Here is a 144,179-nt window from a genome sequence, read left to right as displayed (position 1 = left end):
GTATGCTAGGAAAAAATCATTCCATACACAAAATTCCTGGGAAAAGTTGAAAAATAAGTCCTCACTTGAGAATGAACGACAAAATCCACTAACAAATATTTGATATATTACGGGAGGGGGCACCTTTATTTGTCTCCCCTTTCCTTATTCCTCATCCATTCCATAGGCAGATCCAGGTGCCGGACCCAATTATGGGCGGCGGCAACCCCTCCTACTGGCGGTGCGATTTTTTTTTTTTTTTTTACGGCGCAGATCGGGGAGAAAAATTGTAGTCCCCCCCCCCCATTAGCAAAATTTTGATCTACACCGGGTATTTGTCTGTCGTACCTTCCAGTAAATGAAACAACAAAATAAAACAAGTGGAATGCCTCTGGCCGTCTCACCTGCATCACGCGATTCAATATAGCACGCGATTCAATATAGCAGCAGTGCTGATTTTGAAAACTACTATAACTCGCACAAGATGTTCAGTGATACTTGGTTACTCGTATTTCCACGTTTTATGAACTAGACCAATACACTTATAGAGATATGATGGCAATTCAACAAATACCCCCAACGTGGCCAAAGTTCTTTGACCTTACATGACCTTTGACCTTGATCATGTGACCTGAAACTCGCACAGGATGTTCAGTGATACTTGATTACTCTTATGTCCAAGTTTTATGAACTAGACCAACACACTTTCAAATTTATGGCTGTAATTCAACAAATACCCCAATTTGGCCAAAGTTCATTGACCCTAAATGACCTTTGACCTTGATCATGTGACCTGAAACTTGAACAGGATGTTCAGTAATACTTGATTACTATTATGTCCAAGTTTCATGAATCAGATCCATAAACTTTCAAAGTTATGATGGTAATTCAACAGATACCCCCAATTCGGCCAAAGTTCATTGACCCTAAATGACCTTTGACCTTGGTCATGTGACGTGAAACTCATGCAGGATGTTCAGTGATACTTGATTAACCTTATGTATAAGTTTCATGAACTAGGTCCATATATTTTCTAAGTTATGATGACATTTCAAAAACTTAACCTTAGGTTAAGATTTTGATGTTGATTCCCCCAACATGGTCTAAGTTCATTGACCCTAAATGACCTTTGACCTTGGTCATGTGACATGAAACTCAGGCAGGATGTTCAGTAATACTTGATTAACCTTATGGCCAAGTTTCATGAACTAGGTCCATATACTTTCTAAGTTATGCTGTCATTTCAAAAACTTAACCTCAGGTTAAGATTTGGTGTTGACGCCGCCGCCGCCGCCGCCGTCGGAAAAGCGGCGCCTATAGTCTCACTCTGCTATGCAGGTGAGACAAAAAATCACCGTTGCACTAGTATTAAAATTTTTGCGAGTCTTTATTTTTCAAATATTTTTGTTTATAATGGTATTCATTAATTATAATTATAGTGGAGGTTCGCATCCCGAGAATGTGAAATGAAAAAAAGAAAACAAAAATTGCACTGAACAGGAAACACTAAACGTCCTTTTCAATTCCAATTTACTTAAAGTCATTCAAATAAAAAAAAATAAGCATAATTTTTTGATACCTTAACTTGTTCATCACGAATACAATGAAGCCGACAATTATTTAGGTTTGTTTTGGATTAATCTTTATAATAATTCACTTCAAATAAAATTCATACATTAACAGGAAAATATCACAGAAAATAATTTAAAAAAAATAATTGCAGTTGTATAAAACATCATAGAAAATAACATGACAGATAAATTTTATCTCGACAGGCACACTGTTCATTCGATCATAAAACAATCGCGCTGTTTCACTCCTTGTACACGCACAACTCTATCAGTGTTGTTTCATCTTCATCTGTCCTCAATGGCAAGGACACCAGCATGATTCATTCACTTCAAATAAAATTCATACATACATATACAGGAAATATCAAAGAAAAAATTATATAACAAATCAATTGCAGTTGCATAAAACACGATAGAAAATAACATGACAGATGAATTTTATCTCGACAGGCACACTGTTTCATTCGATCATGAAACGATCGCGCTGTTTCACTCATTGTACACGCGCAACTCTATCTGAATTGTTTCATCTGTCCTCAATGCGGCAAACACCAGCAGTGCAGTGACGATAATAAGTTGCAGTTGCACGTGCGCGGAGAATGAATTAAATTTGGCGGCTGAGTAAATTCTAGCGAGAAAGGTACGTCACCAGCGAACTTCACGATAGACCACGCCTACTTGCCGAGGTAACCAACGTTGATTGACGGCCCATTTAGTTTTTTGAGTAGTATGAAAAAGTACAGGCATGTATAAACTTCATTTTAGTTTGAATTCATTAAAAAAAAACATTTTTCTTCTAATATAGATGTTTCAAACATATTCCATGTGGAAAACATAATTTTTTAAACATTTATTGCTATATTTTTATCATGAAAAAAGGATTTCTTACGCAACAACAAGTATGATATGTGTGGGCAAGAGAACTACCGTTTTAGCCATAAAGCATTTTTTTTATTTTTTTATTGTGAGCCTACTCAAGGATTTTTGTTTATTTTTATGAATTTCCAGACCAAGTTCAACAGCGCCGTCTCGAGCTTGCAATAACGCATGCGATCGCACGCATTTTTCTCCATAGCGAATACACGCGACGAAACTCTGTGGATTTCTCGTGGATTTAACCTCCAAACGTCACTTTCGATACCACATGAAGGTAAGACACTTCATCCCACATAAGTCAATTTACATAAAGAAAACACAGGGCCTAATTTTTTTCACTAAGATGAACTAATTTGCTGAGGAAAAGCATTTCAATGCTCATTTTTGCCGTCGAGAACAGACGATGGTGGCAATGCACACTGTTTACGCACTTGCAATTGGCTTTTCATTTGCCCATAGCAATTTTGCTCAGTGGATCGGCCGACCTTTTGGTAACACTACTCTGTCATGTACTCACATGACTCATGGCTGTATTGCCTATTGGAAACCGACAGTGTAAAAAATCAAGCATTAGAAAAAGAGAAAATAAGCCAAAATTGCCACCCTTATTTTGCCACACATGGAGATGTAACTGAGAGCAAGGTTATTCATAACCTTGTTCATTGAATGAGTGGGTATAAATGGCGGGGTCGGGTCAACTCGGACCACGGGACATCTCGGACCGCGGGCCGAGTTGTCCCACCCATTACGAGATTTTTTTTTCACAAATCTGCGTCTATTTTTCCGTCATTTCGTAATTTCTTGTAAAGATTTTCTAGAGATATGGTCTGATGGTAATGTTCTTCACTTTCTATTACTTTTTTTTCGCTGAAATAAAAAAAAGGTGTAATTTTAGGCGTTTTTCGACAGCTCGCGATTCCCATAGGCGCGCGTGTATTAACTGTGTCGGTGCTCGGCTCGGCCCCGCTCAACAACTGACTTGATTTTGTGATCATTTATCCTCAAGTTACCACTTTTATCGCAGAAGATGGACATTCTTGTATTCCATTAACTCCATTTTCTCATCACAAGAATAAAATTTGGTGCATTTGCACGATTTTGTTAAAGTTTTTCACCTTTTCTCTCTGGTCGCAAGAAGCGAACAACCGATGAACGGTCCGCTGCTCTTCATCGCAATTCTACGTAGCTCGGCCGCCTAAACTGGCGGGGTGGGATTCAGCCCGAATCCCCAATGGAAGTGGGCGTGCACAGTCAAAGAGCTGAGCTTGACTGAGTGAGAGAGTGAACTAGAGCTTGAAGCTTGGCAGTGTCGTATAGGCTCTGCCTTTTTTTTGTATATATTTATAAGCCTATATATTTTTTTTATTTTTTTTATTTTTATTTTCCCTGGTGTAGAGCTTTAAGATAATAATTTAATATACTTCAATTTCTTTGACTGAGTGTGACTGTGGTGTGGATGTTTGAGTCGCACAAAAAATACTTTTACGATCAGTGTGGGGGCTCGGGGCGATTTCACTCCTGCCCCCGAAATGTGAAAAAATATTCGCAGTGTAGATGTGTGGGTATGCCGGGCTGAGGGTAGCCATCAATAATAAATGTTTATTTGGGGGCTTAATTTTTAACTTCAAATTGATTATTTTTAGGCCTATTTTTTTTTTCATTTTATTTTATTTTTTTATATTGAGTGTCCCTGGTGTAGAGAGCTGAGTTTTAAGTTGTAATAATCAATATGCTTCAATTTCTTTGACTTTGAGTGTGACTGTGGTGTGGATGTTTGAGTCGCACAAAAAATACTTTTACGTGGATGGGGGCTCGGAGCCTCTTCACTCCTGCCCCCGAAATGTGAAAATGTTCTAGGTGTATCTGTGTGGGCATGCCAATTTCATTTTTATTTTTTATATTGAGTTTCCCTGGTGTAGAGAGCCGAGTTTTGGAGATGGTGAGAGGGGCGAGGATGTGAGGGATGGCGATGATGAGGGGTGGGCCTTGATGATGAGAGGGACGAGGAGGTGAGAGATGGTGATGATGAGAGGGATGATAATTTTTGATGACTCTTAATGAGAAGGGGGGGGTGATGAGAGGGATGAAGGTAATGAAAGAGATGGAGATGAGGATGATGAAACGGACGAGGATGTGAGGGATGGCGATGATGAGGGATGGGCCTCGATGATGAGAGGGACGAGGAGGTGAGGGATGGCAATGATAAGAGGGATGGGGATGATGACTCTTGATGAGAGGGGTGCATGGAGATGGTGAGAGGGACAAGGGTGTGAGGGATGGGGATGATTATGGGAGGAAATCCCAGGGGGGGACGTGTCCCCCTACCAAAAATAGTAAAGGGACACAATATCAAATGTCCACCCTACTATTTTTCTTCTTGTATGATGGAGAACAAAATAATACATCATTCACAATTGAAATAATACATGTATTTAGGACTAAATTAATGACCTTATATTTGTGAAAACCCCCTTTTTTTTTCTTGTCAATTATTTTTGGGTTATAAAATGACCCTACATTTTGGGCGATAACCTTTTTTTTTAATGCTTGACAAATTTTCCAGCCCCAGGTCCCCCCTGGGGACAGATTTCCGCCCATGGGGATGATGATAGGGACGAGGATGATGATAGGGATGAGGATGATGGAGAGGGAAGGTGAAAAGCCGGCAGAGATGGATTTAAGAGGAAAATTCCGTCCGACGAATGCAGTCATGAAGATTCCGTCCCACATGATAACCCAAAATTATGGCTTGATTTTTGTTCTAAATCATGTTATGTGATGAAAATCACACTAGGCCCTACACGTATTTTGGTTATATTGAAAGAAAATAGGGGTAATATTTTTTCCAATTATCAATAAATTAAATTCTTCATTCAATAAAAATGACGAATTTATGATTTTGAATTTCATTTCTTTTATATAGCATGTGGTTTTTCTTTTTTATTAAATTTATTTTACTTTATTTTTCATCACTGTATCATGATTTTTGTCTCACCTGGATAGCAGAGTGAGACTATAGGCGCCGCTTTTCCGACGGCAGCGTCAACATCAAATCTTAACCGAATAAGTTTCTGAAATGACAGCATAACTTAGAAAGTATTTGGACATAGTTCATGAAACTTGGACATAAGATTAATCAAGTATCACTGAACATCCTGCAGCGAGTTTCAGGTCACATGACCAAGGTCAAAGGTCATTCAATGTCAATGAACTTTGGCCATGTGGGGGTATTTGTTGAATAACTAATTTTGAATAACTATTTTATTGTAGTTTTCAAAGTCAGCACTGCTCCCGGGCACTGCTGCTATATTAAATCGTGTAATGCAGGTGTCAGGTAAGACTGCCAGTGACGTTCCACTTGTTGTATCATTACAGGGCTCTCTACTTAACTCAGTTTTTTTTATTAAAGAGACCACTCTTTCTTGAGAAAACAGAAATAATAAATAAATCATTTAAAGGGATGCTCCGGGATGAAAATATTTAATGAAAATATTTAATGAAATAAGCACTTTGATATAGTAACATTCACATATCAAAGTGCTTATTTCATTAAAATCTGACATCAAATAGCGGGGTTATTGAATTTAACGTTTAAAAATTAATCAATCTAATTTCATATAATAAAAGTGAGGATGTGACATCATAAGCTTGCTTATTGAATATCCATGTAGACACGCCAGACCTGTTTCACCAGAATAATGCAAATCATTCTTTAAAATGCAGCGATAATTTTGTTATTCCTTATCCGATTTTGATCAAATTTTTAATGTTTTCTTTGTTCAAATCATATCATTTTCAGCCAGGAGTACCCCATTATCACTGATATATAACTTATTAAATAATATTGCCACAATTTGTTCAAGTTGTTCAAATTATCTAGTAAATACAATAATTTTATTGTTACAGAAGCTTGTCTTAAGAGTCATTGAGAAGGTGATCATAGAGCTAATGCTTGTGTCAACAATTTATCAACCACGTGACCTGCAACTTGCATAATTTATGTAAATATATACAAAAAGTCAAAAATTTTCTAACTGGTACACCTTAAATGATTACATCCATAATCATGATACCATGCAGGAACTAGAAAATGTAGATTGGAAAACAACACTAGGGCAACTAAGTGTTAGATACAAAGTTCAGTTTTCTAGAATGGGTGATATTCTATTAAAGAAAAACAAAAACAACATCACTCCAAAGGAACTGCAAATATTATTTGATAAAAACAAAACCCACTTCATAGTTTCTATTTGCAATATTGTATTGACCACCCTTCTCCTGTTTTTAATACCCAGACAAGCATGATTTGTCGTTACCCCCGGCCTGGGCCCTCCATGTACCTGTCATTTCTTTGTATTTTCCCTCTTTTTCTTTGTTTTTTCTATTGATCGATGTATCAGTGTTTAGTATTGTTGGCTTTTTTTATACCAGTAATAGAATATAAATTTAATTGAAGAGTGATGAACATAATGAGAAAGGGAGACAATGATTAGATAAGAATGGAGATAAAATATGACTTGAAAATATTACAATTTAAAGAATATGACATATACATGTATATTTCTATTTATTCAAAGTTCACAATTCATTATTATTCAGGCTTACATTTTAAATTTAAACAAGTTAATTAAGATTAGTGATGCATTTTGGAACAATACTAACTTAAATACGTTTTACTTTGAATAAACAATAATTGGTAAAAATACAAAACACAAAACTTCTTACTCCATTCTTTCCTCCTGTAAAAAATTACAAACTCAATGAAATGGACATTAGTTCCAGTGGCGAATCAGGGGGGGGGTTGCACATTCGGCCTCTCCCCCTTGAGAGGTACTCAAAAGGCAACTGAAAACCTTTTTTTTTCTTTGCTTGTCAAATTTTTCCTTGGGGAAACAAATTACTATGATTTGGCAGTGAAGACCTTTTGTCAAAAAATTCCTATACAAAATGCCCCCTGGCCCTGTAGGGAAATGTTGGATCCGCCCCTGATTATATTTCAAATGGGAATAACACTGAGTGGCCCTAAAACTTGATTGAAAAAAATGTTCACAACTGTATAGGGCAAGGCTTCAGTCTCCAAGCTCACGACTGTGCAGGTACGTCCACTTCCATTGGCAATTCCGGCTGAATTCCACCCCGGCAGCCTGACATCCACCCTTAAGACCAAGAAATGAAATTAAAGAAAGTAAATCAGGGAAAAAACGAGGAATGGAAAGGGGCACGATAAATTACATCATTTTGTTTTAAATCCTGTAAAAAATAAAAAATAATAATTAATTTAATTTCAAATTAAGCCCCCAAATAAAACATTTTTTATTGATGGCTACCCTCATCCCGGCATGCCCACATGCACAGCTACACCCCGAATATTTATTTTTTCACATTTCGGGGGCAGGAGTGAAATCGCCCCGAGCCCCATGCACCCACGTAAAAGTATTTTTTTTGCGACTCAAACATCCACACCACAGTCACACTCAAAGTCAAAGATATTGAAGCATATTGATTATTACAACTTAAAACTCGGCTCTCTACACCAGGGAAACTCAATATTAAAAAAAAAAAAAAAAAAAAATAGGCCTAAAAATAATCAATTTGAAGTTAAAAATTAAGCCCCCAAATAAACATTTATTACCCTCAGCCCGGCATGCCAACACATCTACACTGCGAATATTTTTTCACATTTCGGGGGCAGGAGTGAAATCGCCCCGAGCCCCCACCAACGTAAAAGTATTTTTTGTGCGACTCAAACATCCACACCACAGTCACACTCAAAGTCAAAGATATTGAAGCATATTGATTATTACAACTTAAAACTCAGCTCTCTACACCAGGGACACTCAATATAAAAAAATAAAATAAAATGAAAAAAAAAATAGGCCTAAAAATAATCAATTTGAAGTTAAAAATTAAGCCCCCAAATAAACATTTATTATTGATGGCTACCCTCAGCCCGGCATGCCCACACATCTACACTGCGAATATTTTTTCACATTTCGGGGGCAGGAGTGAATCGCCCCGAGCCCCCACCCACGTAAAAGTATTTTTTTGTGCGACTCAAACATCCACACCACAGTCACACTCAGTCAAAGAAATTGAAGTATATTAAATTATTATCTTAAAGCTCTACACCAGGGAAAATAAAAATAGAAAAAATAAAAAAATATATAGGCTTATAAATATTTACAAAAAAAAGGCAGAGCCTATACAACACTGCCAAGCTTCAAGCTCTAGTTCACTCTCTCACTCAGTCAAGCTCAGCTCTTTGACTGTGCACGCCCACTTCCATTGGGGATTCGGGCTGAATCCCACCCCGCCAGTTTAGGCGGCCGAGCTACGTAGAATTGCGATGAAGAGCAGCGGACCGTTCATCGGTTGTTCGCTTCTTGCGACCAGAGAGAAAAGGTGAAAAACTTTAACAAAATCGTGCAAATGCACCAAATTTTATTCTTGTGATGAGAAAATGGAGTTAATGGAATACAAGAATGTCCATCTTCTGCGATAAAAGTGGTAACTTGAGGATAAATGATCACAAAATCAAGTCAGTTGTTGAGCGGGGCCGAGCCGAGCACCGACACAGTTAATACACGCGCGCCTATGGGAATCGCGAGCTGTCAAAAAACGCCTAAAATTACACTTTTTTTTATTTCAGCGAAAAAAAAGTAATGGAAAGTGAAGAACATTACCATCAGACCATATCTCTAGAAAATCTTTACAAGAAATTACGAAATGACGGAAAAATAGACGCAAATTTGTGAGAAAAAAAATCTCGTAATGGGTGGGACAACTCGGCCCGCGGTCCGAGTTGTCCCGTGGTCCGAGTTGTCCCTGATTCTAAATGGCGACCAGTTAACATTACACAAATTGCAACATGTGGGACTACGTTAAATCTTTGATTTTGAAGTTGTGCAGCGCCAGTGCAGTAGGCCTAGATCAAGATAGAACTTAACTTAGTCTTAAGAACCTATAACACAGTTAGCTCACCGTATTTATTGAACTCGCTTTCCGAACCAAGGCCGCATTCCAGCGATGAAATCTTAAGGCCATGCTTGGCAAGCGCGGTAAAGAATTTACAGAATTCATCGATGACGATGGGGAGGACCGTACCATACCACACATACACCAAGATCTCGAACGTAGAGGACGCCAAAACTTTGCAAATTATTTAGCAATTTTAGACACCCTTAAAAAATAGATTGCTTCTTTACACTATTAGAGATGAATTTGATTAAATTAATTATTATAATTATTATAATCGGTTAAACAAATTCTCCCAAAATAAGGATGATAGCTAGTCCATTAAAAATGTAAGTTCTTGATCGCTACATATGCATTACCCCAAAATAGGCCAATCATGCAGCGCATAGCATGTAAATAATGGTTATTTTCAAATTGTAATTATTGTCGGGTATACCCAACTGTTAATTACAGTAGTTTTTTTTTCATATTCCAGCCATTTCTGAATAGATTTTCTTCAAACCAAAGGCATATTTCTTCATAGATGATAATTCTGCTTCAATACTCATGGTAGTTTTCATCCTACCTCCCGAAGTAGTTATCAACCTGAAGCACGGCAGTGTTATACTAATTTCAATATCAATTCAGGAATAGAGAGGAATGTATCTATGACGCAATTAAGTCACACAAATTGTCGTGATTGTATGCAGTTGAACTTTATCTCAGTAAGTGACTCGATCCAATCACTCTCAACTCCCTGGTCCATCCAAATAACGTGTACGTAGGTATGGGTACCTATCTACAAAGTGGGTATTGTCTTAAGGTCAGGTCCCCCAAAATCTAAATGCATGATGGTCACCTCTTATGATCTGTATTAAAGTAATATCACATATAAATCTGAGTCATATGATTAATTTTTAAAAGAAAAGAAAAACAAATCTTCAATAAGCCACCCCTTAAGAATCTGCTTAAACCTATGTACTAGCTATTTGATCGCGATAACATGAATGTTTCCTAAAATATCCCAATAGCTATATGGTTTCCCTGATGTTTCATGGGGATTTCTGACGGCAAAAAATGTTAATTGTACTTGCATAATTGTGAGTTGACATTGTATAAAAAAGCAATATGATATCGGCAACAGGTTGCCAGTTTATTATTTTATTCATGTCACCTGACTGATGATTAACAAATGCCATCCCTATACTCTCAGTGGAAGTTTGTTTGAGGGATGGGGTTATTTAAAAAATATTCTAAAATTTATGACACAAATTTATCACAATGTCACAAGATATGTGATGTGTATATATATATAAAGTATAAACATTTCCATAATGATCCGAATATTTTGTAATAGGCAACACTCTCAACCCCTTTCACTCTCCCCCTCCACATTATCATTGATTGGATGTGTTTATGTTTAGCTTTGACAGGTTTATGGGCAGGTGGTCGACCAAGGCCAGCCAGCAGACGGTCACTGGGCAGTGTTCCCATTTGAGTCAGCATAGTTTGTAGTGGAATAGAAGTTTAGTCTCGGTATAAGCTCATGGTCAGAAAGTCAGTGTAGGATAGTGTACATCTGTTCAGACTGAGATATTTTGTTGTGTATAGTTTATTAACTTAGTCTTGTATGGCAGTAGAAGTAGGGGAAACACTAAATGGTCAGTATTTTGTAGTACATAAAGAGAACAGGACTTATGGAGAGCTGCCACATGAATGGAATATTGGAGAGACATTTTTGCATTGAAAAAGATTGGACCCGGGGGGGGGGGCATCAAAAGTGGTAGGGGTGTGCCGCGGGCGAGACAAAAAACGGGGGCCTTGGAGCGGGCTTATTGTAAAAAGGAGGGTCCTCGGAACGGGCTTCGGAACTACAAATGTTTGTGAAAACGGGGGTCCTTGGAACGGGTCGCCTGCGTGTGCATCCCAATGGAACGAGCATACGTGCATGCAGCTAGCACGGAGCACAGGCGCCGGCTGCGCCAGCGCAGAGACGATGGTCGGACAGCGCTCTCCGGCCGCTTTTCACCAAAATTGCGGCTCATCGTAGCAGATCAATGCGACCGGAACGGCGTAGCGGAAAATATGCGAAGCTTTGGAGCGGGTATCTTTCTTCTTTTTTCTCGATAAGAAGAAAATGCTATGCCTTGGAGCGGCTTTCTTTGTTCTTTTTCTCAATAAGACAAAAATGCTATGCCTTGGAACGGAAATTAGAGTGTAAAAATGGGGGTCCCCTCCGCGGCACATACCCACTATGCATTATATACTGAGTGCCCCCCCCCCCCCGGGGATTGGACAGAGTTGGATTGGATGTGAAGAGGAAGAGGACACAGTTTGGCAGTTATGGAATATTTAATTTCGTGACGAACCGTATATCGAGCATTTTGAGCAATTTATTTATTTATTTTGGATTTTATCTTGGAAGAAGAGATAAAGTTATACACAACTTATTTGCCCCTCTGCACCCAAACGTTGGTATTGGAGTCAAAACATCTTGATAAACGCTATCCAGCTTGTGAGTATTTTTAAAGCCAATTATTGGAATCAAAACCATTTGGAAATTGTACGCTATACTGATTTATGTTCTTTGATCGTGAATATTCGGTTTGGTCAACACTTAGACGCTATCCAGAGTATCTTCTTTAATTTTGGATCCCTTGAGATGTTATCCTGATCGATTATTGAGACATTTATTTAGGAGAGATTCCACACTTCCTTATACACTGTAAAAAAAAAATTAGTAGAAATTACTTAATAAAATTGTGGCAAAAAATTGCCTTAATTTTTTCAAGTATTTATGACTTTGGCAGTTTTAAGAAAAATTTACTTATTTTCTTTGCTTCCATTTTACTCAAGAAAATTAAGGTACAATAACTTAATTCAATTAAGTAAAACAATCAACAAAATATTTGAAAATATCAAATGGGGGAGTGGACTTTCGTGATTCGAAAGTCCGCTCCCCCATCGTCCCACTTTTGGTGGCATCATTTTCATTTTAGACATGTTTTATCCAAATATTAGACTTTGTGAATTGTCACTTACCTGTACATGTATAGGTACTGACATTTATATTTATACGCGATCGTTTCATTCTTACAAATAAAACAGTGAGAATAATTTTCTGCTAAATGACTATTTAATATTGCCTTTTCATTGATTCAACAAAAGAATACAATAGTTAGCACACCTTTATCCAAAACAATTTCAAACACAAATAGATATGACAGTTATTTAAAAAAAAAAAACATTTACTTGCTCTAATGAATATTCATGCATTATTTAAATATGGCGTTAATTGAAAAATATAAGTACATTCAACATGATTTTATAAGTAACAATCATCTTTGCCTAATTGAGTTAGATTTACTCAATCAAAGCAAGCTATCAATACGTGAATTTTCTTAAATGTATATTGAACCCAAATAAATCAAGTAAATCAAGTAAATTAAAAGACAAGTTGAAACTACTTAAAAAACAACGATAAATAATTACAAATTGTAAATTCTACTTAAATACGTTAAGTGTTAACTACTGATTCAAAGATTTTTTTTACAGTGTAGCTCCCGTTATCTCCATATCATCAGACATTGAGACACAAACTGCTTCCTTTTATTTTGTTTGGTTCTAGTTCAAGTTCAATTTATTCAAAAAACCAGACATATTATGAGTACAAAACAATTATGATCAGATGGTACAAAAGACAAGTCATGATACAATATGAACGGTTTTCTAGGACCCCGAAGAAGCACAGCTTGTGAGTGGGGCCCTATACCTCTAAATAAGGTGTAGATCTAAATGTATAAAATGACAAAGGAGAATACATAAAAAACAGATATATCGACTACACAATATGTACAAAATGTACATTAAACAAGTCGTCGGCGGTCATCCGAACCGTCGTATCCACATACGACGGTTGAAACCCCATTTCAGAGAAAATCGACTTCAAAGTTACTATAATTTTCACACATAATTCTCCGGCCTTACAACATATTCATTGCTAGAAAAATACATGGTTGGAAAGACCAAGACAATTGCTTGACAATGGTATCCTTATTTTTGCACAAAACCAAGAATTATAAAAAATATCGCAAAAGAGCTCCGTGCTTGTAATTTCGGTTTGAGCGGTTTAGATTTCCCCTGTACAAAAACGCCATAGGGAAAACAACAACCCTGACCGCGATTTGAATGCGCGCGGTCAGTCAAAACGTCGTATCGCTTTTCACGTGCAAAGTCAATGCAGCGCAGGTGGCCGATACGACAGTTTGGTTGACCGCGCGCACTGAAATCGCGGTCAGTCAAAACGTCGTATCGCTCTGTCACAGTACACGTTTCCAATGGGATTTGCGCGTTTTATTAAGAAATTGTATGGCATCGCCATGAAAATTCAATCATATCTCACAAACTAAAATAAATTGCTGCCTAGAAATTAATTTATGAATAGAATAGGACTTGTACATTAATTTTCTGCAAAAATCTCAAAATCGATTTTTTGACCAAAATTGACTGATACGACGGTTCGTATGAACGCCGACGAAGTGTCAGCATAAACACAAACACACTCACACGCAAACACACATGACTATATAGGGTGGCCAACTACGAGATACATGTAAAACATAATAGACTCTATGGAAGAAAAACTTTCTAAATTAACTAAGATAATAGATTGTCAAAGGGGTATTTTTTACATTGCACTTTAAACCGATAAAGAGTTGTACAGTTCCTAATTGGGACCTTTCGCAGTCCTCACGGACGCTAATATTAGGGTCCCCTAACACAAAAGTTAACGCTTAATCATACACTTGATTTTTAAGATTGATTGTGCATTATAGTCAATAGAATCAAACGTAGAAAACTGCTCTACAATCAATGCTAAGCTTTGTGTTACAGGGGGGGGGGGTTACAGGCCCTACAGATCTGCTTTTCGTGTGCAGAATCCTTTTCCGCGACACCCACCATACATGCATGTATATTACGACTGATGGCTGGAGATATTCGAAATGCAGGACCTAAAATAGATTATGACATGGATAAGAAAGTGGTTTTTCAAACAAATTGAGTACATATTGAGTGAGGAAAAACTTACTGAATGAATGCTTAGATATAGATCATTACAGTCCATCGAATCGATATTACATTTAATGTGGATTATTGGTGGATCACTGGCAATTGATTTCATGGGTCAGATCAACCTCTCCAGCCGAAAATTTCGCACGCGTTGATATGTGCACAGCATATGCAATACGTTTGAACTCGTTTCTTTTGTTTCTTTGTTTCTTTTGTTTCATTTGTTTACTCCTTCTACACAAACGATATGCCTCTCGCACACGATGTAATGGGCATTATGTTTTACTTTCCCCAGAAATGGGGGATTAGATTCGAATTCCGGGGGGACCACTTCCATTGATGAGTGGATACCAGGCACGACCATGAGGTTTCGAAAAGTACCCTAAACAAGGGAAGCAATTCTTTTCCAGATTATGAAAATGCATCTCTTAACAAGTATTTGGCTTGTGAAGCCCTACAAGTATTGGATATATATCCCCCTTTTTCAGCATTTTAAACATCGTTTTGACACCCTTACATAGGCCTATAAGTAACGTACCTGCCCACTCTGTCCCCTTTAACGCGTGTTCGCTCCTGGTATCACTAATCAATGGAAGTGGGCCCCCCGGGCGGCTTCTCGAGCTCTAGGAGGAGTCAAATGTGGCTTTGGAAAGTCGTCCTCAATCGGATATATCGCTGTTACCATAGTAGCAACCAGAATTTTGCACACGAAACGCATATTGAATGTTTCCGTCGCAGATGCGAAACGAAAAAAATAATCTCATGTCACACAATTTGCATTGCAGGACAGAGTTTTACGACCATGATGACGGGCCCAAAAAGTCTCTTCCAAAATCAACTACCGTCGTAAATAAGCGTGCGCGTCCTCAAACGAAAGGTCGGGAATATCAGAAGGTAACCTGTTCCACTCCTTGATACAGGTTGTTATGAAAGAATTTAAAGATTAGTTCTTACATAAGGTCGGTGGATAAAGTTATGTTGACGTGTATTGTAATTGTGTATCTGAGAGTTAAGGGGAAATAAGTCTTTTAGTTGGCAAATTTGGGGGCAAAAATGAAGATTAAACATGAAAATCAGACAATTAAATGCAACTAACTCGTCAAAAGGGAGCAATTTTAGCTGAAGGAATAAATGTTTACTAGGGTGTCTGAAAGTCGAATTGGTGATGATCCTTATGATTTTCTTTTGTAAAACTTTTAGTTTGTCAATGTAAATCTTAAAAGTATTACCCCATGCAACATTGCAGTAAGTCAGATAGGGAAGCACAATGCTGGTGTATAAGATTCTTAGAATAGACCCAGGTAAAACACACCTTAACCTACATATAACACCTACACCTCGAGAAACCTTTGTACACACTGATTCTAAATGGGGTTTCCAAGTCAAATGTTCATCAATAATTACTCCTAGAAATTGAATATGCTCACTACGAGCAACATTGTGGCCCCAACATCAAGAATATTGACAACGTCAGTGGAATGATTTTGCCTCGTGATCGAAAAATAATACATTTAGTTTTCTTAACATTTAGCAAAAGTTTATTACAACAGAACCATGCGAGTAACTTTTTAATTTCTACATTTGCAACTGAAATAAGAGTAGCAACGTTTCTATTAGACAATAGTAAACTTGTGTCATCAGCAAACAGAGAATACAAAAACACATTTGATGAGTTAATGATATCATTGACATATATTAAAAATAACTAAGGACCAAGTACCGAACCCTTGGGCACACCATAGTGAATATTACCAGATTGCGATTTAACACCATCAACCATGACATATTGTGTATATATACGATCTTGTAAATAGCTTTGGAACCAAGCCAATGCTACTCCGCGTACTCCATAGTGCTCAAGTTTACTAAGAAGGATGACATGGTCAATCGTGTCAAACGCCTTGGACAAATCAAGGAAAATTCCAAGGCAAAAATTACCATCATCAAATGATTTTATAATAGTACATTTATTTAATAAATTGAAAACACCCATGCTATTAGAGAAGTGTTTTCGGAAACCATGTTGCTGAGGGATCAAAATTTTTCTTTCCAACAAAAACCCGTTCAATCGCTTGTAAACAATCTTCTCCAAGAGCTTATAAAATATTGGCAAAAGAGCTATAGGTCTGTAAAATTTAACAATATTCTTCTTGTCATCTTTTTTTGAAAACAGGAACAACCTTAGCCACCTTTAACTTCGATGGGACTATCCCATGTGACAAAGAATTATTAAAAATAACACACAATGGTTCAACAAAATAATGAATACATTCCTTAACAACCCTAGGGGCAATATCATCAGAACCGCTTGACTTTGATGACTTAAGTGATGAAACAAAATTAATGATTTCAGTGACAGAAGTTGGTTCAAGAAACAGTGAAGTATTATCAATGTATGGCTTTAAATACTCATGAAAAGACTGTGGTACTGACGGAATTTCTCTACTAATTTTCGCAGGCAATCCAATGAAATATTTGTTAAAACATTCAGCCTTATGCTTACTAGACAATAAAGATGAGCCTTCATGGAACATCTCTGATGGGATCAAATGCTTCTTACCCCTGCCCAATAATTCATTGATGTGTGACCAAGTTTTCCTAATATCCCCCTTAACACTTTGAAATAGGTGGTCATAAAATACCTGTTTTGCTAAGCGAAGCGTCCTATCAAGAACATTTTTATATCTAACATATTTTGTTTTATTTGAATAATTTGGCGTTTTGACATATTTGGAATATAGATTATGTTTGCGATTGATTGATTTTAATAAACCACTATTAACCCAAGGTTTCTTGCTTTTCTTCTTACTTATCACTTTGACGAGAGGGAAACATTGATCATACAAATCAGTGAATAGGCCTATACGAATAAAATATTCATAGGACTCATCAGGATTATCTAGCAGGTACAGATCCTGCCAATCAGTTTGCAGTAGATTTTGTTGAAAGGTCAAAATCCTTTGGTCTGTGATTAATCGTTTAAATGAGGCTTGATTGTTTGATATGTCATCAACAAAATCACCCTTATTAACACAAAAAATTGGCAAATGATCTGATATATCTGAGCACAAGATACCAGCATCGAAATCATTATGGATACAGTTGGTGAAAATATTGTCTATCAGAGTTGCTGCATTTTGTGAGATTCGAATGGGCTTTGATATAAGAGAAAATAAACCAAAAGAATTTATCAAGTCAGCAAATTATTTGACTTAAGCATGCAGAATTATAATTTAGCAGATTAAGGTTAAAATCACCAATAATATAGACATCTTTATTTTCTCTGCTAAGAGTCTGAAGCTGCGATTCAATGTTTTCACAAAAGGATGTAGTATCGTTATTTGGTGCTCTGTATACATGGTATACACTGATCAATCACTGACTTTTTATTTCTCATAGACAATTCAACAAAAATAGATTCATAATGTGGATGTGCACCAGATAAATCAGACCGAATTTTACTACCTATTCCTTCCTTAACATACAAGGCCACTCCGCCTCCAGACTTGTCAGATCGACAGACATGAAAAAAGGAGTATCCTGGTAACTGGAACAGATTGGTATCAGAAGTAGATTTTAACCATGTTTCAGAAATTCCAATTACCGAGAAGTTATGCTTGAGGCAGGTCAATAGGTTAAGCAACTCATCATAATTTTCATTCAGGCTTCTGGCATTGAGATGTAATAGATCAAAAATTAATTATTGACTGCACTTCTCCGAAAATCATTACAATCAACATAGGTACAATTGTTTACTAAAATATTTACATCATCTTGCAAAGTATTATCCATTAAAACAACAGAGAGTACTGTAAATATCACAGAGACTTACATTTATAACATCATAGTTGAAAGCAAAGCCTATAGACAAACAAAAACACACACGCAAGCATACCGTAACCATACACACAAATAAACTACACACACTAGCACACAAAAGTAGCAACATGAAAACATGAAATATGCAAACCATAGTAAGACCCCGGGGGGGGGGGCACTCGACCAAAAAAGTAGTGGGTATGTGCCGCGGGCGAGACAAAAAAAAACGGGGAACTTGGAGCGGGCTTATTGTAAAAAGGAGGCTCCTAGGAACGGGCTTCGGAACGACAAATGTTTGTGAAAACGGGGGTCCTTGGAACGGGTCGCCTGCGTGTGATTGCGTATTCATCCTTATGGAACGGGCATACGTGCATGCAGCCGTGAGCCCGGCGGCACGTGCGCCGGGTGCGCTAGCGCAGATGCGATGGTCGGACAGCGCTCTGCGGCCGCTTTTCACCAAAATTGCCGCTCATTGTAGCAGATCAATAAGGCTGGAACGTCGTAACGGAAAATATGCGAAGCTTTGGAGCGGATTTCTTTCTTCTTTTCCTCAATAAGACAAAAACGGGCTTCGGAACGACAAATGTTTGTGAAAACGGGGGTCCTTGGAACGGGTCGCCTGCGTGTGATTCACTGAACTAGAAATACGTATTTCTAGTTCAGTGGTGTGATTGCGTATTCATCCTTATGGAACGGGCATACGTGCATGCAGCCGTGAGCCCGGCGGCACGTGCGCCGGGTGCGCTAGCGCAGATGCGATGGTCGGACAGCGTTCTGCGGCCGCTTTTCACCAAAATTGCGGCTCATTGTAGCAGATCAATAAGGCTGGAACGTCGTAACGGAAAATATGCGAAGCTTTGGAGCGGATTTCTTTCTTCTTTTCCTCAATAAGACAAAAATGCTATGCCTTGGAACGGAAATTTGGGTGTAAAAATGGGGGTCCCCTCCGCGGCACATACCCACTATGCATTATATACTGAGTGCCCCCCCCCCCCGGGTAAAAGACTACCAGAAAAAAGAATAGCAAACATTGCAGAAATATAAATAGCCTACATGAAAACGCTAAATACTTAAGAATAAAGGACATACTAGATAAAATCAAGTGTAAAAGATATTGTAGAGAACAGCAAAAACTACAACAAATAAAACAAAAACTAGTCTATTTTTTTTTTTTTTTTTTTTAACTTTTTATCACTTTTTTTCAGTCTAAGACTGAAAAAAGTGATAAAAAGTTAAAAGTTCACAAGGAAATACTGACCGATCCCCTTTTTTGTATTTAATATGTTACTTGAGTTTGTTTTTCTGATTCTGTCCAAGTCATGATATATTATTACATTTTTGTTGAGAGTGTACCTGTATAGCCTTGAATATATATATCCCCAGTTATTCTACAAAACCTGTTTGACCTTGTTTTTGTTGGACTCCTTGACTACAGAAAAGTATGTTAGTTTGAACCTTACACATTAAAAATCAACATGTATTTAAATTTCTAGGGACGTTCAAATTGATTTTAATTCAATTACACCACCAGTACATATTGCTATACTTCCATCTTACCACCATCATTTCTATATCAATTATCAGCATTATCACTATCATATCACACACAAATGTATGGTATAGAATAATCACATTACCACAAATGCCTTTATAAATATCATCACCCACACCATCCTTTATATCATATTATCACCATAACAAACTTCATAATTATATCATTTTCCAACACCATCTTCATCAATCTTTAACAAACACAACACTGGTGATATTATTCACATCCCTGTAATGCCAAATGTACATCAATGCAATCATGAGAAACTACTTTTGTATAGCGCGCGCGAGCTGAGGCATTCGTAGACAGATAGCGGCCTCTGCTCAGGTCGCTCTTTGGTATGAAATTAGATAATATGACGCGTTAGCGGTACGGAAAAGGTACGGGCGGTGGATTGGGACTAAGGACACCACTAATTCCCCCATAGACTCATGTGTTAAAATGAGATTTGAAAAAAATCGCCAAAAATAAGTCTTATTAATGACACCCTCCAAACCTTTATCATTTGGTAGTTCACCCAATATTCTTCCAACGCTAAAAATATGAAAAGGGGTTTTTCAGCATTTTTTCGCGCTACAGGGGCTCAAACGCAGACTACGTGCAAACTTGGTTGCAGTCACAGTGCTCACAGGGTTTCTTGGGCAACTAATTAAGTTCCCATAAAATCAAGTATTGATAAATTACTGCTCTCCCATGGGACTGAATAGATCCAGTAGTAATCCCTCTCTATGTCCATATGAAAAAAATTGTTCAGATATTCACCGTTGATTTTATATGAATATTTTTCCAACCATTACGTCATTATACGGGTCTAAAGATGATTCCCGAAATTTTGATAAAGGCCACCGCACACCTTACGACTGTTCGCGATCCGATTTTGGAACAAATTGCACTTTGCTCATTTTCTGAAAATGTGAATGTAACATATCATTTTATTTGAGGTTAAAATTAATTGAAAGAATACTGATAGAACCATTTTGAAAGGTTGCAAACCTTTATTTTGGAGTAAAGGCCAAATTAGTTTCAAATCGTAGCCAATCGTACGACTGCGATTAAATTACGACTAGATATCAAATTAGCTTTTATTCTAAGAAGAATGATAGCATATAGTCACAGATTTGAACAGGTATTCGTACGATGATTTCGAACATTACACAATATCCCCAGTTTCAATATTAGCATCAAATTCTACTACGTTTTATTATAAAATTGAGTCGCAGACCAATCGTATAAGGTGTGCGGTCGCCTTTTAAAGGCGCCTGGCAATTCATGGCAGGACCGTAGTCGGGGTGCCAACAGCCAAAAAAGGAGCAAGGAAAAGGACAAAAAAGTAAAGGAGATTCGCGATTACGAATCCCGTTCATGATTACAAAAAGTGCTAAATTTAGAAGAAAAACATCAGCTCGCGCCAGGCGCTCGCATCGTTTGATTAGAGTTTAGAATATCAAGTTACTAAATTTTTGCTCGCTTCACTCACAGGTGGCGAAACCAGGGGGGCAGGGGCAAGGGCGGTATAGGGGACCACCAGCGGCATACCCAGGATTTTCCAAGAGGGGGGCAAATTTTTTGGAGGATATTTCGTCCGCGAAAAAATTCGACAAGCAAAAAAAGGTCTTCAACCGCAAATAAAGGACATTTCGACCAGAAAAAAAGTCGTCAGGGGGGGGGGGGCAGCGGTACGTCCCCTGCATGAGTTGTGACTCGTCAAGGGGGCAGTCTGCCCCCTGCCCCCCCCCCCCTTAGGTACGCTAGTGGGGACCACGGGATGAGAAATTTGACAAGCAAAAAACAGGTTATCACCCCAAATGTAAGGTCATCTCGTCCAAAATGCATATTTCATTTCGATTTTGAATGATGTCTTTCCTTCATAAAAGTCCAAAAATAGTAAAGGGGGACATTTGATATCGTGCCCCCCTGCTATTTTGGGTAGGGGTATGCGCGCGTCCCCCCCCCCCCCTGGGATTTCCGCCCATGGGCAGGGGACACTTGCCCCTAAAAAAAATTCCCGTAGGAAAAATTGCCCTTTTTCAAAATGGAAAATTCTCTTTTTCAGAATGAAATGTGCCCTTTTTCAAAATGTAATACCCTTCTTAAAGTAAAACATGATTTCATTTCGCGCTCGCATCAATTAGTATTTAGTAAGGTGCTCAGTCTGTTCCTTTTTACAAAAGATGCATAAAATGTCCAGGTTGGAAAATCGCAAATTTTAAGGTTGCGCTTCGCGCTCACATTATTTGATTGGTGAGATATGTATCCTATTCATGAATCACTAATGTAGTCCTTAACAGGTTACTTTTCTGGTCAGTATATAAACAAATAACAGCTCGCGCATCTCGCTCGGGTTATAGGCCTACACATCTTTTCAAGATTAAAAAAACTGCTCAGAATTTTTAAGTTCATGTCTTATAAATATTACATTAAAAAAATTCTAATAGTTTGAGCGCGCGATTCGCGCTTGCACCGTCTCGCAAAGATGCCCTTTTAACAGAAATTAGTGCCATAATTGACCAAAAGCTAGTTTTACAACTTCAGACTTTTTTTTCCCTACATGATATATCTTATCAATCAGAAATCACTTCAAAATGGCTTTGCTCAACTTATTTACTACAAAACACACAACTACTTCACGCAGATGACAATCTAAGGGTGAAAATATCCGTGTGCACCAAAATGCCCATTTTGACATATAAGTGCCCTTTTTTCTTTGCCCCCCCCCCTAAACGAAAATACGCCCCTGGCTTCATTTATAAGTGCCCTTAAGTGCACCAAAATGCCAATTTAGTGCCCTTTTTTACTTTGCCCCCTAAACGATACTACGCCCCTGGCTTAATTTATAGTAACAAAAAAAGGGCTCTCTTTATATTGTTCGTACATGTTAAACAGCACTTAATGATCAATTCGATCTTCACGCTTGCATTGATTTGTTTATTGAGATATACAACTCAATCTTCATTTAAGTGTGCTTAAAATTCTCGGTTTTCACTTTGGTATATAAAAAAATTCAGCTCGCGCTTTGCGCTCGCATCATTTCTGTAGCAAGAAACTCATATTTTTCATGATTAAAACAGTGAATAGAGTGACCCATTTTTAATTCTAAACCTCGAAAAAGCTCGCGCTTCGGATTTGCAACAATCGTTTATTGAATATACATGTATGCCTATATCTTGTTCTTTATTAAAAAAGTCCATAAACTGTAAGTTATTTTCAGATCGAAATACAAAAGAATTTCAGCATATCAGAATATAAAGAATTCTCGCTTTATCTGTTTGATGAGATAGGCCTCTTTATCCTCCTCATGGGTCACTACAATCTTAAACAGGTACCCTTTTCCTGTTTCATGTCATTATATTATAAATTTCAGCTCACGCATCTCGGCCGCATAAATTGTTTATGATCGCTGGTATAGTGCAGAATGCCAAGTTTCAGATAACAATATCAACATGATCAAACATGTTCGGCTCGCGCTTCGCGCTCGCAATATTTTGTTGGTGAGATAATGTATCTTTCTCACGAGTCACTGCAAACAGTCATAAAGATGTTCCATTTCCTGTTTTAGGCCAGTATAAACAAGTACAAATTTCAACTCCAGTCTCCTGTCTCCTGCTCGCAGTAATTGTTTAGTATCTACTTAGATACGCATTTACAACAATTACTCCTAGCGTTAATTTTTCAGGTCTGAATGCACCAACAAATTTGATCTTGCCCTCGCATTATTTATTTAGTCGGCCGATCGGGGAAAATGGAAGAGAACCCCTCCCCCCTCCTCCGTATTCAGTGGCGTATACCTGGCACATTTCGTCAGGGGGGGCAAGCGACAAGGATGAGCAAGGTGGGGGGTAGTAGGCATGGACGTATAGGCATATTTTTTCGAGGGGGGCTGATAATCATTGCCCAAATATCAATTTCACAGTTTTTAATTTTCGAGCGAGCGAAGCGAGCGACCATTTTTTTTCAATTATTATTTAGCCTTTTACATGATATGAAACTTGCAGAAATTATACATTCGGTCATAAAATTACCAATACACGAGGATATTTGGGCACCTCGCAGTCCTCGTTGCCCTGCATTTTGCAGCCCCCCCCCCATACACGTTTGGATGTGTAGGTCTGGAAGTGGCACTGAAGGTGGGAAAGGTTACCCAGGGGTGCCCAATAAAACAGTTGGGATCTTGCTACTACTGATATTTGCTATCGGGCGATTACACATTATTGTCGAAATTAATTTTTTTTTTGTATATCATTCCAGAAATGAAATGTATTAGATCGTGATCGATATATACACAACAAAAAAAGTAAGTCCCCCCTTAAACAAACATCAATAATTTCCGAACCAATGCGAGTTTTTAATATATTTTTACATGAGCGTGTAGGTAATTTTATAGACTACCCTCTGAGTAAATGTTATGGACGTATTTTACGTCATGCTTCAGTGAGCACCGTCAGAAGGCAAAAATGTCACTTTTCAAAAGTCACAAGCCAAATATCATGACTTTGATTCCATTTTTATTGGAACTAATTCCACATTCTCATCATGAAAAATAGTCAGAAGGCTTGTAAAAGGTACTTTCTAAAAGACGATACAACTTTTCTGGCTAAATTTCACGGTTGAATGAACACAAGTCCAAATTTGCTATAATTGGATTTTTTACACATTTCTATCAATAAAAATGATAGAATATGATGACAGTTATTTTTGGGAAGAGTATCTTCAACAATATTCATTGTTTCACGCTTCAATGAACATTTATTGAAAACAAAAGATACGATTTTCAAATATCATAGGCAAGTATTGTTTCATCTTGGTAACTGAAAATGATCTTTTCTCAACTTTTTCGTTATGTTCATGACCAATTAACATGCTTCAATGATTCAAAGGCGTTTAATTAAACATTCACGCTTGAATGAACATGTGGAATGTGATAAGCTCTTTTTTACGTTATTGGAAAAAATGCAATTTGTAACTATGGATATCTATTACAAACCTCCTTGCATGGTTCATTTGATTTGATTTTTATGAAAATCCCGATGTTTAATGCATCAGTGAGCACACAATATTCGAAAATTATGCAAATGAGAAGAAAGTTCAAGGCCCTGGCCCCACTCTGTGCCGTATCAAATGGTTATTTTGGTGTGCGCACATTTTGGATAGTGTTACACTGAAGCCATGTGCGAAGTTTCATGAAATAACTGTTGGCATAAGTAACAAAAACCGTCCATGAAACAAACCCTCATTTCATATTTGTTAAAATGTTGACTTCCTCTCTCATAGACTTGTGTACATTATGGGTTTAAGATATATACATATGTTTAAGAATAAGTAACCCCCTATTCAATGTGGTGGAACTTTTTTTCAAGGCTGTCTTTAGAAATGTCATTTTGCAGTAATGTTTATCTACCTATGGGCAGAATTCTGTGCAAAAATTAAATCGATTTGTTTATTTATGGATGAGTGAGCACACATCAAAGTGGGAAATTTTGTATTTTCAATGTCACAGACCCATTTTAAATGGTAATAAAGTGAATATTGGGGGCAAATTCGGTTTCAAATGAGACTTTAATTGCTGTTGTTTTTATCATCCATCATTTCTATCACCACACACTTTCCGAAGTTTTAAAATTTTCATGGTTGAGCGATCACATTCGAAAACTTAGGAATGAATACTCTTTATACTGCATAAATGTATTTTTTCTTACAAATTCTCATGATCAGTTTAATTTATGGACAAATCAGTGGTGGATCTAAAATTTTAAAATGGGGGAGGGGCCTATAATCGGGGGAGCCACCAACATTTTCAAATTTTAACATGATCTAGCAAGTTTTAGAGGATACTACCATAAACCCCTTTGATGATACGTCACTATACAGGGGCCGCGGAACGGTTTTCAAAGTGGGGGGGGGGGGCTGACCATGCAAAAAATCACAATCGTATGGTCATTTTTACATTTTTGTACATGCTTTTGGAAAAAAGTGGGGGGTGAGCCCCCCCCCCCCTGCGGCCCCTGCATTATTGTGCTCACTCAACCATGAACATACGATATCAAAATTGTGTGTTGAGTGGCTAAATGATGGATATTAAAACAGCATTAACACCATAAAATTCACCTAAAAACAACTTTTGCCCAGCTTTGTATTTGCACAATCTGAAAAACGACTCTTGTGACTTTCAAAAATTGTCATTTTTAATTCAATCTTTAATTACTCATGCATGACTCAACCGATCAATCTCATTTTTCCCCAGAGGTTGCTCAATGAGTGTAGAAAACCACCTACGAAATATCATATCTCAAAATAATTCCGTTCAAAAGTTACAGCAATTTGAATTAGGGGGGACTTACTTTTTTTGTGTGTATATTTCTATTTTCAAGGGGACATTTTGTTTACCAAAAATTGACAAGCCTCACCCCCAAAAAAGTCTTCACTTTCACTTGCACGTGCCTAACAATTTACACTAACATTATATAAAAATAAATAATTGCGAGTGCGAAGCGCGAGCTGAAATTTTCTAAAAAATGTAGACCTAAAACGATACACTTTGTGCACTTAACTATAAATAGGATGGGTATCTTCCTTAATAAACTATGCGAGCGCGAAGCGCGATCTAAAAATTTGATATTCCTAACTGGATACTACACATTCTAAGCAGTTTTACAAGATGGGTATCTAAACAGTTGTGCAGGCGCAAAGCACGAGCTAAAACTTTTGAGATTCCGACTTAAGAACTGGATATTCTAATCACTTTTTCGTAACCATGAACAAATTGGTTTCTAGCTGAATAATTAATTGATGCGAGCGCGAAGCGCGAGCCGAAATTTTCAAAAAATTTAGACCTAAAACTATACATTTTGTGCACTTAACTATGAATAGGATGGGTATCTTCTTCAATAAATTATGCGAGCGCGAAGCGCAAGCTAAAAAAATTTGATATTCCTAACTGGATATTCGACATTCTAAGCAGTTTTACAAGATGGGTATCTAAACAGTCGAGCGGGCGCAAAGCGCGAGCTAAAACTGTTGAGATTCCAGCTTAAGAACTGGATATTCTAAGCACTTTTAGTAACCATGAACAAATTGGTTTCTAACTGAATAATTAATTGAAGCTTAAAATTTGAGATATTTTGATCCCCCTGAAAAGTGGAAATTCTAAGCATCTTTTTTAAAACTAAACTATGAACAAGATGGTAGTTAAAAAAAATTAATTCATTGGTGTGAGTGCGAAGCGCGAGCTGAAAACTTTTGATTATTTCGACCTGAAAACTTTACATTCTAAGCAATTTTTGTAACCGTGAACAAATTGGTTTCTAATTATATATATTTGATATTTTTTATTTGTTATATTCCGACCTGAAAACCGGACATTCTAAGCACTTCATTCACTATTAAAAGGATGGATATACCTAATAGTTATATGTGAGCACGAAGCGCGAGCTGAAATTTTTTATATTCCGTCCTAAGAACTGGATATTATAAGCACTTTTTGTAACCGTGAACAAATTGGTTTCTAACTAATCAATTGACGCGAGCGCGAAGTGCGAGCTGAAAATTGTTGATATTTCAACCTGAAAACTAAACATCTATCTTAGGAAAATTGAAAAACTGAAAAATTGATGCGAGTGCGTAGCGCGAGCGAAATTTTTATTGTTATAATTATACTACCTAAAAGTTGTTCTCTACCTTTTTCCTGTCCCTGGTCAGCCCAGTCCATCCTTACTATCGGTACAGAAAGCTCTTAAAGTCGCTTTGCGTAAAAATCACAATTTACCGATAAAAATGTACAGTTTAATTGACATTTACCGACAAAGATGGTGGAACTAAAATACCAAATCAGTTGGAACAGCCCCGTGTGCCCGACGGTTTATCATTTTTTCCGACAGTCTGCAGTCCAGGTTTTGTTTTCCCCTTTCTCTTAAACTCTTTCTTCTCTTTCCCCTTCCCCTTTTTTCTCTCTTTCCTTTTTCCTCTTTCCTTTTTCCTTCCCCTTTTTTCGCTTCCTTTTTTTTTGCTTGCGACTCGTCAGGGGGGCAGTCTGCCCCCCCTTAGGTACGCTAGTGTCCGTATTGACGAAAGCTGGATCAGCCCCGGTAAGTAACGGAACTGATCATGAACTACAAAGGGTTCACTCTTTCTTAAAGGGGAATCCAACCCAAATAAAAACTTATTTTTATAAGAAAAAGAAAAATCAGACAAGTTGATAGGTGAAAGTTTGAACAATATTGGACAAACAACAAGAAAGTTATGAATTTTTAAATGTTGTAAATATTGGTAATCACTATACCCATGGAGACTTCAAATTGGCCGCATATGGGATGTCGTAGTGATGTAAGGCAAGGACTACTCTTCCATGTACTCCAATACATACTATGGCTAAAATGTCATTTTTCCCAAAAGTTTTATTTCAAATTATATTTTTCTTTCATGAGGACATCAAACAATATACTACCTGGGTTATATTTAGATTACTGGCCCAGGGGAATGGGTACTTCGGAAAAAACCACAAATCCCTGATAATAAAGTACATGGCCTATGGGAAAGTTGTCCTTGCCCCTTGTCATAATTTACTTACCTAGTTGCCAATTTGAAATCTACATACTATTAGTGATCTCAATTTTAAAGCAGCTATAACTTTCTTATTGCTTGTCCGATTTCTTTCAAACTTTCACCATTCTGTTTAATTTATTTTTCTCCTTCCCAACACAACATTTTATGGCCAAGGCTGGATTCCCCTTTAATTCGGAACCCCCTCATAAAAAATCTTGGCTACGGCCCTGAATGGAAAGTCCGGGGTTCGATCCCGGCCACGCCACCTATGCCCTTTTGTCCTGCATTCCAATCAATGAAAATGCTCTACGCATTATTAGTAACTAGGTGTGCACTTGTTAATTAAACAAAAAATATGTGCAATGCTATGCAATAAGCACAGAGAATTTCGATACAAACAATAAAAATTACAAGGGGCTGTATACACGAAAAGATAACTTTTTAAATTTGGTTTTGAGACAGATCACTTTTGTTCCTTTTGTAAAAACAGAAGTTGGGTCTTACCAACATTTCTTTTTGTCCTGAAGTTAAGCGATTATGGGAAGAGATGAGAAAATATTACAACTGAATGGACTTGGCAGTGACAGTTGGAAACAATTTTCATAGGGATATTTCAAAATACTACAAGAGCATCTTTGATCAATTGTATTATATTTTTGGTTAAGTATATTATTTTTAGTTCGAGAAAACATGGAATATTGCCAAACGTACAGAAAGACACATGTGATTAAAGAATATATGGATACGGACTATCAAATAGCGTTTAAAATAAAGGGGAAGCTGGCCATGGGGTGCACTTAAGAAAATGGGAACAAATCAATGCATACTTGTCTTAATACTATGGATGACTTGATTGCCTTATTTTCTGTTTCTGTTTTGTTTATCTGTTCATTACAGATATATGAACCAGAGCAGGATGCATAATATATGAGTATGAATGTGTGTGGATGGATGGATGTGAGAGTATTGTGACTGGGGGAAGGGGCGGGGTGTTGTGGGTGGTGGTGAATTTCGAAGTGGGCATGTGTGAGTGTTTGGGGGAGTGATGAGGGAGAAGGGGGGCAAAATCCCGGAGGAGGCACAATATTTTTGACAGCGTGAGATACCGAAGCGATCGAGCGGGAGAGGGTGTGGGACCCCCACGGTTAGGACTTTGTGTAAAAATGGAGTATAAAAGTTTCGTTTCTAAGAGCATTCAAAAATAAATTTCTTGAGAATTAAACATAGAATTCACTACGAAAGACTATACTCATAATTTATGAGAACCTATGAAATCTACGCGCAAAACGATCGCTTCGGAATGTGGTTTTCATGTCCGATCAATTAAATTACGTATTACGCTTATATTGACTAAAAATACCAGACATAACATTTTTCATGCAATATCCTTTCAGAAACATTTATTTATGTAGATTTACATACACGGACGACGCGAGAGAGCACAATCATCATAAGTTTTAAGTAATTCCTGTCAGAACAAGGAGTGTATTAAGCAGAAGAAGCGTAACAACAGAAACAAAAGAAATTCTAATGAATGTCTTTTCAAATTCAAAATGTCATACTGTTCTGACGTGGCAGACGTCGATAAACACTTAAATCCCCATTCTATGCAAGTTTCTTCATGATCAGGGTCGCAGTTCCAGCAAATGACGAGCCTGGCAAACGAAATTGTTTCAAACCAATGTAATATAGGCCTTTTAAAGACTGTAAGATGACAAACATGACCGTACGCAGCCGATCGAGAGGGCAAAAATTCACAAAATTCACCAAAAGTGGGCACGAAATCCTTCAATTTTATTCTAGAAAATGCAAAAGCTCCCCAATCACAAACACCCTCGCTCTTAAGTTATTTAGGGGTGCGTTTATCCGACACTTTTTTACCCTAGAATCATGATTTGAATCATGATTCAAATCATGATTCTGCAGAATCACGATTGCGTTTAGTCGAAATTGAATATAATCATGATTAGAATCACAAACATGAAACACGAAAAAAGGGGCGTTTGGAAAGACGTTTCTGCAGAATCACGTACGAAAATGTTCGAATAAACGATATCGTGATTTGAATCATGATTATATGACCTCACTGTGTCGGGCTACTTTCGGTTTGACTCTTGCCAAGCTCAAGGCTCTCTATATGCTCATTGTATGTACATGATTACTCTGCATGCATTTCTTGTCATGTTCAAGTTCTGTGTTGGTCATCGCATCGTCCACTACTTTTCATTTTTTGGTCATGTCTTCAACTTCAAGTTCTAGTAAATGAATTAACTGGACAGACAATGATCTCAGTTGTTGTTGAGTATAGAGTGTCAATATTAAATTGGATCTACGCTGAAATTCACTTCCGAACACCATTTTGGATAAACTAACAAGATGAATAGAATCAGCCCAAATTCATCAACTCAAATTGACAACATTTTTTCCAACGTACATAACATGAACAACAAAATGATAGGTGGAATTCTATGCTCTGAAGTTTCAGACCACTTACCAATTTTTCTAACCTGTGAGTTAAAACTACCTTACATCAAAACATTTAACCAACATACATATAGAAGAGAATCTAAACGTAATATTGAATTATTGAAACAAGACTTAATAATTGAGGAATGGGAGGATGTCTATAATGAAGATGACGCAAACACATCATATAATCACTTTAATGATAAATTACAACATTATTATGATAAGAATATCCCAATAGGTAGAATGAAAAATAATCGAAAAAAAATCCCCAAACTTCCCTGGATAACAAGAGGTATATTGAAATCAATACATACACGTAATCGCCTTTACAAGTCGCATTTACGCAGACCGTCCGAAGCTAACTTAAAAACATATAAAGTATATCGAAACAAATTGACAAAATTAATTCGTAAATCCCGTAAAATGTATTATGCTAATAGAATAAAGGATGCCAGTTCAAACACTAATGCAACTTGGAAAATCATTAAAGAGGTAATGGGAACAAAGACAGACCCCCCTCCTACTGATGATATGACTTTAAATGGTTCTAAAATTGACACTTCCCTTCATGCAAATTCATTTAATTCATTTTTCACAAATATCGGACCCAAACTTGCAAGCAAAATTAATAGCCCTAATGCGCGGTTCACCGACTATCTCCACGAATCAAATCCACACTCTATATTTCTTAACCCAACGGACCCCACTGAAATTATCAACATTACACGGTCTCTTAACAGTTCAAAATCACATGGACATGATATAATTAGTATGTCTCTTTTAAAAGAAATAATCCACCCACTTGCTAATCCTCTTAGTAACATTTTTAATAAATCATTATCACAAGGAGTTTTTCCCGACTTATTCAAAATTGCCAAAATCAATCCAATTTTCAAAAAAGACAATCCCCATGAAATTAGTCATTATCGCCCCATTTCTCTTCTCCCAACTATATCAAAAATCTTAGAAAAAATAGTATATAATAGACTTTATAAATTCATTATCAAACACAATCTGCTCAATACGATATGCGCTCATCATGAACGGACGTGTGTAATCTCTCGCTCCGTATAACGGTCGAAAATGTGAACTTTTCTGCAACTTGATTGCTAACTTGTTGACTTGAAATCATTCGTAAGAAATCATATTGGTCTTGTCATCTACATCGTTACTTTGTGCTACGTTTGGAGGAGAATATAGTGTTGTGGGAAATGTCCGGTAGACATCATACACGCTCAAAACACCGAGCTCAGACGTCGGAGACTATTAACTTCAACAGCCCGCGAACGACGGCAGCGGTAAGTCCGACCGCCTCATTGTTACGTAAGAAGAAGTCTACCCCCAAAGATTCACTGGCCCACCGAGCAAGCAAAGCCCAACACTGTAGTCCTTTGGCTAATAGTGCTCGTCAGATAAGTCAACCCCAAGAAAGCCAACAAATGACCGCTGATGGGAAAATGGAGCTTACTGACGCGCTTCGAGAAGCTCTCCTCACTCTTTTATCCGAAGAGATAGTCATCAAGAAACATGTCATTGGGATATTTTGTGACCTTAGTAAGGCATTCGATACACTTAATCACGACATTCTACTCTCAAAACTCAACTATTATGGCGTACGGGGTCAATCCCTTCTTTGGTTTAAAGATTACTTAAGAAATCGAAAACAATACGTATCATTTAATGGTCACGACTCTGATTCACTTTTAGTTCATTGTGGTATCCCTCAAGGCTCCATCTTAGGCCCACTATTATTTTTAATATATGTAAATGACATTATTAATACATCATCCATTTTATCTTTTGTATTATTCGCTGACGACACAAATATTTTTTTTTCTCATAAAAATCTCACTTCCTTATACAATATTTTAAATCATGAACTAAATAAAGTATCACAGTGGTTCAAAGCTAACAAATTATCTCTGAACACACAAAAAACTCATTACATATATTTTCAACATCATTCTCATAATTCTAACACTCAAATTCACTTACAGATTGACGGCAAGTCATTAGAACGTAAAACGCACTCTAGATTTTTAGGGGTCATCATAGATGAAGCTTTATCTTGGAATGAGCATCTGCACCATATTACAATGTGTATTTCAAGAAGCATTGGAATTATTTCTAAGTTAAAATTTATCTTGCCTCTTAAAACTTTATTCCTATTGTATAATTCCTTAGTACTCCCGTACATAACCTATTGTAACGTTGTTTGGGCTAATTGTGGCTCTACAAAGCTGACTTCTATTTTTAGATTACAAAAGAGAATTATTCGCATTTGTACAGGATCGCATTACCTGGCTCACACTGACCCTTTATTTTTCAAACAGAAAACACTGAAAGTTGCCGACTTGTACACTCTTCAAGTAGCTATCATTATGTTTAAGTATATCAATAATCTACTCCCATCGTCTTTTGATGACATGTTTAAGTTCAATAGTTCTGTCCATACCTACCCAACTCGTACATCTGGAAACTTTCATCTCACAAACCCCAGACTGTTAATTACCTCTAAATCAATTCGACATCATGGTCCAGACATTTGGAATAATCTTGCAGACAATATTAAATCTTGTTCTACTTTATACTCATTAAAATCAACTCTTAAAAAAAATATCATTCAATCTTATTCATCCGACACTTCAAATTGATTCTCATCAACAACCAAAAACTATAAATTAAAAACAATAATAACAATAATTATACTGCTATTTACAGCACCTGCACCTGCATCGCACCCACTTGTTCAGCAATTACCGATCTTAGTCACGAACCCTTTTTATGAGGCCGCCATCAACTACAAGCTTAACCGCTCACGATGGCGGTCTCCTGCGTTCATTTGTTTATGCTGCTTTTTAGTATCATCCTAATGTGAAGTATATGCCCAAATCATTTTTTCTATTTATGTAATGTGAAGTATATATACCCAAACCATTTTTTTTCTAATTATTATGTTTATGTTGTAAACATTATGGATTGTTTTATATATTGCAAACAATGTAAATACTTTTTGATAATGTATTGTGAACGCAGAAATAAAATAAAACAAACAAACAAATAGAAGCATATGGACCCTATATGATAGAATTAAACAAAATTAGGTATAAACTGAATTCTGGAAGCAAAAGATTTTTCGAGAGCCGAAACACGTGCGAAAAACTTCCTCTGTGATACTGCGAACTAGTGATGCGCACTGGATTGGCCCGAATCTGAGGAGAAACAGCATTCCCAGGACCAAAATCCAGTTAAAACCAATTAGAGCAAAACCAATTGAAACCAGTTGGCCAACTGGTTTCAATAGGGAAATTGGAACAACTGGTTCCAATTGAAAACCAGTTGCCTATTGGTTCCAATTGAAAACCAGTTGCCAATTGGTTCCAATTGAAAACCAGTTGCCAATTGGTTCCAGTTAAAACCAATTGGGCAACTGGAACCAGTTGGCAATTGGTTCCATGCAGTTGTTCCAATTTCCCTATTAAAACCAATTGAATCCAATTGGAGGCAACTGGTTTCAATTGGTTCCAGTTGAAACCAATTGGAGGCAACTGGTTTCAACTGGAACCAGTTGAAACCAATTGGTTTCCAACTGGATCCAATTGGAACTTCCAGTTGGAATTATGAACTTAATTAGTTACAAATTAATTAGCATTTGCAGTAACTATTGCTCATGCCAACACAGAAGCAGTGTTATATGTCTATTAATACCAATGTAAAGGGCATTGATAAAATACAGACTTTCATATGTATATATTAATATGGAAGATCTTCAAATATATGTATTTTTGTTTGATGTAATTTGGTAACAGTTAGTGGTGTACTAATTATCTTTGAATCTGTTGTAATTATAATCTATAACATTTATGAACATGGTTTTCACTGCTAAGTATTATAAAGACTTATCTTAAAAAAGTGTGGTACTTGAAATTTAAAAGAATTAAATAGATACATTGTAAATGATGATGAATCTCATAAAACATTAATTTGTGCACACTGGCAGATAATATGCAAATTAACTGGTTTCAATTGGATCCAGTTGGGTAACTGGAAAATTTCCAATTGGAAACCAATTGGAAATCATTTCCAGTTACCCAACTGGATCACGTTTTATTTCCAGTTTAATACCCAAGTTAGAAATCATTTCCAGTTGGAAGTCATTTCCAGTTACCCAACTGGTTCCAGTTAGGATTTCCAGTTGCCCAACTGGTTCCAGTTAGGATTTCCAGTTGCCCAACTGGTTCCAATTAGGATTTCCAGTTACCCAACTGGTTCCAGTTGGAAGTCATTTCCAGTTACCCATCTTTCCAGTTAGAAGTCATCTCCAGTTACCCAACTGGTCCCAGTTAGGATTTCCAGTTACCCAACTGGTTCCAGTTAGAAATCATTTCCAGTTGGAAGTCATTTCCAGTTACCCATCTTTCCAGTTAGAAGTCATCTCCAGTTACCCAACTGGTCCCAGTTAGGATTTCCAGTTACCCAACTGGTTCCAGTTAGAAATCATTTCCAGTTGGAAGTCATTTCCAGTTACCCATCTTTCCAGTTAGAAGTCATCTCCAGTTACCCAACTGGTCCCAGTTAGGATTTCCAGTTACCCAACTGGTTCCAGTTAGAAATCATTTCCAGTTGGAAGTCATTTCCAGTTACCCATCTTTCCAGTTAGAAGTCATCTCCAGTTACCCAACTGGTTCCAGTTAGAAATCATTTCCAGTTGGAAGTCATTTCCAGTTACCCAACTGGTTCCAGTTAGGATTTCCAGTTGCCCAAGTGGTTTCAATTGGTTTCAACTGGAAATTGTTAAATTCCAGTTAAAATCAATTGAAACCAGTTGAAACCAATTGAAACCAATTGAAACCAGTTGGAAATCCAACTGGTTTCAATTGGATTTTGGTCCTGGGTTGGAATGAAGGTCGTCTAAACGCTGATTCTGTGATATCGTGATTCATGTTTGTGTTTTGAATCATGATTCAAATCATGATTCAAATCATGATTCTGGCTTGAGGTCGCATAAACGCAGCCTAGGTCTTGCAGCCCCACCCACCCCCAGATTTTTTATTTTATTTTTGCATACGTCCATGAATAACAAAAGCTAGGATGAACCAGAGAACATATAGCTGCCTCTCGATCTGATTAGTAACAGGTAATGGGAAGGAGTTTTGGAATCTAAAATACAAAAGCGCTATATCATATGAGCTGAAATAGTATCAGACAAAACGCCTGCCAATCATGCCAATGAAAAGGAATCGAGGAAAATACGGGGCTATGAAAATATCTTAAGATTTTTATAGTAGAGCAGTACTGTACACGCTTATTTTTCTTTTATATTCTTTATTTACATTTTTATTCATATATCGGATAATATGAGTCGGATCAAGTAAACACTTTCACAGATGATTTTTTATTTTTTCAGGCATAAACATTATTTCTAAGTTGCTTTCGAGTGGGATTCACCATTTTCACAAATTATAAATTATAATCCTCTACACATAATTATTCTGTGTGTAATTTTCTGATAACATGTCTATATTGATTTGAAATGACCTTGGTATTTTCTTTAGGGCACTGACTTGTTATCATTGTATTAACTCAATTTATATTTAGTTGAAAATGAAATAATTGAAATAAGTTTTCATAATTTAAATCTATATCTTTATTAATCTATACTTACTATTTCAGGGATGACTTACACATGCAACAAGTCAAGTATATGAGATATTGACGACATCGAGATGTTATGGTTTCTGGGCTTGACAGCTATGACATAGATTCCATATGTTGCTCGAGTAACTAGCGTTCACGCGCGTTAGTGATATCGGGTCCGGTCTGAGCGTTTCTGGGCGACCGCGCGTTTGTTAGCCGACACAGCCAGCATGCATTGGTGAACCACTCTCAATTTGCCATTCGGTTTTACTTTTAGTCTGAAATGTATTCATTAAAAGGTTAAACGTTATCACACTGTAATAAGATGGAAAAGGGGCTTATCAAAGGTATGTTTCACAGAGGGTTATGTTCGATATGATTATGATATGATATGTAATTGCTCCGTCAGGGGCGAAATTTTTTCATTTTTGACAATGGAAATGACAATTTTTAGGCAGAAAAGTGCCTTCATCGTTTACTTTTGTCCTTAAATAATTTATCATTTTTCTATTTTAGGGGGGCACATGGGGGGGGGGGGGGGCAAAATCTCGTTTTGCCCCCCAAAAATTTTATTTGGGGGGCAAGTGCCCCCCTGCCCCCCCCCCCCCCCCCCCCCGCTTCCGGCGCCATTGAAGTTCCTCTAATCAACCTTTTTCAACTTTCTTTCTTGTACAATATTATGAGCAAAAGATATTATTTCTATTCTGTTATATAAATAAAAAGTTCTTTAATCAATTCTGTTTTTATTTGTGTGTGTATTTGATATATCTCTGTTTTCACAGAGAAATTGGGCAGTTATTTTTAATTTGTAATAATTCTGATTTTTTTTTGTAATCTCATTGATATCGATAGGCCTATATGTACAAAACTTAGATTCATATGAATTGTGATTGTTAAACCTATTGATTTGAAAGAGGAAGAAAATAAAATATCATTTAAAAAAAAAAAACATTATTTGGTGGCGGTGCTGTTGCCGAGTCGCCTGACTACAGTCAACATTCAGAAATCCGGGGTTCCCCGGTACGGCACCTTTGTCCGTGTGCAAAAAATATGATCGATAAGTCAAATTGAGGTTTGATGATATTTTTTTGTCAGGATTGGAAAGCAGCTGTGTAGTTGAATCGTATTTAAAAAAAAACACAGGTTACTTAAAAATAACCACAAAATTATTTACAGACCTTGAATAAAAAAGACGACATTACACTTTCTTAATTCAGACGGTAGATCACACGCAAAACCTGTTACCAAAAGTTGTTTTGTTGCCAACATCCCTTATTCTGAAATGCAATGTACACTCTGCCTTTCTTCTGACTAAAGAGACAATATACTTGTTTGTCCGTATGTCGATCCCTTTTTTTCATATAAAGATAGTTAATTGTTACCACAAAGTATTGTAACGACGGCTCGGTTTGCCTTATACGAGCCTCGCTATAAGAGTCTATTGTCAAGGATGGCCAAAGCTTAATTTATACAGTTGAAGCGAAATAAAAGTAATTACTCAGAAAATTAAAGTTTAGTAGTTTATTACTGTTCAAATCTTGATATAGGTGCAAAAGAGTATGTGATGATGACAAATCAATAACTCCAGCGATAAAAGGATAATGGTAACTGAGATAACGTCGAACGATGCTGGAACAATTATAAGAACTTAAAGTGATTGGTTAACATTGGTTTGACTTTTAAAAAATCTGAGCTAGAAGGTCACACTTGTCACCTGTGTCGGTGATATGTTACAAAAATGAAGCCCAGAAAAAATTGCGTTCGAAAATAATTATTTAGTGCTTCAAAAATTGAAATATAAAGTGACCGAAAACACCATCTTAATTTCATCCCATACACTTATGTGTACTATTTAGGCGTCTATAAGACGCCTATTTACAAAATCGGGGTTTGCCTTGTAGTTTTAGCTTTTCATTCTCAATAATGGTTGTTTTCAGGGTTTATTAGTTCTAATACATGCACTTGTACACATGTTTCATCTTGGTTTGATAATTTTTTTAATCGGCTGCTCACAAAGTTAAACAATACCTTTAACTTGTGGTAATTCTGAGTTACACTTAGACTCAGACTTAACTTGATGAAGACTAAACTGGAATACATGTAAGACTATATGCTCGGGTGTCACGCGCGTAAAACATTCCCCATAGACTTTGCGCGAGGTGTGGGAGGTGGGGCCGTACTAAACCCAACCGACGTCCGTGACATAACAATTTAGACATCGCTGTAGGCCTACTTGTTTAGGGCTTCAATTCAGCCAAGAGTTTGTTTTGAATACTTGTTAGGGTAGGGTTTTACACGCCAATACTTGTTAAGGGGTGCATTTTCAGAATATGGAAAATACATGTTTAGCCCGTGCTTTTCGAGACCCCATGGTCGCGCATGTTATCCACTCTTCAATGGAAGTGCCCCCCGCCCTCTTTGGTCACGCATGTGTACATGCAATATATTGTTTGAATTCGCAAGCAATATTTAGAACCAATCCAACAACAGTAGGCCTAGATTGAAATGCACTCATGAGCCCGCCCCCCCGGGGGGGGGGGGGGGGCAATGATGCTTTGCTTGATTTAGCTCTCTTTTAAAGGGGTGGTAATCTTGAATTCGCATTTGACTAGGAGAGTTTTCTCGGGGCATGTCTTGGAGTTTATTTCAATTAGGTGTAGTTGGATTATGTCTATTCTTCGAATGTCTACTCTTATTAATAGATGGACGACTCTAACCTAAAAGTCAGCTCTGCTTATTACAATTTGCTGTTCCCCACCTGTGAGAGAATATAGACGCATGTACAGATAGTTGACTCATACCCCTTTCATAAACCCATCCTCCAATTAGCCGCCTAAGAGTAATGCGGATAATTCAATAAAAATTGCGTTCACAAACTCCGAAAATAATCCGCACTATTTTTACGAGCGCCCGTCCTGAAAAAAAGCGGATAATCGTCATGGCAACCGAACACACCCCCTCCGATGCGGTTTTGTTGGAAAAGGGTGACCTTGTGACCGCACCATGGCAATTATCCGCATTACTTTGGAAATGCGTTCATAAAGTCAAAATCTGGTCACGATGCCGCTATTTATTATGCGGATAATTGCAGCATCAAAATAATGCGGATAACTCTGGTCCTCCTCCGATTTTACGACCAAATTATGCTGCTATTAGCCGCATAATTGGGTTTATGAAAGGGTATATCACATTCTGAGCGAACTGAAAGAACTGAATAGGCCTACAGAGTCAATGAGAGGAAAAAACGTACAGTTGGTGAAATCAGAGAGACCTGTGCTAGTTTGCGTTACAGTAGTTTATTAATTTCCAACCTACTTATAAATTTCGTAACAGTACGACCATGAGTGCATTTCAATCTCATTAGACTATAGGCCTACTGTACTGTTGTTGGATTGGTTCAAAATATTGCTTGGGAATTCTACGTATAATCAAAATATATCGTTGATACCCTGGGGGGCCACTTACATTGACGAGTGGATACCATGCGCGACCAAAAAAACACGTAAAAAGGATGTCTTTTTCAAGATAGGACGTACGTAACGTGATAAGGGTGTCAAAAACACAAAAATATTGAAAAAAGGGTACCTATTTTGCCCGGAAAAATATACGTGTTTAGGGTCAAATGTGCGGGGATGATAAAACAAAATCAAAATGTTTTATAAAGGATGTCCTTTTTGCCCCAACACTACGTGTTTAGAGTCCGATTTGCGCGAGGTGTGGAAGATGGGGCCGTACTTAACCAAAATAATGGTGTCTAAAGGTAAAACCGACGACCGACGGACGCGTGACATAAAAATACAATATATCTGTACTTGTTTAGGGGTTCATTTCAGGGAATACTTGCTAAGAGTATCGTTTTGTTTCCAATACTTGTTAAGGGGTGCATTTTCAGAATATGGAAAATACATCGCTGTACTTGTTTAGGGGCTCAGTTCTGGGAATACTTGCCAATAGTATTTGTTTCCAATACTTGTTAAGGGTAGGGTTTCACACGCCAATACTTGTTAAGGGGTGCATTTTCAGAATATGGAAAATACGTGTTTAGGGTGCTTCTCAAGACCCCGTGGTCGCGCATGGTATCCACTCGTCAATGGAAGTGCCCCCCCCCCCCCCGGGCGTTGATAGTCAATCATGGTAGTGTGCAATATTTATTTTGTTTTATCTTTACATACACTTTGTAGACTTAACTGCTTCACTAATATCACTATATTACTGTATCCTATTGATTATTATTCCCGTACTTAATTGTTGTTTAAACATAAGTAAATTTATTTATTTTTATCCTTTACGTTTTTATATTGCTTTCGTATTCACATGATGTCTTCTTGTTAACATTTATTGGTAATAATATTTTTAGTTCATCTAAATATAAAATATTAGGACGCAGATAACAGAGTCTTGGAAAATATAGATAACAGATCTAAATGATTTGGTACTAAACTGAAATGATGCACACAATATGAAATATCATTATTTGTGACAAAATAGAAAATCTGTGAACAAGAATAATATGATTTTTCTATCATAGAATGGAATGTAAGATTACAAATATCAAAAACAGAGTTAAAGTACTGTGAAAATTATTGCCATGTAATTCATGCCACGTAGGCGTTATTATGGTGCTCTGAGGAAGATTTTGTTGCGTTTTCGTTATAGACAGCTCCACTGTAGTTCGCATCTACTTTCTTCTTTGACGAAGAGCTCATCTTGCATATCATGACAACTAGCAGACCAACAGCGATAGCAAATACGACGGAAGCTGCAGTGATCACACCTATCACCCAGGGTTCAAGACCAGTCTTTGGCTCCATCTTATTTGTCGTTGACATTTCCATTGTCGTCGTCATCATAGCCGTCATGGGTGCCACATATTCCAGAGAAGCTGACACCAAGTTGGATACGTCTCCTTCATTCCCTGCTTCGTCAACGGCAACGATACCAAAGAAGTAAACCACTTTATCACCTCTTTCCGGTAACTTTACGACCACCGATTCGACAGTACCCGACAACCCAACCATAGAAAGATTCCCCGCTATGACTTGGTCATCCATTATCGGGTCACTGGTTGTAAAGTTTTCTCGTAAGCTGTCAAATGTTGTTGCGGAGCGAAGGTCGTAGAAAGAAGCTGCATAAATAAATAATAGAGGAATATTCATTTCTTTATATATATATTATCCACTGACGGATCCAGGGGGGGGGGGCACAGGCGGCCTTTGTCCCCCCCCCCTTCGAGGCATAATTAAAATTTGCACTGTAAAATGCCATTAAAACACAAGTTCCCCCCCCCCCCTTGATAGTGAAGACTTTTTTTGCCTTGTCATATTTTTATTCGGGAAAATGTGCCACCCTCCCTTTGGAAAATCCTGGATCCGCCCCTTTATTTATCGTTCATAATAATTCAAAATTTTACATTTGATATATGATTACAAGACTTTTTGAGCCTTGGTAGGTTTAGTTTTATTTGCACAAAAAAAAACAATATAAATGCAAAATCGAATAAGGGCCTACCCGTTAGAAATTATTTAACAAGATGGAATGAAGGGAAGGAAAACTCATCGAAAGTTTAAACATTAGTGTATAGTACAAGACCAAGATGAAATACAGTGTCCTGATCTTGATATCCAATCTGAATATATTTGAAAAAATAATAATAAACAAAAATGTAGTACGGGTAAATTCCCCCAAAATATGCTTGTCACTGTTCTAATCAATACCACTGGCATACAGATGGGGGGGGGGGGGGGCTTGGGGTCTCTTGCCCCCAAACTCTTCACGACCAAGAAAAAAAAATAGAGAAACGGAAAGGATAAGAAAGGAAAGCGATAAGGGTGAAATATGATATTATTTTTTTTAATATTATGTTAAAATCTACCACAAACTTGGATTTTCGTAATAAAAATGTCGACAATTTTGGTCAATCGCTTCGCTCGCTCCCAACGTTTTTTTTTTTTTTTTTACACGATATGCCATATTGTGTCCCCTCTGTTGTTGGCTTACTACGCCTAAAACATTTATGATATGGAGGACATGAAATAAAAATGTCTTTATATGATAGATTTCCGATTTTCCATGAAAATTTAATTTAATTTTATCGGGGGCCCGATCAAATTTGCTTAAAACGACACAGGCGTGAATATTTGGCAGGTGCACGATTTCAGTGCCTGACCAACACGACCAAGGTTTTCTGTAGATACGCCAGTGAAGACATGATATGTTCAGTGATAATTGTCTCTCAGTTAGAAAACAAATCTCGCATATTCTCATGACAGTCTCTACACGATGACAACAATCAGTACAATTCCAATAAGAGTAGAACATGCCCCAAGTGTAGCAATAAAAACAAGAAGTTTAGTGACTCTCAAGCGTACGACAAACTTCCCTCCCCTGCACAGAAATGTACTGCAAAAAAATGAACATCGCACTAAGTAGTTCAGGGTAATTGACTTTATTTTCATCACAACTGATAGTTTTCTTTCTAAATTACATATTTTAACCATTTTTCAATTGTTAGAAAACTGTAACTGAAAGATAAATGTTGGTCATTTAACCAACACGACATTCAATAGATCTCCACTTAACCAACCCTTATTCGCTCATAAGACGATACGCCACCATGGCCCTGATATTTGGAATGCTTAATTAGTCTTAATTATTAGTCTTATTTCTAAGTCCTGGCAACAAAAAAAATCAGGTCAAGCATTTACCATTCTTGATTTTCTATTTCTCCCAACCGAGTTTCTAATTTTCAATATTTTATATTTCGTGACATTATTTTTTGTCAAAAATATATTTCACGATGGTTTTCACGTAGCCCCCTCCCTTGGCTGCTAGTGCCCCAAGAAGTTTTGTGATTAAAATAGCTGGCCCCTGTATTTTACTCATCTTACTATCGCAAGCTGAATTATGTATAATTTGATTATCAGTCTTTGTCAGTATTATTTATGTCTTTGATTTTCACATTTAAATGTATTCAGTTATATCTGAGTTATTATGTAAACATGTTAATTTATTATTGATTTATGAATAAAATGCAGAAATTGCAAAAACAAAAACTTAACAAATTTATAACACAAATATTTAAACAATATATTATATATTTAGGTACATAGAATGAAACTAATTTAAATTGAATATTTATTTTGATCGTAATCATAAAAGTGATTTATAACTTGGTTCTACCCAATAAACAGACATTTGTCTTGAAAGATCACCAAAATACTAAAACTTGGATAGCATGATTAAGCAGGCTTAACCCCCCCCCCTATCTCTCTCGCTTTATAGGTGCCATTATGATTTGACTTCGCGATTAAGCTGTTCCGTTCCGCACCCATCGGCTCCAAGCCAAAAAGCAATATTCCTTGAAAAGAAGAGAGCAAAAACATACCACGCTGGCAGCAAACATATCGATTTCACCAGAGGTAAATGTCGTCCGTTAATCGTCCGTCCGTCACAAACATTATTACACATAACTCCGCAACCGTAAGTCACCTTTCAACCAAACTTGGATGGTAGATGTACTTTTAGTCCAGGAAAAATAACTGATTTTGGGGGTCAACCGCAAACAAATTGCAATAGAATTTTTTTTACCACAATGCATTTCCCTGAGGTCCCCCAAATGACATACTAAAAGTCCAGAAAAATCCCAGTAGTGGAAAGACATCTAATTTGCATAAATCCAAAATGGCCGCCAAATTTTCAGAAAATTTGAATTTTCGTACATAGATTTTGAAAGGAACATTTAATTGCCACAAAATTGGTGTCATATGAAAGAGAAATAAATTCCCTATAATTTGGTACTATTTATAGGGGATAAATAGTTAATTTGGCTGAGATTTTTTAGTAGAAACTGCATTTTTGTAATTTTTTCCAAAAAATTGAAGATTTTGGAAATACATGATTTTACATAAATCTAAGAAAAATTGAGCAATTACCTTGAAATGTTTCAGAAAACTTTATTGATATACTATTATCATGTGGGTGCAATTCTAAATTGGTGTCATTCTTTTTAACAAATTTATAAGGTATCAAAGTTGACTATTCAAATTTCACAAATGTCGCATATTGTATGCATTTTCGTAGACTAATATGTATAACGTATCTAGTGTATACAGTACAGTAGTTAAAGACACTTTTTAACTACTTAGTTAAGATTAGGCTTTTCTTTATCAGCTACATAAAAAGGGCTGGCACATTGACACCTACCCCTCTCTCTCAGGGGGCTGTCAAAGTCACGCCCTCTGGCTATATCATGTTGTACAGTGTGCATCAAAATTAACCCAACCGCATTTCATTTAAAATTTGTGAAAAATTTGTTAGCTTTATAGTCCAGGAAAAATGGGGTCAACCTCAAACAAATTGCACAAGAAATTTTTTGCTGCAATGCATTTCCTTGAAGTTCCCAAAATTTCATACTAAAAGTGTTTTTAAACTCCATGTAGTGGAAAGACGTCTTATTTGCATAAATCCAAAATGGCGGCCATCGCAAGAATTTTCAGTAATGATTGCTTATAGTAGTACAAACACTTGTCAGATCATAGCACTTTAAAAAAATATATAAAGCATTTACCTTTCACCAGCGTTATATCTTACCATAGGCATCGTCTTAAAATTAGGATGCAAGTCAGATTTGGCCTCTGCTGACCTCTAGAGGTCAATGACCTTAAGGTCAATGACCTCAAAATATCAGAAAATTGATGTTTTGCATCATTAGCTCATGATAAATATAATGATAATGCAAACAAAATTATTATTCACTATTGACTTTCAAGGTAACCTGATATTCTAGAAAGAATTTTGTGCAATATAAATGTTGACCTTTGACCCTGGAGCACTGGAAAAGGTCAATAACCTGAACATATTATTATATTAAAACTTCGCATCAGTGGTTTATGATAAACAGGCCTCTCGGGAAAAAATTGCAATACAATTTATTTCAGCACAATGCATTTCCATAAAGTCTCCAAAATGACATACTTAAAGTCCAGAAAATTCCATGCAGTGGAAAGACATCTAGTTTGTATAAATCCAAAATGGAGGCCATCGTGAGAATTTTTCATTTTTACAAATAATAGTAAAAACACTGGTCTGATAATAGCACTTAAAAAATAATGATAAAAGCATTTTACTTTTACCAGTGTTATATCTTACCATAGGCTTCATTTAAAAATTCTAATGCAATTCAGATTTGACCTCTCCTGACCTCTTGAGGACAATGACCTTAAGGCCAATGACTTAAAAATATTGATGTTTTGCATCCAGAGTTCTTGATTAGCATCATGTTATATCAACTTATGTTTGACATTTGAGGATCTCTAAAGAAATTTGATCTTAAAATGTAAAAATATTGGTACTCGGCATCACTGGTTGATTATGATGTTTTTAGGTAATTGATCTTTCACTTTCCTCAGCAGTCAAATGTTGAGATCTGCAAACTTTACTCAAATGATCAGTTAAAAATAACAAAACTATATAATCTGTATAGTTGAAAGTTTGTAACTCTAGGGGCACGTTTCATAAAGAGTAACTTTGCCATTATGGCAACTACCATGGCATTAGGGTTCAGCAGCCAATCAAAATCAAGGTCATCATGGTAGTTGTCATAATGGCAACGTTACAACATTTTGTAACTCTTTATGAAACGGGTCCCAGGTCTTTTTTGGCTAGTACATTCCTGACTGAAGTTAGAGTATTGGGAGGTTTTGAAATGATATCTGAAATGCCTCAATTAATTTTTTTGCAATTATCATCTATGTATACTACCCGAGAGACTTGCAAGTTTTCCCATCTAGATTGTAACCTGGTGTAGTTGTTCTTTAGAAGGGAGATGCAGCTTACCACGATGCTGGTTGGCACTGCACTTCTCTTCCCATAACTTGCATAATGGTGACTTTGTCAGAGGTTGGACAGAATTAAAAATATGTTTCCTAGATTTTAGGCTTTTTCAACTAGTTTGGCATCATAGATTTGATGGACGCTATATCTTCGCTGAGAGCTCTGTGGTATAGCTACTTATCTGCGAATATCAGATGGGCAATACCTGACAGGACATACAGACTCTTCACATTTTTTGGCTTTAGATAGTTTGTGATAGTCCCACAAGTGTTGTCTAGAGGTAGACGTGTCCAAGACAGCACATGCATATACTCTGTAGCAGAGTATTGGTGGAGGAGTTTGTCAGTTCCGGAGAAGGTTATTATGGATCCTCACTTTCCCCCTTCACTCTTAATGTGACTGATCAAGGTTGACACCAAGATATATTGCATGGTCGCAGTGCTGGAATGGAATTAAAACCATAGGTTGTTTCGAGTTTCCTCAAAGCATGAGGATTGTGGGGATGAAACAAGCTAACCTTGGTCTTTGGGTTTGAAGACTGGACTCAAGCAAGAACACTATTCTGAGAGAGTCAGTTCTTTTGAATTCTTTACCTGCTGGTCTTCCTGTTGAGCTCCATAAAGAGATGTCTGTTTTCTAGTAGAAGTTTGATGACTTTGGTCAGATGAATGTCATCAATGATTTGTATAGTTGTACGAGTAGACCACAGTATCAGATGCAGCTGCTAATTCAACAAAATTTTCTACACCCGTTAGTTAGTTACCGTATTAAGTCGGAAGTCCTCAGTGAACTGAGTCTGGTTGAGAACCTAGCCTGTATATTATTTCCAAAGTTAAAAACCAGCCTGGTTAGGAATATGATATGTTGTTCTATAATGGGACCATTTTTTTTAGGATGAGATGCTCAAGTAGCTTGTAAAGATATCAGATATCAGGTTTGAGGAATTACTTTAGCCTTCCTCAAAATTTCTGGGAGATGGGACTGTGTAGCACATTGTTAAACAGCCATTCTTAAGTATGGAAGCTTAAGATGTTCATATAATCATCTCGTCATGTCTACATATCTTAAGGAAAAAAGACGAAATCTCAGATCTCGTCTTGTCTACATCATGTGGGAGAGATGATCAGATGGCAAGATCTTGGATCTCGTCATGTCTACATCCTGTGGGAGAGATGATCAGATGACATGATCTGTGATCTCATCATGTCTACATTTTTTAGAAGAGATGATCAGATCTGAGATCTCGTCATGTCTACATCCTGTATGTAACAGAGATGATCGATGACAAGATCTGGGATCTCGTCATGTCTACAACTCTTAGGGAAAAGGATAAGATGACAATATCTTAGATCTGATCATCTCTCCCACAGGATGTAAAAAATGGCGAGATCCAAGATCTTGCCATCTGATCATTTTTCACACAGGATGTAGACATGACGAGATCTAAGATATTGACATCTTATCCTTTTCCCTTCGTAGACATGATGAGATGATTAAATGAACATCTGGGCGGCAGATCAAAATGTTTCATTTACTCAGAGTGGTGTAACCGAAGCGTACTGCCTTTCCCTTATTTGTTCCTTCAATTTCAATATCCAGGTGAAGTCTCCATTGGACAGGTCCCATGGAAGACATTCACTTTCGTGTGGCTTGTATAAATATAACAGTGATGAAAGTTTAACGCTTTAATCATATTCTTAGTGTTATGATCAGACCAGTGTTTATACTACTACGATTAATCATTTTGGATCACTTTTGATGCCAATAAGACGCTTTTCCCCCACTTGGATTTTTCTGGACTTTTGGTGTATCATTTTGGAGACTTCATGGAGATGCAATGTGTTGAAAGAAATAGTATTGCAATTTTTACACCTTGAGGCCTGTTTATCATAAAACAGTGATGTTTAGCGTCAATATTCCAAAATGTTAAGGTCATTGACCTTTTCCAGCTCTCCAGGGTCAAAGGTCAAGACTTATAACCCACCAAATTCTTTCTAAAATATCAAGATACATTGAAAGTCAATATTGAATCATTTTGTTTTCATTATAACCATATTTATTATGTACTAATTAATGCAAAACATCAATTTTCTGATATTTAGAGGTCATTGACCTCTAGAGGTCAGCGGAGGTCAAATTTGACTTGTATCTTGCTTTCAAAATGAAGTCTATGGTAATTAAGATATACCACTGGTTAAAGTTTCATGCTTTTATCATAGTTTTTGAAAGTGCTATGATCAGAACAATGTTTGTACTACTATCAATAATCATCAAAATTCTCACGATAGTCGCCATTTTGGATTTATGCAAATTAGACATCTTTCCACTACATGGATTTTTCTGGACTTTTAGTATGTCATTTTGGTGACTTCATGGAAATGCATCGTGCTCAAAATAATTGTATTGCAATTTTTAAACTAGAAGCCTGTTCATAAATCAGAGATGCTACGTGTCAATATTCTAAGATGTTAAGGTCATTGACCTTTTCCAGCTCTCCAGGGTCAAAGGTCAAGACTTAAAACCCACCAAATTCTTTCTAAAATATCAAGATACATTGAAAGTCAATATTGAATCATTTTGTTTTCATTATAACCATATTTATTATGTACCAATGATGCAAAGCATCAATTTTCTTATATTTAGAGGTCATTGACCTCTAGAGGTCAGCGGAGGTCAAATTTGACTTGTATTCTGATTTTAAAATGAAGCCTTTAGTAAGATATAACACTGGTGAATGTTTCATGCTTTTATCATGATTTTTGAAAGTGCTATGATCAATACAATGTTTGCACTACTATCAATAATCATCAAAAATTCTTATGGTAGCCGCCATTTTGGATTTATGCAAATTAGACATCTTTCCACTAAATGGATTTTTCTGGACTTTTAGTATGTCATTTTGGGGACTTCATGGAAATGCATTGCGTTGAAAAAAATTCTATTGCAATTTGTTTGCGGTCAAACCTTATTTTTCCTGGACTATTTGGGGACCTGCATGTTATGCTGCAGTCGGAGGTCACATGGTAAGGTCAAAGGTCATTTTAAGGTCAACGTTAAAGTTTACGTGCAAGACTATCTTATGACACATAACTCTGCAACCATAAAAGTCACTTATCAACCAAACTTGGATGGTAAATGAACTGAGAGGACATGCATGTTACGCTGCAGTTGGAGGTCACATGATGAGGTCAAAGGTCATTTTCAGGTCAACTTTAAAGTTTACGTGCAACTTGCACGTAAACTTGGTGCAAGAGTACCCTCTTATGACACTTTTCAACCAAACTTGGATGGTAGATGTACTTAGGGGACCTGCATGTTATGCTCTAGTTGGAGGTCACATGGTAAGGTCAAAGGTAATTTTCAGGTCAACGTCAAAGTTTACGTGCAAGACTCTCTTATGACACATAACTCAGCAACCATGAGTCACTTTTCACCCAAACTTGGGTTGTAGATGGACTGAGGAGACCTGCATGTTATGGCGCATTCAGAGGTCACATGGTAGGCCTAAGGTCAAAGGTGATTTTGAGGTCAATGTTATGACACATAACTCTGCATTCGTAAGTCACTTTTATACCAAACTTGGGTTGTAGGTGTACTTAGGAGACCTGCATGTTATTGTGTTTGGAGGTCACATGGTAAAGCTAGTCAAAGTTCATTTTGAGGTCAGCAATAAAGTTTACGTGCAAGACTCTTCTGACAAATGTTATTCCATCCCAGTTATTTCATAATTAAGTTTTGATACAATTCTGCTGCGTGCCCTCGCAAATCACTATACTTCTGGTTATTCTCATTAGTGGAGGAGACACAAAATCGCTTATGCCTTGTTTTATGTAAGGCATGCCATTTTAATTGTGGTATTTACGAAATGGGTACGATTTACAGTCTGCAAAAGTTGAAAATTTGAAAGGAAGCTTGTTCTTTGATATTATAATTCCTTCTCGCTGTCCCTAATTTGATAAGATAGACAGTTTATAATGCATACTGTCACGAGGAGAGGAGAAAAAAGTCAAGATTTTCTGAGCATACAATGTAATCAAGCTGTATCATGGAAGAGTGAATTTTTTTCAAGGCTCGCTCACTACGCTCACTCGTTGCATTTCTCTAATAATTGCACACATCTTGACAGACGATTTTGGACATTATTCTGTCTTCCAACTATTGAAAATGTGCTTGCTCGCTCATTGATATTGACTGTAATTCATTACTTGATATCCCAACAAACACATTACAATAAAGCAATCGAAAAATCGCGATAGACCTTTGACTGAAATATGTATAGCATGACTATATATAATGATAAGGCGTTCATCACATTTTTTCCTTAAAATAGGGATTTGTGAGGTGTCAAGTTTTTTTTTTACTCACACGGTAGTGTTGTTTTGATAGATATGAACCCCCCCCCCAAAAAAAAAAAATTCTGTACGCCATTAACGAATTATATATGACTATAGACATTCTTTAATTTTGTTATACTAAGAAAAAAAAACTAATCACATGATATGATAATTATGGCTTTCAGCAATCATTTTAAGTTACGATTTGCAGTGACTCGTTCAGAGTCTAGATGAAAACCCTTTAGTGTGTTATTAATTATTATGAGTTACGGACAGTGGCGTATCTAGGACAAACGGCAACAAGGGCAAGTGCTAAAATCGCGCCCATTTCAAAGTGTATTATTATACACATATCAATGCGAGTGCGAAAATTTTTCAAACAACGTTTAGACGGAATAATCTTTGTTTTTTTGTAATCGTAAACGTGATTCGTATCTATCTTAACAATGAATGCGAGCGCGAGGTGAAAATTATTGACCTTTGGACCTGAAAAAGGAACATTTCAAAAGACACTTCTTAGGATATTATGATATGGATCTTATTGAATGAATCTACCTATTACGAGGGCGAAGAGCGACCCTATTTTTCAACATTAAGATCTTAAGATTGAATATTCTAAACAATCAATGCGAGCGCGAAGCGCGAGCCGAAAATTATCAATATTTAGACCTGAAATTGGGACATTAATAGGGAAAAGTAATCCCATGGTGCGGATCTAACTCAACAATTAATGAGGTCACGAGCGATGAGCTGACATTTTCGAAATACTTTCCCTTTACAGGGACAATTTTAAGGAGTATTTTTATGAATTCATGGACTTCATAAACGAATCATATCGGCGTAATGCGAGCGCGAAGCACGAGCCGCTTTTTTTTTTAAATGTATATCCTATCTCCTAAAAAGGGACATTTAGTGATTGTTTGTAAAAATGAATGAGGAGAGTTTGTATTTCTCTTATCGATCCAGCGCGTGATGAAAGTCTTTGACAATTAAAACTTTTATAAATTTTTGTAAGAATTAATGAAGAGTAACGTATCAAAATGCTAACCCGCAATTAGAGATGAAAAGTTATGATAGGTGAGTGCTTGAAAAAGAAATATTTTAAGGACCGTTTGTTGAAATCTTTGAAAAGAAGAAGTATATCACTTATCAAAAGTTGGCACGAATATTCATTCTTGGGTAAAAATATGCAAGATTCATTTTGGAAACTGCATTACCATGGTAATAGCATAGGACGGGGGTATTAATAACTTTCAGTGTATTCCTTTTCTGTGCCTTTATTCCTATAATCAATGTGGATTTGGCGCTTTAGAAATACTCTATATGATTATTATTATTATAAGTTTGCCCTTTCTGTTCATTTATTTGTTTTCCTTTTCTTTATTTGCGCCCTCTTCTTTTTTTTGCTCCCCTGAAAGTGGCCCCCAGGGAAATTGCCTCCCTTGTCCCTCCCTAGATACGCCACACTGGTTACGGATCGGACTTATAACAATCGAAAATAATTATAGAATGTAGACAAAATGATAATACATCAGAAATATATTGACAATCACTTGCCAATGTTCATATTAGGTGATATAAGATTTGGATCAGAATTCGTACAAGACTCGTTAAAAATTTTCAGAAGAACTGCTAATTTCATAGTATTCGAAATATCTGTTATTAGATTGTGTCCTATAGCTCTTAGCTAGAAACTAGAAATGTAATGACAATTTTTCTTTCTTTTTTTAATTCACAGTATTCTTAGTATATTATTACAAGGCTATATAGTTCATTATATTACCATATATCTACAAAGAAACTTTGTAAAAGATAAAACTCATTTTCTACAAACTGTATTGACAAAATAAATAAGTGTATGCAGGGGCGGATCCAGGATGTTCTAAAGGGGGGTGGGGCACATTTTCCGAGGAAAAATTTGACAAGCCCCCCCCCCCCCCCCAATAAAAAAATGTTTTCAACCACTGATATTAAGGACATTTCGTCCACGAAAAAGAAAGAAAGAAAAAAAAGGTCTTCACTTTCAAAGGGGGGGGGGGGGACACTTTGTTTTAACGGCATTTTTACATTAAATTTTTTATTATGCCTCTCAAAAGGAGGGGCACGGGCCGGCTTTGCCCCCCCCCCCCGGATCCGCCAGTGCTTGTATGATTAACATGAGTAGTCTATGCCTTAATTCCTTCTATCATGTTTTGGTATTGGAGTTTATTAATTGACAGCGGTATGTGAATAAGGATTTGTCAACGGTTTTATTCCTCGTCCGATTTTGGTGATTTTTTGTGTGTTTATTTTGTCTGAATTTCATCTATGTATTCAAATCGCACATTTTTCTATCCTAGATGACCCCTTCATGATAAATGAAATCGATCAATATGATATGGCTATTATACATCACTATATAGTGTACAATCTATGCCATATAGGCGTTGTTACGGTACTCCGTGGTTGGTTCGATTGCGTTATCGTTGTATAGAACCCCATCGTCGTTTATTTTCTTTTTTGGTGAAGTGCTCATCTTGCATGCCAAAGCGACTACCAGACCAACAGCAACGGCGAGAATGATGGAAACTGCCGTCACCACGCCTACAACCCAGGGTTCCAGGCCAGACTTTGGCTTTACTCGATTCACCGCCGTTGTTTTATATTCTGTCGACTGTTCTGTATCGGTAGTTACTTCATGTTGCGTCTTCGCTTCAGAGCTCGTTGTCATTTCATGACGCGTGATCGCTTCATGAGAATCTGTCGTCATCATAGCCGTCATGGGTGCCACATATTCCAGAGAAGCTGACACCAAGTTGGATACGTCTCCTTCATTCTCTGCTTCGTCAACGGCAACGATACCAAAGAAGTAAACCACTTTATCACCTCTTTCCGGTAACCTTACGACCACCGATTCGACAGTACCCGACAACCCAACCATAGAAAGATTCCCCGCTATGACTTGGTCATCCATTATCGGGTCACTGGTTGTAAAGTTTTCTCGTAAGCTGTCAAATGCTGTTGCGTAGCGTAGGTCATAAGAAGAAGCTATAAAAAAAGGATGTTAAATTATTTTTTTTTCAGTACTTTTAATTTTCCCAAAACTGAATAATAAAATAGGTAAATTATATTGGTCTAAGACCACTCTGTCTACAGCCCGTTTGGTCTCATCCAATATGAACCAATCCCTTTCTTCAACCAGCTCGTCTAATAAAGTTCTGGTCTAATTCCACTTAGTCCAATTACCGTTGCGTCTATTTCCTATTTCGTCTAAACCATTAACCTATATGTTTAGATGAAATGTTTATGAAAGTAACAAGTAATCTGTAGATGAATATAAAATTAGACCAACTATCCGGGCCAACTATTCTTTATACTAAATTAGAATAAGATTTAGTGGATATCAGACCAAGTGTGATGTAGCAATTATAGCACATATGGTGTATAATATAAACCAAGTATGAAAGCAATGCTACCATAATGATTAACCGTACTGAAGTTGATAATAATGATGATAATTATAATAGTAGTACTAATTATTGTTCTTATTTTTCATTATTATTATTTTTTTTAATTCTCACTGCTACTATTATTATTATCATTATTATTATTATTACAATTGTCATTATTATGAGAATTATTAGTCATAACGATAATAGTAATGATAATAGTAATTGGTGATATGAACAATAATTTTTTTCTCTCAAAAAAATAATATGATTGAGGTATTTAAGATCATTAATTTCATATATGGAGCGTTGTGGCCCATTGGATAAGTCTACTGACTTAGAAACAGAGGGTCATGGGTTCGAATCCCAGCCATGGCGTAATTTCCTTCAGCAAGAAATTTATCCATATTATGCTGCACTCAACCCAGGTAAGGTGAATGGGTACCCGGCAGGATTAATTCCTTGAATGCATGAGCGCTGAAAGGCAGCTCGCGTTGAAAGGCAGCTCGAGCTAATGATAATAATAATGATACCAACATGCTTATATAGCGCGTATCACTGCCAAATGCGTCATTATGTGCTTGATTGGACATTATTACCCTGGCTTTAGCCCCGCAGCCTTTTACAGCGCGGTGGCATTTCAAGGAATAAATTCCTGCCAGGTACGCATTTACCTCACCTGGGTCGAGTGCAGCACAATGTGGATAAATTTCTTGCCGAAGGAAATTACACCATGGCTGGGATTCGGACCCACAACCCTCTATTTCAAAGTCCGAAGAATCCACTGGGCCACAATGCTCCAGCCGGGGTAATAATAACAAAGCGCCTCGGAATAGAATATTCTAGATAGATGGCGCTATATAAATTCCTATTATTATTATCATTATTATTATTATTGTTATTATTATTATTATATATTGGGAGTAAAAAAAATAGGTATTTGAAAACCCAAGTTTGATAGAACAATCCATGTATATAGCTATAAGCAAGGAGCCTACCGAGCTGGATTCACATTGCGCTCTTTCCCTTTGAAACACATTTGATACTGCGAAAATCATTTGAAATTTGTCTGGTTTAGCAAACTTAAGTTTGTCAACTATTTTTTTTTCTTTTTAATGAAAGGCTGCTGACATAGTTTGAGGAAGAATACTAGCACAAACTGGAAATCACGCAAATTTCTTGTTCCGATGTTCTATTCATATTTGGAATAAATATCTTGATTAAAAGATAACAAAATAATGGCAGCATGAGGAAAAGCGACTTATAGCGATTATGAAGAAAGAAGGATTGCATGTGGGCTGAGAAAAAAAAACACACTAAATGAGCAATTGAAAAATGATCTGGAAAATTATCTTTGCACTAATGAACTACTTATTTCAAGGGATATCGATGAACTTCATGCTCACATTATGATTCATAATTCGCTTAACTTGCATGATAAGAACATATAGGAATACGAGAAGTGTGGTCACGTCTACATCGAGTCGAATCATCATTTGAACAAAATTAAATGAGTCCTAGCTTGCCTTGAATTACAAGCCACTGAACAAATCAATGATATCACAAATAAAATAGTATCGGCTCCCTAATGCCAGTGTGCATGGATTTTTCAAAGGAAAAGAGTCAAGCAAACAAGTCCTGATGATTCTCGGTTGATTCAGTCATGAAAATCAAAATATCATTCTTTTTCATTACGAAACAAATAGTAAATAGGGTCACATTACGTACCTCATCAGTCCTTCTTTCTCTCGAGAAGTGAATATCGATTGACATCAGACAATAGATGTTCCACAGTCCACAGATTATTGCTTATCGTGTTTATTCATCACGATATCCAGAAAACCATCTTTCCATATATCCTTATCTCTGCCTCCCTCGATTTCTATATCAAGCAACTTACGTTAGCCTTATTTTGTATGAGATAAACATTCAACTATCCAATGTAAGATTCAATGTAAAGATAGAAATGATTAACCCTGTCAAATAGGATTCATGTTATCGATACACACTTAAAATGTTGAGCAACATACTGTCCAATATGTTGGGTAATTTATGTTGGTAAATATATATATACACGTACATGTATGTTCTGGGCAATTATTATCAAATTAAGCAGATTTAAAACCCAATTATTAGCTTTAAATTTTATTACCCTATTTGGGCAGATTTTAACCAATAGTTGTGTGGACAGTACGTTGCCCAGGGTTGGTTAAAAGTTGGACATATCTTGCCCAACAAGTTTAAAAGCGTGTGAATGGTCAGTCCTGTCAGTGGGATTCAAGTTATCGATAGTAGTGGTAAACGCTGTCAAATAGGATTCAGGTTATAGATAGGAGTGGTCAATTTGATTTATAGGGGAGGGGTCAGGGTTTGTGGGGACGGTGACGTATTCCACAGTTATTTTTATCTTTGCTTTTCTCTTTTATGTCTTAGATTTTTATGAATTTCAATCTGTATTAGAGACAAGTTGCATGTTCTTCATTATCTTTATCTTTTTTTTTTTCGTTCTCAATGACCGCTATTTTATGAGGAGTTAGAAAAGATAACTTTTGAGTTCCTGTGGGGTGGAAGAAATAAAATTAATGAAAATACGATGTATCTGGATTACCATTTGGGAGGTCTGAAAATGATGAATTTTGAACTGTTAGTAAAAGCACAGAGAGTTATGTGGGTAAAAAAACTTATGGAAAATAACGAAATGAAATGGAAGATATATTTTAATCACGCTACACAACATGTAGGCGGAAGTTTCATTATTTCTTGTGACTATTTACTTGGCCTTTTGAATTTAACATTGCCAAAGTTCTATACAGATCTTCTGGAAGTGTGGATATAAACGAAGAATTTCCAGCAGAAATATGAACCTTACAAAGGAAATGAAATAATGTTAATAATAAATTCATACGAGTTAACGGAAAGGGTATATTTGACAGAAAGCTTTTTGACAAAAAAATATATAGATTGAACCACATAATGGATAGTGACGGAAATTTAAGATCCCATGGATACTTTCAACGACGAGGATTAGAATCCAATGACATTGAATTGATTGGCAAGATCTATGGTACACTTCCGGTCAGCTGGAAGAGAAATATGAGAACAGATAGAGACACAATTCCTGATGATCCTGACATAGTTTTTTTATTAGGTAAAAATGTTGTAGCAATAAATGATACTGTATCAAAAAAACTGTATACAACATTTCTTTACCAGAAAGCAATAACACCTGGAGTATTCACAAGACTAAAGTTTAACTACCGTCTTTCAGATAAAGACATAGAAAATATTTTTAAAAGACCAAGGCAATTTACATTACACAGCCGACTTAGAGAGTTCCAATTTAAATCAATACATGGAATCATTTATACAAATCGCCATTTGCATTTATTTGGGAAAGTTGATTCTAATCTGTGTAGCTACTGTAAAAAAGAAGAAGAGACTTATCGTCATTTATTTTTTCAATGCGAAAAAGCAAAATTAACATGGAGAGACTGCGAGAATATTTTTGTCTTTGTTTCTTTCACCAATCTTACTTGGGAAGACATATTTTGAGGGATAAAATTAGCAGATCAAGGAAAAGAAAAATTGGTTAATCACTTTATAATCCTTGTGAAGTATTTGGTTTTCAGTGGTAGAGAAAACAATTCAGAAATAGTTTTGAATAAGATTAAACGTAAATTTAAAGAAGATAAATTTGAAGAAAGAAAATTGGCATTAAATAGAAATATATACCCCCTTCACTTAAGAAAATGGAAATGTTGGGAGGAGTTTAGGGAGAGCTAGATGTGCAAAAAAATAAAAATAAAATAAGAAAAGAATGAATGAAATAAATAACATTAGTCCAGTAGATATGTAAAAAAAAAGATGCTCGAATCTGGCAGAAAGTGTGAAATTCGGCATACAGAGGTATTTTGGGGCGCTGATTTCAAAAATTGCCGGCCCCAAGCGATTTGACCATCGGGTCGGCCGCCATTTTGAAATCCAAGATGGCCGCCATGATAAATCATTAAATGTAAATTTCTTGAGTTTTACATGATATGTGACACTGAAATTTGGCATATAGGGGTATTTTGAGGCACTGATTTCAAATATTGCCGGCCCCCAGCAATTTGACCATTTGGTCGGCAGCAAAATGGCTGCCATCTTGAAATCCTAGACGGTCGCCATGATATATTATTGCAATCATTTTCTCGAGTTTTATATGATCTGCGGTATTGAAATTTGGCATATAGGCTTAATTTGGGGTGCTGATTTCAAATATTGCCGGCCCAAAGTGATTTGACCATCGGGTCGGCCGCCATTTAGAAATCCAAGATGGCCGCCATTTTGAAATCATTAATGTCATTTTCTTGAGTTTTACATGACGTGTGTCACTAAAATTTGGTATGTTGGGGTATTTTTAGGCACTGATTTTAAATATTGCCGGCCCCCAGCAATTTGACCATTTGGTCGGCGGCTAAATGGCCGCCATTTGAAATCCAAGATGGCCGCCATGAAAAATCATTAAATGTAATTTTCTTGAGTTTTACATGATATGTGACACTGAAATTTGGCATATAGGCTTAAATCGGGGTGCTGATTTCAAATTTTGCCGGCCCCGAGTGATTTGACCATCGGGTCGGCCGCCATTTTGAAATCCAAGATGGCCGCCATGAAAATTCATTAAAATCATTTTCTTGGTTTTAAATAATTTGAGGCACTGCATTTTAGACATACAGGCAGGTTTTTGGCCTGCTGGTTTCAAAATATTGCTCCAATAATTGTGATATTTTATTACAAATCGACATGAAGAAAACTGCTCCAGACTTGAAGTACTGATGGCTATATAGTGGTGTGATGATGATGATGATGAATTAATATTAATGATGGATGATAATAATACATATTTTATTGTTCAAAATAGAATTCAGTAACAGAAATGCTCCGGAAATATATTTTGCCCATACCCTGTAGATCGTGAGCCCGGCAGCAACTTAGCAGCGCCACATCGGACATTGCTCTATCCCTTAAAAAGGGAAGTTCACCCCGGAGAAAAGTTTGTTGTAAAAACACAAGAAAATATGACATAAAAAGATATTGGTAAATTCATCTAATATATCAGAATTTTAAGTTTTTGATTTATGACGTCATATACTGTACGAGCAGCTGCCCCATTATGTTGTGTAGTATAAAATGCATAGATGGTTCATCACTGATGGGTATTTTTTTCTTTCTGGAGCGGGTGTGAAATCATATGTTTGTTGATATACTGAGGGTTCAATAAAAAACATTTTTTTTTTTTTTTTAGGAGGCTACATTTCATTGGTTTTTGTATTATAAGAAACATGGGGGAACTGCTTGCATCTGACGTCACAAATACACTAAATGAAATTCTAATAGCTTTTTAAATATTTGATGGAATTTCCTCAAACCTTCAATATTTTTTCATTATTTATTCTGTTATTGTTTCAATAAACTTTTTGTCAGGGTGAACTTCCCCTTTAATCCGTTGACCACCAAACAGGGTAGAAACAACTCCCCTATTTTAACATATTTTGGTCTGATGCTGTCAGAGCTTGATCTCCTGATTGTGAGGCGAACATGCTCCTATTGTCAGATTGTCGAACACACGATGGTTATCAATTGAATCGTTCCAAAGTAATTCCTGGAGATCTGTAAGATTCACTGTCAACCGCCTAGCATATAAATGATTGATAGCAATAATAAATTGATTACTATCAGTTATACCATACATAAATTTTGATTCGTGCTATCATATTGTACTTATTTTCCCCCACAATAATCAATATTTAGAACTAAGCTAGGTAATCATGTCCTTTGTGTCATGATGGGTTATATGGGAATTTAAAATGGCATATAAAGTGTGTTATATGTTCATTATCTATCCATATTCAAAATTAACATACAATACAAGTTTTTGCTTCATAATACCAATTTACAGTGTCACAGGTAATGTAGAATTCAGGAAAATATTTTTGAAAGATATTTCGTAATAGCCATCTTAGATTTCAAAGTGGCTGTCATTTTCAGCTGACCCGGTGGATCAATCACTGGGGCAGCAATATTCTAAAACCAGCAGGCCAAAACCTGCATGTATGTCTAAAATGCAGTGCCTCAAATTATTTAAAACTCAAGAAAATTATTTTAATCAATTTTCATGACAGTCGATCCTCTCTAGATTTCAAGATGGTGGCCATTTTACAGCATATCTATTGGACAGATTACTGGGGGGAAATTTCAATACCCCAAGATGCCAAATTTCAAAATAATACCTACGTTATAATTATGATACTTGATTTTTTTAAATGATTTTTGTTATGGCAACCATCTTGGATTTCAAGATGGCTGCCATTTTGCAGCTGATGTATCACGGGCCTAAAACATTTCCCATAGACTCGTGTGTTAAAGAGGCGCTCAAAAAAAAAACAAGGATGAAATTCGAGAATGGAATGTTTACTACCTGTCCAGTGGATAGGATATATGTCTGACATTCCATATCTGACCAGAAAAGGGTACTTCGACCAGCTCATTTAAAAAATAAATCGGCATTTATTTAGACTACACCTGACAGGATCAAATTCATCACTTGAGACAGTAAAATGGCAATAGTTCTCCCGCCAGTATAAAAATAGTTCCAAAGTGGTGATATATCTTCCCAATTTGAAAAAAGGAAGTTCAGTAAAGTTACCCTCCCTATAATCAGTGTTAGATTATCAATCATATTCATTCATTTTTGTCAATCAGCAATATCAAATTAAAAATTGATAATTAAATGGGTTGGCTCGAATGAATATCTTTGGCTCGTATAACCCTAACTCAGGGGATCAGATCGCTGAGGGCCAGCAATATTTGAAATAAGCTCCCCACACTACTTCTATATATGTTAAAGTGCAATACCGCAGATCATATAAAACTCAACGAAATAATTGCAATATTTCTAAGGCAGCCAGCTTCGAATTCAAGATGGGCCATTTTTCCGCCGACCAATTGTCATATTGCTTGGAGCCAGCATTTTTTAAATGAACTCACCCAGATACCGATATACTACAAATTTCAGGGGCACATATTGTGTAAAATTCAAGAAAATGAGTTCAATGATTTTTCATGGCGGCCATCTTGGATTTCAAATGGCGGCTGACCCGATGGTCAAATCGCTTGAGGCCGGCAATATTTGAAATCATCACCCCGAATTAAGCCTATATGCTAAATTTCAGTGTCACATATCTTGTAAAACTCAAGAAAATGACATTTAATGATTTTTCATGGCGGCCATCTTGGATTTCAAATGGCGGCCATTTAGCCGCCGACCAAATGGTCAAATTGCTGGGGGCCGGCAATATTTGAAATCAGTGCCTAAATACATTCCAACATACCAAATTTCAGTGTCACACGTCATGTAAAACTCAAGAAAATGACATTAATGATTTCAAAATGGCGGCCATCTTGGATTTCTAAATGGCGGCCGACCCGATGGTCAAATCACTTTGGGCCGGCAATATTTGAAATCAGCACCCCAAATTAAGCCTATATGCCAAATTTCAATACCGCAGATCATATAAAACTCGAGAAAATGAAAATGGAAAATTAAAGAAGAAGAATGGGAAGGAAAAAGGCTGGCGTTAGGTAGAGGCAAGATGTATATACATTTAAGGAATTGGGAAAATCTAAATAAAAGGAATATATAGGCAGAGGTACAGTTGAGGCCAGAAGTTTGCATGCACCCGGGCAGGGGCGTCGATCCATTTTTCAGATTGGGGGGGCAAAATCATGAATCAACTTTCCAAAGGCGCTCGATCACACAAAACAAACTCACACACACACACACACACATATGCCTATATATATATATATATATATATATATGACTCATGAGATATCTCATCAACAAATTAATGCGAGCGCGAAGCGCGAGCTGAAATTTTTTAGTATACTGACCCGAAAGCTTGATATTCTAAGCATTTTTGGTACCAATGATTAAGATGGGTATCTAAAAAAAAAAGCAAAAGATGCGAGCGCGAGCTGAAAATTTTGATATTTCGATCTGAAAAAAAATTGAGTTTAGTGGACGCTTTTAATACAGAACAAGATATATATTCAATAAAAGATTATTGCATATCGAAGCGTTAGTTCTTTTGAGGTTTAGACCTGAAAGCGGGACATTCTATTCACCTATTTAATCATTGAAAAGTATGGGTTTTTGCTACAGAAATGATGCGAGCGAAGCACGAGCTGAAAATTGTTGTATTCCACTCTGAAAAGCTGACATGTTTGCCCCCCAATATTTTCATTTGTGGGGCGATCGCCCCCCCTGCCCCCCCCCCCCCCCCCCCCCATGATCGACGCCTCTGCACCCGGGAGATTCGAAGAAAAGTTGACGCTTGCCGGGCATCGTGGGATTTGCTGTGTCTTATGAGATATTTGTGCTGTCGTGGCGAATTGGTGTCGAACAAATGAGTATATCATGCCCCTTCATCACATTGCTTTATCATCAACAGCTGAAAATATTTAGGTGTAATTTTTCCCCAAAATCTTCATATTTTAGACAAATTAGAAATAAAAACTTGACAAAAACATTTCGTATTCGTGCTATTTACTTCTCAATACAGACATTTCAGATTACGCTTTTTTGTTCAGTGCATGGTGACGTATCATGATAGAAAATATAATATAAATCATAGATCTGGCATTTATATATTTCTATGAAACGATGTTTGAAAATATAATAACAATAGAATAGATTTGGCCCGGGGGGCAGTCAAATATGTATATTGCTGTACACACGCGTGACCAAAAAACGCGTCTAAAGGGGTGTTTTTCAGTTTTGGACGCGGGCCGCGCGTGCACTCGTTAAGGGTATAAAAAACACCGATTTTCCAAAAAGGGGTATTTATGAAAGACTGGTCAATGGTAATCGCAGGGTCAAACGTATTTAGGGTATGTTTTTTTCCAAAGCTTTTTTAATGACTAGCCAAACGTGTTTAGAGTATGTTTTTCCCCCAAGCTCTTTCCCCGGGGTCATATTCTGGCGACAACTTTTTTAGGGGCCAATTGTGTAAATAAAGCCCGCGAAAAACTTGTTAAGAGGGTTATTTTGCACACAGATAAAAACTAGTTTAGGGGGTGTTTGGAAATAATTTGGCCACGCGTGTGTACAGCAATACATCTGACTGCCCCCCCCCCCCTGGACATTTGGCACAAATATTACTTTTTTTCTCCAAAGAAAATTCCGCCTGAAATATACTTTAATCTCAACAGCATCCCAATCATGTGAAAGAGCTTAATACGCTCTTTCACTTGATGCCGAGTTCGTCATGGTAGTATTTGTGTTTTTGGAGATAAAATTATAGCAAATTTTGCGATGTTTGTCAGGCCATGGACCTACCAGCAGGTCCATGGGCGGGCGAACGGATTTCACTGAATTCCATGGGTGTATTATTGTGTTCATACACAAATATTACAATGTCTCAAGGACTAGCAGAAATTCATTTAGGGAATATATGTTTCAGGAAGTTTAATTTGTGATAATGTTGATTATGAGTTTATATTAATTTGTTATTGAGATCCAGTGATCACATTTTGTGAGGATCTTATACTGGTACAAGTTTCATTCCAAACAAGGGAGGGATATTGTGTTCATACACACATTTCATTCTTCATCAAGCCATCACTTTGCCTTCCTCACAATATTATGTAACTATGTACAGTGAATTATATATTGTAGTTTAGTATAGAAAATAAAGTCAGTTGTGAATGTAACTCCAAGCCAAGCAGACATGCCTAGTTATTGAGTAGAGATCGATACCGAGTATGAGTTCAAGTGTGTATTACAGTTAGAATACACATACACAAAATGTATGTGAGCTTTTGGCCTCAACTGCATATATATATATATATATATATATACAGCGAGAGACAAAAACCACAAAACAAAACAAACAAAAACAATTGAACAAAAACACATACTTGTTTCTTTATATTTTCTTGCAGAAAAAGCAAGAATAATACGGGGAATTGGAGTCCCTTCCATGTAGAGTAGGCATAAAGGGGAGGGTGCTCTTTACCTTGGGACGGGGTGGGGTGGGAGGTAGAACATCACCTTTTTATCATTGTTTTTTTTTTCTCTCTCTCTCTTGTCATTTAATACATCTTGTTAATATGTCATTTTGTAAATGTTGAAACGCATCAGTATCAATTTCCAGTATCTTTGAAGTTTGATGTATGATTTGTATAACTATATATGGGATATGAATTTATTTTATAATTTATAATCGTGTTTCAAATAATTTGTACAAATTGTTATGGAATGTGTATTTCGATTTGAGAGAATACAATAAAAACGTCCTTTAAACAAAAAAAGACCTGTCATATAGGATTCAGCTTATCGATAGACGTTGTCAACCCTGTCAAATAGGATTCAAGTCATCAATGGGGGGGGGGGTCAACCCTGTCAAAATATAGGATTCAAGTTATCGATAGGAGTGGCAAGCCTTGTCAATTGGAGTAGGTCAAGCGAACGACTAGAAGTCATAACGCGATTAGCTGAATCCAACTGCGTTATCAACAGTATTATTTTCATTTGCATGCCATCTCTTCTCGATCAGTAGGGACCCGTTTCATAAAAGTTGTTATAATAACAAATTTGCAATAACAGTTAAAAGCTACCGAAATCCTTCTAAGTGATTGGCTGATGTTAAATTTGTAATAGATATTTTGCATTTGATACTATAAAAAAATCTTTACAAAACGAGTCAGTCAAAATGCTCTTCATCATTTGAAAAACAGACGAAATTGCAACTTCACAGATAATAAATCAATGTAATGACAGGTAATAATATAAATTTTTCTCTGATTCATGTGTAATACCTTTAGCAAATACTCTCCGTAAATGACTTGATTGAATTTAAATATTGCACATTGAATAAGTTTGAATCGCATTATTGGTAAAGCAAATATAATGATCGCGAATTATGTAATTTGTTCATATAAAAATACGTTTAGAACTTAAAGGCATTTATATACATGGTTTAAGAACACTAAAGCCGCAGACAAATACTTGACAAGAAATTATTAAACTAAAGGTAATGGGAAGATAAGCACTTCTGAGAGAGTAAAAGAAAGAATTTTTACATTTCGAATCTTCAAGGATAATTAAGTAAATCAGTATAATAGTATTTCTAAGGTAGAGAGAGCAAGTTTAAACGAACAGTGTAAAATGTTTTAGAATAGATAATTCAAAGGGCAACCATGCTTTGCATGTACACTAGTCGAAATCTAAATTGGCTTCGGTCTAAATGCCTTCCAAAATGTCGAGCATGGACTCATCTTAACATAACAAGTGGAGCGCCTCTGGCAGTCTCGCCTGCATTATGCGATTCAATATAGCATCAGTGCTGACTTTGAAAATGACTATAAAATAATTATTCACAAAAAACACCATTCATATAATAACATGCTACTAGTTCATTGACCCGAAATGGCATTTGACTTTGATCAGTGACCTACGACTTGTGCGAGATGAGCAATGATACTGGATTACCCTATGTCCACATTTTCATTAACTATATCCATAAACTTTCAAAGTTATGATGGCAAATTGTTGACCTTCGACCCTGGTCATGTGACTTGAAACTCACACATGATGTTTAGTGACACTTGATTACTCTTATGTCCAAGTTTTATGAACTAGATCCATAAACTTTCAAAGTTATGATGGTAATTCAACAAATACAACAAATACCCCCAATATGACCAAAGTTCATTGACCCTAAATGTCCTTTGACCTTGGTCATGTGACCAGAAACCGAGGCAAGATGTTCGGTAATACATGATTACCCTTATCGCCTAATGTCCAAGTTTCATGAACTAGGTCCATATATTTTCTAAGTTATGATGTCATTTTCAAAAACTTTACCTTAGGTTAAGATTTCATGTTGACGACGCCGCCGCGGCGTCGTCAACATCAATCGTCGGAAAATCGGCGCCTATAGTCTCGCTCTGCTATGCAGGCAAGCCAAATACTAGTTTTAATTGGGTGTAGGCCTACATAGAGGGCAACACCAGTCATATTAATACGGTGTCAAATTCGTGGTGTTAATTCTACACCCATGTGTTATTACAGAATCTTTGGTTGTTGATTTTTCATAGCTTGGTGTTGTATTAAAATTCTTCAGAATAATTTCAACGCCTCAGAGTGTGATCCCAAGGGGCCCAAATTGGTGTCAGTTTTAATACCCAGTGTATACTTCATTGCAGAGAATGGGAAATATCAATGGCTACTGCTTTAAACTTTTCAAAGATGGAACTACTAAAGTAACAAGGTACAATGAAAAAAAGAAACACACGGCCAAACTTTTCCTGTTTATAGTAAAGAGCGTTGATGGAAAGAGAGAAATTCTAGAAAATTTTGAAATGTAAGCATTGCAAGAAGGTATTAAGTTTTTTTTTTAAAGATTTTTTTAGATGAAATAAGAATGACTTCAAATATGTTTCAACTATATTTTGTTGAAATTTGCCGTTTTGATCATAACAAAAATCATCAATCTAAAAATATCAGGAAATGTAAATACAAACACTGTTCTCAAAACACAGGTATTTTGGTGTAACTAATGATTATTTTTTCCACTCTAGTGTACAAAGTGTACAATATTAATTGTCTGAATTAAATGAAATAAGAATAAGATACATGAATATATATTCACCTGTTCCTTGGTCGTAATCATCACCGACTGCTGTCCACTGTAAAGTCACACTAGATTCATCGTAACTCGTAGCAAGGACACCAAGATCGTTGATTCGTGACGGAGCAAGCTCGTCACCAATTGGAGCAACAAAATTTTCAACTTCAAATACACCACCTGATCCAGTCCGAACAAAAGGCTCAGCGGGCTCATATGCTGCTGGAGATGGAGTGTATCGATCTGTGCAACAATAATAATATGACTTGCATTCGCTTTTTTTATTGATCAATAAAGACGAGATTTATCTTAAAAGATAACGAGATCATTAATAAGTTTATTGAAACCTTTTTTTCATTCTTAGTTTTGGTCCAGATCGTGATCGAAGGGCCATACAATTTGGTGCCAGAATAATGTATGTATATATATATATCGGTATGCTTGTCGATTATAGTGACAACGGCAGTAGTATTGAATTTTCTGTCAAACTATTGCTGCAGTGGCGAGACCTACGCACTTTTATCACAATATATTGTAGTTCATTATAGTCGCGACACGTGGCATGTTGCGTAAAACTTTCTGTTTAGGCAAAATTTTTGATCCAAGCAAACTGATAAAAACAAAATTCGAAGGGTACGTCTTTGGTTGGCTGAATCCAATTTGCTGGTACACTGCGTTCAAACCCGCACACACACATCCACACCCTCACACACACACACACACACACACATATATATATATATATATATATATATATATATATATATATATAGAAATAGTCAATTTTTACGGCATTTACTAAACCTTTTGTGATTATTTTATTCCTTATGCCGAAGCAGACTATTTCTATTTTACTCAGGTACTTTTTACTGCTAAACTTCGACTGTTGGCGGTGAGGCCCTTTTCAGATTTTCCTGTTTTGGAGCCGGAGATTCGCCATTGTCATCTTGCAGTCATGGTAACGCGTCTTTAGATGCGTCTTTTACAGTGCGCTTGCTCCATCTTCAGCGCATTGATTTCTTTGAAAGGTGAGTTTCACAATCCGTATGCTCATGAACAGACGTGTTTTTCACGACTGTTTCAGAAACGGATTTTGAATTCTCTTTTTTTTTGTCACATCATGGGCACTGACGAAGAGTGTGACTTTACCTTTCATTTTTTAGAGCTATGCTCCTTTTAAAATCTACGATTTTATTTTTACGGCATTTACTAAACCTTTTGTGATTATTTTATTCCTTATGCCGAAGCAGACTATTTCTATTTTACTCAGGTACTTTTTACTGCTAAACTTCGACTGTTGGCGGTGAGGCCCTTTTCAGATTTTCCTGTTTTGGAGCCGGAGATTCGCCATTGTCATCTTGCAGTCATGGTAACGCGTCTTTAGATGCGTCTTTTACAGTGCGCTTCCTCCATCTTCAGCGCATTGATTTCTTTGAAAGGTGAGTTTCACAATCCGTATGCTCATGAACAGACGTGTTTTTCACGACTGTTTCAGAAACGGATTATGAATTCTCTTTTTTTTGTCACATCATGGGCACTGACGAAGAGTGTGACTTTACCTTTCATTTTTGAGAGCTATGCTCCTTTTAAAATCTACGATTTTATTTTTACGGCATTTACTAAACCTTTTGTGATTATTTTATTCCTTATGCCGAAGCAGACTATTTCTATTTTACTCAGGTACTTTTTACTGCTAAACTTCGACTGTTGGCGGTGAGGCCCTTTTCAGATTTTCCTGTTTTGGAGCCGGAGATTCGCCATTGTCATCTTGCAGTCATGGTAACGCGTCTTTAGATGCGTCTTTTACAGTGCGCTTCCTCCATCTTCAGCGCATTGATTTCTTTGAAAGGTGAGTTTCACAATCCGTATGCTCATGAACAGACGTGTTTTTCACGACTGTTTCAGAAACGGATTTTGAATTCTCTTTTTTTTGTCACATCATGGGCACTGACGAAGAGTGTGACTTTACCTTTCATTTTTGAGAGCTATGCTCCTTTTAAAATCTACGATTTTATTTTTACGGCATTTACTAAACCTTTTGTGATTATTTTATATATATATATATATATATATATATTGTAAAGAAATGGATGAAGAGAACAATGGTAGGCGTAGCTTAAATCAAAGTTACCCAGAGCTATCTACCCTTTGGAAAAATTGGTGATGCCGAAAAAATGTCTCTGCCGGGAATCGAACCCGGGCCCCCAGCTTTGAACGCCGGTGCCTTAACCACTAGACCACAGAAGGGCCGTCTGCACCATCCCGAGTTTTCAAATTAGCGCGCTATTTCTGATCCGGCAAATTATCCCGATCTGAAAAATCTCGAGATAGTTGGCGGTGGAGACGCAATTATCGCGCTAGTTCGTAGGATTAATCTCGAGATTGCAATCCCAAGTCAACTCGGGTTTATTTGCAAAATAGCGCGCTATTTTACGAATTATCCCGCTAATTCGTTGGTGCAGACGCACTCGAGATTGGACTCGGGGTAATTTATTCATGACGTCAGTCCATAATGCAATTCGCGTTCCACTTCCGCCTTGGTCAAAACATAAACACGTGCGAAAGTCAACTTTATACATGCGAATAGCGTTCATCAATTGCCTAATAAGCAACGATGGTGTCCCACCAGTGAATGGATTTTGGGAGAGACCAGACCGAAGGGGGAGGCGCTCATCGACGATGGTCATATTCAATAACAACACTGACAGCAGTGTTGTCTTATTCCTTCGCAAAATGTGAGCAAATAGCATTTCTTTCCTCCTTCTCTCCCTCTCTCTCTCTCTCTGTCGTTGCCTCCTACTCCGCCATCATATTTAACGAAGAATACATCACTTCTTCACTCGCTGAGCTGAGAGGATTGTTGCATAACACCGGTCGAATTCGGCGAAAGTGCTAGTGAAAGGAGTACATTGCTTGCATATCGCGGGAAGTTATTCAAAAGCGCGGGCCGTTGAAACTCCAAGATCCGAAAGTGCGCATGCTCGTAACATCGGGCTTGTTGCCTCGCTCGAGCAGGAATCGCTCTTCTTGCGATGGTGGAGACGGGGTTTCTTGAATCTCGAGATTAATCGCGAAGTGGGCCGATCGGGCTAAAATCTCGAGATTGAGCAAACTCGGGATGGTGCAGCACCTAGGGCGACCCCGATCCGATTGACCGTCAGATAGACAGATTTTCGACACTGTACCAATTATAATTTCCTTTGTCGGGTGAAGGTGGGTTTTGAACAATGACAAGCCGCCATGCCTCAGCTGGATCAAAGCTATTGCTTTAATACAGTACACGTATGGGAGACAGTATACAAATGTGTGAACTTCACACATTTATATATATATATATATATATATATATATACAGTGCGTATAAAAAAAAAGTTTACACTTAGAAAAAAATCCTGTAAAATCATACATTCGCAATATCCTGAAGATTTTTCCGCATTTTAACATTGGTACAGATCCATTTAAGCAAATATAACTGTCAAAAAATATTTCCGCTTGAGTGAGCACCACTTAATTTTTAAAAGTGAAAAATGATTTGCGCAGAACTTTGTAATAGTTATGCGAATAAAAGTAGACCTTAATCATGAAATTTAGCTAGTGAAATTGATTTGAAGATATCTTTTACATTTTTAAAATTGTTTTCTTGCCCAAAACACTTCGAAGAGTGCATTGCGCCCCACCCCACTCCCCCACACACCGAGGCAATCGTGACGATATTTGCTTTACACTGAGTTGTGATTTACATGAAGTGGCTTAGGATTGATTTTCATTTTGTTAATCATTGTCAAGCTTGGAAAAAGTGTGGAGAAACAAGTATTAAAAGGAAAATGAAATGCAAACCCACTTTAAATGAAAAAAAAATGCTGGAGATGTCTAATATAAACTTTTGTTCAGATTCAGTTATGTCCTCAGATCCAGCTGGCACAGAAAGGGTAAAGGTTGTTTTTACTAAGTGTTGAAATTTCGATCTGGGTGGAAAAATTGTTACAAAATGCTTGAATGCATCTGTTTTATTTCAATTGACTAAAAGTGCAAGGGAAATGTATGAGAAATGTTTCGCAGGTTAAGTTTGATTTTGCCCTTTCCACTTGACACAGTGTAAAAATGAGCATTTCTGCGCAAACAGATTCCTGCGAGCTTTACAAAAATGGACAGTGCTCACTCAAGTGTAACATTCTGTCAAAACTTTTACTTTTATTGGATAGATGAGACCCAAACCCAAGATTATATATGAAAAAATTACCCACTTGTTGTATATTTTTTTATTCCCAGGACTTTTTCAAAGTGTAAACTTTTTATTGATACGCACTGTATATATATATATATATATATATATATATTGATTTAGAGTGATACCGTGCTGCATCCCTCGTTCTAACCTGGAGATAATGGAAGACCGCCCGAACTCCTTCTCGATCTTGAACTGATAGAAGCTGTCGAGTCTTCATTGCTCACTTGTACCTTAATGCTGTATCTTCCATTGTTGTCAAACTGTAAAAAGTAGGCAGAATAGATGCCATCATTCTTGGTAATGTCAGCTCCTGAAATTATGAAAATAAAAGTTTCCCAACTGGTGTTAAAAGGGTTAAAGTGCCTCCATTAAACCGAACTAGGCCGGGTGCCTCGACGTTTCGCGAACTGATATTTTCACAACACGAAAAGCGCGCGGCGATGTTTTATGAATTTTTTTTAATTACGAATCTCCCGCATTTTTGGAGACCAAATTTGCGAGGCCCGGGTACGCGGTTTCGAAGATGCACATAATTTTGTAGAAGCATGCCATGCCAAATATTGCTCAGAAACGTGCAAAAAAAATAAAAAAGTATTGGTTTTCAACCAAATTTCAATAACAATGAAAATCAAAATGACGAAAAAACTAAGAAATCTGATATCGTAAATTTTCTCGCTCATTAAAAGGGTTCCTAGGCCCCTGCACCAAAAATTGGCACATTTGGATCTTCATTGGAGTAAGTATGATTCCTTATATTAATTACGCATAAGCCTAACATAATTAAAAGCAATTTCCTGAAATAAATATCTATAATATTTTTGAGATTATAGGTCGCAGGCGACGTGCGCGCCAAGCAGTCAATCCGGCCATGATTATGATCTCCCAAAATAACGACGACAAATTAAATGTATTAAAATTTTATGATATCCATGCATTACAAATTCTTGTATTTATGTATTTATGTAACAATCAGCTCTTACCAGATTATATAAAAATATTCTTTAAGTTCAAAAGTGATTTTCATGGAAACAATACAAGAAATGGAATTCTGTTTCTGTAGATATCAAGCAATCAGTTTCATTGAGGTAATTTATTTAAAAAAGTTATTTATCAAGTTTGTTTGTATAAATTTTAATTAGGCATTATAGTCTCCCCCCTTTATGTTATAGTTTAGTGATTTTTTTTTTCTATCGTTGTTATCGAAGTCTTTGTATAATATTATGTTATATAGAGTCAGCTAGTCACAAGGCTTGTTCCTTTCTTGCTGTCCCTCTCATTCAATCCAATGTCTAGTCATATTAAAGAGAAATTCCAGTATTTGCAGTAAACACTGATTTAATGAGAAAGTCTGTAAAACAAGGCTTAATTGTCAGTATATCATCGAGGATCCAGATCTGGTACAGTTACATAAACTGAACTTTGTGAAATCTTGAAATCTACGCTGAAAAATGTTCACGCTGAAGATCACCAACACAGATAGGCACACGTGGGACAGTGTATTATTATTGCTAAAATAAAGACCCGACGGAAGTGACCGAATCCGCGCTTATTTTGCTTATTTCTCAGCAATTACACAATTTCTTCCAGAATCCTTTGGCACATATTTTTTATTCATACAAACAGACACTTGGGTGGTCATTATATTAGATTCTGTAAAAAGTCATTTTTAGATCGTTACCAAAACTGGAATTTATCTTTAATTGTTGCTGTTCGTACTTTGTGAATTCGATTCTTTGTATATGTGATGTTTTTGTATGGATTTTTATGAACAAATAAATTGAAATTGAAATCGAAATTGAATTGAATTTATTTGAACAACAATATTTGCAATTGCTTGATGTATTCTAAGAGAAAAAAAATAAAGAATTCAAATTGCAAAACCGTTAAGTTTTATTAACAGAGATAAGGGATATATAAAGTTTTTATTTCTTCATATAAGTTATCACATAGTTCTAAAAAAAAATGAGTTTCTTTTGTTCCTTTCTTATGGTAACTGAGATTTTAATATGATACGAAACACTTCCCCTCTTTGAGATTCTACGAATTGGTTTTGAATAATGTATTGCTCTTACACAGGGATTAATTAAGACGCTATATTAAAATCCTCTATTTCAATCACATTTTCGTCCATCACTATCTGGATATTTTTCTGGGGAATGATTATCGCAAGAAAACTGATGCAATCAAAATAGTACTTCGATTGTAACTTACCCGCGCCATTATCAAAGAGTGGAAGATAAGTGGTAGCCAAGCCCGGGCTTTCAATAACGGCTTGAACACCAGCATTCACTACTGGTAGATATCCCTTACGAACCTCTGCAAATATCTCAAGACTTGGTGTCACAGTGTGATCTATCGTCTAATTGAAAGAGAAATTGATATAGATACTTTATGATAAAGAATAATGACACTAATACTCCCCATTTTCTTCAATTCGGTACACTCAATGTTTTTTTTTTATAAAATGACAAAAAAAAATAATGATCCAAAGTAAATCATTGATTGATCGTTGATTGAACGAAAGTATGCAGTTATCCGAAACTTCAGTAGAGGTCAATACAGGTCTTATCAACTAACAGATAAAATGCGTTAGTATACTTTGATTATGGAGTTATCCACAACTTCAGTGGGAGTGAAACTATCCGCAACCTCAGTAAAAATCAATACAGGTCTTCTCAACTCATAAGTTAAATGGGTTAGAATTTGATTTAACCAAGAAGATTCTATGACTGGAGTTCCAACAGGCAACAAATTTATTCAAGTAGCTGTTCATTTCTAAAGAAGCACAAAAGAAAGAACGACAATAAGGACCTTTTGATGTCCGCCTTCGAAGCCGCCAGTTTCAGTGAATATAGAGCAGAGGGGTAAAATTTTACGAATATCCATTTGTATAAATTTTCCATCTTTCATATTAATAAACAAACTGAAATTTGAATGCATGACAAAACATCAATAACCAAGCACTATTACGACGATATATTTGCCCAGATTATATCAATTAATCTGTAATTAGTGAAAAAAGAAAGAATTTGACCTTTACTGAAACCAGATTTTAACACTTTTCCGATCGTTTGCGGCGAATGAAAATTTCAAATGTGGTCTGTAGAATATTGTTGTTCATTACTGTATATGCCAGATGAGTGCCCGCACATGCCCAGTCGAGCAAATCTGATTCATATTTCAGGACATATTGCATAGTTTATTTTCGCATGCCTCCGAATTATGTACTACACATATAACCAGACCAAGATGCGGCGAAAAAGTAATTATCATCACAAAAAAAGCATATTTCCTTTTATGTATGACCTATAGCTGCGGAGTCATGCGGGAATCATTTTGTCTACACAATTGCAAGAGATGTTGAGCAAAGTGCATGCCTGACATACTTTCTGCTGGCGGCTTTTAACCTTGTTCAAACAGATTTTATTTGCTGTTACTCCATCTCATTTGAAACCTCCTTGATTTAACCGTCTGATTATAAATATCCAGTTAAGGAGTATACGGCTTGTGTTTTAAAACTGCAGATTCGTTTGAAAACATTTACTATTCAAAAGAGATGGTCGTCATCTGAGTTGATATTACCCATATTCCTTTTAAAGAAATGGTAATATATTACCTGTGATCCAACAATGGCGTTAACTGTGATTGGTGCATCAGTTTGTGACGTAGGTTTTGATTCGATGGTAACGAGAACAGTCTGGACATCATCTGATTCACTGTCCACAGAAAACCTCCAAAGTCCTGCCTATTATTTCAATAAGCAAGATATATTGATCGACTAATCGTTTTACACAATATTCCCGTTCCTGCCATTATAAACTCGTGCTGTATACACCTTCAAAAGGCAGTATTGATTGGATATTTGCATATTCTTTATGTGCTCCCTCTACAATTAATCTAAACGAAACCGAGATAAAAGTCTCCAAAAAAGACTTAACGAGTTAGAAAGAATTGTATGACTTTATCAATTTCCCCGTTTTCACTTTAGTGTGTTTAATGTTAATTACGTTTTTTATCACGTGAAAAAAAAATAGTGATCACCATAATCCAAATAGCGCTTTATAAAATTGTCCCTGTATCGGATAATAATGTTTTTGAAGACTGACTGAACGGGAAACATGATCCTGAATCCAACAAAAAGAGTAAAACTTTAAAACAAATCTCCATATTGTATCAAGATTCACATCAGCTCACGTTCACTGACTCACCTTAGCTGTTTCATTGATGACCACGGCGATGATTTGAGCTGTATCATCTCTGTTATACTGTACTGTATCATTACTATCAATGATAATACCAACAGGGTCTATCACTACTACATCGATAGTATCATCAAGCCAGGAGAAAGTGAGAACAGTATTCACTCCCAGTGAAGAATCAATCAGAAAAGTATCTTCGGTTGGGCCATCAGCTGGGATTGTCAGGGCTCCACTATATAACTAAAATATAATCAAACAAAAACCGATACTATTGTTTTCACCATCAGCAGCAGCAACGTCAGCATCATTCTTATATTGTAAATAATTTTAGACGAATTGTCTCCATTCAGTACGTACGCTTTATGTTCTGCATGCAGGGGGTTAATGAGTTTTGAAACATATCAAATTCTGTTATGGTATCCAAAAGATATCTATCCATTTCTAAGCATGCACAAGAAGGATACAAACAATCCAAATAAACTGGGTTCAATATTATTTTAATGATTATACGAACCTATTTCTGAGGTATAAAAGATGAAATAAGATGACATTTTGGTGTGCAATATTAATATCATGTATTACTCACACGATACAAGATGACTTGTTCTCCTCTCTTATCCTCTCCCTTTCTTTCTTTATTTCTTCTGTTATCTTTCCTTTCTTTCTCTTTCTCTTTGTATTATTTATTATACCTGTATACACTAAGTTCTGTTTGCCCTGCCAGTGGAATTAAGTTACAGCATACTTTTCTTGTCAAGAACTTGGGATTTAATTCTAATCTTTCGGTTTAAAAGTTAATGTTATTTCCGCCTATATTAAGCCTAATTTGATGTATTGTAAATTATTTGATGTTTTGTTTTATGGAAAACGGTGAATAAAGACAACAAAATTACATAGAAAAGTGATTTGATGAAGAGAATGATGGGGGGGGGGTAGGTGTTCTACATCAGAACACGACTGGGCTCACCTGAATGGGTAATGTCTCTGAACTAAGACCTGGTCTAGTCGAGACAGTGGCAGTAAATGCATCGTTGAGAGCTGTAGATGTGGCCGTGTCAGGGTAAAAGAAAGCAAGTCCATTCGTTCGGACAGACAATTCCAGCAAGTTCGGATCAGCGGCTTCACTAAAAGCTGTATATTTTACCAGAAAATCAGAATGGAATAATCTGAACAAATCTTCATACCTAACTGTTAATATGAATTGAGTGTTCCGACGTATACCCTTCCTAACCCATGATATCAATGTAACAATCATTTGAATGCTTTTTCATAAGTCGAATTTGATAAAAGTCATAGTAAGGCATTATGATAATTTATCAAAGCAAATTTCTGCGTTGATTAACATTGTGTGGTGGAGATCGAACCCAAGACTTTTTATTATTCTTATAATTATTATTATTATTATTAATATTATTATTATTATTGTTATTATTATTATTATTATTATTGTTATTATTATTATTATTATTACTATTATTGATATTATTATTATTATTACTGTTATTGTTACGATTATTATTATTCAACATATCTATACAGGATAAAAAAAGAACAATCGATTCAGCAAAGCTGTTTTTCAACGATGTCCTGTTGAACACATATATACAGTGGCGTAACTACGGGGGGCATGGGGGGGCACGTGCCCCCCCAATCGGCTGGCAAAAAAAAAAAAAAAAAACGGGGAAAAGGAGAAAAAGAGGGAAAAAGGAAGAGAAACGTAGTGGGGAAAGAAGAAATTATTGAAAGAAATAATGTTATATTGTATTATGTTATATTACATAAGAAGCATTTTTTCGTAACTTTATGAAACATTATTTGCTTCATTGTGTCTTCATTGTTCCTGGTGCTCGCATAGACTGTTTAACGAGATATAATGATGTTGTACTAAAACCTCCCGTTTTCAAATCAATATACAGCAAAACTATTTCCTCGCAATTCGAGTTATTATTGTTTTATGTAGTGACATATTCTTCTTTTTCATGACTACTTAAAGTGATTGCCCTATTTTAAGGTCTTAATATAAAACATTTCCTGTCCGTGCTAACGTTCGCATTAGTGGATTGGTAGGATTTCTGCTCTTCATGAACTCCTAAAATGTCAATTTTTCTGATCTGAATATCAAAAATTTTCAGCTCGCGCTTCGCGCTCGCATCATTTATTTAGTGAAATACGTAGGGTCGTAGTGAATTCCTACAAACAAGCCTTAGAATGCCCTTCTTCAGGTCTGAATTTCCTAAATTTTCAGCTCGCTTCGCGCTCGCAGCATTTGATTTGTGAGATGCGTATGGTAATCATGATTACAATGACTTCAAAAATTGCTTCATGTGTTTAGATGTAATTCTAACAAAATCAGCAAGCGCTTGGCACTAGCGTTAGATGACTATGGTGAGATATTTATACTCTTAATGGATTCTAAAATATAGTCCTTAAAATTTCCCTGTTTAGGGTCAATATATACAAAAAATTTAGCTCGCGCTTCGTGCTCGCATTGTTCGTTTAGCGAGACAGTTATGTGTCATGTTTACAAAAAAATTGCTTATAATGTCCCTTTTTAGCTCTGAATATCAAAAATTTTCAGCTCGCGCTTCGCGCTCGCATCATTTAATCAGTGAGATACATATCCGTTTAATGGCACTGCATGTCTTTAAAATATCTCTATTAGGTCAGTATACCTGACAACTGAGCGCGCTTCGCGCACTCCCTAAGTGACTCGAAATTTGTGCTGGTGCCCCCCCCCCCCAATGCCGTGACCCACGGTACGCCACTGCATATATACATACATACAAATCATTACCAGTTATGATAATAGAGATCTCAAAATAAAGTAAAGTATAGATTTAACAAGTGGAATGCCTCTGGCCGTCTCACCTGCATCACGCGATTCAATATAGCAGCAGTGCTGATTTTGAAAACTACTATAACTCGCACAAGATGTTCAGTGATACTTGGTTACTCTTATTTCCACGTTTTATGAACTAGACCAATACACTTATAGAGATATGATGGCAATTCAACAAATACCCCCAACGTGGCCAAAGTTCTTTGACCTTAACATGACCTTTGACCTTGATCATGTGACCTGAAACTTGCACAGGATGTTCAGTGATACTTGATTACTATTATGTCCAAGTTTTATGAACTAGACCAACACACTTTCAAATTTATGGCTGTAATTCAACAAATACCCCAATTTGGCCAAAGTTCATTGACCCTAAATGACCTTTGACCTTGATCATGTGACCTGAAACTTGCACAGGATGTTCAGTAATACTTGATTACTATTATGTCCAAGTTTCATGAATCAGATCCATAAACTTTCAAAGTTATGATGGTAATTCAACAGATACCCCCAATTCGGCCAAAGTTCATTGACCCTAAATGACCTTTGACCTTGGTCATGTGATGTGAAACTCAAGCAGGATGTTCATTGATACTTGATTAACCTTATGTATAAGTTTCATGAACTAGGTCCATATATTTTCTAAGTTATGATGACATTTCAAAAACTTAACCTTAGGTTAAGATTTTGATGTTGATTCCCCCAACATGGTCTAAGTTCATTGACCCTAAATGACCTTTGACCTTGGTCATGTGACATGAAACTCAGGCAGGATGTTCAGTAATACTTGATTAACCTTATGGCCAAGTTTCATGAACTAGGTCCATATACTTTCTAAGTTATGCTGTCATTTCAAAAACTTAACCTCAGGTTAAGATTTGGTGTTGACGCCGCCGCCGCCGTCGCCGTCGCCGTCGCCGCCGCCGTCGCCGTCGGAAAAGCGGCGCCTATAGTCTCACTCTGCTATGCAGGTGAGACAAAAACTAAGGTAGATTCAAACAGGGTTAAGTCAGACCAGTATAAGATTGAAAAAGATAAGAATAGACGTACACAAAGCAGTTGAAAAAAAAGGCACACATACACTCTATAACACACACCGTCACTCAACAGGAAACACACACCCTCCTTTCTTTCATCATTATCATCATCATCTCTCCCACCCCCCCCCCCCCTTCATTATAATTCCCATTCTCATCCTCATTCTATCTTAATCTCGGTCAGACGTAAGACACTCCCATGCGTAATCAATGGGTTCTCAACATAAAAAAACACAAGCCAAAAAAAAACCTCAACGGCTTGAAGAAAGAAATTTATAAAGAAAAAAGATGAGAGGCGAAAAATCTGAGTGGTCTGGCTACTATTCGAAACTTGAAAAAATATCAAATTATTGAAAATAGTGTTGAGTCAGTCACTTCAAACCACAGATGCCAGCATCACCACCACAATGATGTGAATTCGATCAAATGATATTACCGATGGTATCGATGATGACCCCAGCTTCATCGACCTCGTCAAAGACATCTTCGATATATGGTTGTCGGTTTTGTTGTCCGTCACTTACTAAGAGTATGTAACCACCGGCTGGATCATCAGTTCCTGATACTCCCTTCAAAATCTAAACAAAATAAATACAGTGAATAACATATTTTACATATATAAACAGATCCCTTGAATATTACGTTACAAATATTAGACGTCATTCCGATCGAAAAAAAAACAATAATACATTTACTATTTACATCAGACCCGACAAAAATATGTTTTTAATATTGTTGTCGTTATATTTTCTTGGGTTAATTTCACCTTTTCGTTTATTTGATTTCATTCAAATATATTAGAGACTTAGATATTAGACTAGTTAGATTATTTGATTATCCTATCAATGACATGCGTCCTTTTCTGATATCAAGTAAAAAGAGATAACTATTCAGCATTTTTTTTATATATATTTTTATAATTTTATTAGGAAAGCATCACATTTCACAATTCTTAACAAGCATGAGTTGTTTAAGTATAATAATCGTATAACAGGTACATGTGGGCTACGTCACATAAGATTTGCAAGGAATTGCAAACATAAAATAACTACACTGTAAAAAATGAAGTGGTAACTTACAGTGCTTGTATAGTGACTGCAGTACGAGTACTGATTTTCTAGTTCAAATTTGAACTAGAAAATCAGTACTCGTAGTGCAGTCACTATACAGTGCGTCCCAGAAAAAACGAAACCGAGATTAAGTGATGATTTATCATAACTTAATCAAAAATACAATAGACAAATGACCTACCAATGTAAAGCTTAGAATCTCCTCTTTCATCTGATATTACTTAGATTATTCCTCCTTCACGCATGAGTGAGCAAAAACAATTTGAAGAAAAGATACCAAAAACTCATTTGGCGGGGGGTATTTGAATTTCAAAAAGAAAATCACATTCCTAAAAAGTTCAATATTTGCTCTTTTATTTGATACCTTAATCACAAAAAATGGTGAAGAAGTCAAAAAGTTATGTTACCTCGAAACAACGATTGTATTTCCATAATTTCATTAAATAAACGTGTTTTCACCGGTTTCCCACAGAAGCTATCGCTTGGTTAACAAAAGACTGAATGCATGACTGATCGTCAACAAAACGGGAGTGTCGAGTGAGTTTGAACGCTAGCCTGTAAAACCTCTTAATTTTATGAAATTATTGAAATTTAAGCCTTATTTTAAATAACCAGAACTTTGTTATTTCTTGACCATTTACTTTTATTGAGGTATAAAATTAAAGAGCAGATATTGAACTTTTTAGAAATGTGGTTTTCTTTTTGAAACCCAGATACAGCCCGCCAAATGACTTTTTGGTATCACTTCTTCAAATTGTTTTTGCTCACTCATGCGTGAATAAGAAATTATCTAAGTAATTTCAGATGAAAGAGGAGATTCTAAGCTTTACAATGGTAGGTCATTTGTCTATTGTATTTGTGATTAAGTTATGATAAATCATCGATGAATCTCGGTTTCGTTTTTTGTGGGACGCGCTGTACAAGCACTGTAAGTTACCACTTCATTTTTTATAGAGTAGGGGAAGGCGGGGTAAGTTGAGCATAGGGGCAAGTTGAGCCACCACCCCCAGGCCAATAATGAATGAGTCGGACATTGTGGTGGTATCATGCATTGATGACCCATTGCGTAACCCCTAACCCCACCACATTTTTTCAACTTTGAAACAAAAAGTACTTTTTTAGAGGGAAAAATACAAATTTCAGCCAAAAAAGTAAAAATGGGTGTGAAATAGATAAGTGCTTTTTACACGCACACGCCTATAAATATAGTAAAGATATTAAAACAACATTGTTAGTCCAGGTATGGATCTTCATTCTTGTTGTAGTTTTTTACATGATGGATGCATAAGAAATGTGTGGATGCAAAATTATTGCATTAAATTAGGACTGGGGTAGGTTGAGCAAACCAACATGAGGAAAGTTGAGCCATGGTAATTCTTATGGTAATGTATATAAAAACAAACAAACCCTTAAAAGCCATCGATATGCAGGCAGAAAGGAACAAATTTACATGACTGTTCTTTTCCTTTTATAGGATGTTTGTATTTATAGAGAATAAGCGAGTGAAAAGACTTTAAATAAAAAAAATTGACATGGTGGTTCTTCCCCCATACATTTTGTACATGGTTTTTGTGGCTCAACTTACCCCAGAAGGTGGCTCAACTTACCCCACAGATGGGGCAAGTTGAGCCATTTGACATATCTTTTTTCAAAGGTGACAGTGACTTTCAGTGTGGGGGTAGAAAGTTATATATAGGTGAACAATATTTCAGACGAATTAGATTTTAAGGCAAGGTACTTATTTCTTCGAGATCATTAATCATATCAGTTCTAACATGCAAAAAGCAAAAAGTGTCACAACTTACCCCGCCTTCCCCTACTCTGATTAGTTCCTGGTGAAAAAACTGCGCCGATGATCTTGCTTGGCCATTTTCATTATAACGATAAATTTATGCTAACCATAATGAACGGACCAAAATCAAGTTGTCATCAGGGTTTCTTGTTGTCTTTATAAAGATTTTATTATTTTATGATATTGATACAGATTACGAAATTGAAAGTATGAAAAAGAATGAAATTCTTTGACAGATCTTTTGCAATTACATTGTTTAAGCTCACAATGTTTAGGAAAACAATTCATGTCGAGATAGTATCAAACATGATAAATCTTTGTCTGTTGGAAGAACTACTAATAAAAAAAATAGGGTAACACAGATCTAAAGGACAAGTCCACCCAAACAAAAAGTTGATTTTAATAAAAAGAGAAAAATCTAACAAGCATAACACTGAAATTTTCATCAGAAATGGATGTAAAATAAGAAAGTTATGACATATTTAAGTTTCGCTCAATTTCACAAAAACGGTCATAAGCACATCCCAGTCGGCAAATGAGGGAACTAATGACATCACTTACTCACTATTTCTTTTGTATTTTATTATATGAAATATGAAATATTCTAATTTTTTCTCTTCATTGTCCTGTGAAACAAAGTTTTAATTCTCGCTGGACATGTGGAATTACCATTGTTTAACATTCCATGGTTCAGTCAATTTGTTCCTTATTGTCAAATCTGTATAAAAAAATTGAAACATTGTATAATTCAAACGAAAAAATCAAAAGAAATAGTGAGTGAGGGACATCATCCATTCTTTGTGCATACACTATAAAAAATGAAGTGCTAATTGAGCACTTACAGTGCTTGTATAGCGACTGCACTACGAGTGCTGATTTTCTAGTTCAAATTTGAACTAGAAAATCAGTACTCGTAGTGCAGTCACTATAGCACTGTAAGTGCTCAATTAGCACTTCATTTTTTACAGTGTATAACTACTTTGTGAAAATTAAGCGAACTTTAAAATGTCATAACTTCCTTACTTTACATCCAATTTTGATGAAATTTTCAGCATTATGCTTGTCTGATTTTTCTCTAATGATTCAAATCAACATTTCTCTGAGGTGGACTTGACCTTTAACTTACTTCAATCCCTTCCAAGATTCCACATCCGATACAAGTCGGACCATTAGCAATATTCGGCAATCCCAAGACAAGACTCTCACGGCTGGTATCTGTGATTTCGCTCAAGTGCGCAATGGTTCGGGAATAGTCGGAGAAATGTGCTATCCCTACAAAGCTACCGTCATCGATGGTATAGCGCAGATACTGTGTTGCTGCTTGGTTGAGTTTGGTCAATCTGTCGTTGTTCTAAAACAAAGGAAACGTGAAATGCAAGAATGCAACTTATTTTAACATACTCAAGATACTGAATTATTGTGAGATCGAGATTGTCTATTTTCAAAACAATACCGTGAAAAAGGATGTGTGGGATGGGTGAACGTTGGTGTACTGTTTAACCATGGAGGTAGATAGCCCGGGGAGGGGCCACTCAAATATAATCTGTAGGCCTACACATGCGTGACCAAGAGTGTGTTCAATGTCGATTTTCAAATCTAAATAGCAACATGAATCATGATTAAAAACTCAATTCCAAAACACCGAACACAAATACGATCAGCGGTGCACCGTTCAGTGTCGAAAATATAAAGTCGTTTATTATGTGGATCGTCTTTAAATTTCCCGCTTTGACCCATCACAAGAAAGGTCAGTTTATGTATATGGACCATGGAGTTGGCATCAACTGCGAGAGCGCAAAGTTTGATGAATATGACCACGAATTTGAATAAAATAATGGTAGATTGGTCTGGAATTTTTCCTCACATATAGATGCAAAGCATTTGGTCCGTTTTTTTATGTTTTAAAAAGCACATTCGCTTTAATAAAAGTGCTGATAGTTAAAAAACGAGCACATGAACCCATATTTTTTAATGGTTGTACCTCTTAGGTCTACTTTCCTCTACAACTTTGCAAAGTTTGATGAAAATGACATGGGTTTTGAATAAAGTGCAGCAATAATTGTACTTTTTCAGTTTGTTATTGAAATTTCACATTTTTGAGATTGGGTTTTTGTGCAGAAGCTGAAGCACCCCTAGTCTCTTGTCGAGGCCATGTCGGCTGCTTTCCGAGCGAACATGGCGAAGCAAGGGAGAGAGCGAAGCAGAGCGCCGCGAGACAGGAAGACGTTCCTCATGAATATATAATTCAGCTCAGATGTCAAGAGGCCCTGGCTCGCGCCAGGCGTAATTCGCTTCGCGAATTAGGAAATCCCTCGCTTCGCTCGGGTAGCAACCGCCAGGGCCTCAACAAGAGGCTTTAGCACCCCAAGATTTTTCTGACGGTACTGCGTATACACGGGCAGCATCCCCTGAAAATCTGTTCGGTATGCTAAAATGTAGAGATTTTGACCAAAAACCTTTTTTTAATACCAAACGTTGGTTAAGTTTAAAAAAAAAACACCACTGAAATCCGCTTTCTTTATGCCATGTTGGGGTTGTGGACTGTTTTTTTTTCATTCACTTGTATGGGTGTCTCTGTATTTTTTTTTTTTTTTTTTTTTTTTGGACTGGGTTTTTTCATTCATTTGTATCTGATTTCTTTATATATACTTACCCCCATGCTCCCACTGACATCAAGGACAAGAACGACTCGCCTTTCCCGAGCCTGTACAAGTCTAAAGGTCGGTGTGGTGTCAATATCTTCTTCGATTGGAGGGTTGTTGCCTTCCAAGAAATCTTCTGTCTCAAGCATCACGTCCCAAGCGCTTCTCCCGTCACATAAGTTGTTATGTTTATTTTGAGCTTCACGGTTGTGGAAATGTGGTCCGTCATTACTGTCGCAGTATCCGATCACCTAGATGAGATTAAGAAAATACACTCTGCTGTAAAATTTAACAAGAATGAAAGATAATCTCCCCAATACACACACGCATTTCTGGGACCTGTATTACATGTATAAAAAAAAAAGATTGAAAAATGGTTTCAGTATTCAAAGATAAAATCTTGGGGGCTATAGTCATGTATATTGCTGTACATGCGTGGCCAACAAAAAAAAACGCTTTTAAATTTTTTTTTTCTTCAGTTTTGGACGCGGGCCGCGAGTGCAATCATTAAGGGTATCAAAAACACAGATATTTTTTTCTTAAGAGTAGTTTTGAAAGATTGGTCAATGGTCAATCGCGGGGTCAAACGTTATTAGGGTATGCTTTTTTCCTTTTTTTTTAAAGACTAGCCAACCGTTTTCAAATTGACTCAGTTATTTTTCTGGGTGGAGATTTCTGTTTTGAGGGATTTGTGCTTTCTCTGTGTGTTTTGGTTAGTTTGTTCGTGTTATAAACTTACCGAATCCAAGAATTGAGCATACATTATTGAAGCTGGGGATGTTTGTCCTTCTAGATTGGGGAAGAAGAAGCAATCTTCTTCGTAGAGACCGGTAGACGAATCACGCTGACATGGTGCAAAAGTGTTGATATTAAGTGCTTCACCCTCAAGTTGATCACTACATCGAGTAGCGACGATATCACCAAAAGAGTTGACATAGAACTTCTGGACACTTTCGCCATCACCTTCTGTATGATACTCATCAAAAAGCCCCCATCGTAGGTGACCCCATTCATGAGTCAATAGCTTGCCTGTGAGAGGAGGTAATGAACAATTAGACAAATTGGCATCCTGTATAGAAGGATTGTGTTATGGGATATTAAACACCTTCTTTTTTCGTCTTTGGTTTATTGCGCATAGTAATGCACCTTTATACCCGTAACCTAAATAACTTAAAGAGAGTATGGGTTCTCATGATTTCTTTTATGAAATGATGAAGGTAATAATTCTCGATCTGTACACAGTTGTTACTCTTAATACACATCGGTAGACGAAATATTATCTGCAGCATGTATTTCTGCTCAGAAGAAATATGGAATTTTTTAGGCCTATATAAATATATATATATATTTTTTTTTTTGCTACTTCAGTCAAATCCGTAGGACAATTTAACCTCGGTATTAACATCATTTACGTGAAGGGATTACCAAGAATTTTGATAGACGGGGATGACGGCTAGCCTAGATGGCGTAATATTCTTAATGGAATGGTAGGAGTTTTAGTTCCACGACCTGTAAATCCTTTTCCTCTTCGTTTTTTTTTTTTGTCATTCCCTGTTATTACTCTTCACATCTATTTCCTTTGTTTGAATAATTTTTTGTCAATAACTTAAAGATTACACTCTGAAATGAAATGTTAAATCAACATTTAAAAGGTCAGTGAGGAATGACAACCTTTCTAAATGTTGAACTTATACCATTTTTAAATGGTTCGACCCAACAATAAAATCTGATACAAAATTAGATTTTTTAAAATAAAAATGTCAATATTTTGCTCGCTCGTTTCGTTCGCTCACAACTTGTAATACGTTTTGCTCGATACACTATATGGCCCCCTCAATTTTTTTTAGCTCATTCACGCCACTGATTATTAGAAGAAGTCAAAGAGAGCTTGCAGTTTTTCTTGATTTCGAATAAAATTGCATGATTAATGAAGTTAATAATTCTAGAACCGCCACCCCCACCCCCAGCAATTCCACAAAGTCATATAGCACAATTGAATTAACAGAAATGGCGTGTTTTCTGTTCCGAATAAACTTGCATTTAATACAAATTTGCATAGCAGTATGATGAAGCAAATTACCTTAAAACTGGCTTTCCATCGCAAGCTACTAGTAGTAGTAGTAGTGTAGTAGTAGTAGTAGTAGTAGTAGTAGTAGTAGTAGTAGTAGTAGTAGTAGTAGTAGTAGTAGTAGTAGTAGTAGTAGTATAGTTTGCATGTGCGGCAACCTGGTCGGTACCGACGCGGCGTGGCAGCGCCGCTCATGCCCCGCCGAAACTCTTGAAAATATACGACACCCCAAACCGGACATTTTTGACAATCGTGAAAAAAATATATATATTATACGTACGTACGTAGTATTATTATAAACTAAATAAGTATGGTAGTGGATCGTATTACCGAACACTTTTCATGAATTCAATCATATCAAACACATAATTCTCATCAAATACATCAAACTTTCACCATAAATACACAATTACCTACATAATATAAATATGTAAAAATTTTGCCGAAATCGTTTTTCTGTTTTACGATATTAGCTTCCAATCGAATCCCTCTTCTGGTCACTTGAAAAAGGTATCGTATTACCAAACGTGTGTTTTCTATGGGAAAATTGAGAAAACAACAAAATCACCGATTTTCATCATCTTTCTATTCATTTTCTCTTTGGAAGAATGTTGCAAAGTTTTGAGCGTATGAAATTATTTTCTGACGTGTATGATGCGCGCGTTCGGTAATACAAGGCCTGTCGGTAATACAATCACTCACTATACGCAGTAATATTATTACGTACGTACGTATAATATTATTACGTACGTACGTAGTATTTATCACGTACGTACGCATAGGCGGATCCAGGGGGGGCCGGGGGGGCCGGCCCCCCCCCCCCCCCCATTGGCGGAGAAAAAAAAGGGGGAAAAAGGGAAGAATGAAAAAAAAAGGGGGGAAGAGAGGAGGAAAAAAGAAGAGGAGGAAGACGAGTGAAGATGAGGGGAAGACTTGGAAAATAAAAATAATCTTTCATGTCACTATATAAAATTTTCGCTCGCGCTTCGCACTCGCATTGCCTATTAGGTGATTTTCATATCTTGTTCAATATGGAGTTTAAATATCAAGTTTGGAAGTCAATATACAAAACATATTTCACCTCAGAAATCGAACTTTCATTATTTTGTGTGATTTACAAATAGATTTTTAAAAAGTACTTTGTAAAAATGTCAGTTTTATGGTTTGAATATTAGCATTTCGTGCTCGCACTGCGCGCTCGCAAGTTTTGATTTATCAGGTACCAATTATATTCGTGTATTACATGAATTTTTTCAAAATATCCCTTTTCAGGTCTGATTGTCAAAACGAATCAGCTAGCGCTGCACGCTTGCATTTTGATTGGCGAGTTATGTATGTCTCAATATTGATTATACAACAAACTTCTTAAAATCCCCTTTTCATGACAGTTTATCAAAGGTTTTGGCTCGCAATTTGCGCTCGTATTAGTGGTTGAAAATATATTAAATGATCCATCCTATTTATGATTACAAAAGTACTTGAAATGTCCAATTACAGGCCATATTATCATCAGATTTCGCGCCCTCATTAGGCATTAATGAACAAGATATTAATTTAATAATTAAAATTGTCCCTTTTGTTTCATCTCGCACTTAGCAAGAGGAATAGGAAGATAGTCGTCATTTTCATATGATGACATATCCTAAGGAAGTCCCGGTCCTATGTCAAAACTCAAAGTAAGAAAAATATCAGCTCTTTGTTAAGTGCGATTCATATCCACCTCACAATTTTCCTACAAAGTGCTTGAAATATAGAGCTGAAATTGAATTTTTTCCAGATCGGAATATCAAATAGCTTAAGCTCGCGCTTCGCGCTCGCTTTGATTTTCATGATAAAAGATTATTTAGAATGCCTAGATTCTAGGTCTAAATATGAAACACGCGCGCGCATGTTTATTCAGATACTCAACTTGTTCTCTATTTAAATCATTATCCAGTTTCAGATCACAATATAAACAATTTCTGCTCGCACTTTGTGCTCACTTTATTGATGTAATTGGAAGATCGCCAATTACTCATCCTTTTCATGATTTACAAAACATGAATATAGTGTCTCGTTCGAGATTTAGACCTACTGAGCGAGACACTCTATTCATGATTTACAAAACATGAATAGAGTGTCTCGTTCAGTAGGTCTGAATCTCGAAATTTTCCGCTCGCGCTTCGCGCTCGCATCAATATTGTTTAGTTAGGCCTATATAGCTATCCTGTTCACGATTACAAAAAATGATTAAAATTTTCCTTTCTTTATGTAGAAATGTCACAAATTTTCAGCTCGCGCTTCGCGCTTGCATTATTTGATTGTTGAAATATGTAACCTCTTTTCGATCAGTTCAAAACGTATATAAAAAAATGTATGCTCGCGCTTTGCGCTCGCATTATCAATGTAAGGAAGATCCCCAATTACTCATCCTTTTCATGATTTACAAAATATGAATAGTGTCTCGTTCAGTAGGTCTAAATCTCGAAATTTTCCGCTCGAGCTTCGCGCTCACATCAATTGTTTGGTTATATACCTATTCTGTTTAAGTTATAAAAAGTGCTTAGAATTTCCATTCTTTGGGTAAAAATGTCAAAAATTATCAGCTCGAGCTTCGCGCTCGCATTATTTGATTTTAAAATATCTTCATGGCTAAATGCATGCAGTCTTTAACAGGTATCTTTTCCATCAGTTCATTTCTGCTCTTGCTTCGCGTTCGTAGTAATTATTTAGTTGCATACACATCTTTTTAAGGATAACAAGCATTGTCCAGAATGTTCAAATTTTAGGAAAAAAATATATATATAAATAAGGATTACGATATGATATATTTATGTTGATTTATAAGAATAAAGCTAAAAAGTGACTATTAGGACTACCCCTTCAAAGAAACTTAAAAAAAAAATCATCTTCGAGCAGCCGATCGGGGAAAATATGGCTGAAAAGAAAATTCCGACCTTTTCTGTTAAATTGCAGAAAATTTCCTGTTTTATGAATTGACAGAATGATTCCGTTATTGCTTTCTGCAAAATCTTCTCTTTTTTCTGTAAAATCAGGGTTTTTCAGCAGTGTAGAATCATCTGACCTTTCACACGGAAAATTCGTACCGTTAATTGAGTGAAAATTAACTTGAATTCACCTCCAGAGTTGAATTTTAATTCGTGATTGTGATTAGCGTTCGTGATTCTAGTGTGGTTTCACACGTGCTAAAAATTCGTAATTAGCGTTCCTTTTCACTGGAAATCATCATTCAAATCACGATTTTTTTTTACCGTGTGAAAGGGCGGTATGTGTACTTCGATATAATCAGTTTGTGATTTTCTCCTTAGTGTTTTCCCTTGAGGCAACATTCTAAGTCAATCATGTAAATCATGAAAGATTATTGCAATGAGTCCTAAAAGAAACAATAGGTCTTTTCACACGTGAATTTTGAATCATCATTGTATCGATGACTGCAACTCATCTTTAGAATCATCGTACCATTCACACGGCAAATTCGTAGCATAATTTGAGTGAAACGTATGTTGAATTCACCTCCGGAGTAGAATTTGAATTCGTGATTGTGACTAGCGTTTGTGGATCTAGTTTTGTTTCACACGGGCTAAAAAATTGTCATTTGCCTTATTTTTTACTGGAGTCATCATTTAATTTACCATTTCTTTTACCGTGTGAACGGGCGGAATTTTCCTTTGACTAATAATGCATTGGAATGCTTGAAAGAGGTGATGTTTGAGCAAATTTATTGTTTGTAGTGGATATTACTTTTCAGTCACTTTGATTTTTTTGTATAAACTGATACAGATTTCATAATTTATTTCAATGAGGGTATTTTTCCTTACCCATAGAACCCCATATATACTCGCTGTTTGCTCTGTCAGTAAGGTAGTTTGGAGTAAGATGAATATATTCTCCATGTACCCCGCATCCACCAAGCTGAAGAGTGTATGGATTATCATCCCATTCTGGGTTAGCAGCATCGATAATGATGTTAGCTGTCTCAAACGATTCAGTCTTAGCCGATTCATACTCAGGTTTTGGCGTCCATGTCTTAGGGATGAGTATTGTGATGTTACGCCAATAAGCCCGGTGTTTTGTGGCCGTAAATAGATGTCCAGAGCCCGAGGAGAATATATCCTGAATTGGAAACAAATAAATGGTTTTATAAGAGCTTAAAAATTTACATTACCTGACATTCAATTATATAAATGCAAATAGGTATACAAACTTCCAGGTTGTTTGCTGAATGCATCAGATAAAAACCTAAAAACCTTATTTTACATGCAAGTGACTTTTTTTAAGAACTAATCGATCGTCGATGTAACCGACGTATACCTGGAGTGCTCCTTTAATCCACGTACATATCTATCCTTTTTTTTCATTACACATCTTAACGTTTGAACAAATATTTTTGAAAATAATCAAAGTGAATGGATGAATAAATTCATAAATTGGATACATGAATATAATTGACAAATGAACTATTAAATTGATTATCAAATTAACTCAACTAAAAGGGCATCTCTATTATTCGCTTGTAAATTGATTTAGGATACTTTTACCCAGCTTTTAACCCTGCATTCCACTTTACAAACTAGATCGAGTGTGGGACACATGGGCAGAAATCCAAAAGGGGGGACAGGGGACGCCCCCCTACCCAAAATAGTAGGGGGAAACAATATCAAATGTCCCCCTAGAAATACATCATTCAAAATCGAAATAAAACATATTTTGGACGACATAACCTTTTGGAGTGATAACCTCAAGTTTTTTTTATTGCTTGTCAAATTTTCCAGCCCCTGGTCCCCCTACCTTTGGGGAGAGATTTCCGCCCTTGGTTTGGAGATGATCATTGCTAATGAATCCACGACCTCGTGGATCACCAAAAAAAAAACAGAATTTAATCATAAATTCACTATACCCAGCTTGCCCAATGGTTATATTATCAAAACGATTTATAGTATTCATTTGTCCCTTAGGCCTGTATCATGGTCCAATGTTGTATACACGACAAAAAGACATCGACTTGTTGATTTCAAAACTAATTTCCTGTTCAGTTCAAATCATCGTGACTTCTCTTCAACATTTTTACAGATTTTATTTTTCAAAATAGAAAAGGGCTTGGATGCAACACTGTCAGAAATATAAATCTGTATTGTTTGCGGTCTCAAGTAAGACATGGATCTTGGATATAATGCATGGCAGGGAGTATCACATGATTGTGCTTCGATCATGAAGCATTAAAGTAAAGAGAACATCAGTCAAAGTAATTGCTCAGCTCTTCAGTACAGTCAGTTTTGTTTTGACAGTGCACCTGAGCTGTCAAAATTATAATGATATTGGACAAGTATTCCATCATAAAGCTCAATACAATCTTTCGAAAGCTTGTACCTTTATAATGTTTATCATATTGTTTGATATTTGTAAATTATGTGTATTGATTCCCTTCTAACAAAAAAAAGTTGCAACAATGAATATCCTATGAATTATTTCAGATGTTAATCCATAATGTACATGCGGGAAACCCGCTTTGTTGTAGGGTTTTGGTTTCGTCAAAGATTTTCCCTGCAAATTTCAGTGAAATATTACCATTCTTAAACGTTTGTTGCGAGTAAATATTAATTACAAAACTAGTGTCTAGCTTCAATGTTGGTTCAGCACATCCCTGGTGGCTTGCAGGTACATGTTTAGCATAAGATGAATGTTTTTCGTCACGATCCCGCAATGGTTTGAAGAGTAAGGCAAGACATGCAGCATCGACTGTGAGGTACTGTGAAAACGTTGAAGGTGTTGGTGCAAAAGTAAGTGGCGAACGACGTGCTCAATCATGTCAATAGAGATTGAAGATAGGCAGTTAATATGTAAATGCCAGTAACTCACAAAAGGTTAACAGAGGGGATAGCTTTTCACTGAAATTTGGAAGGGAACACTCAAAGACCTTACAACAAGGTGGGTTTCGTGCATATGTACATTAAAACCCAAAACTTGGAAAAAGTGGGTTGTATGTACCTATCACCTTCGATGGACCATACCTTTCTGGCCCTTGACAGTTGTGACACGAGGAAGGTGTCAAATTAAAGTTGACTAGTTACTCAATTATGTAAAATAGCGATCACAAGAATAAATCATTTATTTTTTATATAGCTGACCTTTGAACTTCGGTTGCCTTTTTTTAGAAACGACCTGTATGTTCATATAATGAAGTGGGGATGAACATCATCATAATCATCAGCTTGCTCATTGCGTATTCATGAGGATATGAATAGAACTTTTTAACCGAAATAATGCAAGGTTGAAAATTTTATATTTTTATAATTCCTTCTCCGATTTGATGATATTTTCAGGGTTTCGTTGATCCGATTTTGCTTTATCTTTTCAAAACATATCAGTTTCAGCCTGGAGTACCCCTTTAATTGTTGATAATTATGATAGTTGATCTCAAACATGGCGACGAGTTTGTTCTAGACTACAACTCACCCCCCCCCCCTATATATATATATCTCTCTCTCTCTCAGCCATTCATTCGACCCACCCCCTCCTTTTACTCAGTTGCGTATTGAAGTTAAAGTTTTATATAGTATATACATTTACAGAAAAATCGAACATAATGATTCACGTTTGGTAAAGACATTACATATTTTTATGTTGCTTGATACTCTTACTATACTTCCCCCAATCTTTTGATAATATTTTGACGGTGTTGTTGTAATGTGTTATATCATTACTGGATAGGTATTCATATTTCCCAGGCCTGTGCGCTTTATTTAATAAGAGTAAACTAAGTGGACAAAGAAATATTATTTATTGATCAGCGAAAGAAATCACTCATCTCAAGTGTTCTGAAGACTTTTGGCAAACTTAACGTTGAAGGTCAGTTGACCAAAGGACTGGCAGCCTGCTCGCTGAACCGTTTAAGATGCCCAAAATGAATAAGCCTGAGCTAAAGTGTGCTTTTACATCAACTCCCAATTAATGCTGTTTAATATATTCGAGTCAGTATAGGCCCTATTTAACGAAAGGGATGTCAAAAAAAGATAATTAAGTCTGAGAAGCCACATTAGACAATATTGGTATTTCTAAGGAATAAGCTAACGGTCCTTGTAATCTTGATCACTACACTGTAAAAAAAAATTAGTAGAAATTACTTAATAAAATTGTGGCAAAAAATTGCCTTAATTTTTTCAAGTATTTATGACTTTGGCAGTTTTAAGTAAAATTTACTTATTTTCTTTGCTTCCATTTTACTCAAGAAAATTAAGTTACAATAACTTAATTCAATTAAGTAAAACAATCACTAAAATATTTGAAAATATCAAATGGGGGAGTGGATGGACTTTCGTGATTCGAAAGTCCGCTCCCCCATCGTCCCACTTTTGGTGGCATCATTTTCATTTTATACATGTTTTATCCAAATATTAGACTTTGTGAATTGTCACTTACCTGTACATGTATAGGTACTGACATTGATATTTATACGCGATCGTTTCATTCTTACAAATAAAACAGTGAGAATAATTTTCTGCTAAATGACTATTTAATGTTGCCTTTTCTTTGATTCAACAAAAGAATACAATAGTTAGCACACCCTTATCCAAAACAATTTCAAACACAAATAGAAATGACAGTTATTAAAAAAAAAACACATTTACTTGCTCTAATGAATATTCATGCATTATTTAAATATGGCGTTAATTGAAAATATAAGTACATTCAACATGATGTTATAAGTAATAATCATCTTTGCCTAATTGAGTTAGATTTACTCAATCAAAGCAAGCTATCAATACGTGAATTTTCTTAAATGTATATTGAACCCAAATAAATCAAGTAAATCAAGTAAATTAAAAGACAAGTTGAAACTACTTAAAAACAACGAAAAATAATTACAAATTGTAAATTCTACTTAAAAACATTAAGTGTTAACTACTGATTCAATGTTTGTTTTTTACAGTGTAGGTTACTGGGGGGCTTGGGGATGCATGATAGTATTTTCTGAATAATTCAGAAAATACTATCATGCAGACTGAATACTATGTCAAACTTCATCACAACATTACATTTTCCTATCAAAAAGATTACATATTTCGCTCCCTTGAAATTTGTTTTCAGTTTTGCCATCATGTTGTACCTTCTAAATAATTTGGTTTATTACGCCACTGCAGCGCCACTGTAAATGACAAGGGTAAAGTGTGTTTAGAAGAGGGACAATGCAACACACGAAGGACCTGTGTAAGAAACATTATACCCTTGTACTACAAGTGCATAAAGTTTCTTACAACGACTTCTGACTTTTTGCATTTGATTGATGAGTATCGACGGTTTGTTGGATACATAATTCATGGATCAATTGAAAGAAGAAATAGTTTCGCCTAAATATAAAGCGTTTGAATGAAGTTCAGAAGGAGCCATTATTTATGCCTATTATGGTTTGTTTACTTATTAGGCGTGTATGAAGGTTCCCACTTTAGATGAAAGATGAACTACTCGAAGCTAGTATTATTATAAATGAGACTATGTAGTCTAACGAACCAGTCACCCCTTATCAAATTTCACTTGAATAGAGACTTTTGATAATGATCCTAATGTTTATATTCTTTTTAGAAATATTACATTATTATAACACAAATGAAGAAGTGGGCCCATGGCATATTCGGCTTACGCTTTATTCATACAATGTATAGGTGTATGGGTCCGCGGGTGAAGCGACCCTCCCTTATTGGCGGTGCAAAAAGGGAAACAAAAGACGGTAGAGAGTAGAAAAGGAAGAAGAAATATAAAAGAAGGAAAAAAATGTATAAAAACAAGTGATGTATGTAATAAGAAGTTAATTATATAAAACCAAAACTTATTTGATCTTTGAGATATGTATGCCGTTTTATGAATTCCCATAAGCATTCCCTGAATGTCCTCTTTTAAGTCCGTATATCAAAATTGTTATCTCGCGCTTTGTATTCACACTGTTTATAGGTAGATACGCATCCTGTTCATGATTACAAAAAGTGAATAAAAAAAAAGAATAGCTCGCGCCGGGGCTCGCGCTTCGCTCTCGCATCATTTATTTATCGAGATTCATATTATACTTCATATTAAATAGTGCTTAAAGGGTTTCCTTTCGAGTCAGTTTATGAAATATTTCAGCTCGCGCTTCGCCCTCGCATATAATTGTTTATCGATATGCATATCTTGTCCGTTTAAAAACATGCTAACAATTTTCAGTCTTAAGATTTGAAGATATAGAAATATTAACTCGCGCTTCGAGCTTTCGTCATTTATTCAGGAAGATGCCCATCATTTTCATGATTATAAAAATTGAATAAAATGTCTTGTTATTAGGTCTAAGCATGGACCTATAGGGTCCATGGTCTAAGCATGGAGCTATGTGTTAATAGCTCCATGGTCTAAGCATGGAGCTATGTGTTAATAGCTCCATGGTCTAAGTATGGAGCTATGTGTTGATAGCTCCATGGTCTAAGAAAAAAAAAAGCTCCTGCTTTGCACTCGCAAAAACATTGTTAATGATATTTTATTTTATTTTATTTTATTTACCAATAAAAAAACTATACATATAACATTACAACATAATATAATACATGATAAAATAACATTGGATGGATCGCCCTACTCAGCTGAGCCATTACAGCATAACTGTTCTGTCGAGGGGTCAGCTATATTAAATAAACAACATGAAATTCATATTACAAAAATAAATTCTTTAATAAATTTGTGTAACATAAAAGCAACATCAGTTAAAGGGAGAAAGAAGAGCAATCCCACCCCACCCTACAGTAAAAACCGAGTACCTATCCCATGCACCTACCACCAACCCCAAAAGTGCCCCAAAGTTATATGTTTGAACTTTCGTTTAAAGGGAAATAGTTTTCAAGATTTGGTCATTAAGTATCCAAATAAATGTATTATAATAAGAAGATGATTTTATAGAAGGAGATAAAGAATTCAATTGCGAGGCCCCATGGTATGAAAACATTCGATGACACGATTCAGTACGTGGCTTTGGTAAAGATAAGTTTCCAATTAAGGGTAAGGAATAGTTGTAATGAATAGTATTAAAATAATCTTTTGAGTAAGGGGCACTGAGATCATGAATGATTTTGAAAACCATGGAGTTTATATGTTTTTGTCGACGACATTCCAAAGATTCCCAGTTCATTTGGTGAATATTACAGTTCGATATATGTTTGAATTGACTTATCCCGCAAGTATTATTCTTCCAGCTCTGTTTTGCAACTTTTGCAACTGTGTAACACATATTTTGTTACTAGAATCGTACACTACATCAGCATAGTAACAAATAGAAAGAATAATTTATTGGTAGATACATTTCAAGCTATCCTTATTAAAACTGTGTCGAAGACCGCCCAAAAACCCCACGAGTTCGCTCACTTTTACAGGTCAAGTATTCAATCTGTTTGTCCCATTTTGACTGCTGATCAATAACCACTCCAAGATATTTAGCACTTTCTTTAAGTTGAATCCACTCTCCCTGTATACATATTTGAAGTGGGGAACACTTATTTAACATAGTGTGGGATCCAATTAACAAACATTCTATTTTATCAAAGTTTAAACTCAACTTATTAGAAAACATCCATTTATAAATATGGTTTAACTGCGTGTTCAGTATACTTTCTATATTTCTTACATTTTTATGAGGAAAATAAAGTACAGTATCATCTGCGTAAAGATGGATAGTACATCGATCGACATTCTTTATGATGTCGTTTATATAGTACAGAGCAGTAGCCCTAAGATTGAGCCCTGAAGCACACCGTATTGTATATCTTTTAATACCTCGGTCACATTTGTTCTACGGCCGCCGTACGGCGATTCGAAAACAGCCGTTTTCATTCATTTTTATTCAAACCACCTATTATGTATACCTGGTACAAAAAATGTTAAAACGGCTGTTTTCGACTGGACGTACGGCCGCCGTAGAGCAAATGCGACCGAGGTATATGTCAGAGACAGTAGAATTTATACAAATACATATTTTATGGTTGTTCATAACCTCTAAACCATGTAAGACTAGAATCTGACACTCCAAGATTTGGGTTTTTCAAACAGAATATTATGGTTAACGGTATCAAAGGCCTTACGCATGTCTATGAAAACCACTCCAGTGTATAAACCAATGTCAAGAGCGTGAAGCCATTCATCAGTGACTCTTATATAAAGAGAAGTGATGGTTGAGTGCTTTCTTCTAAAGCCAGACTGATGTGAAGAAAGTAAATTGTTCACTTTCAGGTGATTAACAAGTTGAATTTGAACAAGTGTTTCAATGATTTTAGAAGCCGATGAAAGAATCGCAATTGGCCGATAATTAGAGGGATTTGTTTTTCCACCAGATTTATAAATCGGCACAACTTTGGTGTGTTTCCAACGTGAGGGCATTATCCCACTTGATAATGAATTATTTATAATATGAGTCAGAGACGGTATTATTACTGGAGCAGACATGTATTTTTTCTTTTGAATTCATTAAAGATACATTCTTTTCTTCTAGCATTTCGATTTTCAATTTGTACATCTTGTTTTTCAATTTATCTCTTTCTTTGATCAAATTACTTATCTCAGAACACATCCAAGGCGTTTATGACAGATAGGAAAGTAATTATCAATATCTAAAATCAATTCCTCTCAGATTTTGACTTTGTCATCTATTTCGTTGGCATCGTATACTCTGTGCCAAGGCTGAGATTTTAAGTGATTAATGTACAAAGTTAAAGTCTTTGGTTCTTCTGTAGCTTATTGTTCGTGGAATATATCTTTTTACATGTAAATTCCAGATCAAAAAGCAGAGGGAATGATCACTGATCCCAGTATGTATAATACCATATGATTTAACATTTCCCACTGAAATTGATAGCATATGATCTATTAAACTAAGTGAATCGCCGGATATTCTCGTACATGAAGTTGTATTAATTTATTTTAATGGGAAAAGATTATGAATTTGATAAGTCGTATTGTCGTGTTAGTTAACGGTGATCTTTTGATATCACAATTTTAGTCCCCAGTGATAATATTATTGAGATGAAAACTATCGAGAAATGTAAGCAATTCCTCATAGTATTAAAAAATACAAATTGTACAGTTTGGAGGACGATACCAAGACATAAAAATAAATGGTTTGTCATGGTTACTATCTACCAAGATTGGAAGTGCTTCGGTGTTATTCAAACAATGGTGTTCCAGTATTCTGAAGCTTAAATCATTCCTGATGTATAATAAAACACCACCTCCATTACGATTTCTGTCTTTACGAACTATACGATAACCGTTAATATGTATTTCATTAACATGCACTGATGCATCTATAACCATGTTTCATTGATGGAAAATTATGTACTTCATTTTTAGTTAGTAACAAATAGTTACTTAGTAGACTCCTAACATTTCTTGTTCTTAGTTAAAACGTGGTTAATAAACTGTCTAATTTTGTCAGGTCGGGATATCAATAATTCCAGCTCGCGATTTGCGCTCGCATCAATTGTTTAATTAGATACCATCCTGTTTATGGTTACAAAAAGTGATTAGAATGTGACGTTTTCAGGCCAAAATATCATAAGTTTAATTCGTGAAATATGTGAAATATGAGTCCCTGTAAACATTCTTAATAGGTCCTTTTTTACGCAAGATAAATTCCCCTCACGAACGTGCTGTGCCCCTTTCACCTGATAAGAACCCGTTTTATGTGTGAGCAAGTGGCATGCCCCCTTGTTTTATTGTTTCCTTTCCTAAAACAGAGCCCCTTTTACCCCCCCCCAAGTGCCCCTCACGAACGTTTTCTGTGTCCCTTTCACCTGATGACCCGTTTTTGTGAGCAAGTGCCCCTTGTCTTCTTGTAAGTGCCCTTTCTTGAATCAGTGCCCTTTTTACCCATGAAAAGTGCCCCTCATGAACTTTTTCTGTGTCCCTTTCACCTGATAAGAACCCGTTTTATGTGTGAGCAAGTGGCATGCCCCCTTGTTTTCTTGTATCCTTTCCTAAAACAGAGCCCCTTTTGACCCCCCCCCGTGCCCCTCACGAACGTTTTCTGTGTCCCTTTCACCTGAGGACCCGTTTTTGTGAGCAAGTGCCCCTTGTTTTTTTGTAAGTGCCCTTTTTACCCATGAAAAGTGCCCCTCATGAACTTTTTCTGTGTCCCTTTCACCTGATAAGAACCCGTTTTATGTGTGAGCAAGTGGCATGCCCCCTTGTTTTCTTGTATCATTTCCTAAAACAGAGCCCCTTTTACCCCCCCCCCCCAAGTGCCCCTCAGGAACGTTTTCTGTGTCCCTTTCACCTGAGGACCCGTTTTTGTGAGCAAGTGCCCCTTGTCTTCTTGTAAGTGCCCTTTCTTGAATCAGTGCCCTTTTTACCCATGAAAAGTGCCCCTCATAAACATTTTCTGTGTCCCTTTCATCTGAGAAGGACCCGTTTTATGTGTGAGCAAGTGCCCCCTGGCCTTCTTGCAAGTGCCCTTTCTCGAATCAGTGCCCTTTTTATCCAAGAAAGGTGTCTCTCACGAACGAATCCTGCATGTGTCCCTTTCACATGAGACGCTTTTTATGTTTTACCGAGTGCCCCTTTGCCTTCTCATAGGTTCCTGTTTTTCATATGAAATAAGTCGTCCTTAAAAATCATTCTTTTCGTGCCCGATGAGCGCCCGGTTTCTTTATTTAGCGATCTGCTTCCTTCTACACGTGCATCTTTTCATGAATCGCATTATCCCTTTCAAAATATGATTTGCCCCTTTCGCTATACTTCTTTTTCTTTTGGTAATGAAATTCATCCCTTTTAACCTCAAATTAAATTCAATTAAATTGTTCAAAATGTTAAGTCTGTTAATGTTCTGATTGCATCCCTCTTTCTTTGGAACAATTAGTGTATAATGATTCTGTAAAAAAAAACGCATTTTGAATCAATGAATTTCACATATAATAATCTCGAGGAATACGAGGCTGTTGTTATTCGAAAGAAAAAAAAACACTGCGCACAAGAAATTGTGTGTACAATGCCCTGGACCTAACAGCCGTTGCCCCAAAAAATGTCCATAAAGGAACAACGTTTGCAAAGTGGCAAATTGCCATCAACAAACAGCATCATTGGTAAGAAACACAAAAACACTATTCTCATTTTATGTTACTACTTATGAAGGAAAAAAAATGTTAGAATAATCCTACGTGCCTTAAGTTTCATGAGTCATGTGAGTGGTGTAGTTATTTTTTGTTTGTTTTAAGATAGTGCCCTTTTCGAAAGAAAATGTGCCCTTTTCCCCTGTGCCCCCCCCCCCACTTTCAGCTTCGCTCCGCCGCCCCTGCTTTCATTCTTGAGTAATATGCATCTTGTTCATAATTACAAAAATCGCTCAGGACATGGCTTAACTATACGGGGATGGGCACGAGGGAGAGAAAGAAGGGGAAAGAAAAGAATCATATGGGGAAAAGGACTTTTAATCTGATATAAAATAATTTGCTTAGGGCCTGTGTATTTACTCTTCCCATTGCACTCATTTGCTGTTTAATGAAATACATAATCCCCGGAGGAGGCTCTCAGTATATTAAGCGTAGTGGGTATGTGCCGCAGAGGGGACCCCATTTTTACACTTAAATTTCCGTTTCAATTAGGCATAGCATTTTTGTCTTCTTAAGAAAAAGAACAAAGAAAGCCGCTCCAAAGCATAGCATTTTCTTCTTATCGAGAAAAAACAAGAAAGAATTCCGCTCCAAAGCTTCGCATATTTTTCGTTACGCTGTTCCGGCCGCATTGATCTGCTACAATGAGCTGCAATTTTGGTGAAAAGCGGCCGCAGAGCGCTGTCCGACCATCGCCTCTGCGCGAGCGCACCCGGCGGCCGTGCTGCCGGGCTGCCTAGCTGCATGCAAGCATGCCCGTTCCATAGGGATGCATACGTACTCACACGCTGGCGACCCGTTCCAAGGACCCCCGTTTTCACAAACATTTTGTAGTTCCGAAGCCCGTTCCGAGGACCCTCGTTTTTAGAAAAGCCGGCCCGCTCCAAGGCCCCCGTTTTTTGTCTCGCCCGCGGCACATACCTACCACTTTTTTGGTCGAGTACCCCCCCCCCTCCCCGGGACATAATCCCCGTTCAAGAGGGTTAAATGGCGCTTAAAATATTCTGTTTTCAAATGAATTTAAAAAACAGAATTTCTCATTGCGCTTCGAGCTTTCATTTTGTGTGTGTTTGTGTGATATATACGTATCTTTTTATGATTAATAAAAGTGCTTAAAATGCCCCCTTTTAGGTCTTAATTACAAAAATAACAACAACGTTAGCTCGTTAGTTAGTCCGAAAACGAAATGAGGTTAATAATTCCGAAGGTTCGTCGGTCCGAAAACGAAATGAGGTTCGTAATTCCGAAGGTTCGTTAATCCGAAAACGAAATGAGGTTCGTAATTCCGAAGGTTCGTTAGTCCGAAAACGAAATAAGGTTCGTTAATCCGAAAATTAAATAAGGTTCGTATTTCCGAAAATGAAATTAATTCATTTTGGTAACAAAAACGGTGTTGTCATTACAAGATAACACGATATTATGCAATAATAGTAATAACGATCGATAATACATGCATATGCTCTATTATACATGTGTGTGTTGTGGCCAAAGCATGTATTGCATTAAGAATAGGCGCCCGGGTCAAGAATAGGCTTAATTTCGATTTTATCTGAGCAATTGGTCGCGTGCGAGTAACCTCCAGATAATAGTATTTGTATTGGAGGGGATGTCATTTTTAATAACAGCTTCTGCTCGTAATAAAAATAAAAATGATACTAATGATGATCATAATAATCCAAACGATGATCATAATAAAAATGGTAATAAAGAATATAAATGTTTATAAAATTTTAGTGATCGTTACGCCGAGTGTTGACAATGTTAATGACGATAAAAATGATAACAGCTTAAAATTTAATGTTCTTTTTATCATAATCCATGTGAAATTTAAAAATGGAATGCATTCAAATTCGTATCCACCGAACAGTAGGCCTATGTGTGTGTATGTTGCGTGAGGGATGCTCATATATGGGTGTTGTGTGTCCGTGCATATCAGGGCCGAAGCCATGACTTTCTATGAGGGGGTTCCGAATATAAAGAAAAAAGAGTGAACCCTTTGTAGTTCATGATCAGTTCGGTTACCTCCCGGGGCTGATCCAGCTTTCCCCAATGCGGGGGAGGGGGGGGGGGTTTTCCTTACGTTTTCCCCGATCGGCCGCTTAAATAAATAATGCGAGGGCAAGATCAATTTTTTAAATATTGTATGCATTCACACCTGAACAATAATTTTAGCTCTCAATAGTAATTTTTGTATATGCGTATCTAAGTAAACAGTTACTGCGAGCAGAAGTCAGAAGCTAAAATTTGTAATATACTGACCTAAAAACAGGAAAAGAGTACCTGTTTCAGATTGTTAGTGACTCATGAGGAGGATAAAGAGGCGTATCTCATAAAACAGATAAAGCAAGCGCGAGCTGATATTTCTTTATATTCTGATCTAAAAGCTTGATAACTTAAGCATTTTTGGTACCTATGAACAAGATGAGTATCTAAAAGAACAATTGATGCGAGCACGAAGCGCGAACTTATTTTTTTTTTTTGTATTTCGATCTGAAAATAATTGACAGTTCATGGACGTTTTTAATAAAGAACAAGATATTTATCCAATAAACGGTTGTTGCAAATCCGAAGCGCGAGATTTTTCGAGGTTTAGAACTAAAAATGGGTCATTCTATTCACTTTTTAATCATGAAAAATATGAATTTCTTGCTAAGAAATGATGCGAGCGCGAAGCGCGCTCTGATTTTTTTTTTTATATTTCAATGTGAAAACCGGGCTTTTAATAGAGAACGAGTCGTGTATCTCAAGGAACAAATCAATGCAAGTGTGAAGATCCAATTGATCATTAAGGACTGTTTAACATTATGAAGAGGGCATTTTTTGTTACTAAAAATGGAGGCAGGTCGGCGGCGTGGGCGGCGGAGCAGAGGATTATCTTTTGTGTTTGGGGGGTGGGCGCAACAATAGATATCCCCCCATGAACAAAGAAAAATCATCCGCTCCGCCGCCCGTGGTCGGCAGAGAGTATTTTCGTTTAGGGGGGGGGGGGGGCAAAGTAAAAAAGGGCACTTATAATGTCAAAATGGGCATTTAAGTGGAAACGGATATTTTCACCTGAGATTATCATCTGCGTGAAGTAGTTGTGTGTTTTGTAGTAATTAAGTTGAGCAAAGCCATTTTGAAGTGATTTCTGATTGATAACATATATATTTAGGAAAAAAAATTAATCTGAAGTTGTAATACTCGCTTTTGGTCAATTATGGCACTAATTTCTGTTAAAAGAACATCCTTATGAGATGTTGAAAGCGCGAATCGCGAGCTCAAACTATTAGACATTTCATGTAACAAGACATGAACTTAAACATTCTGAGCACTTTTTGTAATCGTGAGAAAGATGTGTATCTTACTAAAAAATTAACGCGAGCGCGAAGCGCGAGCTGTAATTTGTTTATATACTGACCAGAAAATAACCTTTAAAGGACTGCATTTAGTGACTCATGAATAGAATACATATCTCACGAATCAAATAATGCGAGCGCGAAGTGCAAGCTTAAAATTTGTGATATTCCAACCTGAAAACTTAACATTTTATGCATTTTTTTGTAACCAGGAATAGAATGAGTTCCTTACTAAACAATACTTGATGCGAGCGCGAAACGTGAGCCAATTTTTTCAGATTTTCCAACATGAAAACTGGACATTCTAAGCATTCTTGGAAAAAAAATTGATACAAATGCTAATAAGCACGAGCCTAAAATTTTGTGATTTTCTGACCTAAAATGTATTATGTTTCAAAAAGGGTATTCCATTTTGAAAAAAAGGTAAATTTTATTCTGAAAAAAGGGTATTTTCCATTTTAAAAAGGGCACTTTTTCCTATGGGAATTTTTGGGGGCAAGTACCCCCCCCCCCCCTGTCCCCGGTTTCGCCACCCCTGAGTGAAGCGAGCAGAATTTTGGTGCATGGGCGATTTAGCTCTAGCAACTTAAACTCCTTTTGTAATCATGAATAGGGTGAGTATCTAACTAAATTAATGCGAATGCAAAGAGTTTTAAATATTTGATATATATATAGGCAGAGTGGCGCCGACTGACACGAAAAATTGATATTTCAAAGATTGTTAGTTGGAGTTCAGGAATGGGATATAAATCTCTATAATCAAATGATGGGAGCTCGTAGCGCGAGCTGAACATTTTTTCTATATTCAGCACTTTTTGTAATTATGAACAGGATGCGTAATCGCGTATCTCGCTGAAAGTACAAAAGTCGAATCCTGAGCATAATAAACTGTTTAATTTGACTAGAAAATGGGATATACCTTTTTTTAAATCTTTTCTATACCTTTCCTCCTCTCCTTCACTTTTTCCTCCAGGGAACCCCCCCCCCCCCCCCCCCCCCCCCCACTTGCCTCTGCCTCTGCTTTCCCGGTTTTCATTTTTCGGATTAACGAACCTTATTTGTTTTCGGATTAACGAACCTTCGGAACAACGAACCTTATTTCGCTTTCGGATTAACGAACCCTTTTTCGTTTTCTGATTAACGAACCTCGAGGTATAGGCAATTTACGTGTTTCGGAATTACAAACCTTCGGAATAAAGAACCTTCAGAATTACGAAGTGTAACCATTTAATCTATAATGCTCTTTTATCCTGCTTTCAAATAATGGAAATGCATTATTGATAACTAGGTGTGCACTGCACTACCGTTGCATTCGCATGTATGCGACCTTTCCTCGGTGTTAAATAGGAGTTAAGAACTAAAGCACCTTTTACACATTGAAGTAGGGCCTACCACCAGTTTCCGGCCGCCTGCAACAGTTTTTTCTTGTTGTTGCACGATCGATCTCTTGTGTCTTGCGAGCACTCGCAGTCGTTGTAGACGGTCGCACGAACTCGAGGTGGTCGTGACTGGTCGCATCTGAACATATTCAAAATCCAAACGCGATCAAATACGATCGATTTACTCGCATCAGGTCGTACCATCGGTCGGGCGATCATCGTGTGAGTGTTGTTCAACGTTGAACGAATTGGTGCGAGAGGTGGCACAACTGAGTAGTCGCATTTACTCGACTGGAGGTCGCACAACACTTGCACATGTGCTAGCGACATACGTGTACAGAGACCAGTCTTGCGACTGGGTGCGATAATATATAGGCCATAAGACTGTTGCAAGACCGATCGCAACACGGCTTACAACATTTCACTACCGTTGCATTCGCATGTATGCGACCGTTCCACTCGCAATCCCTCGGGCAACACTCGCATGTGATCGCACGAGCACAATAAGAGCATATGCGACTTACTCGTGCAACGGGGTTTACTGGTTCTTTTTGTTGTACGACAGCTGTTGCATTTGTGAAAGCCTCTGTGCGTTTTATGACATGACTAGCGATTGATGCCTGTTGCAGCCTGTCGCACGACCATAAGGTCGCAAATGGTCGTACGTCAATTGTGAAAGGGGCTTTATAGTGAGATAGGTGGCATGATTACAAAATAGCTAGTACTATGTTCAGCTTAGAATATTAAAAATGTTCATCACGCGCTTCGCGCTCGCATCACTAATCAGTGAAAAACGTATGTTTTTTATGAATTCCTACAAGTATTCCTTAAAATGTCTCTGTTAAAAGGGTACTCCGGGATGAAAATATATATATATTAATAAATAGAATAAAATTCACAGAGCAAAATACTTAAAATTTCATCAAGATCGGACAACAATAACGAAGTTTTATGCAAATCATCAAGAATATTCATAATTAGGTGGGCTGATGATACATATTACATCCCCACTTTCATTTTTCTTATGTCATTACATGAATTCATAATAAGTTCATTTTTTCATGTGTGTATAATGTGTCTCCGTTATAACGAAACAAGTTGCAGCAATGAATATCTAATGCACTTCATCATTCCAAATCATTTGTCAATCCTATTTTTTCAGTTCTTGGTAGAAAAAAAATGAATAAACCTCTAATTCACTCCCTTGTGATATACAAAAATGGGTTACACTTCGTAATTCCGAAACACGTAAATTGCCTATACCCCGATGTTCGTTAATCCGAAAAAGAAAAAGAGTTCGTTAATCCGAACATTTTGTGGCGTTATTCCAAAGGTTCGTTATTCCTAAGGTTTGTTAATCCAAAAACTAAATTGGGTTTGCTAATCCGAAAACGAAATAAGGTTCGTCATTTCGAATGTTCGTTAGTCCGAAAACGAAATAAGGTTATTCCGAGGGTTTGGTACTCCGAAAACAAAATAGGGTTCGTCATTCCCAAGGTTCGTTTGTCCGAAAATGAAATAAGATTCGTTATTCCGAAGGTTCGTTAATCCGAAAAATGAAACAATCTTTGGCGAAGCCGGGGATACCGGAAGGGAGTCGAAACACCGTTTCATTTTCAATTGTTATGAGGATGGGAATGCTGGGGCGCAGCTGAACGTATTTTCCTTGGGGGGGGGGGCAAAGCCAAAAAAGGGACACTTTTGCGTGGTTTGGAAAAAAATTAACTCTGAAGTTCTAAAACTCACTTTTTGGTCAAATATGGGGCTAATATATTAGGTTAAAAGGGCATCCCGCGCGAGATAATGCGAGCGCGAATCGCAAGCTCAAACTTTTGGACATTTGATAAGAAATTAAAATTAAACATTCCGAGCAGTTCTCGTTATCATAAGAAAGATGTTATCTAATAAAAGAATTGACGCGAGCATGAATTGCGAGCTGAAAATTTATATTCCAACCAGAAAACTGGACATTCTTAGCATTTCTATAACCAGAAAAAGGATGAATTACTTACTACAATTAAGCGCGAGCAAAAAAAAAAAAGATTTTCTAACCTGAAATGTATTATATTGTACTTCAAAAAGAGTATTTTAAAAAGGGCACATTTCATTTTTTAAGAAGGCATTTTCCCTTTTGGAAAAAGGGCATCTTTTACCTACAGGGATTTTGTTTATATTTTTTATCATAACCAACATAAGCTGTTAAAAAAAATCCGTTATCTTAAGGTCACATGTGCCCAACACACAGTCCCCAATTCTTAATCCATTCGCTCGATCAGGTAGCAATTACTCAGAGAAGATCAAAATTAAGATGTTTGATCTAAGCGCCAATTCATAAAACAATACACGCTTTGACCAAAACATCCATATCCTCCCTTGAAACTATTACTGCATAATATCCTGTTATTTTTTTTTATTGCAACACCATTTTTGTTACAAAAATGAATTAATTTCATTTTCGGAAAAACAAACCTTATTTCATTTCCGGACTATATAACGAACTTTCGGATTACCGAACTTCGTTTTCGGACTAGCGAACCTTTGGATGAACGAACCTTATTTCGTTTTCGGATTAACAAACCTTCGGATTAGCGAACCTTCGGGATGACGAACTTTAATTACGAACCGTCGGAATTACGAACCTTCGGAATAATCGAACCTTCGAAATAACGTACCTTCGGAATTACGAATGTCACCCTTTTTTTCATTGCCGAGCAGGCTCAACTTTGCGAGCATTTTGATAAGGATGAAGTATGACAGGTTCAAACTTGCATCCCAACCACCCGCTGCGGGTTCGTGTCTGCGAAGTGGAAGATTACCTTACCTGATTTGAAATAAATTATCATCACAAAAGATCCGCGGTCATTGTGCAACAGCTCCAGATCAGGTTAACTATTAGTTGGAGTTGACCCAAGTGGGTTTTTAACCATCCAAATAAATTCGTTTATATTTAGTCAACAGTGAATAAGTATGATCCCAACAAATTTGGTATTACAACAAACAGAAAAAGGTACTCTATCTAAGCACACAAATTGATAACAAATTTATCCGTCGTGTTGTTTATGATAAAAAAGGTGTCGCTGATATGATAATTTCAACCATAAGAAAAAAAACAAGTGGGACGCCTCTGGTAGTCTCGCCTGCATTTCGATATAGCAGCAGTACTGCCTTTAATATTCATTCATTAAATGTTTTCATTCACAGAAGAAAACACTAATATGATAATAAAATATCATGTCCATTGACCCAAAGTGACCTTTGACCATGATTCTGTGACCTACACTGTAAGACATGTGCAACCAATCATTCATACTTCATTGCTATTATGTCGATGTTTCATGAGAAAGGTCCTTAAACTTTCTAAGTGATGATGCAAATTCAACACTCCCAAAACGGCCAGAGTTCATTGGCCTATAAATGACATTTGATCTTGGTCATGTTCCTGAAACGCACACAATGTATTCAGGGATAGACTGTTGCTGTTATGATCAAGTTTCATGAACTAGATCCATAAACTTTTAATGTTATGATGACAATTCCATAAATTGCCCCCAACATTACCAAGGTTTGTTGACCGTAAAAACCTCTGACCTTGGTCATGTGACCAGTGGCGTAACAGGCGGGGGGGGGGGGGGCAGGGGGAGCAAGTTGCCCCCCTGGCGGATTTCACCGGGAAAATAAAAGAAAAACGGGAAAAAGAAAAAAGGAGGGAGAAAGAAAGGGAAAGGGGAAGGAAAGGGGAAAAGGAAAGGAGGAAAAGGAAAGGGAAAAGAAAACGAAGAAAAAACAAATTTTTTTTAATGGAAAAGGAAGGAAAGCGGGAAAATGTACGAAAGAAGAACATTTGAGAAAGAACAAATCATTCCGAAATAGGCCTATGTAATGCAATATCACGGTGGGAAATGAATTAAAAGATGACAAAATGGCAACCAATAGCGGGAAACGAAGGTAGAGAGGGTTAGTCAAAAGCTAAATTGGAAAAGAAAAGGGACAAGGAAAAAAAATAATTACACGACCGGGCTGCCGATGATTGAAATTAAAGAGCGGGAAAAAAGATGGACTGCATACAACATTGTGCTATAAGCTTGCTAAATTTTATGCAAATAAGCTACTGGTGATTTGCCCCAGACCCCCCGGGGGGGGGGGGGCACTCAGTATATAATGCATAGTGGGTATGTGCCGCGGAGGGGACCCCCATTTTTACACTCAAATTTCCGTTCCAAGGCATAGCATTTTTGTCTTATTGAGAAAAAGAACAAAGAAATCCGCTCCAAAGCTTCGCATATTTTTCGTTACGCCGTTCCGGTCGCATTGATCTGCTACAATGAGCTGCAATTTTGGTGAAAAGCGGCCGCAGAGCGCTGTCCGACCATCGCCTCTGCGCGAGCGCACCCGGCGGAGGCCGCGCTAGCTGCATCATGCACGCATGCCCGTTCCATAAGGATGCATACGCACTCACACGCTAGCGATCCGTTCCAAGGACCCCCGTTTTCACAAACATTTGTAGTTCCGAAGCCCGTTCCGAGGACCCTCCTTTTTACAATAAGCCCGCTCTCCAAGGCCCCCGTTTTTTGTCTCGCCTGTGGCACACCCCTACCACTTTTTTGGTCGAGTGCCCCCCCCCCCCCGGGCCCAGACCCCACGCAGTGGGGGCTCTTCATTTATAACCTTCAAATGGCTCTATAACGCCCCCCGTTCAATCACAATCAATCACTGGCATACAGGCGCGGGGGGTCTTGGTTCCACACCCAAGAGAAAATAAAAGAAATTGTAGGAGACAACGTATAATGAAATGAATGGAAACAATGAAATGCGTTATTTGCTGAATAAAATGGAAAAAGCTATCACATAATTAGAATTTAATTTCAATTGGTAATTTTTTTTCCAGCTCGCTTTGCATGCTGGCGACTTTTTTTTACAAATTTTCCCACATTGCTATGTTTTGCCCCTTAAAAATATTTGGTTCACTATGCAACCGGGTTGAATAAATGTGTTGTGTAAAAGCTATATTCTGTATATGACCGCGATTTGATTAAAATAGCGGCAATCTGCGAGGTTTAAATGGCTTTGATATCAAGAAGTTCCGGGAGCTCCGCCCGGACCCCAACCGCACAGCACTGCGTATGGAAGGGTTGGGGCATGGCCCCCAAAAGTTCTACAAACAAGAATAATAAAAAAAAGAGGAAAGAAAAGCAAAGGAAAAGAGTAGGATATGATTTTATTTACTGAATATAATGTCAAAAAATAGCTCAAAGTTAGATTCTCATGAAAAGGTTATTTTTTCTCGCTCGCTTCGCTCTCTCGGGACTTATATAAAGCAGCTTTTTAGCACATGTGCTATACTGTTCCCCTTTTTTTCTTCTTTTTTTACTCTTCACGCTACTTCCACAAAGAATCCTGTTCACAGTGGCGTACAGACCACAAAAAAGGAATCTAAAGAGAGAAGAGTGAAATATATTATTTTCTGGATATCATGTCAAAATCTATCACAAAATTTGATTTTTGTATCAAAAAGATCCAAATTTTTGCTCGCTCGCTTCGCTCGCTCGCAACTGTTTTTAAAGATAAATTCTGCCCGATACGCAATATCTGGCCTTCTCAAAATAGTCGCCTCATTACACCATTACGCCTGTTTATACCATGATATGACCGGGAAATTTTTGGCTCTTGCCCCCCCCCCCCCCCCCTGGCCACCGACCCCTGTTACGCCGCTGCATGTGACCTGCAACTCGCACAGGATGTTCAAAGATACTTGATTGCTCTTATGCCCAAGTTTCATGAACTAGATTTATACAATTTTAATGTTATGATGAAAATTCCACAAATACCCCCAACATTACCAAAGTGTTTTTTACCATAAATGACATTTGATCTTAGTCATGTGAAAACTCGCACAGGATATTTAAGGATACTGGATTGCTCTTATGTCCGAGTTTCATGAACTATAGATTCATAAAATGTCAAAGTTATGACAATTCCTCTTATACCCCCAACTTGGCCAAAGTTCGTTGACCCTCAGTGACCTTTGACCTTTGTCATGTGACCTGAAACGCAGGCATGATCTTTAGTGATACACTATTACCCTTATGTTTAAGTTTTTAGGTCTATATACATTCGAAGTTATGACGTTTCAAAAAATTATCCTTGGTTAAGATTTCAATGCTGACGACGCTGCCGTCGCCGCCGCCGTTGCCGACGCCTATATAGTCTCGCTCTGCTATGCAGGCGAGACAAAGACATTTTGATACCGATATGATATCGGTATCAAAATGTTGTTTTGGGTTTTTATGTTGGGAATTGTCAGCGACACTCAATATTTTGATATTGATTCCTCCAACATGGTCTAAGTTCATTGAACCTAATGACCTTTGACCTTGCACATGTGACCTGAAACTCCGACATGATGTTTAGTAATACTTGATTACTCTTAATATGTCCAAGTTTCATGAACTAGGTCTATATACTTTTTAAGTTATGATGACATTTCAAAAACTTATCCTTGGTTAAGATTTCAATGTTGACGACACCGCCGTCGGCGCCGCTCGGCTCTGCAGGCGAGACAAAGGCATTTTGATACCGATATGATTTCGGTATCAAAATGTTGTTTTGGGTTTTTATGTTGGGAATTGTCAGCGACACTATTTCTTTTTATGTGCATTTGATTAAGATTCCAGAAATAGTCAATAAACAAAAAGAAAAAAAAACACTTAAAGTTTCTTTATTTATAGATTTACATCAAGATTCTAATTTCATGCATAACTTAGCATAATTCATAAAAAATAATAATTTAAAATGAGTTTGGAATAATTCAAATTTATATACAAGTTTTAGATTACGTCATAGATGACGAGCGATTTTCATCGCGATCGCGCTATCTTTGGAGCCATTTAGCCCCCCCCCCCCCCTCCAGTCGCTCCAGCCTTTAAAATACCCCACGTATTGATAAGATTAAGAATTCGCTTGACCCAAGTCCTTAAGGCAATTAAACATGTGCTTTCTAATTCAAAACAAATCATTGGAATGAAGTGATTAGCTATTCAAGAAACCGTACTATTTTTCTAAAATTAAATTTCTTCACTGTTTCCCCAAAAGTCGTATTGTGTATTATTCTGTCCTGTTATGATCGCTTACAAAATAATCTATCGTTTACGTCATAATCCCAACACCATGCAAGTACGTCAGCATAGTGCTAAATATTCTTATCATGTGATCATAACACAAATATTTCATTCAACTCGTTTGTAAGTTTGATGTTCCAATTAAGAACTTAACATTGGGGCCTTCGTTCTCGGAGTCGGGCTAATTACGACGGATATAGTCAACAACGTCAAATAAAACTGTTTGTAAATCTTCTAAATCTATCCCAGTAACTATCTTAGTCATGTTTGTCGCTACCTTGTAATCTCATTTACTAATCAAATAGTAGAATCCTGGCTTAGACACGGTCAACAAATAAAATACAGATTTCCAAAAATAAAATTCAGATTTACGAAAATCAGAATAAATGCGGAATATACTCAATGATTGGTTGAATCCGACTCACTTTACCAAAAATAAGCAGAAATTTACCATTTTGAAACACCAGATTGAAAATAAAAACACTCTTAAAACAATCTTTTCTATATTTTCTATACTCTTTTTTTTTTCGAAAACCTAGGTCCGCCTCTTTCCAATAATTTTCAATCTCCTGAACTGGAGTACATCAAGTTTCGGATTAAACAACATCACCTTACCATGCTGACACTCTATGAGAATGTATTGCACCACTTTTTTAGTTATATTAGGATTAGTCTTGACAAAGAATTAACACAACTCCATTTCTCTAATAACTTTCTTGGTATATAGGCAGACCATTAGAAAATTATATTGAAAATATCTGCTCTAAATTAAGCTATCCGGAGTTCCCTGGCTAGACTTTTTGGATAATATTATACGTCTAAAAGCTCAAACTAAATCCGCCTATCGATATCAGTGCTGTATTGGTATTAATACAAGATAACAATGGACTTTAAGGCAGACTATAATTGTTCAGGGTTGGTATTCGAGAACAGGTATTTCATATTTACCTTTATGATCGTTTTTATACAGGTTTGCCAAATTCATTAAAGGTTATTAATTGGATACTTATAATGAAACTTACAATCAAGTTATCAATGATGGATTGGTCTTCTGCAACATCCTTGTTGATAGCGATGAGGATATTCTCGTAACCTCCTTCATGAATAGTAATCGTGTTTCTTAAATCAGAAGCCGATACTACAAAACAAGTAAAGAGATAGCAGATAACCAAGCTTAACAGGATCCTTCCCGCCATCGTACACCTTGTTGCTCCGAAACTTCTGGCAACAAAATGATGTTAATTGCCGACTACTGCTTCGCGGATCGAAGAACGGTCCTTCAATATTTACAGAAGTATCTTGCATGAAAAGTTGGACATCCAATGAAATGTAGAGGCTATCGCCTGCGTCTCATTGTGGTTAGACTAACGTACTTCTTAGTTAGGATATATGCGGCATTATCTTGAATAATTTGATTGGTGTCGTGTGCATAACGTGAGCCAACACTTAACGTGGGCCGACAATAATTGTGATAACTAAAGAATTCATTGGTATGTTTGGTCAGTTCCTGCCCCCACAAACTACCATTCTCTTGCATGTGTAGCCAGGGTGACAATTTGGTCAAACCACTGAAATGATCCTAATTATTGGTTTACCTGGTCATTTATGTACATGCATATTTACTCCCTATTCTATATCTCACCAATTCGTATCCTTTTCTTTTCTTTTTGATTGGGGCTTACTTAACAACAATATTGGTTTGAAAATTACTGTCGGCCTACTCGATTTCTCCATGGACCTATGAAGAGATGGACTATCAACGCGAGCATTTCTTTGGTCCAATGATAGTCACCGTCGCTTGGTTATGCACATCTTAATGAGAACATACAGGTGTTGTAACAATAGCAATTACCATGACTACCAAGGCGTATCTGATTACCAAAAGACGGAACAGTTACCCGGTCTTGATTTTTGTTGGCTGATACCCTGTTTTAGCATGAGCCTTTCAGTCAACATGCTTCATATTTGGAGCGGCAAACTTGAGAAGCAGACGATCTTTATGATATAAAATATGATATCATAGATCCGCTAACTACCGCTCACACATAAGGACCTCAATAACATTGAGAGATACACGATCTATATATGTTATGTACCACGTATATCTGGAATATTATGGAGAAACTTGGGAAAATTAAATTTCAAATGGTGAACAATCAATCACAATATTGCCTCTATATTAAAATATGCAGACATTTCTCCCAAATAAAACATATGGAACTAGGATTACCAAAGGTAAAAAAGAACTGCACATCGATTTTCCATGATTTAAGTGATTTGTTGTCTATTGCGCATATAATTTGTGAAATATAAATGTCCAGTCACGAACTGCTTCCGTCCCTTCTCACGGTGACGATCATTGAACCAAAGAAGACTAGTACGAAGAGAATGTTATTCAGAGGACAATTACAGTCCCCTGTTAGTGAATTCATTAGGTAAGCGATGAATGTCCATCTCTTCATAGGTCCATGATTTCTCTAACCCGAACACAACTTGCCGAAACTGCCCCAACTCCAACATGAGAAGGTTGCAGACTTGCATGTATGCATTTACGTCACTTGTGTTTATTTTGGTTTTGATGGAAAACTAGTTGGCATCTATCTGTTAGCTTAGCAATAACGGTAGCACTTGCTATTAATGGTCACGATTTTGTAGTGTTTACTTTTTATGCAGTTGTTAAAAAATGGATAGGTTATGTCTCGTTGTTCTATACATGGGCGGAAATCACAGGGGGACAGGGGACGTGTCCTCCCTACAGAAATACTAGGGGACACAGTATCAAATGTCCCCCTACTATTTTTTGTCTTTTATTATGGAGAAAAAACATAATTCACAATGACCTGATTGTGGGTGGTTTTTTTTGCTTGTCAAATTTTCCAGCCCTGGCCCCCTACCTTTGGAGACAGATTTCCACCCATACTGGTACTTCACAAAGTATAGTCATTTGCTTGAACATTGCAAATGTATAAGCCCCAAATGTTGAGACTTAACAAAAACAGAATAACCTCTGAAAATAGTTAATAGTATACCAAACCTTTAATTCAAATTTTCAATATCCATATTGTAGGTGCGTCGTGGTGTAGTGTCACGTGGGAAGTGACTTTTTTTTAATTATTTACCTATACTGCTGCTTAACACCAAATAAAGAATACGTAAAACTGATAAATACAGTTATTAAAAAGAGATTTATTAACAAGATTTAATCAAATCTCTTTTGTCATTCTGTGGTTTCCTTTTGATTTATTTTACAATGATTATACATGAAATATACATGGATATAACAAAATATAGACTAGAGCCCCATCATCTCTTCTGGCTTGACATGCCCCACTCGGCCCTGGTGGTCTGTCCAGTTCCTGGCCTCCGCAGCTTGCGATGTCTCTTCCACTCGGCCTCGGCCTCCGCAGACAGTTGCCCCCTGATGAGTACAGTGGCGTAGCTACGGGGGGCATGGGGGGGGGCACGTGCCCCCCCTGAGATTTGATGTGCCCCTCCAGGTGCCCCCCCTGAAAAAAATTGGCAGAGCAAAAAAAAAGGGAGAAAGAAGAAAAGAAAAAAAGAAGAAAGACTGAAGAAAAAAGAAGAAGAGGAAAATAAGAGGAGGAAGACGAGTGAATGATATAATGTGAGGGGAAGACTTGCAAAAAAAAAATCTTTCATGTTACCATATAAAATTTTTGCTTGCGCTTCGCGCCAGAATTGCCTGTTCGATGAGATTCATATCTTGCTCAATAGGCTGATATGGAGCAAGTTTTGTAGTCTATATACAAAACATATTTTAGCTCGGACATCGAGCTTTCATTATTTTTTTTTCATTTACAAATTTAAGTGCTCTGTAAAATGTTTGTTTTTATGGTCTACATATCAGCATTTTAAGCTCACGCTGCGTGGTCACATTGTTTGATTTGCCAATTTTATATTGTCTAGGTGTATTCCATAATGTTCCATTAAACAAATGTATTCAGAATGCCCAGATTCTAGGTCTAAATCTAAAACATGCGCGATAGCCTGCATGTTCTTTATTTAAAATGTACTTAAATTATCCAGTTTCACATCAGAATATCAATAATTGTCTGCTCACGCTTCATGATCGCATTATTAATGATACCCAATTAACTATATGATTTACAAAATATGAATAGAGTGTCCCGCTTTTAGGTCTGAAATCTCAATTTTCTACCTCTCGCGCTTCGCGCTCGCATCAATTGATTGTTACATACCTATCCCATTTATTAATACAAAAACTGCTTAGAATGACCATTTTTAAGTCGGAATGTCAAAAAAATTTGCTCGAGCTTCGCGCTCGCATTATTGAAATAATTATTGAAACAGGTCCCTTGTCGATAATGCTAGAACAGTTAATAAAAAAATTATGCTCGCGCTTGGCGTTCGCAGTAACCATCTAGTTACATACGAATCTTGTTCAGGATCATCCATAACATTGCCCAGAATATTAAATTTTCAGGACAAAATACATGAAAGTAAACAAAATATTCGCGCTCGCACTTTTTATAAGGCTTATGAGATTATTTCATGTTAATGTTGTTTTATAAGAATAAAACTAAGAAGTAACTGATCGGGGAAAATATAGGTGAAGATAATTTCGGGCACCGTCCCCTATTGGCGAAAGTCGGATCCGCCCTTGTGACACATACACACACACCGAAAAAATGGTGCCCCCCCCCCTGAAAAAGCAAGGACCCCCCAGTGCCCCCCCAGGAAAAAAATCCTAGCTACGCCACTGGATGAGTAGCCCCCAGATCAGAGAGATGTGGCTTCAACGAATTAGTGGACGAGATCGAGCCCCCAATGATGACATGAATGTTGACCAATCATGTCGGTGGAGAACCGGCGGCAGCTGAGGTCGTAAATCTCGTCACCGACGTAGTCCCTCAGTTTTAACTTAGACTGCCTATAGTATACTAACATATGTGGTCTATTCTAGCTTAGGTGGTTCTTCCTGAATTACTGAAACTAACCTCCTAATATACCCTTTCGTTACTAGGACTAACTGTAAAATTTCTATTAAGTAATTCAAAGAATTTCAAATAACAGATGTGCATAAAGCAACACATTCTTATTAAGAAAAGACACTTCCTGTGCATCTGTCAACTACCTTCATAAATGCTAGAGCACAACTGTATTGGCTATTTATGACACCTGTATGAAAATACTACACCTAGTAAGAAATATTTCTAGCACCGGTTCAAAATATGACATCAACCTGGTACACTTGTACTCTAAGGGGGGGGGGGGGTATCAAACGTTTCCAACGCTTGCTTTTAAAATATTCAAAACATATGTACATGCTTGTTTACAAGACAACCCTAACCTGGACAAGAAAATATGTTGAACACATGTTTAAAGTGAAACATTCAATAATTAAATTTCTTTCCTGACATGTAGTGGTTCTGACTCTCACCTTTGAAAGAGAGGGTCGTGAGTTCGAATCCTAACCATGGCGTGTTTTCCTTCAGCAAGAAATGTATCGACACTGTGCTGCACTCGACCCAGGTGAGGTAAATGGGTACCCGGCAGGAGTAATTCCTTGCATGCACTGAGCGCCGGTGATGGTAGCTCGAGCTAAAGCCGGGGTAATAATAGCAGCGCTTTGTATATCCTCAGGCAAAAAGCGCTTTATAAATCCAGCTATTATTATTATCATTATCAGCATAATTTACTTTATATTTACATTCATTCACACTCATTTACAATCATTCCACAAATTTAATTTATTGATTTTGCAAACGTGAATTTTTTATTAGGTTAATAGCAGTAATCATCTGCAAACAAATAATAATCCGAATTATTACATAAAAATTAATAAGCAATGCATATTTTCGATACTTGATGGTATGAATATTTATATATCCGTATACTTCAATTTTTATTATCACGATTATGATCGGCTCGCATCATTCATTTAGTGAGATCCATATCATCTTCACAATATTCTTACGTATTGGACAGCGCTTAAAAGGTTCCCTAGAGGGTCAGTATGAACATCAGCTCTCGCTATGCGCTCACATCATCTATTGAGATACAAAGTTTGTTCTTTTTATTGAAAACCGTTTCACAACGTCCAGTTTTGATCAAGTCTGAATATCAAAATTTGCAGTGACGTAACAGGCGGGGGGGGGCACGCTTCCCCCCCCCCCCCTCCCGGCGGATTTCACCGGGAAAATAATAAAAAACGGGTAAAAGAGAAAAGGGAGAAAGGGAAAGAAAGAAAGAAAAAGAGGAAAGGGAAAGGGGGAAAATGAAAAGAAGGGGAAAAAGGAACACAATAGGGAAATTATAAACGGAAGGAAAGCGGGAAAGGGAAGGAAAGAAGAACATGACTGTCAGGAAGTACAAAATAACATGAAATACTAATTCATTAGCATGATTAGCAAGAGAAGGATATAAAATAAAATACAAAGATATGACCCAATGACACGGGCAAGACTGGCGGGAAAATGGGAGAGAGGCAAAAAGAAACGGGAAATGAAAGTAGAGAAAAAAGCAAAATTGGGAAATCAGAATACAAAGAAAAGGGACAAGAAAAAGGGAAAAGAAGTCGACCGGGCTGCCGAGGATTGAAAAATATAAAGAACGGGATATCATATTAAGCTTGCTAGATTTTATGCATAATAGTCGCAATCAGGACAAAAATCCTAAGCCAAGGGTTGGTCAAGGGTTAGTAATATCCCCCTATATTATGTCCTAACCTAACTTAAGCTTTACGCTGGCTAGACTTATCATAAAAAAAACCTCTTAATGTTTACTTTGGTTAAATTTCCAAAGCTATGCCATTACATAATTAGAATTTAATTTCAAAATCATTTTAAAAAGCCAAAATTATCTGGCTCGCTGGCGACTTTACATATTTTACCACATTTGCTATGTTGTGCTGCCTCAAAATAATTCCTTTATTATCCGCAACTGCAATGAAGTTAATATGTGTTGTGTATGTACCCACGATTTGATAAAAAAGTGGCCATCTCCAATGTTTAAAAACATCACGACGTTCCGGGGACTCCGCCCCAGACCAGTGACGGTACCGAGGGGGAGGCGCGGGGCATTGCACCCCCGAAATAAAAAAAAAGTGTATAGTAATTTATTGTTGTCATAAGCATCCTATTAAAGCTGCAAAGTGCTCCAAAACAGCTTTTTGTTCTTTAATTTTTAAAATTTCTCATCCATTCACTGTTAGCTCTCATCCAAACAATTTTTTTTACTAACATAAATCTTTCGGGTCATTCTACAAAATTCAAAATTTCGTAAATGTTGACTGAGATAAGTAAATTATCTGTTCACATGTGGCTTAAAAATCTAATGTTCAAGTCAATATGCATCTCGCCATTAGGGTTTTTGTTCGTTTTAGCGAGATAGTACACATCCAGCGTATTTATATTTTCATGAATAAAACATTATCAGCTCACGCTACACGCTCGTATCATTATTGTTTAAATAGATAGCTATTCAGTTCATAATTACAAAAAGTGCTAAGATCGCCCAGTTATCATCACAGGATATCAAGAAATTTCGCTCGCGTTATTTATTTGGTGAAATATCATCTTCATGACCCAATGCACACTGCTAGTCCTTAACAGGTCCCTTTTCAAGTCAGTAGGGTCTACATTAAAAAAATAATAGCTCGCACTTCTCGCTCGATTTTGTGAAATAGGCAAAATATTTGTGTTGCCCCCCCCCCCTCCCAAATGTTCTTTTGCCTCCCCCTAAGTTAAAAATCCCGATGCCGCCATTGCCCCCTACCCGATCCACATAGCACTGGCCCCCAAAGTTCTACAACCCATGCAGAACGAAAAAGAAAACATGCAAGAAGAGGAAAGGAAAGGAAAATGTAAGATATGTTATTTTCTGAATACCATGTCAAAATCAATCTGAAAGTTAGATTCTCATGAAAATGTGATGTTGATTCAATGTTCCCTCAAAATCGTTCAATTCATCATTACCCTACAAGACAGTCTTACGAGATTTATCTATACCGCTTTTTAGAAAAATTTAAGCTTTAAAAAATGTATGAAGGCCCGTATGGCAAGCCGTTTTAACATTTAAGACTATTTCTTGATATCAAGAATTCGATTTCTTGACATCAAGAATTACCATTGCTTAACTACACAAAACCATTTCTTGATATCAAGAATTCGAATTTTTTATATCAAGAAATGAATTCTTGATATTCGATTTCTTGATATCAAGACATCGAATTCTTGATATCAAGAAATAGACTTCAATGTTAAAACGGCTTGCCATAGGCCCGAGATTCTGGAACTCCCTCAATGAAGATATCATTAATAGCCCATTCCTCAGTTCTTAAAAAAAAAAAAAATTAAAAATTATTTTCTGAAATCATACAGGTCATCATTTCCTCAATTTTCTGAAATCATACAGGTCATCATTTCCTCAATTTTCATTAATCATATCATTCACCATTCCATGCCTTCTTAACTTATTTTCTTGTTTTTTTAATCTGTGCCTTCAAGTCCTGCTCTATTGCCTTTCTTTATCTCTTTTCCATTTTATTTTCATATCCCTTGTGTATATTTTCCTTTTTTCTTGTTCTTTTTTTTTTTGGCTGTTCTCTGTTCTGTCACCTCTATGTCCGTATTCGTAGGCAATTCTACAGTGATTACCCAGAGGGGTCCACAAACTATATACAAGCATTTGCTTTTTAGAGAACCTCTCCATTTTCTCAGATCTATATAATGTATATGATAATTTGCTTACATAATCTAACATTACATAATATTCATATTAGTATATTCATTTATATTATATATATACATGAGTGGAGCATCATAAGCTCTATGAGCTTGAGAACGATGTTCCAAGAAAAAAATACAAAAATACAAAATTATATATTGGCTAAAAGAATGCATTCAATGATGCGGACATCAAATAAGAGTTAAAAGAAGAGCAAGCGAGATAGAGTGAGGGGTGAAAAACAGAGTGGGAAAGAAAGAACTGAATAGAAAGAGAGAAACATGGAGAGAGTACTAACAATATATAAAATACAAGACATCATGCTTTGATAACGAAGACTCGTTGGTGAGGTATTTTGTTTGTATAATAATCACAAACAATAGCAAAAGAAGGAATTACATATGTGTGGTGGTATTATGTAACCATGTAATGGTAATAGGGGAGAGCGGGGCGAGTCAGCCCCATTTTTTCCCGGTCTTCTAGAGCCGTGCTTACTTTACAGTTAGTCCGCAAGCCCCTGTGTTAATGAGCAAATGAGCAAGATTTATCCAAGTCCTCTCGTGGCTGAATTCATGTCCCTGCAAAATCTCCTGAATTGTGAGACTTTCTTTCTCAAAGAATTTAACCACTTTCTCCTTGAGTAATATTGATTATTTTTGTACCATGGGCAAGAGTAAATGTTACTCTTTTATGTTGGTCATTTCTTTTGAATGAAATATTTTGATAAATAAGTGATTTTTTTACCTGAAAAGATGCATCAAACAGAATTTTCTTCCTCTGTTTTCACTTGCAAATTGTGCAACATTTTGTGTTTTAGGCACCAACAGTATTTATATCATCAGAAAGCTCAAACTCTATACTTTCTTACAATGTCACTCTTGATATGTAGCATCTTTTAGATGGGTCAGCAGCCAGCTTTTTCCATCAAGATGCAAGACGAGATTTCTGAAATTTCTGAGTAACATAAAATCTAGAGTTCTGATTGGCTGAATACTGTTTTCAAAACAAACAGGCGCGGGTAATTTGAAGAGATTACCACATGGTGAGTGTGACCTTGCAGAGGCCCAGTGTGGGGAACATTGGAATTTGCGTGGGTGTGCGGTCTCTATGACCAATCAGAGCGCAGTATTCTTGTTTTTGAGCTGTAAAATGTACTCGGCCTATGAAAAGCTGGCTGCTGACCCATCTAAAATACATCTTCTTATAAAAATTATATCATATTAAAGCTTAGATCTTCAGCTTTATCATGATTTAAAAATCATTTGTGCCCAAACAGAAATTAAGTGTGAAAACAACAACTTTTGTTGCATGAAAAAAAATATTTTGTTTCATGTTTTAGATCAAAAGTTTTTCCTATATCACAACATTCTTTTAAAAATCCAAACACATGACCTGAAAGAATGATTCTTCTTCTTTACAAAGATACCAAAAACATGAAATTTCGTCAATATTTAGAGTAGCAATGGCCGAATAAAAAGAGGTGTTTTGGTTCGCACCAAGCTCATTAACTATGCAAAAACCCTCTAGTCATGAATATCACTTGGATAAAAGAAGCTACTTTTTCAGGGCTTGCGGACTGACTGTTTAGCAGGAAGGTCGTCAGTTATAAAAGGCCTAGGTAATATCTACCTAATATCCTATTTTCATCGAGGACATACACAAGGTTTTGAAAAAAAAGGGCCGTAAAGAAAATCTTTGATACAGGGCGAACCTGCCCCACCCCGGGGAAAGTTGGCCAGATGGGCGGGGCGAGTTCGCCCATAACAAAACAGTGATATATAAAACGATTAAAACGATGTTTTCAAAGGTAACAAACATTATTATTCTAATAGCAGCCAACAATAAACAAGATAAAGTTATAACACACATGTACTATGGGAACAAATGAATGAACTCAGATAAATTGCAGGGCGTAGAAGAGTAGGCCCTAATACGCCTACTTGTAATTTTATCTTCAACAAGAAGTTTTCCGAAGGTATATAGAAGAAGCTTTTTACCCACCAACGCAGTGAAATCATCTAGGTCCTATAGTTTGATTTCAGTGCTACTTTGTTCACTGCCTGATAATTCCTCTGCTTGTGTATTAATGCTACCTGTATATAGGCATGGGCGTCAATCCAAACTTGAGCATGGGGGGACACAATAGCAACATGCAAGCATGTCACCTTTATAGGTATACTTTCCAGATCCATTACACGTTCGTCATACTCCACCGCTACACGTACCGTATGTCACAGGGGCGGATCCAGCCTTCGTCAATAGGGGGGGGGGGCCGGATTTTTTTTCACCCACATTTTCCCCGATCGGCCGCTCGAAGTTAATTTTTGTTTGTTTCTTTGAAGGGGTAATATATTTATATATATAATATCATAAGCCTTATTTAAAAGTGTGAGCTTTTTGTTTATTTTATGTATTTTGTTTTAAAATTCAAATATTTTGGGCAATGTTTATGATCCTAAACGAGATGTGTATCTAACTAAATAATTGCTGCGAGCGCGAAGCGCGAGCAGAAATTTTTAATATACGTTTTCATCTGATAAAAAAGGATCTGTTACCGGCAGCTTGTTAGCCATGAAGACGTTATATATTTCAACTATCAAATAATGCGAAGCACGAGCTGAAAATTTTGACATTTTTACCTGAAGAATGAAAAAGGTTAAGTATATAACTAAATAATTAATGCGAGCGCGAAGCGCGAGCTGAAAAAATCGAGATTCAAACCTAAAAATTGGACACTCTATTCATATTTTGTAAATCATGAAAATGATGAGTAATTGGAAATCGGCTTCCTACATTAATAATGCGAGCGCAAAGCGCGAGCACAAATTGTTTTATTTATTTTTGATATACACTTTGATCTGATCTGTTAACGACTGCGTGTTAGCCATGATGACGTTACATATTTTAACTACCAAATAATGCGAGCGCAAAGCGCGAGCTGAAAATTTTGACATTTCTACCTCAAGAATGGAAATTCTAAGCACTTTTTGTAATCGTGAAAAGGATAAGTAAATAACTAAACAATTGATGCGAGCGCGAAGCGCGAGCGGAAAAATTCTGGATACTCTGATTTGTAAATCATGAAAATGAGTAATTGGAAATGTTCCTACATTAATAATGCGAGCGCAAAGCGCGAGCAGATAATTTTTTATATTGTGATCTGAAACTGGATAATGATTTAAATAGAGAACAAGCTGCGTATCTAAATAAACGCGTGTTTCAGATTTCGACCTAGAACATGTAGAATTAGGGTAATTTAAATACATTTCTTATCATGAAAATCAATAAAGCGAGCGCAAAGCGCGAGCTAAAAATATGTGATATTCCGCTCTGAAAAGGGTCAATTTAAGCTCTGTTTTTAAAGCACTTTGTGGGAAAATTGTGAGGTGGATATGGATCACAATTAAAAAGAGCTGATAAGTTTCATTATTATTACTTTGAGTTTTGACATAGGACCGGGACATTATGTCATCATATGAAAATGATGACTATCTTCCTATTTCTCTTCCTAAGCATGAGAGCGCGAAATCTCTTAATATTATGGCCTGAAAACTGGACATTTAAAGAATTTTTGTAATTATGAATAAGATGCATGAGTTGATATATTTCAACAATCAATGCGAGCGGAAATCGCGAGCCGAAATTTCTGATAAACTGCATGTGATCAAATGGGGATTTTAAGTAGTTTGTTATAGAATTAATATTGAGATAAACATAACTCACCAATCGAAATGCGAGCATGCAGCGCTAGCTGATACGTTTTCACAATCTGACCTGAATAGGGTCGTATTTTGATAACTTTATGGAATACAGGAAAATAATAGGTACCTGACAAATCAGATTTTGCGAGCGCGCAGCGCAAGCAGAAAATGTTAATATTCAGACCATAAAACAAAAAAATTTACAGAACAATTTTTAAAAATCAAATTTGCAAATCAAACTAAATAATGAAAGTTAAATTTTCGAGCTGAAATATGTTTTGTATATTGACTTCAAGATTTGATATTTAAGCTCCATATTGAGCAAGATATGTAAATCACCTAAAAGGCGATGCGAGCGCGAAGCGCGAGCAAAAATTTTATATCCCGGCATGAAAGATTTTTTATTATTACTTTCCAAGTCTTCCCCTTATCTTATTCACTCGTCTTCCTCCTTTTATGTTTCCCTTTCTTTTTTCTCTTCTCTTTTCCCTTCTTCTTCTCTTTTTTTCTTTCTTTCCTTTTTTTTTGCTCCGCCAATAGGGGGGGGGGGCCGGCCCCCTCGGCCCCCCTGGATCCGCCTATGCTGTCATGCCGTGCATTTTTTTTTTTTTCAATATGTTTTTATTAAGGATTTCATTCAAATGAATTACATAAACTGCAGATGAATACAAAACAAAATACAAATCTTCATTTCATATCAACAAGCATACCCACATGAAAAAAAAACCCACACGCACGTGCGGGTCTCCATGTGGGTGCTCGCGTGTACCCCGGCGTCGTACGTACAGAAAAGGTTCATAGACGGCTAGCTGCGCTGCTTTTGAATGTGAATTTAACCACCGTCAATTGCATCGAAAAGTTACATGACAGTTGTTTTTTTTCTTTATATGTTTTAAGGGGAATCAACTCTCATTTCCTTGAGAAGGTATGCACATATCCCCCCCCCCCCCCAGATGGTCACACTTCTTTTGTGACAAAAACATGGGGGGGGGGGACATTTGATTTTGCATTGACGAATGGATACCATGCGCGACCAAAAAAACACGTACAAAGGATGTCTTTTTCAAGATAGGGCACGTAACGTACGTAACGTGATAAGGGTGTCAAAAACACAAAAATAATGAAAAAAGGGTATCTATTTCGCTAGGATTGCTACGTGTTTAGGGTAAAATTTGCGGGGATGATAAAACAAAATTAAAATGTTTTATGAAAGATGTCCTTTTTGCCCCAACACTACGTGTTTAGAGTCTGATTTGCGCGAGGTGTGGAAGGTACTAAACCAAATGGTGTGTAAAGGTAAAGCCGACGACCGACGGACCCGTGACATAACAATAAAATATCGCTGTACTTGTTTAGGGGTTCATTTCAATCGCCAAGAGTATCGTTTTGTTTCCAATACTTGTTAAGGGTAGGGTTTCAGACGTCAATACTTGTTAAGGGTGCATTTCAGAATATGGAAAATACGTGTTTAGGGTGCTTTTCGAGACCCCATGGTCGCGCATGGTATCCACTCGTCAATGGAAGTGGCCCCCCCGGGTATTGTGTCCCCCCCTGAAAAAATCATGGGGGGATACGTCCCCCCCCCCCGTCCCCCACCGATTGACGCCCATGCCTGTAGGTAGTGGGTAGTGACCTAGTTCACTGCTTCAGGGCGTGACGACCCTGCCTGACACGAGTCCCGGGCTCAGCTGGCTCCGGCTGACAGTACCCCGGTATGGGCCCCTGTCCAGGGTGACGGACATCCAGCTATGGGAAAATAGCTAGGGAGTTAACCTCCTTGAAAACCGGAGTGGAGCCCCGCAGGCGGTCTGGTGTTCGTCTCGACACTCTTCCGACAGCTCCTGCAGCCAAACTGGTGCCAAATGTATTGTTCTACTCTCCTTTGGACTACATCAGTGAGGCCGAGAGGGGGATTTTGACGATTGGGCTACCCAGGATCTCCATAGAAAGAGCCCAGGCTTGCGCTCTGGAGAGGACACTTCAGTGCCACCGTCAAAAGTGGCAGAAACAACACGGGAAGCAGCAGTCACGAGTTATAAGCCTTTTCCGATTGGCGTAGGATTCAGGCGCTACGGGTTGCTTCCGTCGGTGGGAGGGATCTTCGCGTTCCACTGGTCAGCTACCGCCCACCTCAAGCTGGGCAGCCCCCAGTTAGTTAGGTGCTGACCCGCCACAGGCCAACTGCTCCATCGGGCGCTTGGAGCTTAGAGAATTGACTCGACAAGCGGACTGAAACTACTGCACCAAGCAATAAACGAAACATAAAGAAAACCCCAGCCCTGCGTTTGGCAAGCTGGAACGTCAGGACTATGTGTCCTGGCATCTCAGACAATCTTCAAGAGGTCGATGACACCCGCAAGACAGCGATCATCGACCGTGAGCTAAAGAGGCTCAACATTGACATTGCGGCACTACAAGAGACAAGACTCCCCTCAGAGGGGAGTATCAGAGAAGAGGACTACACCATATTTTGGCAGGGGAGAGAGCCACAGGAACGGCGACAGCATGGCGTTGGATTCGCAGTGAGGAACTCCTTACTCTCCTCGATTGAACCACCAAATAGAGGCACAGAACGCATCCTTTGGCTTTGTCTATCAACTGCCTCCGGTCTAGTGAACATCATAAGCTGTTATGCCCCAACGCTCTGCAGCTCTGCATAGACAAAGGACCAGTTCTATGAGCATCTGGACTCTGTCATTGCTAACGTCCCTGCCAACGAGCACCTATTCCTACTAGGAGACTTCAATGCACGGATGGGAGTGGATCATGACTCCTGGCCCAAATGCATCGGACACTTCGGCATTGGTAAACTGAATGAAAACGGTCAAAGGTTGTTGGAAGTCTGCTCTTACCACAACCTCTGCATCACCAACACGTTTTTTTCCACAAAACCATGCCACAAGGTATTCTGGAGACATCCCAGATCTCATCACTGGCACCAGCTAGACCTTGTCATCACACGAAACTCATCCTTGAACAGCGTCCAAGTTACCCGAAGTTACCACAGTGCGGATTGTGACACAGACCATTCACTGGTTGCCAGCAGGGTGCGCCTTCAGCCCAAGCGCATACATTGCTCAAAGCAGAAAGCTCGCCCACGCATTAACACTGCAAACATATCAAGTCGTGACCTGCAGGATCTCTTCGCCGACTCCATCGAACAGGCCCTCCAGGACTGTCCTTCTGCTACTGCTGAAGAAAGATGGAATCACATTCGCGATGCAATCCACCACTCAGCCATGGAAGTATTCGGCAAGAGAGAAAAGCAGAACCCAGACTGGTTCATAGCTTGAATCACAGAGTTGGAGCCTGTCATTGAAGCAAAACGAGCAGCACTCGCTAACTACAAGAGTGATCCATCTGTGAAGACGCTCACAGCCCTCAGAAAGGCGAGGACGGATGTCAAACGGGTTGCTAGACGCTGTGCCAATGATTATTGGTTAGGCCTATGTCAGAGCATCCAGCTTGCTGCAGATAACGGCAACACCCGCGGTATGTACGCAGGCATAAAGAAGATCTTTGGGCCAACCATCAAAAAGACATCACAACTCAAATCAACTACTGGGGAGATCATTACAGACAAGAAGCTTCAAATGGAGAGATAGGTTGAGCATTATGAAGAGCTTTACGCGCGTGAGGTGATGGTCAACGAAGCTACAATTGAGAGCATCGAATGCTTACCTGTCATGGAAGATCTTGATACTGTAACCACCTTAGAAGAGCTTACAAAAGCTGTGAACTTCCTGACCTCCGGCAAGGCTCCAGGAAAAGACGGTATACCCCCAGACCTAATCAAAGCCGGAAAGGACACTGGTCTTCTACGCCATCTCCATTAACTTCTCTGTCAATGCTGGAAAGAGGGAACAATTCCGCATGATATGCGCGATGCCAACATCATTACTTTGTACAGGAACAAAGGGGATCGCAGTGATTGTAACAACTATCGCGGAATCTCCCTCCTCCTAAGCACTGTTGGAAAGACATTCGCCCGAGTAATCCTGAACAGACTGCATTTGCTTGCAGCCCGTGTGTACCCAGAATCACAATGTGGATTTCGGGCTGGAAGATCAACCATTGACATGATATTCTCCATTCGCCAACTGCAAGAGAAAAGCCGTGAGCAGAGACAGCCATTGTACATTGCGTTCATCGACCTTACCAAGGCCTTTGACCTAGTCAGCAGAAAGGTTCTCTTCAATTTGCTACAGAAGATAGGATGCCCTCCCACACTGCTTCAGCTGATTGTATCATTCCATGATGATATGCCGGGCACCATCCAGTATGACGGCTCTACATCTGGCCCATTCTCAATCAAGAATGGAGTCAAGCAGGGATGTGTGCTTGCCCCTACGCTCTTTGGGATCTTCTTTTCTGTGCTGCTTTCACACGCCTTCAGATCATCTAAGGACGGTGTGTACCTACACACAAGAAGTGATGGAAAACTACTCAATCTTGCACGACTTCGGGCTAAGACGAAAGTGAGGAAAATCCTGATTAGAGACATGCTGTTTGCTGATGATGTTGCTCTGTCATCCCAATCCGAGGAAGGCCTTCAGAGACTGATTGACTGCTTTTCAGAAGCTTGTGAAGACTTTGGCCTCACCATCAGCCTCAAGAAAACAAATATCATGGGCCAGGATGTACGCAGTGTTCCAGATATCTCCATTGGAAACTACACCCTTCAAGTTGTTGAAAACTTCACCTACCTCGGCTGCATGATTTCCAGCAAACTCTCCCTTGATCCCGAGCTCAACGTACGCATTGGCAAAGCAGCAACTATGATGTCTAGACTCTCAAAGCGGGCCTGGGAGAACACTTCACTAACCACCAACACAAAAATGAAGATCTATCAGGCCTGTGTGCTCAGCTCTCTCCTGTATGGCAGTGAGTCATGGACCTTGTATGCACACCAGGAGCGTCGTCTGAACGTCTTCCATCTCCGCTGTCTGAGACGAATCCTGAACATCAAATGGCAGGACCACATCCCAAACAAGGATGTCCTCAAGAAGGGAGGAATGACAACCATCTATGCCTATCTAACACAACGACGACTGAGATGGCTTGGGCATGTCACTAGAATGGACGACGGCCGTATTCCGAAAGACTTATTGTACGGAGAGCTAGCGACCGGGACCAGGGCTGTTGGAAGACCTGTCCTCCGCTTCAAGGATGTGTGCAAGAGGGATATGAAGACCAGTGAAATCAACACTACAAACTGGGAAGCCCTAGCTGCAGATCGCCCCAAATGGAGACATGCTGTGAAGATGGGCATCCAAAGGAGCGAACAGAGAAGAGTAGAACCCCGGGGGGGGGGGGGCACTCGACCAAAAAAGTGGTAGGGGTGTGCCGCGGGCGAGACAAAAAACAGGGGCCTTGGAGCGGGCTTATTGTAAAAAGGAGGGTCCTCGGAACGGGCTTTGGAACTACAAATGTTTGTGAAAACGGGGGTCCTTGGAACGGATCACCAGCGTGTGAGTGCGTATGCAACCCTATGGAACGGGCATCCGTGCATGATGCAGCTAGCCCGGCAGCCCTTCCGCCAGGTGCGCTCGCGCAGAGGCGATGGTCGGACAGCGCTCTGCGGCCGCTTTTCACCAAAATTGCAGCCCATTGTAGCAGATCAATGCGACCAGAACGGCGTAACGAAAAATATGCGACGCTTTGGGGCGGATTTCTTTCTTCTTTTTTTCTCGATAAGAAGAAAATGCTTTGCATTATATACCCCCCCCCCCCCGGAGTAGAACAATGGGAGGAGAAAAGACAACTAAGACGACAGTTAGCCATGGCTCCAACAGCTCAGCCACAAGTGACATTTGTATGCAGCAACTGCAACAAGACCTGCCTCTCAAGGATTGGACTATCTAGTCATCGCAGGAGCTGCACTTTATGAATTAGGAACTAAAAGAAACTACCAGCGCAAACTCTATTGTCTCTCGAGACAGACAGATGCCAATGACATGAAAACAGACCTGTACATTTTTCATAATCTGGCAGTAATGGGTATATCTGTCTATTAAAAATTCACTGGCACATTTGTACGAAGTTTTAAAACATGATTCATATCAACCTTGATATGATGGTAAGTTCACATAAATTTTGAAATGACCATAACGATGGATAAGAATTTTACTTTTCTTTTTGGTGTTTTGTTTAAAAAAATACATCTAAGGCAAAATGCATTTTTTTTAATGTCCATGAATTCTAACAGCGATTATCTTTATATGTTATTTAGGCCTATATAAAGTAGCAGTTAACAGTCAGCGTAAAATATATAAAGCCTAAAAAAAAAACTAAGTTCAAATTTTAAGAATTTAGTGCTAGCATGGCAACAATATAAAAATTACCTGTTCTTTTCTTTAGCAGAGATTATTATCATTAAGAGATTATTATCATTTAGTAAAAATATTAAACATATACAGATAGTAACAGTTTACAATACATGCAGGCCTAACACTTTGTTTTAGTGGGAAAATAGGCTCCAAATATTTTGTTAAACTCGAATCTGAATAGGGCATCTAACATTTGTATCAATGGAGGATTTTTTTAAATATTCTTAATATCATGAATATGCACTTTTTTTCTCTGTCTATTGTCTTCACCGTGTATGAAATTAGGTGACTTAGTCTAATGATTATCTACAAAATACATATTGAGAGAAAACGTAGGTATATCTGCTTCCTTATTCAGTCATCAGTGATTAAGGTTTCGAGTAACTCGAAGAGAAGAAAAACATGAAAAAGGGCCTATATGTGGCAACTAGGTTAAATTAACATGGCGCCAATTTACAAAATTTTGTAATAGACAAAACTGCCAACGAAACTGATACAATACCTTTAGATCATAATTATTCGAACATTAATTTTCTTTCAATTAGAAATCGTTGTGAACACAATAGGCTTCGCCAGTATGAGTTATTTGTATTTATAGTATCACGCCTCTTGGCGTTCCATACATGTCATGTGTTGTACACAATTACGATGTTTTGTATTTTATGTTTAACGACGACTCGGTCACGGTTAATTAAACTCATCCCAACCTATACTTGGATCGTCCGACGTTTCACCTTTTATTGTTTTTGCGTGGTGTCATGCGGTGGTCATAACCTAGGCCAATTTAAGCTACCATTAATATAGACGGAGGTGAATCTCGCCCATAAACAAGGGATCAGGCGTTCCGTTGTAACTTACGGTGATAACCCAGGTATAGTTTTCATTGATTGGGTAGGGTGGATAAGTGCAGTCCCATACATTGAGATGCACGTTGCGTCGACACACAGATGCGCTTTAACCGTGGCCGGGCCCGCGGATGTGTCCACGCCCACGGGCACTGCGTCGAAGCAGCGACGCGCTAATGGTCCTAGCAGTAGGCCTTGGTTCCCTGCCGTGATTCAGGGATGTGATTTTGAACAAACCTTGCGAATTGATGTCTTTAGTGCCTCCACAATCAGTATGGTGAGGCAATCGACCGCTGACGACCTCGGTCTTGATATTGTTGTTGATGGTTGTAATGATGATTTTCAGTCCTATTTTGTTTCCGCTGATGTGGTCCCAGTACCGCAGTCATACATTATTGGCTTCAGCAGTTTCTATTTGATTCATAATGGTTGTGAATTATTTTTTGACGGATTTGTTGTTACAGATAACGTCATGGATTCCTATGGCGGAGATGTCCTAGTAGGTGCTCCTTTCATGGAATGCAATGACGTATTGATTAGACCATCCAAACGCTTGATCACGTTTGGCGATTATGGCGTCAGTTACTCTTATGGTTCCTATACCAGTGAGTGTGATCCAACCTTTAGCGTGAATTGCATTGTTCCCAATAGTGCCTATGATCATTTGAGTCATAGTGAGTGTGAACGTGGCTCCGTAATTGTAACTTCTCAGACAGTGAGTGCTGCTGCGAATGAGTATGCTGTTGTTGGTCTGACTCAAAGTGTGTGCGAACATGACTCCGTAAGTGCAACATCCCAGACAGTGAGTATCGCTTGTGAGAATGCTAATGCTGATGTTGGTTCTGACCCAGTGGACACCCATTGTGCTGTCATTTATGTAAATGGTTGTGCAGATTATGGAAGTTCTTACGTGCATGATTACCCAGAGAGTCATAGGGCTTCAGTCCTTCAGACGAGCGAGAATAAGGGTAATGTTGTTGATTGCTGTGTGACTCATGATTCAGTCTGTCAAAGGTGTGAGAGTGATCATGATGGTGACGGTAGTGATCGCAAGCACTATGCAAGCCCAGACCCAGTCCTTTATGAGTTTGAGTGTTGTCATGTTGAGCAGTACATTAAGCCAGATTCTGTATTACCTGAGGATGATGGTGAGAGTATTAATGTAACACAGAGTCCTGAATTCTCCGAGTCTGTTGAGATAACATGTACTCAATTAGATAATCTGAGTGATGAGAGTCGTGGAGATAAGAATACTCATGTGAGTTGTGATGTTTACCATAATGTTGATCTCTCTTGTAAAGAGAACAGAGCTCAAGTCTTCGGTGATATCGGTTGCGATATTGCTGTTGGTAGTCGGGAGGATATTAGCAACGATCATGTGGTCCCGGTACTGAGCAGCGCTCTGGAATTTCCTGGTACAGTGGCTTTCGGTGATATCGGTTGCGATATTTCCATTGATAGTCAGGAAAACATTAGTGATGTGCATGTCCCGATACTGAGCTTTGCTCTGAAATTTCCTGGTACAGTGACTTCAAGTACTGAGCATAGCATTGTAGTTCCAAAGTGCAGCGTCTATGATGATGACTTTACGTGTACCCCTGGATTTGACAACTCGGTAGTTCTTCCTGTTACTCAGCAACTCATTGTTGGTCATCATTGCATTGATGAGTGTGCTGTCCAATCTCGGCGCGAATCTTACGTATCGTACCATAGCAATACCGTAAATACTACGTTCGTATCCGATTCGTTTGTCCATAGCGATTCTGTCTGCTCCGTGGCCATAACCGAGTTATGTGGCAATCATATCGATCGCAACTCAATCGGTCACGTTATCGCTATCACTCCGTCCAGTCGTATTGGAGTTTGTGACGACGGCCGTTCGATGAGGGCACTTATCGGGATGCATCACCAGAACAAGGTTGGCAGTAAGAGAGTGTTGTACTCACCAGCACCTTATCGTTCCTCACCCGTGGAAATCTGCAGTGATAGCATCTTCCACCATGATTGCGTGCAGAATTGGGATACCTCAGCGATGCGACGTCGACCGTATCATTTCTCCATCTTCGATGTCCAAGCGTTGCCTCCATCCTCCAGGCAGGTTGACGTGCTAGATACAATCCCAAGTATCACTGAATCTCCAGCTTTGGACATATTCTCCTGCCTTCCTAGTTGGTATCCCCATGTAGATAGTGTGAACTCTGCTGGCCAAACTATCCACTCTTCTGCCTACCTAGTCCCTTCACTGACTGACCACTTGCTTGTGAATGGCACCTCTGGTGACCTTGATCAGTCCTCCACGCACCATGTCCCACAGTGTATGCCCTGTGACACTGGCTCTGATGACCATCGCTCATGCCTTACTGGGAATCCCACCATCTGGACTCTTGGACCTCGCCCACCTTCATCTAGCTGGGTCCTTTCTCATGAGAGATCTCTGTATGCCTCGAGCTGGATCTACCTCACCGAGCCTGCGTGGGTTATTCCGAATCCTGCCCTGGTTATTGGTGACGTAGCTTACATGGACATACTTCACTCTTGTGTGCTATCAGACTTGCCCCCATAGTGTTTGAGCTTATACTTAGTCTACAGCTTACATGGACTTCTACCTATTTTTACATCACAGTCTACGAGGAAGTTGAATTTTATGGACTCATATTATCATGATATGGACTTCATACACAGAGGAATGATGGTTAATTATTTTGCTGGTCTTTAAAATTTTAAACCTGTATCACATTGGATTGCTGATTACTGTTTTTCCATGATCTCTTATTTTTTTATTCATGCATGTCATAATGTGTATTACCTGGTTCTTTATTGTTTATTGCTTTATGTTTTAATTGCACCCCTTTACCTTGATTGTGCTGGATCGTGTAGATACTGCGGAATTATAAGTTGCTTTAACATTTGGTTTTCTAATTAGCATGTTAGCAGGTTTTCATTGCTTCCTCAATATGTTTACATTTATTGACAATAAGTTTGTATATACATGTGCCCGATTAATGTTGTTTTATGGCAGATATGACATTAAATTTTGGTGTATTAATTTTGTTGATATTAATCGTGCATTCTCAGCTGTTGCATACATTGTGATTAGTTGGTTGTTTGTGGAATTATGTGGTGGGCCTATACTTGTGAGTGAATTTGGGTTCTCGCCTACCAAGTATGGTTTGATTGTTTGTGTTGCTGACCTTAAACTGTTGTTGATGTTCATAATGTGTTGACTGCAATGTGTGCTGATGCATGCTATGGTGTTATGTTTTATTATTGGGATGTTTAAAAAAAAATCAAGTAGAAATGTGTTTAATTAAAAATTTTGGTAGTGTTTTACACCGGCTTATGCATATGGTGTTATATTATTATGCAATAATATGTGTGCTGAATTCAGTATAGTGCTTCATGCTACAAAAGATGCATATTTTATTTTTATACAAGGGCAAGTTCAGTATTCATTTAATTTGGGAACATGTACATTACTTACGGTTGTTAAACTTGGAAGTTATAGCTGGGAAGTGAATATTTACATGTAGTTTTATGATTTGTTTATAATAGTCAAGATGCGAGAACATCGAACAGTTACCGCCAATTATCAGTTCAATTTGTTTTTGTAATATTTTGAATAAATCATGATATGCCTATACATAGTGCATGTTCAGGTCATTGGATGCAGTGTCGCTAAGTGTTGGTAACCACTGGAAGATATGTGTAGAAGGGATGTACAGAAGTTAATTCATGATAGTTTTAAAGATTTTGGTATTATTCCTTAAGTAACCATTGTTTACAAGTAGTTGGAATTGCACTTGTTGATAAGAACCTGCTGGTGTAAATAAAAATTGATGTGTACTTTAGAAATTTGATAGTTGTAGTATGCGTTAACTTTATTGGTTTAAATGATATTATGCAGATGTATGTAGATCAGGATGTTTGGTATAGTTTAGATACTAACGATCAAATATTGTGTTACTGAGTTTTATTGGTCAATTTTTTATGATGGTAAGTTTTAGGAAACGTAATCATTGTATAATATTTGATTGTTTTTTTCCATGCAGATATTCTAACATACGATTTTTAGCGTATGTTTAGGTTGCTTGCAAAAAGTTCATGCTGTTACGTTTATTACTCATGCAGTTTCCAACATGTGTTAAGGTTGCTTGTAAACCATAACGTTAAGTTTACTCATACTGGTTTGATTTTATTTCAGGCATCAGTTCCTGTGCATTCATTGTCATGATTGAAAAGAGAAGAGAAAAGTAGTCACGCCAGTATGAGTTATTTGTATTTATAGTATCACGCCTCTTGGCGTTCCATACATGTCATGTGTTGTACACAATTACGATGTTTTGTATTTTATGTTTAACGACGACTCGGTCACGGTTAATTAAACTCATCCCAACCTATACTTGGATCGTCCGACGTTTCACCTTTTATTGTTCTTGCGCTTACTCTTTAATAACACGATTAGATTAAGAATAAAAGAAATGCTCTCTGGGGCATTTTGTTTTAAAAAATTGTAACTCTCAAAACGTAAACTGGGTAAATGTCCCAGGGTAAAAAGTATCCAAATGGTCTCATAAGAAATCCTAATGACAACAGATAAAAACAACCTACTTTTGCCATTACAAAGTGTCATTGCCTTCCAACCACATTTTCAACGATTTGCTTAAATACACTGAAGTGAAACGATCATGTGAAACAAGCAACTTGAAAACATTCTTGTTATTTCATTAGTGTCATTATACACTATACAATTCAACTGAGTTTCTTTTCTTTAAGTTCTATGACAAAACCTTCCATTCCAAATCCTGATCATTAGTAACTCTGAAAATTTATCTTGACTAAAATGAATATCATCTGTGTCCTGATTGATCTGATAATGACAGCACATAAAACAAAAACTTACTTTTCCCAGTCAAATAAATGTATTTAATTGCTTCGAAAGCAATTTCACTATAAATTATTAGTAACACTAGATTGAACATAAGAGTTAAAAAAATGAGATGTTATGTCAAAATAAAGCCATTTTGTTTGGCAAGTGGATTCTGTTAAAATATATCTGAGAGCATTTTGTAGCTTCTTTAATCACATCATGAAAGTAAAAAACAACACTGTACTTAAGATTATCACTAATTATTAAATGCTCCTACCAACCTTAACGTAGAAGCATTGTTTTTCCACCCCCAAAAAGTAATATTATATATATATATATATATATATATATATATATAATATATAGCACTGCGTTTCTTGGTGCTGTTGACTAATAAATTCATCATTTCCTGATGAAGCCCTATGGGCGAAAATTTGATAAACTTTTTTCTCTACGGTTGTTTTATTCATCTTGTATTTTGCTTATATATATATATATATATATATATAAGCAATATATATATATATACATATATATATATATATATATATATATATATATATATATATATATAAGCAATATATATATATATACATATACATATATATATATATATATATATATATATATATATATATATATATATATATATATATATATATATATATATATACTGAATTATATTTATAAAGTTTGAGGTACTTTTAAAAAGCATATAGATCGTTTGTTAATGGGAGTGCTGGCTTTAAACTTCATGAATATGACCGCAGAAATATTTGATCATAAACCAAAATTGACTTTCTCAGATGACCGTTCGCTCTCCGGCAAGCGTTTAACTTTGAAATTCTTGATATTGTTCCTCAATGATGTTGGACTCGAGGTATTTGAAATATATCGGAGGTCTTTCTGGTGCCATATCCTCTGTTGACAGATAATGATCTACTGCTTGACTCATTACATGTTGCCGAACGTGCGTGGCGCGGTCAGTTTTCCGTTGGTAATTTCGTACCATTCTGCAAACATAATTTATATAGGAAAAGAAACAGGCATTTTCAGTAATGGGTTTTTAATTAAACAAAAGAACTTACTAAAATTGGATAGACAAACCTGACATCTACCATATTTTCTGACACTGACAATATATGAAATTATTCTTTCAATAACATTTAATAAACTAGCAACAAACTTATGAATTCGTTTTACCAATGCTAATTTATGTAAAGAAATAAACTCAAATTCATGTTAGATAGAATTCACAAACATTCAGTAAATCGCTAGGCACCAAATAAAAAAATTAAAAAAAATCTATGGACTATTTTTCCTCATGAACTTTGATGAGCCCTAAAAAATTGCCTGTTCACTTAAAAATGAGATGAATTAAAAACTGAAATTCTGTCATAAATTGGGGTTTTCACATGAGATTCCGTGTGTTTCAAACGTATTTTAACATTATTAAGCAACATCTGAAGGATGAACGTCAAATTTCCAAAAACAAATGCATATGGGTAGAAATAGTCGACTGAGTGGGGCGAGTTCGCCCCCCTGTGGGACAAGTCCGCCCCCCCCCCCGGGTGAACCTGCCCCGTCGCAAAGTAGGCGAACTCGCCCCAAGGGCATGCAGCCATTTTCTTTCCTCTTGTTCTACGCATGGGCGGAAATCTCTCCTTAAAGGTAGGGGGGATACAATTGAGTTTTCCGTTTTTGTTCTACAGAATTACTAACTCAAACACACACACACACACATACATATATATATATATATTTCGAAGAGGGGAGGTATTCCTAACTAAAGATGAAAGGCCTCAATAAATAATGCGAGCGCGAAGCGCGAGCCCTAATATGTTGATATTTCATAAATTGTGACCTAGAAATTGAACATTCTGAAAAAAAATTTGTGATCATGAACTAGATTCGAACCTATCTAAACCATTAATGCAAGCAAGCTGAAAGTTTTTGATTTCCAACCTAAAAACTAGACATTCGTAACACTTTTTCAAATCATGAACAGGATAGGAATTTAACTAAACGATAGATGCGAGCTGAAATCTTTGATTTTCCAACCTAAATACAGGACATTCATAGCACTTTAAAAAGAATATGAACAGGATAGGAATCTAAACAATTAATGCGAGCGTGAAGCGCGAGCTGAAAGTTTTTTTTTTCCAACCTATAAAACTGGACATTCATAGCAATTTAAAAAGAATATGAACAGGATATGAATCTAAACAATTAATGCGAACGGGAAGCGCGAGCTGAAAGTTTTTGATTTTTCAACCTAAAAACTGGACATTCTTAGCACTTAATAATGAACGGAATATGAATCTAAACAATTAATGCGGGCGCGAAGCGCGAGCTGAAAGTTTGTATTTTCCAACTAATAACTGGACAATCGTAACAGTTTTTCAAACCATGAACAGGATAGGAATTTTACTAGACAATATTAGATTCGAGCGCGAAGTGTGTGCTGAAGATATGTCATTTCTGGCCTAAAAATTTGTATTATTAGCATATTTTAAAATCACAGACATGGTAGCTATCTAACTAAATTTTAATTAATGTGAGCGCGAAGCGTATCCTATATTTTGTTTTATTTTCCGACCAAAAAAGTCATCTTCTTTCACCTTATAGCAATGAACAGGATAGTATCTGACTCAACCATATCACTGATGCGAGCGCGAAATTATTTTTTTTATATTCAGATCTGAAAACTGGATCTTTCAAGCACTTTTGAAATAAAGAACATGCAGTTTATCCCAATAAGCAATGCGAGCGCAAAGCGTGAGCTTTTTTTTTTTAGATTTAAACCTACAAATTATGAAAAGATGGATATCTTCCTAAATAAATAATTTAATTTTATATATTTCGATCTAAAGAGTAAAAAAAATTAAGCACGTTTTGAAATAAAGAGATGGCTGTGTATTAATGCAAAGCGAGAGCGAATTTTTGTATTTTTATACTATGACCTGAAAGTTTTCCTTTTTTTTCAATTATTCCCCTCCCCTTCCATCATTTAATTTTCTTCCTCGTCCTATCTTTCTTAATTTTCTCCTCACCTTCCTATTTTGCGCCGCCAATAGGGGGTGGGCTGCCGCTTCGCCCCCTTGATCTAACTATGATGACCCCTCCCACGGCAGGAATTTTGTGTAAAAATTGAATATAAAAGTCTCGTTAATAGAGTATCTAAAAACGAATTTTGGGGGATTAATCATAGTAAATATTAACTGCGAAGGATTAATCATAACTCATGAAAACTATTCTTTTTACTGAGTACGCGAACTATGAAAATATATTCCAAGTAAATTTGGAATAAAGGGATAATGGATTGGTTTAACAAAGGTATGTTTTTACAGGGTATGAAACATTCTCGTCTACCATCTATGCACTAAATTTATTTATAAGTATCCAGGGGCGATGCGAGTTCGAGAATTGTCGGGCCGGTATGCCTTTTCTTTTCCTATCCAAGTTCTTAACAAAAACTATCTGTTTATATATATTTCGAAATTCGAGGATACATGTGTATAATTTCGATTTTGAATTATTATTTTTTTCTATAATAAAAGACCACAAATAGTAAGGGGGACATTTGATATTATGCCCCCCCCCCTTTCCAAAATGGTAGGGGGGACGCGTCCCCCCTGGGATTTCCGCCCATGGTTCTACGCAAAAAGTATTTCAATGTATCAACGGCATATTTCAGTAGCTATAAATATCACACCTTTAGAACAACAAAACTTTCTAAAACTGCATTCATAAGTGCCCATAGGGGAAAAAATCTGATTTTTTATTTTTTTTTACTTACGTGGCCTCGAAATGTATAATTCGTTGTAAGTTTCTCAGATTCCAAGCATATGAGCTCTCGTCAACGTGTGTTGTTACATTATAAGCAAAACTTATATCCAATCACAGCAAAGGGGTAAATCACGGGCGGACTCGTCCCACTCTTCCCTACAACATATATGACATTATTATCAGCCTTGTGTTTCATATTTTGAAAGAAGGAAATTTTTAACTTGCCTCTTAAAGGAATTTTTCGTTGGGCACGAACGAATATAAATATAGAAAGAGAATTCCAAATATCAGGGCCAGTATGTCGAATAGATCTATAGGCAAGAGCTGTTCTTGGGTTTTCTAAATGAATATTTGTAGAGGTTCGGGTTGGGTAATTATGAATAGGTGTATTGAAACGGAACATTCTTTTTTTTTCTTATATGAAAAGTCAAACTCCTTCTGTCTTTCCAGTCATGAGTTTGAACCCCCCCCCCAAAAAAAAAAAAAAGCTTGGAAATTTGAGTTTGACCCAAAAATAAAACTCAATTTCTTAATCTTATAACAGCTCCTGCATGGAAGTCGAATAGCTGAGTTACCGGTAGGCGGAAATCATGAGACTAGACCCTAGGAGAATATGCTCTCAAGAAATTTTTTGGAGACCTTTCTTTCTTTCAGAATTGTTATTTTATAGTAAGCTCGCTTCAAGATGTATAAAATGGCAATTCGAAGAGGATATTTAGAAATTCGTTATTTTTTATGTAACTTTTATATAGTATATAGAGCGGATAAGCTCCAAAAATCACAACAATAATTATTGTGCAAATTTTGACTAAAGCATGAAACTTTCAAACGTATTAGTACATGCTGTAAGATTTATTTTAAAGATGGGAGGTAAATTTATAAATGCCATTTTTGGCCGTTGCCATGGCAACGGATTAATTTCTCCAAAATAACATACATTCCCATGTAAATGGTAATTAAACATGATATCGAAGACCAAAATGATAATGTTCAGGCTCCCAATTGAATACATATGAAATTTATAAATATTCAAGATCTCCAAGATAAAATTTTTTATTAAAAACGTTGTTAGAATATGATTTATCTTTAATTTCCCCTAATTTTACAGTGTTAAACAAAGATATTTTGGTTGCTAAATGTATAAATTACATCTCAAGCCATTGCCATGGCAACAAAATAACATCTAATTTACAAAATTAATATGGTTGACAAGACAATGGACAGGTGGAAAATACAATTGGAATTGATTTAATCTGTATGCTTAAGTTTTGACTCCCTCATTTGAACAAAAAATACAGAAAGTGTTCTGCAGGAGTTCTTTATAAAGATAAAAAATTATGTTGCCTTGGTAATGCTTGAATTAATTTTTTTTAAACAATGTTGCAAAGGGCCCGTTGCCATGGCAACAGCTTATTTTCCTCTAGAAAGGTAAAAATATTGATAAAAATGTAAAAGACATGTATGATCATCATTCCATTTTCAAAAATTTTAAGATACTCATCGAGATATGTTTGTGACTAAATTTATAAATACAAAAATCCAAGCCATTGCCATGGCAACCAGATAACATATAATTTTAAAGAACAACAAAATAGATGACAAGGTTATGGATAGGTAAAAAATACAGTGAAATTAACTTAACGTACACGCATAAGGTTTGAACTACTCAATTTAGGGGAAATAATACAGTTAGTGTTCTGCATGAACTAATTAGAATGATAAACATCGATGTTGCCTTGGTAATACTTGAATTCAACGATAAAAATCAATGTTGCATATGGCCCGTTGCCATGGCAACGACTCCCTTTTTCCCAAGAAAAGTACAAAATTTGATCAAAAAACACTTTAGAATCTGCATTTTGTCATAAATTTCCCGTAATTTTAGGGTGCAAAGCATTATGTTTGCTGTTGATATACAAATAACCTAGGCCATTGCCATGACAACCAAATAACATCTATTTCAGTGGCTTAATTTGGTTTCTATGCAATGGTTTTAAGGGTGAAGTAGTACCGTACGCTGCCCAATTCTTGCTCACCCTCACAAGCGCGATGCGCACGCTGCTTATTATGATTATCATTTTAAATTCGTCCCAAAGTCCTTATTGTTTAGTATACTCGCATAATTAAGCACCAAAGAGGAGACCATTACATGAAAAAACGAAGTGTTGAAAAATAAAATCAATCCCTTAATAAATCATCGTGAAATACTGCTTTAAATGTAAAGTAACCCGATAACTGTTTGAACTTCGATCAACTGTACCGCAACTGCATCAAATTAAGGTTTTTTTCAATCACTTTAAAAACTCCTAAAAACAGTGAAAAATGTTATATACTTATATGATGAATGAAAATGTGAGAGTCGCAGGTGCGGGAGGTCCTGATAATGTCGTCATGACAAATTTTTCTAGAATGAATATTTGTAGTGTGAATGAATTAGCGAGGGCATGTGCGCATACATTCGTAATTCCGAAGCTTCGTTATTCCGAAGGTTCGGATATTCCGAAGGTTCGTTATTCCGAAGGTTCGTATTTCCGAAGGTTCGTAATTCCGAAAGTTCGTTAGTCCGAAAACGAAATGAGGTTCGTAATTCCGAAGGTTCGTTAGTCCGAAAACGAAGTGAGGTTCGTAATTCCGAAGGTTCGTTAGTCCGAAAACTAAATGATTAACTAACCTTATTTCGTTTTCGGATAATCGAACCTTCGGAATAACAAACCTTCGGAATAACGCCACAAATGCTCGGATTAGTACAAACCCTTTTACGTTTTCGGATAAACGAACATCGAGGTATAGGCAATTTGCGTGTTTCGGAATTACGAACCTTCGGAATAAAGAACCTTCGGAATTACGAACCTTCGGAATTACGAAGTTTAACCATTCCTTGAGATAGCAGCCTGCCCTAACTTCGCTCACCCTGACTGTATATGATAATCATTGTAAGAGTATAGGGCCTAAACGGAATTGTCATAATTTTTCAAGTAGACTTTTCTTTAGAATCTGATTTTATGTGTCATTTCCTCTATTTTGATGGTGCTGAACATGAATCCGCTTGTTGCCAGTTTCATAAATGCCCCCTTCCGCCGTTGCCTTGGCAACTGATGAATGTGTTTTTAAAAAATAACATATTGAGCCTATATACACTACTCAAAAAAAGTTAAGGACCACTTTTTAAAACGTACATAAAGATTTTATACAAGGTGTTTTATTTCTGGAAATACCTCAGTACAACTGTCCTAAATGTCCTTAAACACGCTGTAATCAATTTCACGCATGGGTGGTTTCAGTTGTTGCACAATGTCTCTCGCATCACTGCACATCCTGAAAAGTGGGCCCCGAGGGGTATCAGCTACCGACATGAAGTGGTAAAAACGAATGTCTGAGTGTCTTTCAGGCAG

At 37.1% G+C, this 144,179-nt stretch overlaps 1 protein-coding gene across 1 annotated transcript; it reads right to left on the bottom strand.

Moving 5' to 3' along the window:
- Positions 1-66,500: 66,500 nt before the first annotated feature.
- LOC129258044 (calcium-activated chloride channel regulator 1-like) lies at positions 66,501-114,503 on the bottom strand. The gene is made up of 13 exons (XM_064096085.1): positions 114,446-114,503; positions 113,570-113,685; positions 90,423-90,717; positions 85,276-85,565; positions 84,548-84,787; positions 83,021-83,245; positions 79,469-79,610; positions 76,124-76,287; positions 75,166-75,396; positions 74,574-74,702; positions 73,169-73,316; positions 71,106-71,267; positions 66,501-66,972 (listed from the first exon to the last, which is right to left on the bottom strand). The coding sequence occupies exons 1-13, from the start codon at positions 114,501-114,503 to the stop codon at positions 66,701-66,703; spliced, it is 2,472 nt and encodes an 823-aa protein (XP_063952155.1). The 3' UTR covers positions 66,501-66,700.
- Between the last annotated feature and the right edge of the window lie 29,676 nt (positions 114,504-144,179).

The sequence above is a fragment of the Lytechinus pictus genome, chromosome 3 (assembly GCF_037042905.1).
Source record: "Lytechinus pictus isolate F3 Inbred chromosome 3, Lp3.0, whole genome shotgun sequence".
NCBI lineage: Eukaryota > Metazoa > Echinodermata > Echinoidea > Temnopleuroida > Toxopneustidae > Lytechinus > Lytechinus pictus.
The sequence above is the reverse complement of the archived record's forward strand: the minus strand, read 5'-3'. Positions and strand labels throughout refer to the sequence as shown.

Excerpts from the sequence above, each read along its gene's own strand:
- LOC129258044 (XM_064096085.1), bottom strand. The coding sequence starts at position 114,503 with ATGTTGACTGAAAGGCTCATGCTAAAACAGGGTATCAGCCAACAAAAA. Across the intron at positions 74,703-75,165 it reads TCATCAATGAAACAGCTAAG|GCAGGACTTTGGAGGTTTTC; the intron begins GTGAGTCAGTGA and ends TTGAAATAATAG. Across the intron at positions 71,268-73,168 it reads ACTCTTTGATAATGGCGCGG|GAGCTGACATTACCAAGAAT; the intron begins GTAAGTTACAAT and ends TCATAATTTCAG.